Genomic DNA, 144,179 nt, shown 5'->3' with positions numbered 1-144,179 from the left:
ACTATATTATGTGTAAACTAAAAATTCGAATTCCTTTTGAACCACAAGTATTTATTCTCAATGATCTCTCCAAATTAAAAAATCATAAGTATCAAAAGATTCTTTTGAGTAGAGTATTGATGTTGGCTAGAGTTTTGATCAGCCGCACCTGGTTTGCCCGATCTACTCCAAACAAAAACACATGGATAAATTTAATTGATAAGGTAATGAACTACGAAAATTTTTTATACAGACGGAGGGAAAATGAATATCAATGGACCAGGATATGGGGTGGTTGGAGGTCTGGTTAGCTGAGATCAAGTTGTTTTATATATAAGGGTCCTACTTTGACGCACCACAAACTGGGAGGGAGGGAGGGGAGGGTTTTCTAAATATTTTGAAAAGATGAGTGGAATATACGCACATATAATCACTTGGGTTACTAAGAATTGAGAGACTGTAATACATTTTTTATTGTAAATGTTTTGTAGTTTTCCCAATAAAAAAGATAAAAAAAAAAAAAAAAAAAAAAAAAAAAAAACATGCATTATAACACCTGTATTTCTATTGTTCCAAAACAGAAAATCCTTAAACTGTTTTTAGATAGCTTTCAGCCTACTGTTTACAATGTTTTCACTCAGAGATTTAAAACCCTACCCTCTGGATTGTAAAACAGGCATTGCACTATTATATTGCTATTTTCATATTTTTTTTTTTTAACTAACAATTGAGCTGTCTAGATATGCCTTGTAAAATAGTCACAATGGCCTATTGTTTTACTGTGTTTTCTCTCTGAGATTTAAAATGCTGTCCTCTGTGATGCATACTTATATTGCTATTTTTGCAAAAAAAAAACACTGGAAATGTGTTGAGATGTCAGACTACTATTTACAATGTTTTCACATAGATTTTAGAAAACCTACAGTCTAGATTAAAAAACATGCATTGTGCTCTTGTATTGCTATAAAAAAAAAAAAAATTTAATTGTATGGAGATGCTTTGTCCCAGATTTCAGACTATTGATTCATGTGTTAAAAAGCTACCCTCTGTATTGTAAAACGTTGCACACTTTTGCTATTTTCCGAAAACAAACCAAAAACAGCCTTGAACTGTTTGGAGATGCCCTTTTGCAGATTTTGGACTATTATTTCTAGTGTTTCCACTCAGAGATTTAAAGTGCTACCCTGTCGATTGAATAAAACATGTTGTACACATATATTTCTAGTTTTGCAACAACAAAAAAAACCTTGAACTATATGGACTTGCCCTATAAAATACTTTGGCCTACTATTTACGCTGTTTTCACTTAGAAGTTAAAAAATTTTTTTGCAAAAAAACACTGGAAATGTGTGGAGATGCACAGTCACAGATTTCAGACAACTATTTATGGTGTTTTCACTGAGATTTGAAACACTATTGCTCATGTATATTGGTATTTTATGCAAAAGAAAAAAACACTTAAATTCTCTGGAGATACACTATCCCAGAGTTCGGGTTACTATCTCACGGTTTTACAGAGATTTACACGTAAAAAGCTATCTGCTGGATTTTAAAAAAAATGTTATGCACTGGCATTGCTATTCCCACCCTTGCCCCCTGAAAAATAAAAAAATAAAAAAAATTATCTGTTGGGAGATGCTCTGTCCAAAATTGTGGACTAATATTTCAGGTGTTTTTTTTATTTACTGATATTTAAAACACTAGCCTCTGAATTGTGAAATAAGTGTTGTATAGTTGCATTGAGATTATCCCCCACGTACTAACAAAGCTGTATTTCTGTTTAAATGGGAAAAATAAATGTTCTAGCAGGTAGCTGCTTTTGAGGTTCTGCAGCAGCTGCTATGCTGAAAGACACTGCCTATTACACCCAGCCTCAGATCCTCACTCCTAACTCCCTTGCTGAAAGCTTTCCCTGCCTTTTACTATTCTACACAATTATTCTTCTTTCTAGCCTTTCCCTGGCTCTGGAATAGAAGCTTCAGCTCATTCTGCAAGGGCACCACCCTGCCCGCTGCAGTACTGATTGGCTTATCCAGGCCTTTGAACTAGTGTCAGCCTTAGAACTAATCTGGACAAACTTACCCCCCACACACACACTTTAATTAAGAGTCATGTCAGCATCCTTCTTCTTCACCCCTCATGCTTTTTCCCACGGACATGTGCAGTAAAATGGTGCTGTGCGCTGTTTTACTGGTTTCATCCAAAGTGAACCCGAAGAGCTGGCTGATGAATTTGAGGGAAATTCGCAACAAACCCAGTTTCTTATGAACTACACAAGATATACATAGGTTTCAGTTTATTGAACTCTATCATTTATTTTAAAATGCATTGGTTATTCCAGCATGAATGAGAAATATCTAATGAAGAATGTCCTGAATTTTTAGCTTTACTTAACATAAATTACCCAGATAGATTTAATTGACTCAGCTGATGCCTCTTGTGGAATATGACCTTCTGTAGTTGGCTGACACTCAATTAAAACCCATACAAGATGTAAACATTGAATGATATACCATGAATGAAAAGGACTCATGGGATGCCAGCTTTAATAGACTACCAGGAAAATGCCTTTCTGATTTTCCAATTAGACCAGTTCCAATTTACTTGTTTGATCTTACTTGAACAGACAAGCAACATAAACAGCATGTAATTAACCATAATAGCATGCTTATATAATTTTTGTAAGATGGCATATAAAATAACATCAACAGCATCTACCAAACTGGTGAGGTATTCATTTTACTCACCGTTCAGTTGTACCGGGGTTTCAAACGATATGTGTAGTGCCACCTTAAAGTTTGAATCAGGAACTAGATTTGCCCCTAAAGCTACCTCTACCGCTAACCCTGCCTAAAAGCAGAGCATCCTCCCTAAAAGCGGTGAACCCACTTCTCGGTGGACATCCTTGTCATTCTGGTTGGTGTTAATTAGTGATGAGCGAGCATGCTCAGCCGAATACTTGTTCGGCTCGTGCATCGCTATGCTCGGCACATGGCGGTACTCGGCCAAGTACCACATGTGCTCGAGCACAATGCTCGAGTCTCCTCCCCGCACGTTTTGAGGCTGCTAAGCAGCCAATAAACATGCAGGTAAGTACTGCCATCACTGTAATGCCAGTAGCCATGTTGGCTACTGGGATTACAGTGATTGGCTGGGCGGAAAGCGTCATCGGGTGCTATATAGCACCCAATGACACGTGCTCGATCATAGTCAGGGAGAGCAGAGGGTAGGAAGGGAAAGGCAGTGTAGGGAGTGAAATCCACAGTTATTATTCGAAGAAAGCTTTTCAAAAAGTCCTCTTAAGGACTAATGTGTGTGTGTGTGTGTTTTAGAGCAGCAATATATTTTTACCTCCGCTAAATTAATCAGTCTCAGGGACATCCGTGCTGAGGAAGGGACAGATAGTGCAGGGAGAGAAATTTGCTGTTTTTACTACCAAAACCTTTTCAAAGACTCCAAAGTCCTTTTAAGGACTACTGTGTGTGTGTTTGACAGCAGCAAGATATTTTTCTTTGATACCTATTAGTGACATAAACTGTACATCATCTGCAGACTGTCTTTTTGCGTAAATTCAAATAATCAGTGCCACATTTAATGTCTATAGTGTGCATTTAATACACATTCGTGACACATACAGTACTTCTTTAGGGCAAATTCCAATAATCTGGGTGTCTAATCTAGTGTCCATAGTGTGTGGCTTTCTGTGACATATACAGTACGCTATCTGAAAACGGTTTCTTTAGCGTAAATTTAAATAATCAGGGGCCAGTCCTCATCTACTGTCTCTGTAGTGTGTGCGTGTAATACACATTTGTGACATATACAGTACTCTATCCGAAAACTGTTTCTTTAGGGCAAATTTAACTAATCTGAGCCTAATATAGTGTCCATATTATATGGGTTTCTGTGACATATACTGTCCTGCATCCGAAAACTGTGTCTTTTTTTTTTGTTTTCTGTAAAACAATCTGTGCCACATCTAGTGACAAAACCATTAATATGAAGAAGGTGAGGACTAAGGGACGGGGAAGTGGGCGTGATGCCATGGCCCTGGGCGCAATGAATCTGTGCCTGCTGCCAGTGCACCAGAAAAAAACATCCACCGTTCCCAGCTTCATGTCCAACTTAGCTAGTTGGCGCAGGACAACACTGTCCAAGTCAGAGCAGTGCGAACAGTTGGTTGGTTGGATTGCTGAAGATAATGCTTCCAGTCAGTTAAGCACCACCCTCTCTTCCACCAAGTCCAGTCTCTGTAGCCAAAACTGTCCTGTATTTGAAGATTTTAACCACATGAATAAAGTTTTCCTGCTATGATGTGGAGCTGGATTTTTCTTCCATTATTTGTCTTAAAGGCATCCAGGTGCTGTATCCTTGCTCATCTAGCAGAGGAATAGGTGAGAGCTGCCTTTATTATTACTGTGATTCTGAACGGCAATCATTCAATCACATGGTGGATGATGATAAGACACAGTTATAAATCACTGAGGTTGTGGTTAGGTCAAGTTAGGAGGATGAGCAGAGTGAGGAAGTGGAAAAAGATGTGGTTGACGACGAGGTCACTGACCCAACATGGGAAGGTGAAAAGCCGAGCGAGGACAGCAGTACAGAGGGGGAGGGATTTGCTGCACTGCAACAGGCTGGTAGAGGCAGTGGGGTTGCAAAAGGAAGAAGTCAACCCACACCAAACAGGCCCACAAATTACACCGAGCACCCCTATGCGCAAATCTACCTTGCCAAGGGGTAGATGTTTTGCAGTATGGCGCTTTTTTGAGGAAAGTGCAGAGGACAAAAGAATGGTAATTTGCAACCTCTGCCATACCAAAATGGGCGTGAACACTAGCAACCTTACCACCACCAGCATGATTTGCCACATAACATCCAAGCACCCTAAGTGGGCCGAACACCTGGGTCCACAATCTGGGTCTGCGGGTCACACCACTGCCTCCTCTTCTCCTGTGTTACGCACTGCTGGCCATTCCCCTGTTGTACGCACAGGCCCGGATGCCCCTCGCCCTGCACCTGCACCTGGACCTTCGCATGAACCATCAGCAACAACATCCACTTCCCTGTCCCAGTGCAGCATCCAAATGTCCATAACAGTCATTTGAACGCAAGCGCAAATACCCACCCACCCACAGGCCATAGCACTAAATGTGCAACTTTCAAAATTACTGGCCCTTGAAATGTTGCCATTTAGGCTTGTGGACACTGAGGCCTTCCGCAGCCCGATGTCGGCGGTCGTCCCTCGGTACGCAGTCCCCAGCTGCCACTATTTTTCACTGTGTGCCGTGCCTGCCTTCTACCAGCATGTGTCCCAGAACATCACCTGTGCCCTGGCCAACGCACTTACTGGGAAGGTCCACTTAACCATGGACACATGGACAAGTGCTAGTGGCCAGGGATGCTACATTTACCTGACGGCTCACTGGGTGCAGGCCAAACACTGGGTGCATCTCCTTCTTCTAGGCTGCAGCGCTGGCCAATCGCAGCGCACAGCTCACAGCCTGGGGATAATAGTAAGTGCAGTGAGATCCCCGGGCACCGCTCTCCATGTCAGCATACTTAGTTCACATTGTTTTTCCAGGTGAAAGGTCCTCTTTAAACTTAGTGGTTCAGCGGTTTATCAAAACCGACCCCAATTTGCCAGAGCTACTAGTGAAGGTACGCCGCGTGTGTGCCCATTTACACAAGTTGTCCACAGCTTCAGCTGGTCTGTCAACGCTGCAGCAGCACTTGCGCTTCCAGCTCACCGACTGTTGTGCAACATCAGCACGTGCTGGAACTCTACGTTCCAGGGGCGTAGATAAGGGGAGATAGGGGGGTTCAAACCTCCTCCAGAGTGTCTGTCCTCCTAACCTCCCAGAGAACGGCCTGGGCGTCAGGTGGCTGGTATATTTTTTTTCAAACCCTGGTGTGTCTGCTAGATAAAGTCTTATAATTTGAGAAAGCTGAACCCCCCTAGGAAAAAAAATTATCTACGGCACTGCTACGTTCCACATGTTGGCCAGGCTTTGTGAGCAGCAGAGGGCAGTTGTGGAATATCAGCTGCAACATGGTCGTCGCCTTTCGAGTCAACTACACTATTCACAATCGAGGAGTGGACATTGATGTCAGACCTCTGTGAGGTTTTATAAAACTTTAATGAATCCACACAGATGGTTAGTGGCTAGGGATGAGCGAACTCGAACTGTATAGTTCGGGTTCGTACCGAATTTTGGGGTGTCCGTGACATGGACCCGAACCCGGACATTTTCGTAAAAGTCCGGGTTCGGGTTCGGTGTTCGTCGCTTTCTTGGTGCTTTTTGACGCTTTCTTGGTGCTTTTTGAAAGGCTGCAAAGCAGCCAATTAACAAGCGTCATACTACTTGCCCCAAGAGGCCGTCACAGCCATGCCTACTATTGGCATGGCTGTGATTGGCCAGAGCACCATGTGACCCAGCCTCTATTTAAGCTGGAGTCACATAGCGCCGCCCGTTACTCTGCTCTGATCAGCATAGGGAGAGGTTGCGGCTGCGACAGTAGGGCGAGATTAGGCAGATTAACTCCTCCAAAGGACTTGATTAATTGATCGATCTGCAGCTGTGGATCATTGAGCTGCTGAAATTCAATTGCTCACTGTTTTTAGGCTGCCCAGACCGTTTGTCAGTCACTTTTTTCTGGGGTGATCGGCGGCCATTTTGTGTCTTGTGGTGCGCCAGCACAAGTTGCGACCAAGTGCATTTAACCCTCAATGGTGTGGTTGTTTTTTGGCTAAAGCCTACATCAGGGTGAAGCTGTCACACCAAGTGCATTTAACCAGCAATAGTCTGTTTATTTTTTGGCCATATACTACATCAGGGGCAAGCTGCGCCTGTCACCAAGTGCATTTAACCCTCAATGGTGTGGTTGTTTTTTGGCTAAAGCCTACATCAGGGTGAAGCTGTCACACCAAGTGCATTTAACCAGCAATAGTCTGTTTATTTTTTGGCCATATACTACATCAGGGGCAAGCTGCACCCGTCACCAAGTGCATTTAACCCTCAGTAGTGTGGTTGGTCAAGCTGTCACACCAAGTGCATTTAACCAGCAATAGTCTGTTTATTTTTTGGCCATATACTACATCAGGGGCAAGCTGCGCCCGTCACCAAGTGCATTTAACCCTCAGTAGTGTGGTTGGTCAAGCTGTCACACCAAGTGCATTTAACCAGCAATAGTCTGTTCATTTTTTGGCCATATACTACATCAGGGGCAAGCTGCGCCTGTCACCAAGTGCATTTAACCCTCAATGGTGTGGTTGTTTTTTGGCTAAAGCCTACATCAGGGTGAAGCTGTCACACCAAGTGCATTTAACCAGCAATAGTCTGTTTATTATTTGGCCATATACTACATCAGGGGCAAGCTGCGCCCGTCACTAAGTGCATTTAACCCTCAGTAGTGTGGTTGGTCAAGCTGTCACACCAAGTGCATTTAACCAGCAATAGTCTGTTCATTTTTTGGCCATATACTACATCAGGGGCAAGCTGCGCCCGTCACCAAGTGCATTTAACCCTCAGTAGTGTGGTTGGTCAAGCTGTCACACCAAGTGCATTTAACCAGCAATAGTCTGTTCATTTTTTGGCCATATACTACATCAGGGGCAAGCTGCGCCTGTCACCAAGTGCATTTAACCCTCAATGGTGTGGTTGTTTTTTGGCTAAAGCCTACATCAGGGTGAAGCTGTCACACCAAGTGCATTTAACCAGCAATAGTCTGTTTATTATTTGGCCATATACTACATCAGGGGCAAGCTGCGCCCGTCACCAAGTGCATTTAACCCTCAGTAGTGTGGTTGGTCAAGCTGTCACACCAAGTGCATTTAACCAGCAATAGTCTGTTCATTTTTTGGCCATATACTACATCAGGGGCAAGCTGCGCCCGTCACTAAGTGCATTTAACCCTCAGTAGTGTGGTTGGTCAAGCTGTCACACCAAGTGCATTTAACCAGCAATAGTCTGTTCATTTTTTGGCCATATACTACATCAGGGGCAAGCTGCGCCCGTCACCAAGTGCATTTAACCCTCAGTAGTGTGGTTGGTCAAGCTGTCACACCAAGTGCATTTAACCAGCAATAGTCTGTTCATTTTTTGGCCATATACTACATCAGGGGCAAGCTGCGCCTGTCACCAAGTGCATTTAACCCTCAGTAGTGTGGTTGGTCAAGCTGTCACACCAAGTGCATTTAACCAGCAATAGTGTGGTTATTTTTTGGCCATATCCCAGTCTAATTCTGTCAGTAAATCCATACCGGTCACCCAGCGCCTAAATACTAGGCCTCAAATTTATATCCCGCTAAATCTGTCGTTACCGCTGTACTGTTCTGGCTGGGCAAGTTATTTAGTGTCCGTCAAAGCACATTTTTTGTTCTGGGTTGAAATACAATTCCCAATTTAGCAATTTCATAATTTAGTGGTTTCTGCTATATCAGAGCTATTTGAAATCTATCCCTAAAAGGGTATCTAATATTCAAGGTGCACATAGGGTCATTCAGAATAACTTCACACACACGCTACTGTGCATTTCCAAGTCTAATTCTGTCAGTAAATCCATACCAGTCACCCAGCGCCTAAATACTAGGCCTCAAATTTATATTCAGCTGAATTTGAATACAATACATTGGGCCAAATAATATTTTTGTTGTTGTGGTGAACGATAACAATGAGGAAAACATCTAGTAAGGGACGCGGACGTGGACATGGTCGTGGTGGTGTTAGTGGACCCTCTGGTGCTGGGAGAGGACGCGGCCGTTCTGCCACATCCACACGTCCTAGTGTACCAACTACCTCAGGTCCCAGTAGCCGCCAGAATTTACAGCGATATATGGTGGGGCCCAATGCCGTTCTAAGGATGGTAAGGCCTGAGCAGGTACAGGCATTAGTCAATTGGGTGGCCGACAGTGGATCCAGCACGTTCACATTATCTCCCACCCAGTCTTCTGCAGAAAGCGCACAGATGGCGCCTGAAAACCAACCCCATCAGTCTGTCACATCACCCCCATGCATACCAGGGAAACTGTCTGAGCCTCAAGTTATGCAGCAGTCTCTTATGCTGTTTGAAGACTCCACTGGCAGGGTTTCCCAAGGGCATCCACCTAGCCCTTCCCCAGCGGTGAAAGACATAGAATGCACTGACGCACAACCACTTATGTTTCCTGATGATGAGGACATGGGAATACCACCTCAGCATGTCTCTGATGATGATGTTGCGGCAGGCCAAGGGTCAGCCACTTGATGATCGTTGCCTCGTGTTCAGGTGAATGACGTCGACGGAGGAAAATGACAGAAGTCTGAGTATAGTTCAAACCTTGTCAGGACCCTAAAGTGAAAGTGTCCTGCACCCTTTATTTATACACAGTTCACAGGGTGTAACCCCTCAAAGTAAAACATGATTGGTTTACAGACATTTCAATAATGGCTTTTGAATCCATCTATTGATTGGTTAGTTATTTTTCAAGTTTCACTTTTACAAAAATGTGTTAACTAATGGGTTTAGAATTTTAAGCAAAAGAGGCAAAATTACAAGGAGTAGTACAAATGTTATCTTATCTTAACACACACAGTTCACTTCTATAGTTTTCTTTTAGCTTGCATTTGTTCTTTTCAAATGTCAGTAAATTATATCACGTATACAGAATAAAATGAAAAACATTTTATGAATTTTATATACACTTTCAGAAAAGCTGGATAACTTCCTTAACAACGACGAAACACAGGTGCCAACTGCTGCGTCTTTCTGCAGTGTGCAGACTGAACAGGAGGTCAGGGATCAAGACTGGGTGGAAGACGATGCAGGGGACGATGAGGTCCTAGACCCCACATGGAATGAAGGTCGTGCCACTGACTTTCACAGTTCGGAGGAAGATCCAGTGGTGAGACCGAGCCAACAGCGTAGCAAAAGAGGGAGCAGTGGGCAAAAGCAGAACACCCGCCGCCAAGAGACTCCGCCTGCTACTGACCGCCGCCATCTGGGACCGAGCACCCCAAAGGCAGCTTCAAGGAGTTCCCTGGCATGGCACTTCTTCAAACAATGTGCTGACGACAAGACCCGAGTGGTTTGCACGCTGTGCCATCAGAGCCTGAAGCGAGGCATTAACGTTCTGAACCTGAGCACAACCTGCACGACCAGGCACCTGCATGCAAAGCATGAACTGCAGTGGAGTAAACACCTTAAAACCAAGGAAGTCACTCAGGCTCCCCCTGCTACCTCTTCTGCTGCTGCCGCCTCGGCCTATTCTGCTGCTGCCGCCTCGGCCTCTTCCTCCGCCTCTGGAGGAACGTTGGCACCTGCCGCCCCGCAAACAGGGGATGTACCACCAACACCACCACCACCACCTCCGTCACCAAGCGTCTCAACCATGTCACACGCCAGCGTTCAGCTCTCCATCTCACAAACATTTGATAGAAAGCGTAAATTCCCACCTAGCCACCCTCGATCCCTGGCCCTGAATGCCAGCATTTCTAAACTACTGGCCTATGAAATGCTGTCATTTAGGCTGGTGGACACAGACAGCTTCAAACAGCTCATGTCGCTTGCTGTCCCACAGTATGTTTTTCCCAGCCGGCACTACTTCTCCAAGAGAGCCGTGCCTTCCCTGCACAACCAAGTATCCGATAAAATCAAGTGTGCACTGCGCAACGCCATCTGTGGCAAGGTCCACCTAACCACAGATACGTGGACCAGTAAGCACGGCCAGGGACGCTATATCTCCCTAACTGCACACTGGTAAATGTAGTGGCAGCTGGGCCCCAGGTGGAGAGCTGTTTGGCGCACGTCCTTCCGCCGCCAAGGATCGCAGGGCAACATTCTTTGCCTCCTGTTGCCACCTCCTCCTACTTGACTTCCTCCTCCTCTTCTTCCACCTGCTCATCTAGTCAGCCACACACCTTCACCCCCAACTTCAGCACAGCCCGGGGTAAACGTCAGCAGGCCATTCTGAAACTCATATGTTTGGGGGACAGGCCCCACACCGCACAGGAGTTGTGGCAGGGTATAGAACAACAGACCGACGAGTGGTTGCTTCCGGTGAGCCTCAAGCCCGGCCTGGTGGTGTGTGATAATGGGCGAAATCTCGTTGCAGCTCTGGGACTAGCCAGTTTGACGCACATCCCTTGCTTGGCGCATGTGCTGAATTTGGTGGTGCAGAAGTTCATTCACAACTACCCCGACATGTCAGAGCTGCTGCATAAAGTGCGGGCCGTCTGTTCGCGCTTCCGGCGTTCACATCCTGCTGCTGCTCGCCTGTCTGCGCTACAGCGTAACTTCGGCCTTCCCGCTCACCGCCTCATATGCGACGTGCCCACCAGGTGGAACTCCACCTTGCACATGCTGGACAGACTGTGCGAGCAGGAGCAGGCCATAGTGGAGTTTCAGCTGCAGCACGCACGGGTCAGTCGCACTACAGAACAGCACCACTTCACCACCAATGACTGGGCCTCCATTAGAGACCTGTGTGCCCTGTTGCGCTGTTTCGAGTACTCCACCAACATGGCCAGTGGCTATGACGCCCTTATCAGCGTTATAGGAAGATGCCACCTCCTCAGCACTGGAGCGTGATAGGAAGATGCGCAAGTACAAGCGCACGTTGGTAGACGCGCTACTGAGAGAATTCCCAAATGTCACAGGGGAACAAGTGGAAGCCCAAGGCCAAGGCAGAGGAGGAGCAAGAGGTCGCCAAGGCAGCTGTGTCACGACCAGCTCCTCTGAGGGCAGGGTTTGCATGGCAGAGATGTGGAAAAGTTTTGTCAACACGCCACAGCTAACTGCACCACCACCTGATACGCAACGTGTTAGCAGGAGGCAACATTTCACTAACATGGTGGAACAGTACGTGTGCACACCCCTCCACGTACTGACTGATGGTTCGGCCCCATTCAACTACTGGGTCTCTAAATTGTCCACGTGGCCAGAGCTAGCCTTTTATGCCTTGGAGGTGCTGGCCTGCCCGGCGGCCAGCGTTTTGTCTGAACGTGTATTCAGCATGGCAGGGGGTGTCATTACAGACAAACGCAGCCGCCTGTCTACAGCCAATGTGGACAAGCTGACGTTCATAAAAATGAACCAGGCATGGATCCCACAGGACCTGTCCGTCCCTTGTCCAGATTAGACATTAACTACCTCCCCTTAACCATATATTATTGTACTCCAGGGCACTTCCTCATTCAATCCTATTTTTATTTTCATTTTACCATTATATTGCGAGGCTACCCAAATTTGAATGAACCTCTCCTCTGTCTGGGTGCCGGGGCCTAAATATATGCCAATGGACTGTTCCAATGTTGGGTGACGTGAAGCCTGATTCTCTGCTATGACATGCAGACTAATTCTCTGCTGACATGAAGCCAGATTCTCTGTTACGGGACCTCTCTCCTCTGCCTGGGTGCTGGGTCTAAATATATGCCAATGGACTGTTGCACTGGTGGCTGACGTGAAGCCTGATTGTCTGTTACGGGACCTCTCTCCTCTGCCTGGGTACTGGGCCTAAATATCTGACAATGGACTGTTGCATTGGTGGCTGACGTAAAGCCTGATTCTCTGCTGACATGAAGCCAGATTGTCTGTTACGGGACCTCTCTCCTCTGCCTGGGTGCTGGGCCTAAATTTATGACAATGGACTGTTGCAGTGGTGGCTGACGTGAAGCCTGATTCTCTGCTATGACATGAAGACTGATTCTCTGCTGACATGAAGCCAGATTCTCTGTTACGGGACCTCTCTCCTCTGCCTGGGTGCTGGGCCTAAATTTATGACAATGGACTGTTGCAGTGGTGGCTGACGTGAAGCCTGATTCTCTGCTATGACATGCAGACTGATTCTCTGCTGACATGAAGACAGATTCTCTGTTACGGGACCTCTCTCCTCTGCCTGGGTGCCGGGGCCTAAATATCTGAGAATGGACTGTTCCAGTGGTGGGTGACGTGAAGCCTCATTCTCTGCTATGGGACCTCTCTCCAATTGATTTTGGTTAATTTTTATTTATTTAATTTTTATTTTAATTCATTTCCCTATCCACATTTGTTTGCAGGGGATTTACCAACATGTTGCTGCCTTTTGCAGCCCTCTAGCCCTTTCCTGGGCTGTTTTACAGCCTTTTTAGTACCGAAAAGTTTGGGTCCCCATTGACTTCAATGGGGTTCGGGTTCGGGACGAAGTTCGGATCGGGTTCGGATCCCGAACCCGAACATTTCCGGGAAGTTCGGCCGAACTTCTCGAACCCGAACATCCAGGTGTTCGCTCAACTTTATTAGTGGCGATAACGGTATTATCAGCGTAACCATCCCACTGCTGTGTCTACTCAAATGATTGCTGCTCACAATTAAGGATGATGCTCTGAATGTGGCAGAAGAGGAAATGGGGGAGGACATTACACAGGGTGATAACCAGACCACCCACAGTTTGTCTTCTCAGCGCAAATTGGACCATGAATAGGAGGAATAGCTGGAGACAGTTGACTCTGCTACAGAGGGTAGTACCCATGAAACTTTAATTCCATCTATTCAGCGTGGATGGGCAGAAGAGGAGGAGGAGGATGAGGAGAAGGAGAGTCATCCTGATGTCGACATTGATGTCTTGCCTGTTGGTACTCTGGCACACATGGCTGACTTCATGTTAGGCTGCCTTTCCCGCGACCCTCATGTTATATGCATTTTAGATAACACGGATTACTGGGTGTTTACCCTTCTCGACCCCGCTACAAAGAGAACTTCTCATCTCTCATTCCTGTCGTGGAGAGGACGAGTAAAACGGTGCAATACCAGAAGGTACTTGTTGAGAGATTGCTCCAAAATTTTCCATCTGGCAACGAGGTCGTCAGAGTCCGTACTTCCTTAGGCAACCAAGGAATGGAGACAAGGGGAACACATAGCAGTTCCAACAAAGGCAGGGCAACACTCTCCAAGGCATGGGACACTTTCATGACACCCCACCAGCAACCTCACGCTGAAGCGCGGTCTAGTGGTACAAGGAGGGAAAAGTTTTGGAAGATGGTGAAGAAATACATTTCAGACCGTGTCAGCATCCTAATTGATCCCTCAGTGCCTTACAACTAATGGATGTCCAAGCTGGACACGTGGCAAGAACTTGCGCGCTATGCCTTGAAGGTGCTGGCCTGCCCTGCCGCCAGTGTTTTGTCTGAGCGTGTATTTAGTGCTGCTGGTGGCATTATAACAGATAAGCGTATCCGCTTGTCCACTGGCAATGCTGACAGGTTGACTCAGATAAAAATAAACAAAGCCTGTATGCGCCCTGACTTCTCAACTCCACGTATTTTTGTCAGTCTGTAAAAATGCCATACAGCTCGGACAACATGGTTCCCAGCAGCAACCTGGGAGTCAAATATGCATTCAGACATCCCTCCCATGCTGTTTCCGATCCATTTTGGTGTTGTTTCTTTCACTTTATGACCTTTTCCAATGGACCAGGCACCCTCACCTCTTCAGAGCAGGTGCCTGGTTGTCTACCATTGACTTCCATTATACTCGGGTGCTCAGTCGAGCACACGAATATAGCAATGTCTTCGGACTGTACACCCAAACACCCGAATACTTTGGTGCTCGATCATCACTAATAAACATCGAAAATAAACACCTGCCCGTCTTGCTCTAACTAATACACGTGTTGTCTCTATCTCACCTATAGAGCGCTGTTCACACAAGGGATTAGATCCAGCTTCCTCAGCCATATCCGGTCCAGCAGCCTCCAGGCTGTGGCACACCAGCACCCTTGGGGGGAGATGGTCCAGAAGTCCTTCCGACTCTGACCGTGCGACCCTCTTTCCATAGGCGTCGCTGGGCCCCTCAAACTTCAGGCTTTACAAAACCTCATGGCCCCTCAGCCCTCCTGGCTGAGACCACACAGAGCCTTTCTCCCTCTAAGTCATACACAGAGGGTTGTTTTATCCCTCCTTCATTACAGCAGCAGGCCTCACCTGCGATCACCTCCGACAAAAGACTATACATGTAATGAAAGGTTGTGGACTAGCAGATCCCACTACAAAACCTATCCCCCAATCCACATGAAATCCAGCCCAGAACAACATCTAGACAAAACTATCTCAGCAAGCTACACTTTGCTGAAACCACTACAGTTATCTCACCCAGCTGATGTATCTGGGTAGGGTATACATGCCTCCCCGCACTTATACTGTACACATCACCACAATATATATATATATATATATATATATATACATATTATGCAAAAAAGAGTAGCATGTGCTCATTTTTCTGGGGTGATGGTGGATTATACACTGAACTGTACACAAAACCATTGGAAAAAACCCTATACTTTCATACAGTAGCAGTCACCCCAGAAAAATGATTAGACATCTACCATTTTCACAGATGTTAAGGGTTAGACGCATAGAATCAAAACCAGACAGGATTGAGGGTGCATTGGACAGAATGATTAGCAAATTCTCTCAACGAGCATATCCAAAGAGGCTGCTGGCTGCACATAAGGAAACAGTAAGAAAACTAGATAGAAACATGACATTGACTGGGCATAGATCTAAAACTGAGGCGACTAGACTCCCGTTTATTTCCACATACACAGAGGCTAGCAATGACATTTGTAACATTATTATGCAACATTGGCATATCCTGAAAGGATGTATAGGGGATGTACCAGAATTTGCATCTCCTCCGCTTTTCTCCTATCGCAGGTCCAAGAGTCTGCATGACCAGTTGGTCAGGGCAGACATTGGAACAAAAAAGACTGTCAGACAGGGCACATTGACGCAGCCTGGGTTGGGTTATTTTCCTTGCCTAGACTGCGTCAATTGCCACTATATGTGCAAGGGGAGATCCTTTGTGCATCCTGGCACTGGGGAAGTATATCCGATTTGCTTCCATCTCACATGCAGTTCAGAATATGTAATATATGTTCTATCATGTCCATGCAACATGTTATATGTTGGAAAAACCTCTAGAGACTTTAAAACTAGATTGAATAATCACCGTAACACGATTAGGAAAAAAGTGTCTTGACCTACAGGTCTCCCCAAATTTTTTTGAACAGAAACATCAAGAAAGAGACTTAAAATGTTGTGTCATAGATCAAGTATGGTACCTATGCCCAGGAGAGGGGGCAATAGAATAAATATACTAAAAAAGAAAGAGTTACAGTGGATCTTCATATTCAACACATTGAGACCAAATGGTCTCAATGTGGACTATAGAATTGTGAACATTTAGGGTGGATGGCTTGCCCTTTAACTCCCTGTTTTTAGGAATCCTGAGGCCATGTTTTTTTAGGTAGTAAATGATTGTTTGGGACAAATTAACAATTTATCCTATTTTAATTTTTCATTGTATAATCATGTATTCTTTCTTTATAGATACCTATACACAAGTTTCGCTGGGATTGAGTGACATGAAGCTTTATCTGGTATATACTCACCTGGTGTTGGTGCGGACCTGGTTATTATTAATAATATTTTTATTTTATTTTTAATAGCTGTATGTATCTGGATTGCAATATGGAGGCATAGATGTTTCTGTTCATATGATGTGTAGTAGTATTATGTAATGGAAGAGATCCCTCCACGACGGTAATTTTGGATCCGGATGATAATGTGGATGGATATGGCATTCAGTTGTCGAGGTCAGTCCACTTTTTTCTTCCATATGTCGGAGACAGCATGCACTTGACAGTGATCGGAATGAAATTGGCCTATGGGTTTCTGTTGTAAATCATGGTTGCCCAAATATTTGGGCTTTAATAAGTATGGACAAGGACCTCAATCAAAATGGCAGACGAATGTAAAAACTAATCTGCGCAGTCTCTGAAGTTCAGTATTGTCCTCATGGCGTGGATGACATGTATGCAATCCGGAGCATGCACAACAAGAACTCCAACATGCCAAGGACGCCATTGCTGCCTAACAGGATCGCCCTTCCATGTTAGTGAGTCTGTAAACAGTTGGCTGGTTACTTAACTCCAGCAATCAACAGCACCTTGCACTTTTTTGTTTTTTAACTTATTATGTACCAATGCACATAAGCACTTGCACTTTAATGTGAATTTTTATGATAATTGGATTGTCACATAGTATTTGATGAATTGTGCATATATGTATATTATGAATAGGTTGTAACAATTAAATTATGGCACATAGACACTTTCTTTTCTTGTAATCATGATACACTAAATGGTTAAAAGTTTTATGTATTGTAATGATCACGTGACACTTTGTTAATGATGTGGGTGTATATATTCTGTTTACTGAGTCCCTTTCATTGCTTGAGAAAGGCTCAATTGTAGAGCCGAAACGTCGCTACACCATGGGTGAATAAATTTTCTTGGATTTTATTTTTTCCTGCTTTGGAGTGCTGCTCTCTTTTGCATATTATGTCTGGGTAAGCTTCATTCCCTAGAGCGAGCACCTGGCTATTTCAAACCTACATCGGTGCTGCCTTCCATTTTGCCTTTACTATATATATATATATATATATATATATATATATACAGTACAGACCAAAAGTTTGACACACCTTCTCATTCAAAGAGTTTTCTTTATTTTCATGACAATGAAAATTGTAGATTCACACTGAAGGCATCAAAACTATGAATTAACACATGTGGAATTGTATACATAACAAAAAAGTGTGAAACAACTGAAAATATGTCATATTCTAGGTTCTTCAAAGTAGCCACCTTTTGCTTTAATTACTGCTTGGCATTCTCTTGATGAGCTTCAAGAGGTAGTCACCTGAAATGGTTTTCACTTCACAGGTGTGCCCTGCCAGGCTTAATAAGTGGGATTTCTTGCCTTATAAATGGGGTTGGGACAATCAGTTGCGTTGAGGAGAAGTCAGGTGGATACACAGCTGATAGTCCTACTGAATAGACTGTTAGAATATATATTATGGGAAGAAAAAAGCATCTAAGTAAAGAAAAACAAGTGGCCATCATTACTTTAAGAAATGAAGGTCAGTCAGTCCGAAAAATTGGGAAAACTTTGAAAGTAAGTGCTATTTGACCATGAAGGAGAGTGATGGGGTGCTGCGCCAGATGACCTGGCCTCCCGGAACCCAATCGAGATGGTTTGGGGTGAGCTGGACCGCAGAGTGAAGGCAAAAGGGCCAAAAAGTGCTAAGCATCTCTGGGAACTCCTTCGAGACTGTTGGAAGACCATTTCAGGTGACTACCTCTTGAAGCTCATCAAGAGAATGCCAAGAGTGTGCAAAGCAGTAATCAAAGCAAAAGGTGGCTACTTTGAAGAACCTAGAATATGACATATTTTTTGTTGTTTCACACTTTTTTGTTATGTATATAATTCCACATGTTTTAATTCATAGTTTTGATGCCTTCATAGTCATGAAAATAAGGAAAACTCTTTAAATGAGACTGTATATATATTTGATTATATATATATATATATATATATATATATAGTTATATAATCAATCTTAAAGATGAGCAAATTGATTCTGAACTAACTAGATTAATTACGAAAAATTTGTCAAAAAAATCCAATGCTTTTCTGATTAGTTTAGGATGAATTGCATAAAAATGCAGCTCAAATTTACTATCCGTGATAGCGGACATAACTTTGAGGGAGGAAGAAGGATGATCACACGACACTTGAAATGAAGGGATGGGCTCGTCTTGATTGGCTCAGAGGTTAAAATACAACCTATATCAAGCAATCGGGGGGGGGGGGGGGGGAGCAGGCAACTGAGCTGTGGTTCTTCCTTTGCAGACTGATATACTGAACTAAGAACAGTATAAGAAGATTATAGGGAGAAAACAGGAATTATATTTGGGAATTTTGGATATGTTAGCCCCTTCACGCATATAATCATAACTGTACATCTAGATTGCAGGAAATTAACCGCAATTAAATGTGCAGTTACGTTCAAACTGTTAACCAGGGCTGTGACACTATTTAGTTTCATAGCCGCATAGTCTCTGCTCTCACTGAGAGCTGCAGCAAAGTGTGTACATAATGTTTCTTGGTAATTACATAATTGTGTCTTCCTTTTGGAGGGAAGAAAACACTCAAAACATTTAGTTTTGATAATGAGGGTCTAAAAGCATGGCTATCCTCTAATCATCTGACTGCTTGATTTCAATGATACACCTGTCAGTGCGTAAGTAGGCGAGCATACACATCCCCATTCTGCCCAGGATGTCCGGCGAGCCAGTTCTCTTTGGCTCTGCCCTTTCTGACAGTGTTGTGGTCTGTACCATCATAATCCTCCTCCTGTTCCTCCCATTCCTCCTACTCCAGTGGCAGCTCCTCATCCTCTTCCTCAATGGGAGTTTGTCCTTGTGGGTCCCTAACAGTTACAAGGTAGATAGCAAGATATGTTATCTGTTCTTCTTCCGCCATTGCTCCCTACTGCATAAGTGTCATTGTCTATTCTAAGATAAATATGAGGGGGGTGAGATCGTTCATGCCACAGTTGTTCCTACTGACACATTTTGTGGCCTCTTGAAAGATTTTAAGCATGCTACAGGTGTCTCAGATGAGCTGTCACTGCCTGACCTTAAAACAATATATGCTCTCTACTGTATTGTTAAACCGCTGTATGGTCTTGACCACCATGCTGCAGCTCAGTTTAAGGGTGTTGGCAATCTTCTTATAGCCTAGGCCATGTTTATGTAGAGCAACAATTCTTTTTTTCAGATCCTCAGAGTTTTTTGCCATGAGGTGCCATGTCGAACTTCCAGTGACCAGTATGAGAGAATGTGAGAGCGATAACACTAAACTTAACACAGCTGCTCCCCATTTTCACTTGAGACGTTTTAACACTAGCAAGTCACATGGCATCGGGGAGGGAAAATGGCTAATTGGGCACAATTGTACTCACTTTTGTTGCCAGCAGTTTAGACATTAATGGCTGTTTGTTGAGTTATTTTGAGGGAACACCAAATTTACACTGTTATACAAGCTGTATACTAACTACCTTACATTGTATCAAAGTGTAATATATTCAGTATTGTCCCATAAAAAGATATAATAAAATATTTACAAAAATCACTTTTGTGAAATACTGTATATGTCTTAAAAAATGCAGCCTAGCAGATGACAATATCTGTGAGTAATAACCGGACATATTAGGCCAAAATCTGTGTCTCTGCATCTCCAGACAGTTCATTTATTTTTATTTTTTTGAAGTTTGGAAAAACAGCATATATGTGTCTTACAATACACAGGGTAGTGGACGATAATATCTGTGAGTGATCATGCTACATAGTAGTCAGAAATCTGGGTTGGTCCATCTGCACAAGGTTCAAATGTAATTATTTTTGCTTGAATTTTGAGAAAACAGAATATATGTGTCTAACAATACGCATGGTAGCGTTTAAATCTCTAAATGAAGTGTGTAAAACTAGGCCAAATCCATATTGGTGCTTCTCCAGCCACAGTGTTGTTGAGGTGGCAAGTGGAAGTTAATAATTGCTTAATAGGTTGACAACTTGTGTTTTGCACAACGTATGTGTTTTTTATTTTTTCTGAATCTGCATATTTTCACAGCCAAAAGACATTAGGCATTATGCTCAAATCTGTTAGTGGTGCCGACTGTGCATTATTTGAAAAGTTAGCTGTCAGTAGCAATGTCTTCAGTGTGTTTGTGGAAAGGATAACAGGCTGAACTAGCTGGACAGATTTCCTTTTTAGCCTTATAAACTATGTTACTATTGTATTACCACCTGTCTTTAAATTCCAAAAATCAAACTTGCAAACTGTTCCATACTTTGTTTGACTGTGTACATTTAGGCCCAGAAATATCAGGGATACAGAATGGTTCCAAACAAAAGAACCAGGTCCAGAAAGTAGCAGGATCAGCTATCAGGTCAGCTGTAGTAGTAGGCTGCAGTTATCCCTACTGGCTTAGGAGAGGCGCAACATTATCATTGAGGAGAAAGAGGATTAAATTGTGGATTGGATTGCTCACTCCTCTCAGTCACATCAGGATGATTTGGTGTTGACTTCGTAGTCTGACACCATGAAGTGGAGTCAGGGGTCACAGCATTCTTCCTGCTCCTCCTCCTTGCAGTCCCAGACAAGGCTTTCAATAGTCCTCTCAGTCTTCACTGCAACTTCCTAGTGGGGCGCCTTCCTTTTTCATAAGAAGTGGCAAGAATGCCCCACCACACCCTATGGCAGATAGTGAAGGGTGTCTCTCTGTTGACCTCTTGTGCGAGAGCAGTCAACCTTTGTACTGCCCTTAGGAAGACTTTCAGGAGAAGGCTACGGACCCCATGCATAGCTGAGTTGGTGGCAGTAGTAGTGCCACCCATAGCCACAGTATTGGGGTCAGCAACAGTGACAGTCAGAGCAAATGTAGAGTAGGGAAGGGTAGTCAAGGATCCCACCATGATATCTCTCAATCTGATAAAAGTAGCAGGGATGGTAAAGACTTCAATGACGATTGTGAATTGGACAGCATCTGGGAGCCAAATGGGAGTGCTGAGGAGGAGGCAACATCAGAGAAGATTGGTGGTGACGACAGCAATAAAGAGCAGAGGTTACTTACTTCCAAAAGAACAGTCAGGGCCACATCTGTTTTGGGATCTAGTGATACGGCTGATACTGTGGGTACATTAGGCCCAAAATGTGCCAGAGCTAAGCCAATCTTGGTTGCCTCTAGCTCTGCATGAGTATCTCATTTCTGTGAGTTTTTCTCCACACTGCTGGAAGACAAACACATTGTCCTGTGCAAAAAATATAAGACCTGAGCAGGCAAACACAAACATAGGACTAGGTACCACATTTCTACTGAACCACACAAAATGGCATCAACCCATACCGTGAGCAAGCCAAGATGACAGCCGGCTACCATAACAGGAGTTCCATCCTTCTCCTGGTCTTCCTTGTGGCAGCCAGGTCGAATCCACGGGCAGTACGGTGTCTTTCCCATTGTCATCATTCCTTTCTGCTTTGCCCAGTCAGATTCCTCCTCCTCCTTTTCTCCATCATCAGCCATTGATAATGCAATGTGTGTCCAGGAAACAACTGTACACAACCAGCAATCAGCTGGTGCGGAAGCTGAATTCCCATTCGGCCAAGTTGCTGGCGGTGCAGCCGCTGCCTTACCATTTAGTAGAGTCTGCAGCCTTTAGGGATCTGATGGCACACACTCGCTGGAAGATGACTAGTTGCCATTATTTCTCCCAAAAAGCCATCTCTGCCTTGTACTCTAATGTATCAAAGAATGTGGGCAGCTCCCTGCGATTCTCGATGTGTGGCAAGGTTCGTCCCACGGTTCCACGGAGCATGGCCTACTGGGTCAAATTTTCAGAAGCAACAAGGAAGCAACCCGGCAAAAAAGCCAGATCCTTTTAACCCCCCATGATTGTGTAGGCCTGGCTCCCACACTAGGTACTTATCCACCTACTTTACCTCCTACTTCATGGTCATAGTCCCATCCACAAAAGCAGCAGGGCACACCATTGCACCCACCCCACTTCTTCATATCATGTTCTAAGTGTTGCCACTTTGTGTTGTAGCTAATTGGCCTGGGCAAGAGTAGCCACACAGGGGAAGAGTTGCTAAAGTACATCAAGCAGCAAACATCCTACTGTCATTCTGTCGACTCCAACTGGACAAGGTGGTCAGGGACATTGAGAACAATGTTGCTGCCTTGAACCTGGGGGAAATAACACATTTTAGGACTTTTTGGATCTCAGAGTGGCACATTCACATGGTATGAAAATTTTATTTAAATCACGATCACAGTATTACTGTATGTTTCATTATACACAGTAGGGGGAGGCAGGGGTAGTTCAAAATTGGTGGAGTTTCTTGGAAAAAATCCTCTTGTGCTTCCTGTTATAAGTGACAGTGTAATACAATACACATTAAGTAATTTTTGGCAATACACATTAAGTAATTTTTGGCAAACCAAAACAATGTTGGCCAACAATCTAGTTTGCAAAGCTATTACCTGATATCATATTTGATTTAATTCCTAGGTGTTATGTATACGGTACCTAGATATTCACTTCTTTCTGATAATAACAGGAAGCTCAAACAGTGGATTTCTGCTGTGGAGAAAGATGGTACATTGGAGTTCTCAATGTACGGTAGAAAAAGTTTCATCCAGTGGCTTGTTGTCTTGTCTGCAAAACACTATATGGAACTGAGAAGTGGAGACACCTGAGCAGTTGCCCCTTTTGCTCTATAATCTAACCATATTGAAAGGGCTTTGACACCAACACCAAATGTAGACTTAATTTTGAAGCTTTTAAAATGTCCCCCGAGAGAAGACATACAGAAGTGTCACATATTTGCTTGTCCTACAGATATATCCCTGAAAATGTCTAGGAATAGCTACACTTTAAATGACCTACGAAGGGAGCATTGCATGGTACATCCAAAGTTGTTTAGTTCAAAACTTTGGATTAATAATGTACTTAAAACAGTATTACAATGTATGGCCACGATAAGCCGAAGTCTATGTGTGAAGTCGTGTCAGACTTTGTTAAATAACTTTGGTAGTTGATTTTTAACCCCTTAAGGACTCAGCCCTATTTCACCTTAAAGACTTTGCCATTTTTTGCAAATCTGACCAGTGTCACTTTAAGTGCTGATAACTTTAAAACGCTTTGACTTATCAGGCATTCTTTTCGTCACATATTGTACTTCATGACACTGGTAAAATGAAGTAAAAAAAAACATTTTTATTTATAAAAAAATACCAAATTTACCCAAAATTTGTAAAAAAAAATACAAAATTTCTAAGTTTCAATTTCTCTACTTTTATAATACATAGTAATACCTCCAAAAATAGTAATTACTTTACATTCCCCATATGTATACTTCATGTTTGGATCAATTTGGGAATGATATTTTATTTTTGGGGGATGTTACAAGGCTTAGAAGTTTAGAAGAAAATCTTGAAATTTTTCAGAAATTTTCAAAAACCCACTTTTTAGGGACCAGTTCAGGTCTGAAGTCACTTTGTGAGGCTTACATAATAGAAACCACCCAAAAATGACCCCATTCTAGAAACTACACCCCTCAAGGTATTCAAAACTGATTTTAGAAACGTTGTTAACCCTTTAGGTGTTCGACAAGAGTTATTGGCAAATGGAGATGAAATTTGAGAATTTCAATTTTTTGGCAAATTTTTCATTTTAATCCATTTTTTCCAGTAACAAAGCAAGGGTTAACAGCCAAACAAAATGCTATATTTATTGCCGTGATTCTGTAGTTTGCAGAAACACCCCATATGTGGCCGTAAACTACTGTACGGGCACACAGTAGGGCGTAGAGGGAAAGGTGCGCCGTATGGTTTTTGGAAGGATTTTGCTGGACTGTTTTTTTTGACACCATGTCCCATTTGAAGCCCCCCTGATGCACCCCTAGAGTAGAAAATCCATAAAAATGACCCTATCTAAGAAACTACACCCGTCAAGGTATTTAAAACTGATTTTACAAACTTTGTTAACCCTTTAGGTGTTGCACAATATTTAATGGAAAATAGAGATACAATTTCAAAATTGCACTTTTTTTGGCAGATTTTCCATTTTTATATTTTTTTTCCAGTTACAAAGCAAGGGTTAACAGCCAAACAAAACTATTTTTGGACACCATGTCCCATTTGAAGCCCCCCTGATGCACCCCTATAGTAGAAACTCCAAAAAAGTGACCCCATTTTAGAAACTACAGGATAGGGTGGAAGTTTTGTTGGTACTAGTTTAGGGTACATATTATTTTTGGTTGCTCTATATTACACTTTTTGTGAGGCAAGGAAACAAGAAATAGCTTTTTTGGCACCTTTTTTTTATTTTATTTACAACATTCAACTCACAGGTTAGATCATGTGGTATTTTTAAAGAGCAGGTTGTCACGGACGCGGCAATACCTAATATGTATACAATTTTTTATGTCTGTAAGTTTTACACAGTGATTTCATTTTTGAAATAAAATAAATCATGTTTTAGTGTCTCCATATTCTGAGAGCCATAGTTTTTTCAGTTTTTGGGCGATTATCTTAGGTAGGGTCTAATTTTTTGTCGGATGAGATGATGGTTTTATTGGCACTATTTTGGGGTGCACATGACTTTTTTATCGCTTGCTATTACACTTTGTGACGTAAGATGACAAAAAATGGCTTTTTTTACACCGTTTTTATTTTTGTTTTTATTTTTTTACGGTGTTCACCTGAGGGGTTAGGTCATGTGATATTTTTATAGAGCCGGTTGATACAGACACGGAGATACCTAATATGTATACTTACTTTTTATTTATGTAAGTTTTAAACAATGATTTATTTTTTTAAACAAAAAAATCATGTTTTAGTGTTTCCATAGTCTAAGAGCCATAGTTTTTTCAGTTTTTGGGCGATTATCTTGGGTAGGGTATGATTTTTGCAGGGGTGAGATGACGGTTTGATTGGTACTATTTTGGCGTACATGCGACTTTTTTGATCACTTTTATTACCTTTTTTGGGAAGTAAGGTGGGCAAAATTTCAATTTCCTCGTAGTTTAAATTTTTTTATTTTTATGGCGTTCACCGTTCTGGGAAAGTAACATGACCGTTTTGTAAGTCAGATCGTTACATATGTGGCAATACCTAATATGCGTAGTGTATTTTTATATTTATTTTTTCAGTGATAAATGTGTTTTTTTATCTTAACTTTTTTCACTTTTTTTTTACATTTTTTTTACCCAGATCCACTTGGTTCTTGAAGATCCAGTGGGTCTGATGTGTGTATAATACAGTACAGTGCACTATATAGTGTATTGTACTGTATTTTACTTACACTTTGTCTGAACAGATCTATGCCTTTAGCACAGATCTGTTCAGCACCATGGATAGCAGGATGCCTGAGAAGGCGTCCTGTTGCCATGAGAACCTTCCCCATCTGCTCAGTTGTGGCCACAACTGAGCAGACGGGGAAGGGTAAGGAGGGGGGCTGTCTGGGGGCTCCCTCCCTCTGTCACCACATCCTGTCAGGGGGCTGCAAAGGCACAGCAGCCCCCCAATGGGAGAGGGAGGGAGCCCCCTCTTACTGTTAACCTTTTCCATACAGTGGTCCGTACGGACCGCGGTATGCAAAGGGTTAAACGGCTGACATCAGCAGCACAGATGTCAGCCGTTTATACCAGAGTGTTAGCAATGTGCTGACACTTTGGTATACCACTGGACGCCAATGAATATTCAAGAGGAGGCGGGCGGGGGATCGCGATCCCTCCTGCCGCACCGCCCGCCTCCCGCACCGCCTTCAACACCCCCTCTGCACCACCCACCGCCATAAAATCATTCAGGGGTGCAGGGGGGGGGGGTGAAAAAAACTTTATTTGGGGCACTTTAAAGTTTGATCCCCACGGTCAGGGACCGCAGAGATCAGAATCGGCAGAAAGCGCAGCAAACCGCAGGTCTGAATTGACCTGCGGTTTGCTGCAATCGCCGATATGGGGGGTCATATGACCCACCCCTGGCGTTGTGACAGGATGCCCGCTGAATGATTTCAGCGGGCATCCTGTTCCGATTAACCCCCGCAGCTCCGCAATCTCAATTTAAACTCATGACGTACCGGTACGTCATGGGTCCTTAAGGACTCGGGAAACATGCTGTACCGGTACGTCATGCGCCCCATAGGGATTAAAGTGGAAAACCACTTTAAAAGTGGAAACCAAACTCTGCTTCAGTTCTGAGTTACCAGTAGGACACCAATCAAGGTGCAGAAACATCTTAAAGATGATCTAAAGAAATGAAAAGCCCCAGAGCTAAATTTCAAATGTCATAGCTAGAGACGAGATTGATTCAATCGGAATTTATTTGCCACAAATCGCGTTACAAAAACAGCTATTTACTGGCTGCAGAGAGCCTGTATAGTGGTGTAGAACACTGTGCCTTGCAGTAACACGCATATGGAGTCTGCTGTGGTAGTGAGACAGTACTGTGAATCAGTATGACACACACATGACAGGTGTCGTTCTTAGAATCACTGCACACTTCACTTATTTGGGCAGTTACGGGGCCAAAACTAACTCGTGTGAACTCAGCCTTACAGGTCAATGTTAGCGTCAGTTTTAAAGAACCGTGCATAGGCCCAAGATCCAACTGTAGCATGAAAGAGCACACTCCTTTTACACCATCGTCAGCTGATTCCACATAGATGTCTACAGAACCTGTTATATTAAATGCTTATACAAGTAGATAAACGCTTATACAAGCAGAGTGACAGAGTGGAGAGGGTGTTAGCAGTAAGTTTGTGTTGATGTCACTGATTATTTTGCCCTTTCTCTGATCCGTCAAAACAATAAACCCCAAAAAACTGATCCTGTCTGTTGAGTATCCCCCTTCACTTGGACAGCATTTGGTCAGTAATGCATCAGTATTGCTGAAGCCAAAAAAACAGAAGTGGATCCAAAACAGAGAGGACACGTGAATGGAATATTTGCATGTCTTCTGTGTTTTGTACCCACTCCTGCTTTTGGCTACCAAATCATAAGCCAATTCTGATGGGACCATACAGGCCTTACAGCTGCTACACATACAAGATTCATTGTGCGTCTAATTTTTCCTTCCTTCTGACAGATCAGAAGAAGGATTAAAATAATAATGATGTCAACCAGGTCAAAAGGGCAAAATAGTGGAGTGGATAAGGTGGGAGAACAGCTTGAGAAGTCCACAGAGTGGCCCAATGACATATTGTTGAGGTAGCAGCAGCATGAGGAGACCACAGAGTGGCCCAGTGACATAGTTGGGAGTGGCAGCAGCAGCAGCATGAGGAGACCACAGAGTGGCCCATTTACATAGTGTTGAGGTGGCAGCAGCATGAGGAAGCCACACAGTGGCCCAGTGACATAGGGTTGAGTTAGCAGCAACATGAAGAGGCCACAGACTGGCAAGGTGACATAATATGGAGGTGGCAGCAGCAGCATTAGGAGGCCACAGACTGGCAAGGAGACATAGTGTGGAGGTGGCTTCAGCAGCAGCATGAGGAGGCCACAAAGTGGCCCAGTGACATAGTGTTGAGTTAGCAGCAGCATGAGGAGGCCACAAAGTGGCAAGGTGACGTAGTGTGGAGGTGGCAGCAGCAGCAGCACGAGTAAGCCACAGAGTGGCACAATGACAGAGTTTGGAGGTGGTAGCAGCAGCATGAGGAGACCTGAGTGGTGAGGTGGCAGCAGAATGAGGAGACCACAGAGTGACTCGGTGACAGAGTGGGGAGGTGGGTGGCAATAACAGTATCCGCTGTCGATGGTGGGTGTAAGAAGGAGCACTTGACATCAGATGGATGGCCTCAGGCGGGTGGCAGCTTCAGAATAGTAGCTGAGGCAGGAAGCCAGAAGAAACCAGTGTCTTTTGTCAAGGTTTGGGTGAGGCAGCATAGATTATCATTCGGCTGAGGTGGTGGATATTGACTGCATGAAATCGTGTGCGTTCCACTGGGTGATGCATCAGTTGCTGTAGCAGGCTAGACCTCCACATTGGAGCCACGGTTCTCCCAGGCCACTTTATGGTGACGCTGCATAGGTTGACGCAGTCCCGTGGTGCCAACATTGGCATCCTAGCCACTCTTCAGCTTCTGCCCACAGATTCGGCAAATGTTTACCTCCTCCGGCAGCTTAACAAAAAATTGCCACTCCGCCGAGTAGCTGATTTTACCCCCAACGCTCCGCACTGACCAACTGCTATGGCCACAGCCTCTGTGAACCCCTGCAACACTACTTTCCAGGCAGGTAGGCTCCTGCAAAGCGGGTGGTCGACCCCGGGCACGTTTGGCTCCCGACCTCTCACTGCTGCCACCCTGCTGACTCCCGGCCACGCTATCGACTTGCTGGCTCCGCTGCTGCCTCACGTGCAAGCTGCCACCCTCTTTTCCCGATGATGATGAATCCCCTTCATCACCCGGCTCCCAATTGCGATGAGCTACATCATCATCGAGTACTGCCTGCATGTCCCTAATGTCCTCCTCAACAGTCTCTGAGAGAGGAGCCTGAGCGCTCGCAATACCAGCTCGCTCGCCATTCTCCTCATCACTACTTGTTCATCTCCTGGAGGAAGTGGCAGATGTTTCCTCCAGATCTTGGCTGGGCAGTAGCTGCTAATTGTCCTCTAGTAGCTCGTCCTCGCTGTATAGTGGAGCTGAGCCCACAGCATATAATACTTCTCTTGCTGAGGGAACAGAAAATGACAGAGGCAGGTTGAGGACAGGTGACAGCACAGAGCTTGCTTCCGGACCATGCCACCTAAGGTTTGTGTCTGATGAACCCACCGACTCTTGGCTGGGGGTGTCTGATGTCACTTGGGGCGAAGTGGATGATCGAGTCAACCATTTAATAACCTCTGGGTTGCTGGTCAAAACACGACCGCTAGATGACACCGGGTCTCAAAGTGACCCCTGCTGCCTTGCCTTCTTACTCTGCTGTGACCTGTGCCTGCGACAAAAACATTCAGGCCTCTGCCCCTCCACTGTGCAGGGCCTGTCACTTCGCTGTCTGACATACTGCTATTAGATCAAATAAATAAATAAATAGGAAATTAATAAACCCTAAAAAAGGCTGTAATTTTCAAATAAGGCTAATAAGCCCCTTTTTTCCACTAATGCACCCGGCTTTAGAACATAAAACGTTACTGCTAAACGGCTAAAAAGCTCTTTTTTTCCACTAATACATACCAAAAAAGGCTTTAGAACATATAACTGCACTGCTGAACGGCAAATAATACTTTTTGTTTTCCACTAATACATGTAATTTTCTCACTTCACCCCACAACAGGTAATAAGCCCTTTTTTTTGCACTAATATACCCCAAAAATGCTTTAGAACATATAACTGCATGCACAAGGGCTAATAAGACATATAAATATTTCCTAGTAATACACCCTGTTAATGGCTGTATCACACAGCACTTGCACCCCAATAACAAGCAAGGTTTGTTTGAATTACAGAGGTAACATCTATTGCAAACCTGAAGGCAGCAGTATAATGGCAATTTGGATCCCCAGTCAGTGCAGCAAGGTGTAATAGGATTGGTCCTATTAACCTGGCTGTACACTTTGCTATTGGACCCTGTTCTGCTTTTATAGTGTGGAATAATTCCTCCCTATACTTTCCCTACACTTGACCTTTCCCTTGAATTCTATTCAGCAAAATAAAAGTTTTCAAGTCTTTCCTAGCACTTTCCCTAGCGCCTGCTAATGTCTCTCCCTGCACTAAGCACACTGGAAAATGGCTGAATCCAAGATGGCTGTGACATCACAGGGTGCTGATTGACTGCATGAATGTCAGTATGGGTGATGCTGCTTTCCCAGAGTTCTTTGCTCCATGTCCTAACATGTGGAGCAGCCATTTTAGGAAAAAAATTTGATTCGCTACCACAAAGCATCAGAAAATTCGGATTTGGTGCGAATCAAATTTTTCCTGAAATTCGGATCATATTCCACTTCGTCAATTTCAATTCGCTCATCTCTAGTCATAGCAAAGATTCTGAATTCTCTTGCCCATGTGAAATTTTAGAAATATTTTCAAGTTTACAAAAAAAATCTAAAATGGCACTTTTTCAGTAATAGGGACTGAAGTGGAAAACTCATTTTTTTTTAATATTTTATTTTGGCACAAGACTGCAACATAACAGAATGTTAAAAAAGTGAAAGGGTCTGAAGACTTTACAAATTGAGTTGTTTATAGTCCAACTGTAAGACACAAAAGGTGAAGCCCTATGACTAATAGGTTTGTTAAACTAATAATTGAGCAACAGTGAGCTTCACAAATGGAAGCTTGCATTAAAATATTATATCATATTAAAATGTCTGAACCATAACAGGCAAACTGTATGATGATGCTGTTGCACCTCTGTGAGTGTATGCTCCTGATTATTTTCTCGTTCACTTTACAGAACAGCTCTAAGGCAACTGTGCATGCACGCTCCAGCCATCTGCCTCAGAAAAGAAGAGGTTGACACCCCAACAACAAGTAGTAAAAGGTTTAAGAGGCAGCCAAAACAAATGAAGGAGACACATCTGAAAAAAAAAGAATATATTTGATAAGTGCCTTCTTTTATTTTTATTTTTTTTGGGAGGGGAATCAGTTACTGAACTAGGACTACCCCTTTAATATCAGAAGTTGTTGCAAATAGAAAACATGTCAGGTACATCTACAGGTATAATAATAACAAGCAATAATGCTTACAGTACATTTTTATTAAAAAACAAAAACAAACATATTTTACAAAATGGATAGACAACCAATCCTCTTGCACCAATGAGCTAGTAAACAGTACCCTATTTACAATTATAGTTTTGGAAAGTCCTTGTTATTACTGTTTCTTGTGAATGAAGCTTCCAAATTTTTGCATGAATCTGCCAAATTTATTTTCATTTGGTTGGACCGTGTTATAAACATTTGAGTTGTAACTTAATGTTTGTGGTGGTCTTGAATAACTTGGCATAACTCCCTTACTTCTATAGTCTAAATTGTTGATAGGTTGTGTATTAGAAGAGGGTACATTGTTTTCTGCCTTGCAAAATTGCTCAAAACGACTATAAACCCTTCTGTCATTTGGTCGAGAGATGCTGGAGTCCTCCTGAGGTTTTGAAAAGTCTGGCATTGGTTGTACTATATTCATATCCCTACGTGGTAGTTCTTTGTGCTGTATATCTCTGTGTGAGTGTCTTAAATGCATCTCTCTCTGCATGTTATGGGGAATGGTACTATGGTGTATCTCTCTATGAGATGATGCTCGGTGAATGCCGTCCTTTGGATGCCTTAATACTTCTCTCTGCATTGCAGGATTTACAACTCTTCCATAAGGATTATTATGGACTTGGGCCCTTGTATCTACAAATTGGATTTGCTCTGTATTAAATCGAGGAGCAGATGCATCACCTATGTTTTCAAGAAATTTATTTTCAACACTACTAATAGTTGGTGACTGATTAGATTTGCCATCCTCTGAAAGGAGTATATTCGATCTACTAGATCCTAGAGTAACATTTTCTTTACTTTTATTTAGACTTATTTGTGACATTGAGAGTGTTTTCTCCTTCCGAGGAGAAGAATCATTTTTGGAATCCGATTTTTTTGGACATAGTTCAGCATCATCTTCAGAGATCAATGTATCAGAACTGCTGCACATTCTATAGAATGCAGGAGTTTTGTTTTTAGATAGATTTTCTTTTTTTTCTGGAGCTAGGTTGAGCAGTGATTTGAGTTTCTTTGATCCTTTTTTAAGAAAATTTGGAGAACCTTTATTTTCTTTCTTGCCCGGGGAGTCTTTGCTGTCTTCATCCAATGTTTCAGTGGACAAGTATTCCTTAACAGGTTGAACAGTATCACTGCCAACGAGTTGATTTTCATTGCTCGTGATTTTTCCTAGCTTTTCAGTATTGTGGACATCGGTCACAAATGCTGAGTTTTTTTGTTGCCTTTTTACAAGTGATGTATAAATATAGTTTGGTGGAATCACATTGTTACTAGAGTCTAAGTTTACCTTACGACTTTCAAAGAGCGGCAAGCTGCGTCTTTTAAAAATTGTGTCATTTTGTTTCCTAATACTATCTGGCTGTTTGTTGGCGGAAAGTGCTGTGTACAGGTAACCTGGTGTTGGATTAGTATTGTAACTAAAACTGTGGTTCATGAGTTGTGCATTGTGCGGAACCTGCAGACTATGCCTTTTCACTGCATCGTGATGATGAAAAGTCTGTGGTGTATCATAACTTGGAAAATGATTAACTTCTTTCGGCTCTGAAACCCTAACATTTAATGGTGAAGATTTTGGAGTTTGGCTCCCTTGAGAATCAATAATAGTTGAATTTGAATGAGAAGAGTTTGTTGTACTGCTAGTGGTTTCTTTTTGTTCTGGCAAAGTTGACTTGTACAGAATTGATGTCCGTAGTCTTGACTGACTGTACAATGAATTATCTATTGAACTGTCAGCTATCTCATTACCATCGCCTCTGTTTAACTCTATTTCACTTGATTCTGGTGGTATATCAGAGTGATCATTTAAGTATGATTCAATCCTCCAGTTTCGAAGAAATGACTTGGTAGTGTGCTCCAAAGTGGGCATTCTCTGCTGTACTGAACGCACATGATTGTCTGTTCCATGAAAAGATCTTCGTACGCTTGAATTTCTTTCAGAAACATTTGGTGTTAATCTTTGGGACAAACGATTAGCAAAGCTTTGAGTTGTAGATCCATTATAATTACTTGAGTAACCACCCCTGGATAATGACCCTATGCTACCAACATCAAGATGTCTATTCCAGTGAACAGGTTGATGATTAATTCTACTGTTTGAAGCTCTATTTAGCATTAAATAAGGAGATACATCTGTCTTTTCTCCTGCTGCATAACTATGTCGTTTCCAGTTGTCATTCCGCTCAAACTGCTGAAACTGATTCACTTTATTTTGGACATTGAATCCTCTATATGACAAATTTCTCATATTGTATTTTTCTTCTTCATTGTTAACAAATCTACTTCTTGATTTTAAATATGAAGAATCTAATATGCTTATTTGCTCTTTTCTTCCAAAGAGGCTTCTTTGACTTGAAGCGGAGAGTAAAGAAGATATTGAATTCTGGTATGATCCATTTTCCCATGGGACTTTTTGGTGTTTTCCAGTCACAGATACCTCTGGTCCAAATGCTGCAGGGATAGTGGAACGAGCATAGAGTGTTCGAAATTCCTCATCAAAGCACTCCACTAGTTTTCCAGTGATTACTTGAATCATACTTAAGTGAACTTTTTCATATGACCACATGAAGCTTCAATAAAAGAAATAAATAAAAAATGATTAGCAAAATAATAAGATATAACTTACACAATGACATTTACTTATATTTAGTGTCTTCTAAAACTTTTAAACGGCATTTGTCAGCAGATTTGTACATATGAAAATGCGTTGAACAGCCAAGCAAGTGTGAATGCAGTGAGTTGCAGTTTCACAGCAGCTTTAGTGTCGAAGTTTGCTGACCCCTGAACTAGCATATGTCTAGTGCGGGAACCATGCAGGCTGTGCAATAGCTTTCAATTACTCAAAAACATAGAAGTCTTGCACCAACCCATTAAAATGAACCTGTCATCAACTTTATGCTGACATCACTGAGGGCTGCATAAATTAGTGACAGAAATGCCAATTTCAGTGGTGTGTCATTCATGAGCTAAAAGTTAGTGGTTGCCGAGAACCAGCATCATAATCATTGCAGCCCAGGCCTTGAGAAAAGTCAAATCTACTTGAGAAGAGTTAGGCCCCTTTCACACGGGCGAGTTTTCCGTGCGGGTGCGATCCGTGCGGCGAACGTATGGCACCCGCACTAAATCCTGACCCATTCATTTCTATGGGGCTGTGCACATGAGCGTTGTTTTTAACGCATCACTTGTGCGTTCAGTTTAAATCGCAGCATGCTCTATATTGTCCGATTTCGACGTGACGCAGGCCCCATAGAAATGAATGGGGTGTGTGAAAATCGGATGGCATCCGCAAGCAAGTACGGATGCCATGCGATTTGCACGCACGGTTGCTAGGAGACGATCGGGATGGAGACCCGATCATTATTATTTTCCCTTATAACATGGTTATAAGGGAAAATAATAGCATTCTGAATACAGAATGCATAGTAAACCAGCACTAGAGGGGTTAAAAAAAAATAAAAAAAAATTTAACTCACCTTAGTCCACTTGCTCGCGAAGCCCGGCATCTCCTTGTGCCTCCTCTGCTGATGAACAGGACCTGGGGTGAGCTGCTCCATTAAATAGAGCTTAAGGACCTTCGATGACGTCACTCCGGTCATCACATGGTCTTTTACCATGGTGAATCACCATGGTAAAAGATCATGTGACGTACCATGTGATGACCGGAGTGACGTCATCGAAGGTCCTTAACCTGTATTTAATGGAGCAGCTCACCCCAGGTCCTGTTCATCAGCAGAGGAGGCACAAGGAGATGCCGGGCTTCGCGAGCAAGTGGACTAAGGTGAGTTAAATTATTTTTTATTTTTTTTAACCCCTCTAGCGCTGGTTTACTATGCATTCTGTATTCAGAATGCTATTATTTTCCCTTATAACCATGTTATAAGGGAAAATAATACAATCTTCAGAACATCAATCCCAAGCCCGAACTTCTATGAAGAAGTTCGGGTTTGGGTACCAAACATGCGCGATTTTTCTCACGCGAGTGCAACGCATGACAATGTTTTGCACTTGCGCAGAAAAAATCGCGCATTTTCCCTCAACGCACCCGGCTCTTATCCGGGCAAAAAAACTCACGCCCGTGTGAAAGAGGCCTTATGGTTATTCATAATCTCCTGCACTCTCACCCACCTGCTGATGATTGGCATTTCTCTAGGTAGAAGACTGTCCATCAGCAGGTGGGCAGGAGAGCAGGAATTCATGAATAACCATGACTCTTCTCAGGCTCAGTCTGCAAGGATTGTGATGTTGGTTCTCGGCAACCACTTACTTTTAACTTATAAATGACAGACCATGGAAATCAACTCTCCTGTCTCTACTCTATGCCGCTGTTAGTATGAAAAGCATAAAGTTGATGACAGGTTCCCTTTAATATGAATATAGCAATACCAAACATGTATAGGTTTTATTTCGTCTTTCTTTTAAAACTACTTTAAAAAAAGAAAAACCTTTGAAAAAAAGAAAAATGTTCTTTACATCACCGTTTTCTGACAGCCATAACTTTTTATATTTCAGTCTAGAGAGTTGTATGAGGGCTTGTTTTTTTTTACAGAAAGAACTGTACTTTTTATTGGTACCATTTTTGTGGTAAATACAACATTTTGATCACTGTTATTCAATTTTAATCTTGTAGGGGGAAAGGTGACTAAAAATAGCAAATCAGGCTTTATTTTTTCCACATGGAACTTTTTTTTACATTATTTTAATAGTTCAGACACTTTTTGACATTGCAATACCTGGTATGTTTCTTTTTTTATTAATATATTTTGCAAAATATATGTAAAATTGGGAAAAGGGGGTGATTCAAACTATTTAATAATAACTTTTAAACCTCATAGGGGGCTAGAACGTGGGATCTTTTGATACCTTGTCCCATGCACCTAATAGAGATCTATTAGGGTAGATAGGATTTTCAGATTCTCTCTGCTGAGCTATGCAGGGAGCTTACCATGGCAGCATGGTAAGCTTCAGAAGCGTCCCAGGCTTCCTTGGTAACTGATTAGAGCCCCATGAATTCACTACATGGACTCCGATCGGAAGGCAGAGGGAGCCATATCTCTCTGCCTTGGCCCACAGATGCCACGATAGGTGTTGATTGCGGCATCTGAGGGGTTAAATGATGGGATTCGGCGGAATCACCATTTCCCATCAATGCAGCTGGTTGCTTGCTGTATGTTACAGCCGCCACCCGCCGCGAGTCCCTCAACCACCGTTACCTACAGGTATGTCACAGAGTTTGAAGGGGTTACATAAGTTTTCTGGTCCATTTTACTGATGTCCTTACCTCAGAACATCAATATTTGCTGGACATTACGCACCTCTGCTGATCAGCTATTCTGCAGTAGCTCTGGTCACAAAAGTTGTCTTTTTATTCGGGAGGTAATGTGCTAAAAAAAAAAAGGCAAATCATGCCTATGAAGCGCACTTCTGGATTTCCGGCCTCTCACATTTGAAAACAGCATATGAGGGGTTAAATGTCCATGATCGGCATTACTGACTTTAGCCATGGGTGTCTGCAGTATGAAACAGCAGGCAGCTGGTAGCTATGTCACTCTCTCTGCTTCAAAGTGGGAGCTATCGTTAAAGACATCTGCCGTACATGTATGATTGTCATGTAGGTGTTAAATATCGCTGTGTCTGTAACGACCGGATCTATACAATTTCACGTGATCTACCCCCTCAGGGAAACTCTATAAAAAATGTGCCAAAACAGATTTATTTTTGGTCACCTTCCCAAATTGCAATATCAAGTGATCAAGAAGTACTATGTATCCCAAAATGGTACAAATCAAAATATTACCTCATCCCACAAAAAATGAGCCCCCAAACAGAACCATTGGCAGAAAAAAAATGGCTCTCAGAATATGGCATTGCAAAAATATGATTTTGTTTTAAAAATTATGCTTTTATTGTGTAAAACTGAACAAAAATAAATAAATTGCTGCTCTATACAATATCACATAATCTTCGTCCTCAGGTGAATGTTGTAAAAATATAAATTAAAAAAACTGTCAAAACTGACCTTTTTTTTGTTACCTTGCCTCAAAAAAAGTGTAATATCAAGTGATCAAAAAGTACTATATACCAAAAAGCAGTATCAATGAACACATCACCAGATCCTACAAAAAATGAGCCCCCACAAAATATGTCTCTGCCTAGCAGCGTTCCCTGTGATGTCACCAGCACTAATTGGTGGTCTTTATCGCTGCTCTGGCCAGTTTTACAGGCTTGGGCAGCGCTAAAGACCGCCACTATTGCTGGTGATGTCACAGGGCATACTGCTACGAAGAAACCTCTGTCTAGCATACTATGCAGAGCAGGGCAAGTGAGAGCATCAGAGCACTCAGATGGGCTAGAGGGGTAAATAAGGAGTTATGTCCGGGTTCATTTCTAAACCTGGACCCCTATAAGGAGAAAAGTGGCTCGGTACTGAAGGGAATGATGGCCTATCCTCAAGCTACTCCATCAATATAAAAGGACTGGAAATCCACTTTAACATATACAGCATACTTCGATTTTTTTCCAAGCCTGGAAAACCTATTTAATAATTCTAATGCAAAAGAGAAAAAAAGTGTTAATCAAGTTCATCACTGTAAAATTGTTTTATTAAGGGTAATCAAGCAATACTAACTATTTTTTACAATTATATAGTTTAGGACAAAACAATCAGTTCATACATAAACATACATTTTTTATTTCTAAAATGTATTTGGGAATAGGACTAAGTCACTTGTGAATTTTTTGAGTAAAGATCATTTGACTAGAAAGCAAGCTCCTTAGTGCATGGTCTCTGAACAGCGTACAGTAAAGCAACAATATTTCAGTCAATGCTATGCTGGCCAAACATAGTAATGCTTAAAACTCCCAGCCTTCTCATTAGAAAACTGCAGTGTTCTCAACACCCTTGTCTTCAGAATAGAGCTATTAGTCTTTGATCATGTTTTGAATTATAATTAGACATTAAGCAAAAATTAAAGTTCTGGTGAAGTAGAGGTCTAAACATTTTATAAATGTGTCAAACAGAAAAATGTAAAGAATGCCCCATGATTATATATTTAATTTCTCTGATGACACAAAATATGAAAATTTTCCGACTGGAATCCTTTAAAAAAAAAAATGTTCCTGTCCTGGATACTGATATTACCTACTTGCTATTTTTCTGAGCCAATGAGAAGTGGCTACTAACATGCTGATTCTTATTGGCTACCCCAGTCTGTATTTTATAGAATCTCTGCAGTGTAACTGAGTTCATGGGCATTAGGTGGACATTCTGGGATGGATTCAAACAAGCAACAGGAGGTACCATACCAAACAGAAATATCTGGCCACAGGAAAAAATAAAATAAAAATTGTTACTGTTGAGCCAAATATTCCTTTTTGCGTTGTTTTGTTTTATGATCTGAGGAATTAAAATCTAATATACCATAACTCCAATAATAATAATAATAATAAGAAGAAGAATAGTAATAAGAAAAAATCCCCACCATCATCATTGATGTGATCATTAAAAATACATTAACATGCATTTTACCTGTAAGTTCCATACATGACCCTCTCACAGTCAACTAGTAGAAACTTCTGTTCCATTTTTCCACAGAATTTTGCTCCTGACTTAGAAAAATATTCTTGCCCTTTGACTGTTCGTACTCTCATGTTCTGTGACAAAAAAATAATAGTAAGTTTTAAATATAGCACACTGTGTCAAGGAATCACTTTGAAGTACATTTCTAGATCAGGTATCTCAGTGTGCTTACATCTGACGTGTAAAGGTGGGTTCACATTAATGGTTGGACACACTAAAAAGAATGAAGAAAAGAATACATATTCCACATATTAGGGTATATAGTCAATTCCCTGTGCTTTCTAGATGGGGAATATAGAATATACAGTATCTCACAAAAGTGAGTACACTCCTTTTCATGGGACAACATTGAAGATATGACACTTTAATACTAGTGATGGACGAACATCGGCCAGGATCAAATGTTCGTGAACAACGCGTTCGCGGCCGGCCCCATTCACTTTAATGGCAGGCGAACCTGAAAAACATTCAGGCCATATTTGCAGCCACCAAATACTTACTAGAAGTGCACAAATAGTCCACAACATGGACAGTGGTATACCACAGGGGGATCAATGGCAAAAATTCCCACAAAAAATATGTATTTTAATAAGGGGCCTTTTTTATGCACCTTAAAGGGAAACTCTCAAAAATGTGCCCTGCTAGAGCCTAAAAAATTTGGAGTATGGGTCCCAAAAATTAGGCATTCACCTGACAGAAAAGTACAAGTGATTATGTGGCTGGAGGTACAGTATATTAGATGGTCAGTAGATAACAATTTTACTGTAGGCCAGTGGAGTACAGGCCCCAAAGATTATGCATTCACCTGACAAAAAAGAACAAGTGATTATGTGGCTGGAGGTATATTAGGTGGTCAGTGGATAACAATTTTACTGCAGGTCAGTGGAGTACAGGCCCCAAAAATTAGACATTCACCTGACAGAAAATAACAAGTGATTATGTGGCTGGAGGTATATTAGATGGTCAGTGGATAACAATTTTACTGCAGGCCAGTGTATAGGCCCCAAACATTAGACATTCACCGGACAGAAAAGAACAAGTGATTATGTGGCTGAAGGTACATTAGTCAGTTAGTGGATAACAATTTTACTGCCGGCCTGAGGAGTATAGGCCCCAAACATTAGTTATTCACGGGAAACAAAAGAACAATTGATTATGTGGCTGGAGGTACATTAGGCATTCACTGAATAACAATTTTACTGTAGGTCAGTGGAGTACAGGACCCCAAAATTAGGCATTCATCTGACAGAAAAGGCCTTTTATGCCACTGTATATACATAAGACAAAGATGATTCTTTGTTCTGGGTAGTGGCCGATATGTGTGGGCTGGCATGAGGAAATTCAAATATATGTGGTCATCACAGGTGTTGAATACCTCTGAAATCCATTCCTCATAAATTTTTTGAAATGTGATGTAGTCCACACTGTCGTGAGGAAGGCGAGTGCACTTATCGGTCACGAAACCCCCTGCTGCGCTGAACGTCCTTTCGGACAGGACACTAGACGAGGGGCAAGCCAAGAGTTCCATGGCAAATTGTGCCAGCTCTGGCCACAGGTTAAGCCTGCATACCCACTATTCCAGGGGTTCCTTGCTTCTCCAGGCGTCCACATCGGTTGCTAACCTGATGTAGTCGGACACCTGTCGATCTAGGTGTTCCCTGAGGCTGGATCCAGAGGGCGGCTCTCGATGGGTTAGCTGCAATAATGATCTCATATCCGAAGTGACCAACACATCTTCAAACCGCCCTCTTCTTGCAGGTGCGGTCGGATTTGTACCCGCACATGTATCACTGTGGGTGGAAATTCCTCTGCCATCACCCGCAACAGCAGAATGCAGCATTTCTTGCAGCAAGGCCTGGAAATGCTGCATTCTGACAGCCCTCTGTGATGCTGGTAACATGTCCGCCATTTTGTGTTTGTACCGGGGTTTTAAGTATGTTGCCACCCAGTACTGGTCCTTGCCCTTTATGCTTTTTATATGGGGGTCCCTCTTCAAACACTGGAGCATAAAGGCCTCCACTAAATTGGAAAAAGTGGAACACCGCGGCTCCTGCTCATCACCCAGGAGAATGTCGTCCTCAGTCTCCTTCCCCCAGCCACGGACAACACCAGGGATCCCCGAAAAGTTTAATGTCCCCCCAAAGCCTGCTCTTCTTGCTTCTCCTCCTTCCCCCAGCCGCCATCCTCCTCTGACTCCTTTCCAGACTGCTGACTTGTCTCAGATGGAGGAGCCCCCCTGGGAATTCATTCAGCATTGCGACTTCCTCATCTTCCAGCTCCTGCCCCTCGACGGCTTGATCAATGACAAGACTCAATGCACGCTCCAGAAAGAAGGCGTAATGTATGATGTCACTGATGGTGCCCTGGCTGCGACTGACCAGTTTGGTGATCTCATCAAATGGACGCAGGAGTCTGCATGCATCGTCAAGATCAGCAGCAGCTGCAGCACAACATGGCAAAGTCTCACCTGGCACGTCGAATAGGTTCTGGGGAGCTTGGGGGGGGGGGTGCAGCGAAAGAGGCGGTAGCAGTGGAAAAGAAGGAGTCAGCCGAAGAGGAGACTGAGGATGGAGTAGGAGGAGGAGAAGAAGAGGCATGCCTGCATGCGATCTGTGGCAGTAACACAAAATCAACACGGATGCCACGGGTTACATGCTTGATGGCCGTCAGAAGATTCACCCAGTGAGCAGTAAAAGTTATGTACCTTCCCTGCCCATGTTTTCTAGACCACGTGTCTGTGGTTAGATGTATATTGGCACCGACACTGTGAAACATAGAAACATAGAATGTGTTGGCAGATAAGAACCATTTGGCCCATCTAGTATGCCCAATGAACTGAATACTATGACTAGCCCTTGGCCCTATCTTAAAAGACGGATGGCCTTATGCCTATCCCATGCATGCTTAAACTCCTTCACTGTATTTGCAGCTACCACTTCTGCAGGAAGGCTATTCCATGCATCCACTACTCTCTTAGCAAAGTAATACTTCCTGATATTTAAAACTATGTCCTCTTGTAGCAGTTTTTCTTCTTTTAAATATCCTCTCCTCTTTTACCTTGTTGATTCCCTTTATGTATTTAAAAGTTTATATCATATCCCCTCTGTCTCGTCTTTCTTCAAAGCTATACATGTTAAGGTCCTTTAATCTTTCCTGGTAAGTTTTATTTTGCAATCCATGTACTAGTTTAGTAGCTCTTCTCTGAACTCTCTCCAAAGTATCAATATCCTTCTGGAGATATGGTCTCCAGTACTGAGCACAATACTCCAAATGAGGTCTCACTAGTGCTCTGTAGAGCGGCATGAGCACCTCCCTCTTTCTACTGGTAATGCCTCTCCCTATACACCCAAGCATTCTGCTAGCATTTCCTGCTGCTCTATGACATTGTCTGCCTACCTTTAAGTCTTCTGAAATGACCCCCAAATCCCTTAAATGACCCCCAAATCCCTTTCCTCAGATACTGAGGTTAGGATTGTATCACTGATTTTATATTCTTCTCTTGGGTTTTTACGCCCCAGGGGCATTATCTTGCACTTATCAACATTCAATTTTAGTTGCCAGATTTTTTACCATTCCTCTAGTTTTCCTAAATCCTTTTCCATTTAGTGTATCCCTCCAGGAACATCAACCCTGTTACAAATCTTTGTGTCATCAGCAAAAAGGCACACCTTACCATCAGGCCTTCTGCAATTTTGCTGATAAAGATATTAAACAATATGGGTCCCAGAACAGATCCTTGAGGTACCCCACTGGTAACAAGACCATGGTCTGAATATACTCCTTTGACTGCAACCCCCTGTTGTCTGTCCCTCAGCCACTGCCTAATCCATTCAACAATATGGGAGTCCAAGCACAAAGACTGCAATTTATTGATAAGCCTTCTATGTGGGACAGAATCAAAAGCCTTACTAGAGTCTAGATAAGCGATGGCTACTGCACCTCCACCATCTATTATTTTAGTCACCCAATCAAAAAAATCAATAAGATTAGTTTGACATGATTTCCCTGAAGTAACCCCATGCTGTTTTTCATCTTTCAATCCATAGGATTTTAGATGTTCCACAATCCTCTCCTTAAGTATGGTTTTCATTAATTTCCCCACTATTGATGTCAGGCTTACTGGCCTATAGTTGCCTGATTCCTCCCTACTACCTTTCTTGTGAATGAGCACAACATTTGCTAATTTCCAATCTTCTGGGACGACTCCTGTTACCAGTGATTGATTAAATAAATCTGTTAATGGTTTTGCTAGTTCACCGCTAAGCTCTTTTAATAGCTTTGGGTGTATTCCATCAGGCCCCTGTGACTTATTTGTATTAATTTTAGACAGCTGACTTAGAGCCTCTTCCTCTGTAAAGACACTTGCATCAAAATATTAATTAGTCTTCCTTCCTAACTGAGGTCCTCAGGATATTCCCTAAAATGGGTGTTTCATTTAAACTCAGAATATAATTGCAGCATTTTAAGCTTCTATTGGACTTTCACAAATGCACATATGCTGTGCTGATGCACTGAATTTGCATAAAATGGCCGCCGCCACCCACCTAACTAACAGACAGATAAAAGTTATTTTTCTGTGTCACTGGGCTCAGGGCAGGGTAAAAAGATTTTGCACTGCACTCATAAAACCAAATCTATGTAGATCGATGAGTTAACAAGCACTTCTGATTAAAGATTCTGTCCTATTCTCTCCCTCACAGCAGCAGCATCCTATCCCTACACTAATCAGATCAGAGTGACGTGCACCGATATGTGACTCCAGCTTATATAGAAGCTGGGTCACATGCTGCACTGGCCAATTGCAGCCATGCCATTAGCTTCTAATGGCACACAAGTTAAAGGTTTGTTGATTGGCTGCTTCGCAGCCTTTTAAAAAGCGTCATTAACTTGCCGAACACCGAACCCGAACTTCTACTGAAAAGTTCGGTTTCGGGTCCGGGGTCCAAGAATCCTAAAGTTCGGTACGAACCCAAACTTTACAGTTCGGGTTTGCTCAACCCTATCTAAAATGTCTCTAACTTTAGATTATTTGGTGTTATATTGATATATATTTTTAGACATTAGTTACATCAAATGTTTTTATCATCAGAGATATTGATACATGTATACTACAGACTGTTAATTTGTACTAGATACATATCTTCCAACATTTATATACAGATGTAGCTGAGCTAAAATTGATTTTTATATCAAGACCTGGTGTTATCTCGTGCCATATTTTGACAAAAGCCATTGAAATACATTGAAAGAGTTAGTTACCCTTTTGTGCTATTTCTTACTTAACACGTTAACCATCAAGTTTATCTTGGCTGCATCTGTATTTTTTGGGGGGCATGGTGTTTGGTTCATATCAGAGCACTATACCAGGTTCAATCATGCATTTGTGTGCTTTTAATTGTTTTTAAGATTATTTTATGTGTGATTATTAGGTCACTAAGTACTATTTTCATAATGTGCCAGGTTAGGCCCCCTGAAATAATAGTCTGAAATATGGGACACTGCATCTCCAGACAGTTGAAAGTTTTTTTCCCCAATCCCCCCCCCCCCCCCCCAAAAAAAAGGGGGTATACAAGTATACAATGCGCGTTTTACAATCCAGAGGATAGCATTTTAAATCACAGAGAAAATAAAGAAAACAAAAAAGAATAGTCAGGGACAGGGCATCTCTAGACAGTTCAAGTTTTGGTTGTGAAAATAGCAATATAAGTGTACAATGGGTATTTTCCAATCGAGAGGGTAGCGTTTTAAATCTCAGAGGAAACAACTAAAATAGTTGGCCAAAATCTGAGAAAAGGCCTCTCTAGACAATTTTTCTTTTTTTTTTAAGTGTACAATGCATATTTTACAATCCACAGGGTAGTGTTTTAAATAGCATTGAAATCACCTGAAATAATAGTCCAAAATATGGGATAGGACATCTCCAGACTATTAAAGTATATTATTTTGTTTGTTTGTTTTAAAAAAAAGCATGCAAAATGTGCTTTACAATCCAGATGGTAGCATTTTAAATCTAAGTGAAAGCATCTGAAATACAGTAGTACTGCAGAATTTAGGATAAGAAACCTCTGAAAAGTACAAGTGCTTTTTGTGTGGAAAAATAAATAGAAGTGTACAGCATATGTTTTACAATCCAGAGGATCGCATTTTAAATCTTAGTGAAAACACCTAAAAAAGTAGTTCAAAATCTGTGACAGGGCATTTCCATATACTGTAGTTCAATTGTTTATGTGGATTGCAAAAATAGCAATACAAGTGTACAATGAACAACAGAAGGACTTTTAATTCTGCCTCTCTGTCTTTAAGCTCCAGTAAACATAATTGCTAAGTTTTCCATATTTTGTGTGACCATGTACAAATGTCTGGAATACAGAAGGGTTCCAAATGAATAACTCAGGACCTGGCCTTGTCCTCCCAGAGCCAGAATGTGGGTAGCAGCACCAGCTTTCCAGTCAGAAGTAAAAGTAGTAGTAGTAGGCCGCAGTTCTCCTTGGCTTTGGAAAGTTGCAACTATATCATTGAGGAGAAAGAATTTGAGATTGTGGATTGGATGGCTTACTCCTCCTCTCACTCACAGCAGGATAACACAAAGGTGACTTCTGAATCTGACACTGTGCTTTGGAGCCAGGGGTCACAGTATTCCTCCTGCTCTTCCTCCTTGCAGCTCCAGAGAAGCCTTTCAGTGTGAACCTCTGTCTTCACTGCCACTTACTAGTAGGGTGCTTTCCTTTTGCCTAAGAAGTGGCAACAAAACCCCACCATGTGCTATGGTAGATAGTCATGAGAGTCTCCCTGTTGATGACTTATGTAACAGTAGTCAGAATTTGTACTGCCCTGAGGAGGTTAAGGAGGCTGGGGACCTCATATATAGCTGTGTTGGCCATGGTAATAGTGGCATCTGCAGCCACAGCATTGGCAGTGGGGGTAGCAATTGTGGCAGTCAGGGAATATGCAGAGCAGGGGAGGGGTGCCAAGGAGCACACCATGTTATCTCACAATCTGAAAAAAGTGGCAGGGAGAATAAGTACTTCAATGACTATTGTGTGTTGGACAGGACCTGGGAGCCGGATGCAGGTATCAAAGAGGAGGAGAAATTGGAGGAGAAGGGCAATGGCAATAAAGAGAGGAGCTCAGCTTCCACTACCTCTATGTGAGCAACTCCTGTATGGTGTTTTTTCTCTCCACAAGGCAAGCACAGAAAACAACAGCCATGTGCAATGTCTACAGGATTAAAATAAGCCATGGCCATTCAAATACAAAGGTAGCAGAGCTCAATTGCAGCACATGAGGCAGCATCACCTGATCCTTTGGGAAAATACAACTGGCCAGCATTCACAATCAGAGCAAGTCTGTCTTTCTTCACGTGGTCTACTTTGCGACAGCCACCCTGCATCCCCAAGCAATACAATATCCTTGTCATCATCATCTTCTTCTTCTTCTTCTCCTGTGCCTCCTTGTCATCAACCCTATCATGAGACATCCATAATGGAATGTGTGACACTTAGAAATCTATTATCTAACTACAATTAGCTGAGTTGCTCGTACCAGTTAGTAGAGTCTGATGCCTTTAGGGAGCTGAGGGCGTGTGCTCAGCCGTCGCTAGAAGATACCTAGCTGGCATTATTTTTTCCAGAAAGCCATCCATGCCATATAATCTCATGTGGCAGAGAACACGGTTCGCTCCTTCAGATTCTTGGTGTGCGGACACCTGGAGCAGCTGTTTCAAGCAAAGACAGTAAATTCCTTTCACTGCCCACTGGGTCAATATTTTTTGTTGAAGTGGTGAGGCAGCACCCCAACAGCAAGACCAGATCCTTTTGATGCCTCCTAGATTGTGTCAGCCTGGCTCCCACACCAGGCACTTATCTAACTCCTGCACCTCCTCCATTGACGTCCACCCATCCCCAACAGCAGCAGAGCACAGTGTTGCTCCCTCCTTCCTATCACATGTATCAAGTCAAGTTTTGTCATGTGGTGTTAGAGCTGATCAGCCTGGGTGAGATTAGTGACACAGGAAGCAGTTCCTAAAATACATCAAGCAGCAAAGATCCCACTGGCTGTAACCCAGTCAACCCCAACTGGGCAAGGTGGTCAGCGACAATAGCCATAACATAGTGGCCACAATGAATTTGGGGTAAATAACAGATGATCCCTGCATGGTGCACATGAGTAACCTAGTTATGCAATACTTTTCAAAAAAGTACACTAATTTGCGCAAGGTGCTGGAAATGTCCAGGAGTCTGTCCTCGCATTTTAACCATTCTTACATGGCAAAGAATGCTTTCCTGGACTCCAGAGACAGAACATCTATTGGGTGCTGAAGCCCTTTGTAGTGGACATAAAGTTTGTCAGTAGGGAGAAACTGTGACATGAACAATGTAATCTCCCTCATATTTATCAGTCTTACATTTAGAACTGGCACAGGATATGCCGCAGTTATGTAGAGGCTGGCGTCTCTTCATACCTTTGGCGGAACCACTCACAGCTCAGGAGTTTATTACGTTTGCAGTCTAAAATGTCGGTCAAAATGAATGTGCCCCATACTGTATGTTTCTTGATTTTGGAAAACACAGTATGTGAAACACAGATCTGGCATAGACACAATTAATTTAGAGTCTATTTTTTACTTCATTTAAGCTTTGTATATTCTACAGTATGTAAGAACAGTATGTTTTAAATGGTTTACCATTCAATTTGCATTGCTACAGTGTTTTCATTTCTGCATGATGTAAAAGTTATATTAGGCTTCGTTCACATCACCGTTCAGCCTTTCCGTACTCCTGCTCCATTTAGGGGCAGGAGAACTGAAAGGACGGATAAGCACATAAACTGACACCAAATTGAGTCAAACGGAGCCCTTAGTACCCCATAGACTATAATGGGGTCCGTTATGTTTCCGCTCAGAAGATGATTTTTAAGCGGAGACAAAAGTCCTGCATGCACAACTTTTGTCTCCGCTTAAAAATCATCTTCTGAGCGTAAAAATAACGGACCCCATTATAGTTTATGGGGTCCTCAGGCTCAGTTTGACTCAGTTTGGCGTCAATTATGTGCTTATCCGTCCTTTCCGTTCTCCTGCCCCTAAACGGAGCAGGAGAACGGAAAGGCTGAACGGTGATGTGAACGTAGCCTAACATAAGCAATGTTAGTCACACTAGAAATAGCTTTACATTGATTTGTTAAAAATATAAATTAAACATAAATGATGGATTTCATTACTATTTAGTGCATTTAGTTCAATTTAATAGATCTGGACCTGAAAATATATATATTATTTTAACATTATTTTATGCATGAATTTTCCGATATGTTTGGATGAGTTAAATAAAAAAAAACTAGAAAAGCATGCAGAAAAAAAATAATAGACAGTTTGTGTGCAGCTCCAATCTAATAGCTATGATTCAATACTGTGTTTTCAATTGAATTATGTTCACTATTGTATTTGCAAATGAGGACAAATATAAAGAAGTAAAAATAAGATTAAAGCTTGATGATATTGAAATATAAATCGATAGAAACACAAATGTGTGCCCAGTCTAAATCTGAGAGTGAGCATTTAAAGTGTATCATGGGTTGTTTATTTAAAGGGGTTTTCCCAGATTTTGATACTGATGACATTTCATCAGGATAGTTTATCAGTATCTGATCAGTGGAGGTCCGACACCTGAGACCCCCACCAATCAGCTGTTTAAGAAGGCATCGGTGCTCCTATGAGTGCCGTGGCATTCTCCATGCTTATCAAGCACAGCGCGGTACATTGTATAGAGGATCTGCTTGATATCGCAAACAGCCCCATCGAAGTGAATGGGGCTGAGTGCAATATTAAGCACAGCCGCTTTACAATGTACGACTCTGTGCTTGGTATGTATAGATAAGACCACTGCACTCACAGAAGCCCTGATACCATCTCAAACAGCTGATTGGCGGAAGTCCCGGGTGTCAAACCCCCACCATAATGATGACCTATCCTGAGGAAAGGTCATCATTATAAAAATCTTGGAAAACCCTTTTAATGTCCTATTCTGAGGATATTGTAAGAACAGGCCATTAACACATGGTGGTTTGACCTTGGGAACCAATCATTAGAACAATGAAGTTGTAACAGTGATTGCTACATAAAAATATGCAATGTACCTGAAATTTTATATATTTTTTGCCTTTAAAACAATGATAGATAGACAAATGATTTTAAATATTATAGTATGTTGCTTACCCTTAGTCTTTGAACTTGTAACCCCTGTTTCTCTGCCATCTTCAAAAAATGTGGAAAATTTGCATCATCAAGAAGTAGATAGACAGGAACTCCTCTAGTTGAGGCTTCCACAAGTTCTTTGAAGATATCAATATCAGTAAACATGTCCATGACAATGGCTATCACCTGTAAAATAACATAAGATCATGTAAATCTCCTATAGGTTAATCAGGTTAATTGATTGCTATATACACAAAAATAGAGTACAACAAACTTAGTGCATGCAATTATTTTGCTAAAATGTATTGACACAGAGAGCCACTACCTATTTCAGAATAGGTAACTCTATGTTCACAATAGGAAATGTTTATGCCCCCAATAAGGACCAAATCCCTTGGCTTATCAGAGTCTTGAAGAAATTCTCTCGCTTTTCAGAAGGGACCCTGGTCTTGGGCGGTGACCTTAATGTGGCCTTAAACCCACTTATTGACACGTCTACTGGGAAATCAGCCAATCGCTTCAAAACTTTAGCGAAATTGGCCAAGCCCGTACATTTCCTGGTTTGGCCGAAAAAATATTGCTAAATGCCATATTTCCAAAGGTTACGTACTTACTTCAAGCTTTACCCATACACCTCCCCAACACCTTTTGGGAGAATTAAATATTCCACGCTTCAACTTCCTAGAAAATTTGAGGGAATTGTATATGTATGAGCTGTCCACCTGAACAGGATAGTGGATTGGGATAGGAGGCCCTTACATAAGCTTTGGCTCCCTATCAAGGAAGATATTCTATGATACCCACTGATGCACATTGTATTTTCTGAACAAATTGCCCCGGGAACCATGTGCAACACAGAATCCTTTTATATCTGAAACCAGAAGAATATGGGCTATGAAAGATGTTTGAGCATTGTGCTCCCCTTTCCCTTCCCCCCATACTGCAAGTAAGATATATAATATGTAGCTCAGATACTGATTACAACAACACTATACCTAAAGAGATTAAACTATATCGCTCCACCATTGATGATTTATTCACTGCAGGCACAATCTCCACCCTGGCATCACTCTCTGAACAATTGTGCTGCCCATCTTTGTCACCGCTACTTTACAACAAATTCGCCTCATCTTTCAAACAACTAATCCAGGCAGGTAACCTACGGAGATCAGTGACAAAATTTTAAACTCTTCTCACCCAACCTAAAACTCCTAAAAAAGTAGTATAGACCTTTATCGGGCTGCTATCTTCTACTCCTACAAGCATAGCACATTCTTTCATTAAAGACTGGGAAAAGGATCTCAATAAATCATTCTCAGAAGATGATTTACTTAAGCTTTTTATTGCACCCAAACAGTCCTCAAAATGTATTAGAATGCAAGAGAGCAATTATAAAGCACTGACTAGATGGCATCTAACCCCAGCACTACTAAACAAGTATGACTCTAGTTATAACCCCTGCTGCTAGAGGTGTAGAAAACAGTCAGGCACATACTCCCACTTATAGTCAACATGCTCACTCATAGTTCCATATTGGACGTCGGTTATATCCAAGATCAAACTTCTCCTTATTGCCAGAGATCTGCTTACTACACCTATTCCCAGATAAAATCTCAAACCATACACTGAGGTTAGCAAGGCACATTTTAGCTGTCACTAGAATACTGATCCCAACACACTGGAGATCAGATTCTCTGCCAACACTCAGCCAATGGATAGAGAAAGTAGACTTGTACCATTTAGAAGAACTAGCTATCTGAGAGACTAGATCACATGTTATGTTCCAGACTACCTGGTCCCCCTGGATGAAATACAGGCACTTCTCCACCTGACAGCTGCTATGGGAAACACCATGACTTTTGGGGTGCTTGCTTGCATATATCTCTCCTCTTCTCCTCTACACATCCTTAGCCTCTCACACATATAACATATAGCTCACATACAGTCAGGTAAATATTGGGACATCGACACATTTCTAACATTTTTGGCTCTATACACCACCACAATGGATTTAAAATAAAACAAGCAAGATGTGCTTTAACTGCAGACTGTTAGATTTAATTTGAGGGTATTTACATCCAAATGAGGTGAACAGTGTAGGAATTACAACAGTTTGTATATGTGCCTCCCACTTGTTAAGGGACAAAAAGTAATGGGCTAATTGGCTTCTCAGCTGTTCCATGGCCAGGTGTGTGTTATTCCCTTATTATTCCAATTAAAATGAGCAGCTAAAAGGTCTAGAGTTCATTTCAAGTGTGCTATTTGCATTTGGAATCTGTTGCTGTCAACTCTCAAGATGAGATCCAAAGATCTGTCCCTTTCAGTCAAGCAAGCCATCATTAGGCTGAAAAACAAAAACAAACCCATCAGAGAGATAGCAAAAAACATTTGGCGTGGCCAAAACAACTGTTTGGAACATTTTTAAAAAGAAGGAACGCACCAGTGAGCTCAGCAACACCAAAAGACCCGGAAGATCACATAAAACAACTGTGGTGGATTTCCCTGGTGAAGAAAACAGCCTTCACAACAGATGGCCAGATCAAGAACACTCTCCAGGAGGTAGGTGTATGTGTGTGAAAGTCAACAGTCAAGAGAAGACTTCACCAGAGTGAATACAGAGGGTTTACCACAAGATGTAAACCTTTGGTTAGCCTCAAAAACAGGAAGGCCAGGTTAGAGTTTTCCAAACGACATCTAAAAAAAAACTTCCTATGGACAGATGAGACAAAGATCATCTTGTACCAGAGTGATGGGAAGAGAAGAGTATGGAGAAGGAGAAGAACTGCCCATGATCCTAAACATACCACCTCATCAGTGAAGCATGATTATGGTAGTGTCATGGTGTGGGCCTGCATAGCTGCCAATGGAACTGGTGATCTTGTATTTATTGATGATGTGACTGCTGACAAAAGCAGCAGGATGAATTCTAAAGTGTTTCGGGCAATAGTATCTGTTCATATTCAGCCAAATGCTTCAGAACACATTGAACGGCACTTCACAGTGCAGATGGACATGGACCCAAAGCATACAGCAAAAGCAACCAGAGTTTTTTAAGAGAAAGGAGTGAAATGTTATGCAATAGCCAAGTCAATCACCTGACCTGAATCCGATTGATCATTCATTTCACTTTCTGAAGACAAAACTGAAGGGAAAATGTCCCAAGAACAAGCAGGAACTGAAGACAGTTGCAGTAGAGGCCTGGCTGAGTATGGAATCTACGCGATGGAACCCAACATCTGGTGATGTCTATGCGTTCCAGACTTCAGGCTGTAATTAACTGCAAAGGATTTGCAACCAAGTATTAAAAAGTAAAAGTTTGATTTAGGATTATTATTCTGTCCCATTACTTTTGGCCCCTTAACAAGTGGGAGGCACATATTCAAACTTTTGTAATTTCTACACCGTTTACCTGATTTGGATGTAAATACCCTCAAATTAAAAATGACAGTCTTCAGTTAAAGCACATCTTGTTTCTTTCATTTCAAATCCATTGTGGTGGTGTGTAGAACCAAAAATGTTAAAATTGTATAGATGTCCTAATATTTATGGACCTTACTGTATTTCTCTCCTCTGCACCACACAGAGGGACAATAGAATAATAGACCATTGCAAAGAAAAGATAATAGCTAAAAGGCTCTTCTTTACTTCCCCTCCCTCTTTCCCCTGGCATCCCCCCCCCCCCCCCCCATTTCTTGCTAATTATTTTTTGCATTGACATTTTAAGGATGATTTTACTGTCCTATTTTGTGAGACAATTTTACTGTTCATCTCTGAACTGCTGCAGAGGGACATGCTATTTTTCCAGAGTATGTGATCTGATGACTTCTAAGACTTTGCGATAAGGCATTCTCTTAATACCTCTCTACCTATTGATCTTCAGTCATATGCTTTGTAAGAATGTCTGTATTGTTTATGTTCTTTTAATACAATAATAATACAAAGAATATTCAAAAGATTAGAAAAAAGAATTGACTCCCATGCTGAATACAAATGCATCAATTAAAACTTTTAAAAACCATGTATCATTTTCTTTTCACTTCACACATACAGTACTTGCTACTTTGTGTTGGTGTATCACATAAAATCCCAATAAAATACATTTAGGTTTGTGGGTGTAAAGTGAAAAAATGTGGAGAAGTTCAAAGGGTATGAATACTTTTTCAAGGCACTGTATATGACCTTCCAGAACAGTGCAGATTTTCTTTCTTACAATCTGATGTTATATATCCATATAGCCAATTATACTTTATTATTTGTCGGTCTTATTTATCTATTAATAAGTCACATTTCTTCATACTTTCTGTGCTTTTAAAATGAAAAGATAACAAATCTATGCTTAAACAGCAACACAATATTGTCTCTAGGAGCATTTTCAAAATGGAACAATATTAATTAAAATGCTAATAAACTTCACAGCTGCAGATTCAACTTGATTTAGGAAATGACATAGTATTTTCATGTTTTGTAAAGGTTTGTTTTGTGAAAATTAATACCATCACAGCTATTCTAGCAATGAATGCATTTTGCTACATCATAAATATTTGTAATTGGATTTGAAAATTAAATTTAATAGCCTGTTGGAAGACATCATATCCGGCAAAGCTGGAAAAGGCTGGATTACCAGCTATAATGGGACTATATGGGACTCGACAGGGATCTGGTAAGTTTCCAGCATAAGTGTCAAGATTTAACCAAACACCTCTGCAAGCAGAGGCATCCCACCATCTAGTTGTCTTCCTACAGCAATACTTTACTCTTTATGTAATGTAAGCCCCAAAGTGAATCAGGGAATTACAGTATAAAGAATGTGAAAGCGAACCACTACTGACATGGAAGTAGATTTCAACATATACATTATAAACACTATAATAGTCATTGATCATAGCTTTAGCCTAAAGGGATTGTCCCATGAAAACTATTTGACAGTTTTCAAACCAGCACCTGGATCTGAATACGCTTGTAATTGCATGTAATTAAAAATTAGGACAGCGACTAAGTTATTCAGTAAGATGTATATGAATAGTTCCACCTGCTTTTTATTTTTTATTTTTTTTATTTCTTTGTCCAGGTCACTCAGATGGCCACACAGGCTGAGTTCAGTGAAACTCGCACTATTTTGCAAGCAAGTTCAGTCAGTTTTGTCTGCGATTGCGTTCAGTTGTTCAGTTTTTTCCGCGCGGGTGCAAAGCGTTTTGATGCGTTTTTAACACGCGTGATAAAAAACTGAAGGTTTACAAACAACATCTCTTAGTAACCATCAGTGAAAAACGCATCGCACTTCACTTGCTTCCAGATGCAATGCGTTTTTCACGCAGCCCCATTCCCTTCTATGGAGTCAGGGCTGCGTGAAAAACGCAGAATATAGAACATGCTGCGTTTTTCATGCAACACAGAACTGATGCGTTAAAAAAAAACGCTCATGTACTACACAGACCCATTGAAATGAATGGGTCAGGATTCAGTGCGGGTGCTATGCGTTCACGTCACGCATTGCACTCGCGCGGAAAACTCACTGGTGTGAAAGGGGCCTGATAGGGGGAGCATTGACACGCCCCCTGACCTGCAACAGAAAAGACACTCCCCTTCAGCTTTCAGCTTGATATAAATGATACGATCTCTGGATCCATGTGAGGTACACGGCTCATTCTCCGTAAGAAAGAGATTGACATGCACTGTATAATCCCTGATTTAGTCATGAGATAACAGCAGAGCTAAAAAGCGGCCATATTGTCGTTTTGATTTATGCTTTAGAATTCCCTTGAATTATAGTGTAAAAGGAAAATGCATACAGCACTTGGCTAAAATTGACCTCTATTAAATGAACTGTCTATATCCACATGAACAAAGAAAAATAGACAATGTAACAGCACTCTGCAAACACAAATAAAGTACAATAATGCCATAATTATAAAAAAAACATACTGGTGCTAATGCTACGCTTATTTAGCAACTTTGAGATTCTTGGCAAATACATTTTGTACAAAAGTATTTGGGCCTGTCTCCCAAACTTCAAGGTGATATACATATATATATATATATATATATATATATATCCACATGGCCACCACAGTCAATCCCTGGGCTCATTGCCGTTATGCACATCATTGTTGCAGTGCTGAGGTGGTCAGGGAATTTTTTTCTAATTATTATTATTTTGTGAGTCTTTTGCAATTTCCCATCAGATAAATTCACGGACAATCCTTTTACATTTTCTAATTGTATGCTATGTCTCAATAATGCATTACATAATAATAATAATGATAATAATAACAAATATTCCACCATTGCACATTTGAAAACAATACTTTATCCTCTTAACTTAACATTGGAGATATTTCTTTTAAATCAGCATATTATTAGTAATTTCGATCAGGCTTATTTTATATGTTTTAATCTTCTGATTCAGTGGCCGATTCAGATAGATTAGTGCAGTTTTGCATCTGGGGAAATAACCTGTTTTCTAAACAGCAGAGATGAAATGTGAGCTTGTTTGTAGTGTAGAGTGTGATTTATCAGCCTGACATTTATGTATTAACATGCAGAACTTTCATATTTTCATGCCTATAATTATACTACGAGGCATTATATAAAAAAGTCTCCACCGTTCCATTACATGTTGTTTGCCACATATTATTATGACATTGAATAATGCTGTGTAGTGGTGTAGGGCTCATAACAACATTGTCTCTCCCTCTAGCTTTCTCCTTTTATTTCTTAACTATTGATATTTAAGGCTTCCTACATTTTCTTAGAATATGAAACAAACTGAAAGTAGTCTAGTATGAAACTAGTCTGAATGCTAGGATAGGTGCAAATTTTACTCTGACCTCCAAGAAAGAACATTAACTTTAAAAGCTGCAATTCACATCACAGCCACTGGGTGGCCGCTCAAAGACCCGTGTAGCAAAGACATCTTAATGCAGGGTTTTCTCCCTCTAGCTTTCTCCTTTTATCTCTTAACTATTTATATTCATTTTATTGTTTCCTACTTTTTCCTAGAATATGAAACCAGCTGAAAGTTGGAAGATTCTGAATGTTAGGATAGGTGCAAATGTTACTCTCACCTCCAAGAAATAATGTAACACATTTATAGCAAAACCTTTGACAGGTTGCACTTCACATCACAGCCACTGGGTGGCCACATATAGCAAAGACATCTTGTGATAAGGTATTGCAAAATTATGTTCTTTCTCAAAGCTGGTAATCTTGTACCACGCACCTAGGGTCACGTTGAGCTAAAAACAAAGTTACGAAAATACACATCTGTACGTCACATCCTAAAAGGGCCCTTAGCCTTACCAATGTCATATAGCCCTCTGTGAAGTACTGTATCTTGCTTCATTCCAAGGAAACCCTAATGCTATTGTTGAGCGAATTGAGCTTTGGATAATAGATCCAAAGTTGTTTTGTTCAGAACTTCATTTGAATGCTATAATTAGATTACAATAAAAATTTCATCCTGCAAAAAATGAGCCACTACATAGCTCTGTAGCCATAAATGATGCAATGATGACATGAATTAAAACACAAGAAAAATGATAAAAATGTGGGCTAGTTGTAATGGTACTGACCTGAAAAATGAAGGGCACAGGTCAGTTTTACTGTATAGGGAATGCCGTAGAGACAAAACCTGTAAAACTGTGGCAGAATTGTGTTTTTTGGGGAATTTTTTCCCCACTTCCCACTACATTGTTATGCCATTTTAAGTTGTGGCTTTAGAAAGTACAACTTGGTCTGCAAAACACTAGGCCTCATACGGCTATGTGAACGGAAAAACATTGTTCACTCCTGTGGGCCTTTCAGACACACTGCAAGAGTGGCCGAATATACAGAGGGAATCATGCTTACCTGATCCCAGCTTCATTCACCTGGCACTGCAGCAGCTCTAAGGTCTCCCATCCATCAACATCCAGTTTGACACCTTTGCGGTTCCCACATGACCTACAGTGGAGGAAATAATTATTTGACCCCTCACTGATTTTGTAAGTTTGTCCAATGACAAAGAAATGAAAAGTCTCAGAACAGTATCATTTCAATGGTAGGTTTATTGTAACAGTGGCAGATAGCACATCAAAAGGAAAATCGAAAAAATAACTTTAAATAAAAGATAGCAACTGATTTGCATTTCATTGAGTGAAATAAGTATTTGAACCCCTACCAACCATTAAGAGTTCTGGCTCCCACAGAGTGGTTAGACACTTCTACTCAATTAGTCACCCTCATTAAGGACACCAGTCTTAACTAGTCACCTGTATAAAAGACACCTGTCCACAGAATCAATCAATCAAGCAGACTCCAAACTCTCCAACATGGGAAAGACCAAAGAGCTGTCCAAGGATGTCAGAGACAAAATTGTAGACCTGCACAAGGCTGGAATGGGCTACAAAACCATTAGCAAGAAGCTGGGAGAGAAGGTGACAACTGTTGGTGCGATTGTTCGAAAATGGAAGGAGCACAAAATGACCATCAATCGACCTCGCTCTGGGGCTCCACGCAAGATCTCACCTCGTGGGGTGTCAATGGTTCTGAGAAAGATGAAAAAGCATCCTAGAACTACACGGGAGGAGTTAGTTAATGACCTCAAATTAGCAGGGACCACAGTCACCAAGAAAACCATTGGAAACACATTACACCGCAATGGATTAAAATCCTGCAGGGCTCGCAAGGTCCCCCTGCTCAGGAAGGCACATGTGCAGGCCCGTCTGAAGTTTGCCAATGAACACCTGAATGATTCAGAGAGTGACTGGGAGAAGGTGCTGTGGTCTGATGAGACCAAAATAGAGCTCTTTGGCATTAACTCAACTCGCTGTGTTTGGAGGAAGAAAAATGCTGCCTATGACCCCCAAAACACCGTCCCCACCGTCAAGCATGGGGGTGGAAACATTTTGCTTTGGGGGTGTTTTTCTGCTAAGGGCACAGGACAACTTATTCGCATAAACGGGAAAATGGACGGAGCCATGTATCGTGAAATCCTGAGCGACAACCTCCTTCCCTCTGCCAGGAAACTAAAAATGGGTCGTGGATGGGTGTTCCAGCACGACAATGACCCAAAACATACAGCAAAGGCAACAAAGGAGTGGCTCAAGAAGAAGCACATTAAGGTCATGGAGTGGCCTAGTCAGTCTCCGGACCTTAATCCAATCGAAAACCTATGGAGGGAGCTCAAGCTCAGAGTTGCACAGAGACAGCCTCGAAACCTTAGGGATTTAGAGATGATCTGCAAAGAGGAGTGGACCAACATTCCTCCTAAAATGTGCGCAAACTTGGTCATCAATTACAAGAAACGTTTGACCTCTGTGCTTGCAAACAAGGGTTTTTCCACCAAGTATTAAGTCTTTTTTTGTTAGAGGGTTCAAATACTTATTTCACTCAATGAAATGCAAATCAGTTGCTATCTTTTATTTAAAGTTATTTTTTCGATTTTCCTTTTGATGTGCTATCTGCCACTGTTACAATAAACCTACCATTGAAATGATACTGTTCTGAGACTTTTCATTTCTTTGTCATTGGACAAACTTACAAAATCAGTGAGGGGTCAAATAATTATTTCCTCCACTGTATGTCAAACAAGATGTAGATGCAGGTCTGGTCACATTTGGGTTGGGAAATCTGCCCGAAAGGCTCCCAGGTGTGAATAACCCCCTTAAAGGAATAAAAAATTGAAATCTGATTGCTGTAAGCAACATCTACCATTATTTTCTGCATTAGGTTTCATATACAAAGTCTAATAAGAGTAGATCTAGATGTTCTGCTAGTCACCAATACTGTTACATTTTAGTTTATAGTGTACCTATATTTAAAAGCACAAACTTTTAAAATGTCATAGTAACACCGATCATTAGAATGAGGAGAAAGAAGTCTTCACACAGTGCTGTTTCTCCATGCTGCTAAAGTTTCTGAAATACAGTCACATTCATTCATCCATGATCATTCATGGAGGTGGTAAAAAGTAATTACGGTGAAAAACTGCACCTGTCCCTGTGCTCCAGAAAACTCAGTGACAGAAACAATCAGCAAGAATTATTTTCATATTATTGATAATAATGATATGCCAGATGTCATTGAATAGATAAAAGGCTACTGACGTCATAGGACCTTTTATTTATTTAGGGTAAAGACATTGACATTATAGTACTTTTTGTACTTGGATACTTTATGAAATGCAAAACAGACATTGTGGAGGTCATTTACCAATCTGAAATACCCCTATTAGGCATATTTCAGACGCAGGTGGCGGCACTATGGTTAGTTGTGCCGCTTTTTGCAACTTTTTCCCGCTCACGCCAGGTCTAAATTGTGGGCGTGGTTTAGGAGTAGAAAATGGTCTAAATGTAAGACAGCTCGGAAGCTGTCTTACATTTAGAAGTGGCGCTGGATGGGCCGAAGTTATGGAGAGGCCTGCCCCTCTCCGTACCTCCGGCGGATCCTCCGCCAGCTATGGGGCTTTATTAAGATCGGCGTCTAAAACGCTGGTCTTTATAAATGTGCCCCATTATGTGCTAAATATCAATCTGAAACCTATTTTCAGTTGCAGGAATTTCTGCAACAAAATTTGCCATCTGTGAAGGCACCTTTAAAAGGTTTTTCAAGATAAGATATTTATAAGGTGGTATGTGAGTGAAGCTGCATTACCAGACATTGGTCATGGATACACCCATTCGCTGTTCTTAAAACTAAAAAGAAAACATTTATTTTACTTAAATTTGTTATACATTAATGGAAAATGAAAAAAGAACACCGGGAAAATGCAATGCAATTGGTGCTTGGTCAAGGATCGTACTGGCTCGGGCATGGGTATGATCATCCACTCCACTGCAGTCAACCACATGCTTCAGCTTTCATGTGTATCTTGTTAAAACATCACCGCTGAAGCTAGTCATAGGCTGCAGTGGAGGAAGTAAGCAAGCTGGGGAAGATGGAGTCAGCATGCAGGACCAGAGCAGCAGGAAACAGGTAAGCATGAATATTTCAATAGCGGTGGCACACTGTGGGCATTAGGTATTTTTAGAAAACCCCTTATAAGACAGTATTACACTGGCTGATTGCCGGCCAGATCATCTCTACCAAGAGGTTATAGGAACGCTTGTTAACAGTGATCTGGCAGTGTAATAATGCCGCCTGGCAAACGCTCATTCTTTGGGAAAACCATATTTTTAAGCATGCTTAAAAATCATTGTTTACCAGTGGCAGATTGCGCTGTATAGTCAGGATCTGCTGCAAACAACTAGTCAGTATGGGGATGAGTGAATGCATTAACGGGCGCTTCTCCCCATACTATGGAGGAGATCGCTGCATGTAATAGCAGCAGTCTCCTCCACTGACGAGCAGGCGATTGCCGGGAAGGAACCCTTCCCTCCCGACAATCACCTGGATGATCGCTTGATGTAATACTGACCTTAGTGTTTATTAATTAAAATAATAAACCACTTTGGTACAAGACAGTTTTAGCCTTGAGAACTTCCCTTTTTTTTGCCTTCCCCTATTCTGTCACCTTTATGATTTTTACTCCACCATAGATGTATTTTTTTTTTTTGCCAAATATGTCTATTTTATTTGATATCTTTTAATTAATATTAAATGTATCATATTTTATTTACTTTATATTTATTGGGGAAAAAATCATATCTTAGCAACATTTTTTCCTCTAGAGTATTTTAAATTGTTTTATGCTAGTACATCAACATGAATACTAAAAGGCTGTCTTGAGGACCTCCCAAACAGTCATACTCCAATTTGTTTTAGTTCCTCATTGTCATGGATAACATTAACAGTTGAATAGAACAAATTAAATGCTGGAGGTCACATTTTTCTCCTTTTTCCAACATTGTAGCATGATTCTGAGTGGCGGTTGCACTCCAGTTCCTGATCATCTATCTTCTGTGCCCATGCAATGACAGCACTGGGAAATATGGCACAGTCCATGAGCTGACTCCCACCAGCTGTCACATTACAATATTTCATGCCAATATATTAATCCATTAATATTGTGTTTCCAACATTTATGTTTAATCACAAAAGAGGAAGTCTGAAAACCTCCAAAGACAATTTTATTGACTTCAGATTTCTCGATATGTTCATCTTCATTTTGACATAATCCCTAATTGAACTTTTCTGGTGACTGCTCATTACAAGAAGACAACATGTACTGTATACATACATCAAATAGACATATTCTTTATGAGCTTGCTTTTCTCCTCACCCACTTAATAGACCGCAAAGATGAGTAACTAAAAAGAACTGCTGTAAAATAGTGCTACTTGAACTATAATGTGTGCCTAAAACGTAATGAAAGCGAAATGTAGGCTAAAAATGATAGGCAGGTTGCAGGAATGGAATGCCAGAAGTACGGTATATGGTGGATCTCCACATCCGTTTTATCAGGTAAGTGTACCTTTAAGGGTAAGGTCTTCACCGCCTTATTTTTTGCCTGGAATTTTGATTTTACTACATAATAATGACTAGTATTACAGTATATTGTCTAACTTTCTGACCTTCACTGTAACAATCATGGTCAAATCACAAAAGTCATTGCTATAATAAAGCCATACAGCAGATAAAACTCATCTTCAATAACTACAGGCCATCCATAGTGACCAAAGGTGTCTCTACCGAGTTGTATCTTTAAATTGGTTTTCCAGGCTTTTACTATTGATGACCTATCCTCAGGATAGGTCATCAATATCAGATTGGGGGGGGGGGGTATGATACCCCAGTCGATCAGATGTATGAGGAGACGGCAAGTGCATGCCGCACCTGCCATCTCCCTTCTCTCTTCCTGTTCACTGCTGCTGCTGTCTATGGCAAAGACCATAGACCACAGTAGCGGACAGGAAGGGAGAAGGGACACAGCAGGTGCGCCATGCACACGCCGTCTCCTCATACAGCTGATCGACGGGGGTATCGAGTGTCAGACCCGCGCCAATCTGATATTGATGACCTATCCTAAGGATAGGTCATCAATAGTAAAAGCCTGGACAACCCCTTTAACTTCAGATGTATAATTTATGTTGTAGGATTACAGACAATAGTCCTCATTTACTAAACAGTTTATTCCATAGAAACATAGAAACATAGAATGTGTTGGCAGATAAGAACCATTTGGCCCATCTAGTCTGCCCAATATATCTGAATCCTATGAATAGTCCCTGGCCCTATCTTATATGAAGGATAGCCTTATGCCTATCCCATGCATGCTTAAACTCCTTCACTGTATTTGCAGCTGCCACTTCTGCAGGAAGGCTATTCCATGCATCCACTACTCTCTCAGTAAAGTAATACTTCCTGATATTACTTTTAAACCTTTGCCCCTCTAATTTAAAACTGTGTCCTCTTGTGGTAGTTTTTCTTCTTTTAAATATGCTCTCCTCCTTTACAGAGTTGATTCCCTTTATGTATTTAAAAGTTTCTATCATATCCCCTCTGTCTCTTCTTTCTTCCAAGCTATACATGTTAAGGTCCTTTAACCTTTCCTGGTAAGTTTTATCCTGCAATCCATGTACCAGTTTAGTAGCTCTTCTCTGAACTCTCTCTAGAGTATCTATATCCTTCTGGAGATATGGCCTCCAGTACTGCGCACAATACTCCAAGTGAGGTCTCACCAGTGATCTGTACAGCGGCATAAGCACTTCACTCTTTCTACTGCTTATACCTCTCCCTATACATCCAAGCATTCTGCTGGCATTTCGTGCTGCTCTATTACATTGTCTTCCCACCTTTAAGTCTTCTGAAATAATTACTCCTAAATCCCTTTCCTCAGATACTGAGGTCAGGACTGTGTCAAATATTCTATATTCTGCCCTTGGGTTTTTACGCCCCAGGTGCATTATCTTGCACTTATCCAAGGTAATCTCCAAAGAGAAATTATATTCTCTTTGGAGATTACCTGTGGATCGTCAATGCACTGGCACTGGCCGTGTACCCGCCCTTTGCGGATGCAGACCCATTCACCTGAATGGTCCCGCGATCTGCAAGTTTCAGTCCGCACTGCAAAAAATAGAACATGTTCTATTTTTTCCTGTGCAGAGGCATGGACTGAAATCCCACGGAAGTGCTCCGTAGCGTTTCCGTGGGCTTTTTCTTGTTTAAATTTTAGGTTTCATGACTGAAAATGCCCACCATAACTGCATTCATTATACTAGAATAAAAGTTATAGTATATAAGGGTATGGCCAAATCCATAGCACTTTATAGAACCAGTCATGTAGATTTTCCGTGTAAATTTACCAGTGGTGAGCATTTTAAATCTGCAGCTTCTCAATTTATTCAGTGGGCTTACACTGTGAATTTCACTTTTTGCTATGCAGAGGGTAAAATCCAATGCCAATAAGCAGCAAAATCTGCAAAAAAAATTGCAACAGAATTTCCTCTGTAGCATTGAAAATCTTTACTGAAACCGTACGCATGTATTAGAGCTGTCTATTTGCACAATATAGTACAGTCATTAAGTACACATTAAAAGATTGGCCTAAACCACAATTTTTTGTGCAATCCGCATGCTGGATTGTAGGTCCTTGGCAGATAGGGTCCTCTCCCCCGCTGTACCAGTCTGTCGATAAGTTCATGCTCACTCTACAGGTGGGCCATTTATATGGATACATCTTAATTTCCAGATGGGTGGTGACCATGGCGGCCATTTTGAAGTCGGCCATTTTGAATCCAACTTTAGTTTTTTCAATAGGAAGACGGTCATGTGACACATCAAACTTATTGGGAATTTCACAAGAAAAACAATTGTGTGCTTGGTTTTAACGTAACTTTATTCTTTCATGGGTTATTTACAAGTTTCTGACCACTTATAAAATGTGTTCAATGTGCTGCCCATTGTGTTGGATTGTCAATGCAACCCTCTTCTCCCACTCTTCACACACTGATAGCAACACCGCAGGAGAAATGAAAAATGGCCAACTTCAAAATGGCTGCCATGGTCACAACCCATCTTGAAAAGTTTCCCCCCTCACATATACTAATGTGACACAAACAGGAAGTTAATATCACCAACCATTCCCATTTTATTAAGGTGTATCCCTATAAATGGCCCACCCTGTACTTTGTTTTATAATATGTGGGTATATCCTCTGTATAGATGTACAGCACCTTGGAATATCTCATATAAATAATAAATGGAGATGTCCCAACTTTTCCCTAACATTTTATAGGGGAAAGTTGGGGCACCCGATGTACAGGATCCTTTAATTCTACAGGAGATGTCGCTATGAATTGTCTTTGGCATTGGCTTATCTCCCTTCCCCATTAAAATGATATGCCCTTTCAAGAGAGCAAATGTATGGAAAGGTTCACGGGAATAGCTGTGGGATTGCAGCTTTGGAAGGTGTATGAGCAGCAGTCCAATTAAAAAAAAAAACTCCTACTAGAGTGTTAGAACAGCACACAGATCCAAACAACAAGCCCATTTACACTGGATTTATTGCATTTAGCTCGACTTCATCTGTTCATATAATTTTGCACTTTTCAGCCATAGGCAAAATGCTTGCAATTCTCTTATATATGAAAGAGGGCAGGGTCCTCAATAATGTTTGACTCAGCATGTATTAAACAGGGTGGATGGCTTTTTCATTTTCGTCTTGCCTTGTAGATTTTACTTTCTACAGAGTGCATACGTGTAAATAAACGCTTAACCCCTACATGCCTGCACATTTTATTGACGCCAATTGAACTAAAAAAAAAAAGTTTTCTTTTCAAGGTCTTATTTTTCCAAGCTTTGTGTTCTGAATACAAGTACAGATGGAAATGTACAGTAGATTATTAAAGGGGGTTGTCAAGTAGAAAAGAGGATCCATGTACAATACTCACTCACATTGGTCCTCCTCTAATGCCATTCCTTTTGTTATTTGGATCTTATTGGTCTCCACCTAATGACCCTAGTTGACACACAAGAAATGACAGGAGATGTTAGCTCAGTCTGATGACACTGGCTGAGTTGGATCCCACTGCGATCACCCGCACATGAACAAACTACACGTCCATGTTATGGAGCTTTTGAATGTAGATCAAAATTCACTAGCAAATTTAAGAACAACTGGCTGATCGCTTATTGTTGAATCTATCCTGTATAACTGATGGCGTAATTAAATACAAAAACTCCACAGGTTACTCCATGGGATGCTATGAAATTTCTATCTACTATGAAAGTCCTCCTTTAAAAGCTTAGTTAAGGACTAATGCCATTGGTTTTGCATTGATACCCTATTATACAATATTCTAGATGATTCTATCAGGGTTGTAAAAACCACAATAGAAAATTCCTGCAATGTAGCTCCCTCTCTTCTCGACTCTGTACAACCATTAATTTTCAATAGGCTCCATGTAATACTACATTATTGAGGGCCACAAATAGAGATGAGCGAATCAAGTGGAATTCAATCCGAATTTCAGGAAAAATTTGATTCGCACTAAATCCAAATTTCTTCACGCTTCGTGGTAACGAATCAAGTTTTTTCCCTAAAATGGCTGCTGCAAGTGTGAGGACATGGAGCAACACTGGGAAGGCGGGATCACCCATAATGCCATGCATGCAGCCATTCAGCAGCCAGCCAGCCCTGTGATGTCACAGCCCTATAAATAGCCTCAGCCATCTTGGATGCTGCCATTTTGCAGTGTACTTAGTGCAGGGAGAGACGTCAGCAGGCGCTAGGGACAGTGCTAGGAAAGACTTCATTGTGCTAAAAAAATGATTTAAAAGTGCAGGGAAAGGTTATTCAAGGTGTAGGGAAAGGATAGGGAGGAAACATTCTGCAGCATTTATGTTGGACAAGGTTCAGTAGGGGAGGTTACAGCCTGGGTTATAGGAACAATCCTATTACACCTTGCTGCATTGACTGGGGATCTAAATTGACATTATACAGCTCTGTAATTCCAACAAACCGTTCTTGTTATTGGGGTGCAAGTGCTGTTTGATACATCCATTAACAGGGTTTATTACAAGGAAATATTTCTAGGTTTTATTTGCCCATTTGCGGTGCAGTTATATGTTCTAAAGCATTTTTGGGTTTGTTTTAGTGGGGGGAAAAAAGGGCTTATTGCCATTGTGTGGTGAAGCGCAAAAATTACAGCCCTTTTTGTGGTGTGTATTAGTGGCAAAAGTAAAATATATTTGCCGTTCAGTGGTGCAGTTATATGTTCTAAAGCCCTTTTTATAGTGTATTAGTGGCAAAAGTAAAATATATTTACTGTTCAGCAGTGCAGTTATATGTTCTAAAGCCTTTTGTGACGTGTATTAGTGCAAAAATTTAATATATTTACTGTTCAGCTGTGCAGTTATATGTTCTAAAGCCTTCTGTGGCGAGTATAAGTAGGAAAAAAAGAAGGGCCACTTTGCCGTTCAGCGGTACAGTTATACGTTTTAAAGCATTTTTGACGTGCATTAGTGGCAAAAGAAAATTAAAAAAATTAAAGAAAGAAAATTTGCTCATCTCTAGCCACAAAGTTAGGGCCCATGCACACAAACATATTTCTTTTGCCGTTTCTGTTCCTGTTTTTTTACAGGTCCAAATGCAGAACCATATACTTCAAAGGGGCTTGAAAAGTATGGAAAGTGCGCATTCTGTGTCCACATGACCATTCCGCAAAAAAAAATAGTCCTATTCTTGTCCATTTTGCGGATGAGAACAGGCATTGTTACAATGGATCTGCTGGAGATGCAACACGGACCTCACACAGATGTCATCCTTTTTTTGTGGATCTTTATTTTGCGGACCACAAAATACATAGATTCATGTGCATGAGCCCTTATAGTGATATTGGATATTTGTCACTCCCACAATGTGAAGCTAATCCCCTGATGCAGCCCTTCTTATGCTGCAAATTTTTCTTTCTTTCATTTTTTTATTTTATTCTAGGCTTGAAGAGGTAAGTTTCAGTATGCTCTCTAATGCAAGATTTGGGTGTGACTCTAAGGCTAGGTTTCATCATGTTTTTACATTTTAGAAGTCAGTGGAAACAGGATGCAACATGAGCCTGTACTTCCTGTTACGGTACATCATGTTTTAAAGGTACCTTTCTAATCTTAAAAAGAATAAAGGAGTGAGGACAATTGTGAAGTGAGAGATAGAGGGGATCCAGTGTTTGGGGGTCCCCTCAACCAGTTAGAACTGATAGATTTTTTAAAAGAGACACCCTGAAAAACCAGACCTATCCATGCATTATATGGTTGGTCATTCGTAGTACCGCATTTGACCTGCAGCTGACACTGCAGGAGAAATGTATAGCCAAATGTGGATTGTGAGAGGTTAAAGAAGTCAGACTAGTCTACACTGGATTTTATTTATCTTCAATAAATGTTCACATCTGCATCTAATGCTCCGTTAGGGACATCCATTGCAGATTCCATTAAAAACCAGACAAAATAACTCTAAATGCTGCGATATTTCATCTTGTAAAATGGCAGACTCCCTGACAGAGACCTGACAGGTCCTATTATAATCAATGGGGTCCATCAGATGCTTTTCATTTTTGTCTATTAAGGAAAAACTAGGCTTCATTATTTTTCATTGTTCTTTCCTCCTATAACAGAGCAGAACAATGGAAATAAAAATTGATGATTTGATCATAGCCTTCTCGAGACAACCCCTTTAACATGCTGACACTTCAGAACAAATTATACCACTGAGTGGCATAATTCCTCATTTCAATTCTAACATTGGTAACGGTCCAGGTTCTGAGACCCTGAAATCATTAAAACAAAGTTTGGTACCATTGTCTTCTGGGCCTCTCTTGGCTCCACTCAGAACCTCACCCATAGTGGAAATCATGATTAAATGTACCTATTTAATGAAATTCAATTAATTTACTGTAAAAAACACTGGTCTATTTGCACATCATCTATAATTTTTCCTGTCTATAGTTAGACTGTCGTATTTGTGTAAATTGTTCTATGTGCATGTATGATAAATATGTACTTTCTCCATTCCTGTTCCTTCCTGATGTAGAATGTGAATCAACTTGATCATAACTATGAAAAATGCAAGCAATTTCCATATTTCTGTATTTAGATATTTATGTAGCAGGAAAGAAAATAGATTGTAAAAAATCTGGTTTTAAAGTATACATTTATTATATGTTTATTTATATGTTTCCATTAGGCCCCTTTCACACGGGCGAGTTTTCCGTGCGGGTGCGATGCGTGCGGTGAACGCATTGCACCCGCACTGAATCCTGACCCATTCATTTCTATGGGGCTGTGCACACGAGCGGTGATTTTCACGCATCACTTATGCGTTGCGTGAAAATCGCAGCATGCTCCTCTTTGTGCGTTTTTCACGTAACGCAGGCCCTATAGAAATGAATGGGGTTGCGTGAAAATCGCAAGCATCCGCAAGCAAGTGCGGATGCGGTGCGATTTTCACGCATGGGTTCTAGGTGACAGTCTATTCACTGTATTATTTTCCCTTATAACATGGTTATAAGGGAAAATAATAGCATTCTGAATACAGAATGCAGAGTATAATAGTGCTGGAAGGGTTAAAAATAATAAAAAAGTTAACTCACCTTCTCCTCTTGTTAGCGTAGATCCCGGTCTGTTCTTTAGCTGTGGCTGAAGGACCTTTGATGACGTCAGATCACATGCTCCATCACCATGGTGATGGACCATGTGATTGGAGCATGTGATCTGACATCACCTCAGGTCATTCAGTCCACAGCTAAAGAACAGACCGGGATCTACGCTAACAAGAGGAGAAGGTGAGTTAACTTTTTTTATTATTTTTAACCCTTCCAGCCCTATTATACTAAGCATTCTGTATTCAGAATGCTATTATTTTCCCTTATAACCATGTTATAAGGGAAAATAATACAATCTTCAGAACATCAATCCCAAGCCCGAACTTCTGTGAAGAAGTTCGGGTTTGGGTACCAAACATGCGTGATTTTTCTCACGCGAGTGCAAAACGCATGACAATGTTTTGCACTCGTGCGGAAAAATCGCGCATTTTCCCGCAACGCACCCGCCTCTTATCCGGGCAAAAAACATGACGCCCGTGTGAAAGAGGCCTTACTCTGTGATCATTTAACCCCTTAAAGGCCAGGCCTATTTTCATTTTTGCATTTTTATTTTTCCTCCCCACAGTCAATAGCCATAACTTTTTGATTTTTCTGTTCGCTAGCCATATGAAGGCTTATTTACTGTGGGACAAGATGCATTTTTTTTATGCCACTATTTAATGTACCATGTCTTGTATTGGGAAATGGGAAAAACTGTTTGTTGGAAAAAAAGAAAATTCTACCAAAGTTTTTTTTTTTTTTTTTTTTGCAGCTCAGTATTTCTTCTCATACCTACCCTAGTCGATCACTGACGTTTTTTTTACTCTGCATATTCAATCTAATCTGGCATCTTTTTCCCTATACCATTCTCTTTTCTTGAATCAGTCTATTGTAGCCTCTGGTTTCCATTTGGCATCCATTATTCCCCTTGTTTCTTATTATATATGACTTTTACTTCATATGACCTCCATACAATGCTTTTACATTATTTTTAGTCTCTTTTTTATATTTACTTATTATATTCTTTATACAAATGCAACTCGACAAAGGTTGCTCTGACCAAAACATTATCACTATGTAATCCGGATGTAACCATGTCTTATTAGCTGAAGTGACAGAACAGGAGAAATTGGTGTGATTGATTGTTCAATGAGCTCGCAAAAATAAAGACTTATTTACTTTAATGTATAAGAGTGTGTCGGACTGCCCTTTGAAAAGTCATCAGTGGTCAGCGCTGCGGCCTTCTCATTGTATAGCGGCTGTGCTTGGTACTGCCCTCACTTAAATGGAGCTAAGCTGTGACCGATGAATGTGTCATCACTGGCCTAGGTAATCAGTGGAGGTCCCAGGTGTCAGACCCCCACCCAGGTGTCAGACCCCCACCAATCAGATACTTACAAGTGGGTACACTGTGTTCTTATAGCATGTCTATATGCAAGAAACTGCTGAGCTGTACAAGAGAATATACTAATTACAGTGGTGGTGGTGTGTAGGGGTAGCCACAAACTAATGAGAGGCCTACCTCAGGGCCTACAGCCTTAGGCTACATGCACACGACCGTATGTGTTTTGGGGTATGCAAATTGTGGATCCGCAAAAAAAAGGATGACGTTCCGTATGGCATCCGTTTTTTTGCGGATCCATTTTTTTGTGGATCCATTGTAATAATGCCTATCCTTGTCTGCAAACTAGAAAAAAATAGGACATGCACTACTTTTTTTGCGGAGCAACGAACGGACATACTGATGCGGACAGCACATTGTGCATGAGGCCTTAGTAAATTAAAGTTTGTCTCTGGACTATAGTAAAGGCATTATATAGATATATATATAGATATATATACACACACACTTTAGCCAATTGTTATATAAATTGTAAAGACTACAATAGATTTATCATGTATTTACCTATGTAAGTTGTATAGTGAGTGAGATGATGAGCTTGGAGATATATACGGTATTTTTATTTTTTTATTTTATTAAGGACAATAAGACCTGCATCTCATGCAAAGACAAAGAAAGCTTTCAATCACTCTGTAGGGGACAAGGTAAATCTTATTAATGACTTCTGGCAGTATTAAAAAACAACTATTTACAGATTCACAAGTATCGATTAAAAAAAATACGAAATATTCCCTAAAACAAAAAACAAAAAGCAACAGCAGCACAGTGAAAAAAGGCCAGTTAGGGTGCAAATCCTCTGAAAAGGTAGGCCACCTTTCCTCCAATATAGTATATCCAAAGAATAGGCAGCACTCCAAATGTGATAGAAGGTGATCACATTTGAAGTGATGCCTATTCTTTAAATATTCCCTAAGCATAGAGGCAGCCCTTAATATTATACTGCCCTTATATAGGAAAGGGTAGGAGACCTGACAATGTACCACTCAACTGTTTGGCTGCTAAAACTTTCCGGCGATATATAGCTTAGCAAAGCAGCAATAGTAGTTCAAAATGAAAAGCTTTTAGGCTGGGTCTGCAGCGTTTGTGTTTCTAATCTGCAATAAAAACGGCTGCAGATTACTCATTCACTTTGCAGGTTCTGTAAAATACTGCAGGTCTGTCCCATGAAAATCCAAGAGAGCAAATCTGTAGCTAAGCGGTCACTTACAAAAGGCCTGCCTGCAATCCTGAAATGCCGGTGTCAGCGAGTAAATACACTATTTGTAAAAGACAAATTCTGGAGCATCTCTTCTCATAACTCTAAATTGTGCAGTCTGTTCTACCTCTTAGAAAAGTCATTCTATCTTCATTTAGCAGGACCTGCAGTGACATCACCGCGCTCACCACGTGACATCACCGCAGTCCTTTTGCAGGTCCTGAAGAAAAGAAGATACAGCTGTGCGATCAAGTAGATGAGGTGAGGTTTTTTTGTTTGTTTTTTAACCCCTCAATAGACATTTTATTTAGCAGTCTGTCTTCAGAAGACTATTATTTTCTGTTCAGTGACTTCAGTGAAAAAGTCCGGGTAACTCGCAAAGTTCGGTACAAACCAGAACTTTGCAGTTTGGGTTTGCTCAACTCTACTTGAAATTACTTTTCTCTTGTAAATAAGGGATGTCCCTGCACATCAATACTGATGGGAAAGTGTCAGAGTTTGTACGGTATTGACAAGGGAATGGTAAGACCTAGCTATTTGTTCATACATTTCCAGAAGGAACAGAGCAATGCAAGAAAATGTACAGATGATTGTCTATATATACCACTGCAAAAGCTAGTAGCTACATTGCTACTAGAATGCAGTAATAGAAATAGGGGAGATTTTTCAAATTGGTGTAAAGTAAAACTGGCTTAGTTGCCTATAGCAACCAATCAGAATTCACTTTTCATTTTCCAAAGTAGCTGTGAAAAAAATGAAAGCTGGAATCAGATTGGTTGCTATGGGCAACTAAGCCAGTTCTACTTTACACCAGTTTGATAAAATTTCCCCCTGTGTTGTATTAACCCCTTAGTGACCACCCATACACCTTTTTTGGGCAGTCCAATCTTAGCACTGCATGTAGCGGGAAGCAGGGCTCCAACAGCCCGGAGCAGCAGGAGTGCCGATCCAGGCTGTTTAACACTTTACATGCCGTTAGCTGCGGACTCCCTCTGTCTCCCATCTGCACCCCGCAAATGCGATCGCGGGGTGCCGATGTGTATGAAGGATGACAGGGGTCTTGTGTAGGCCCCAGATCAGCCTTTAGTAATGTCCAACAGGCTGCACCTCTCTGGCGCAGCCTGCTGGTCAATGTAAGAATAGCACTGATATTAAAATGCAATGCACTGTAGGGATAATGCATTGCATTTTAAAATCAATCAGAATGGTTTCTGTTATAGTCCCCTTGTGGAAATACTAAGGGGTAAAAAAAAAGTAAAAAAAAAAACATTTATTCAATAATAAAATTATGCATTTTTTTTTCATTAAAAATATGCTTTTCAATGAATAAAATTGCTAAAAAAATCTCCCCCATATGTTTGGTATTGCCGTGTCCGTAACGTCCTAGACTACATAAATATCATATAAATTATCCCCTATGGTGAAAGCCGTAAAAAATAAAATAATAAAATGTAATAACAAGCAATCAAAGAGCGCCATTTACTCCAAAATGATACTAATAAAAAATATAAGTTGTCCTGCAAAAATCAAGCCCTCATAGAACTCCATAGAAAGAAAATAAAAAAATGTATGGGTCTTGGGAAGCGGCAATGCAAAAAAAAATGTTTCTTTAAAAAAAAGGGGTTTTATAGCAAAAAAAAAGTTGTAATATATGTATTTGGTTGTTTTGCTGGCATTGAACTAGTTCCCATTCCAATCCCCCTGCAGGAGGAGATAGGCATAGATTATTACTACAGAGAGAAGCCAGGTGCATTCTGCGTGCAAATGGCCTAGGTGAACTCTGATTGAATGACTGTAATGATCTCAGTGCATTTCTGTGATGTTTCTATTATTGTATTGTTTTGCTATTAATGATAGACGATTTTTCTTTTTATTGTATTGTCTACCAGAGGGGGGGAAAGGGAATCATGCGTTGTCATGACAACCTTCCCCTGGGTTGCTAAAAGGCAGCATGTTCGCATGCGCTTACGTCAGCGGCCTGTGCATGTAAGAATTGCTGTCCGCCCCTGTGTACTCTGCTAGAAATGTGTTACTCGCATCCCAGATAAAATAAAGGATTTTCATATAAACCACTGCTGGATGAGTGACGCCTTATTATCTTCTCCTATTTCTGGACTATATGTATTTGGTATCACTGTAATCGTAGTGCCCAGAGAATAAAGATATTATTTTATTTATACCGAAAAATGAACGCCATAAAATTTATAACTTAAAAACGCAGTGGCAGTATTGCTGTTTTTTCCATTTCCCTCCCAGAAAGAGTTAATAAAAGTTAATCAGAAAGTTATGCGTACCCCAAAATGGTGCCATTAAAAACTACAACTTGTCCTGCAAAATACAGCCCTGGAAAGCTATATGGACAGAAAAATAAAAAAAGTTATAGCTCTTGGAACGCGACGATGAAAAAAGGAAGAAAAACACTTGGTCAGTAAGGCCCCAAAACAGGCTGGTCACTAAGGGGTTAAGAGATAAAGCAAATCACTAGCAGTTTCTACCATCTTTATTTATCTAAAAGGCCTTAAAGAGGACCTTTCATGTTTTTTTTTAGTTTAGATAAAATACCTTTACTTGCGGGGTACCCCCTGCTGATGCTGCCACCCTGCCTGTTTTTTCAAATATCGCTCCTACGCCCTGCTCTGCCCCCCTGCCGTTTTTTTGGCTCAGTTTATTAATACTAAGCATAGGCACAGGGAGGAGGAGACGCCAGGGTTTGTCAATGGGCGTCTCCTTCTCCCTGGCTGTGCCGTGATCCAATCACAGTGGAGAGTGTCACAGCCAAGGAAAAGGAGAGCTTTTTTTTCTCCCTGGCTATGATGCTCTCCGCTGTGATTGGACCGCAGCACAGCCAGGGAGAAGAAGGCGCCCATTGAGAAACCCTGGCGTCTCCTCCTCCCTGTACCGATGCTCAGTATTAATATACTGAGTGGGAAAACTGCAGGGGGGCACAGTGGGGTGTAAAAGCAATATTTAAAAAAAAAAAAAAAGGGTGGCAGCATCAGCGGGAAGTACCCCGCAAGTAAAGGTATTTTATCTAAACTAAAAAATAAAATAAAATGAAAAGTCCTCTTTAAATCACTAGAAAGTCCAGAAAAAATATAAGGATCAGCAGAAAAGAAAAAGCCATGTACTGTTTGAATACTAGTGCAAAGAGTCCGTCAGTGGTTGTAGATATGATTTGGTGAATCTCTTCTCTTCTATTTCTGGCAGATATTAGATACATGCATGAAATATATTACATTTGCATTCATCATCTGGGTTCAGAAACATTATTGCAATGCAACATGAAAAAAAATGTAATAATTTAACTACCCTGTGAATGAAGAGACCTAGGAAATAGTGATGAGCGGGAGGTGCCATATTAGATTTTGCTATATTTTGTGAATATTCGATTGAATATTCGTCTTAGGCCGAATGCACACGGCCATGGAACATGGGCGTGCTGCCGCTGCACTACAGTAATACACTCATATAGATCATACCAGTGTATTACTGTAGTGCAGCGGCGGCATGAAGCGCACAGCGTCATAGCAACCACTGCCGCCATGTGCTCCTGCTGTCAGCAGGATGCCAGGCCTAGATACCACGGACCGCTCACGTCTGTGTTCCACGGCCGTGTGCATTCAGCCTTATATTCGTCTAAATCGAATATTCGTCATTATTCTATTTATCGCAAACAATATGCTATTTAATTATTCATGTATTGCGATTCTTTTAACTGTATAAGGCAGGGAAATTGCGATATTCGCGATTAATATTCACTATTCGAATATTGGCGCTCAACAATAATAGGAAACTGCCACGTGCATCTTCCAGAATTATTTTTCATGTTGTCTAAAATGATGTCAGTTCTATACCAGGCTTCCAAGAAAATAATGACACAACATTCCTGAGACTCGTCTAATCGTTAATTGAAATGTTGGAATATATAATTATTGGTTTATCTTTTAATTTGCTTTTGTAGTTAATGATTCATCCATGAGTTTGCGGCGTGCAAGGATATAACACTCATACCCTCACTGTTTAGTCACAGACCGGTTCAGCACAGCCTGGGAACAGAATAATATATAGATTGCCATATGCATATACTCATATCCTTCATGAATAAATTATATATTCTAGCAAAAAAAGAAATATGAAATCACATTACGTGCTTAAGCACAAGTGTCCATGAAATATAAATTACAATAGAAAAGTTCTGTATGACATTAAGTGCTTCTCTTGTTTATGGGCTGTGACTGGTATTACAACTTCGTTCCATTAAAGGGGTTCTCTGGGAATTAAGAAAATGAAAATACTTAAATATTACTTTATTATAAATATATTCCAAAATACCTCACATTAGGTATAATGGCAAATTTTTTATAAAGAGAAATCATTAGGAGAAATAAAATGGCCGCCGTCCTATTAGCACACACAAAACCTGTCCTAATCACACAGGAGGATAAGTTACTTTACAACACTGAGCTATAGAGCTGCCTCATCCTCCTCTGCTTGTCAGGGTTTGTGATCCTGAATATAGCTGATAAGATCTTCAGCTGAATCTCTGTATGAATGGAGTTCAAGAGGCGACATGAAGGTTTAATTTAAATATCTTCCATAAGAAAAATAGGACATCTATAGTTTTACTATATACAGTGGTGCTTGAAAGTTTGTGAATCCTTCAGAATGTTTTATATATTTTTTTGCATCAATTTAACCTAATACTACATCAGATGTTCACACACGTTCTAAAAGTAGATAAAGATAACCAAATCAAGCAAATTAGTCAATAGTATTAGGCCCCTTTCACACGGGCAAGTTTTCCGTGCGGGTGTAATGCGTGCGGTGAACGTATTGCACCCGCACTGAATCCTGACCCATTCATTTCTATGGGGCTGTGCACATGAGCAGTGATTTTCACGCATCACTTGTGCGTTGAGTGAAAAACGCAGCATGCTCTATATTGTGCGATTTTCACGTGACGCAGGCCCCATAGAAGTGAATGGGGTGCGTGAAAATCGCATAGCATCCGCAAGCAAGTGCGGATGCAGTGCGATTTTCACGCATGGTTGCTAGGTGACAGTCTATTCACTGCATTATTTTCCCTTATAACATGGTTATAAGGGAAAATAATAGCATTCTGAATACAGAATACATAGTATAATAGTGCTGGAGGGGTTAAAAAAAATAAAAGAAGTTAACTCACCTTCTCCTCTTGATCGCGTAGTTCCCGGTCTCTTTACTTCTTGAATGATGAGCTGTGGGCTAAAGGACCTGTGGTGACGTCAGATCACATGCTCCATCACCACGGTGATGGACCATGTGATTGGAGCATGTGATCTGACGTCACCACAGGTCATTTAGCCCACAGCTCATCATTCAAGAAGTAAAGAGACCGGGAACTACGTGATCATAAATATGAAAATATATGGTCAACTATGTAATGGAAAAAAAATTGGCAGATTTTTTTTTTAATCTATAACATGAGGTATCGCTGTAATCACATTGACCAAGAGAATGAAGTTAACATGTCAGAGTTACTGCATAGGGAATGCTGTAAAAACGGAAACCATAAAGTTGGAATTTTTTATCCAGCTTCCCACTACATCATTGCCATTAGAAATTGCAACTTATTGCACACAAAAACAAGCACTCATACAGCTACATGAATGAAAAAATACAAAAGTTATAGATTTGGGAAGGCAGAGTAAAAAACTGAAAAACAGAAAAATGTTTGGAGAGGAAGGGGTTAGAGAAAATGTGTTACCAAAAATTGTATCTGCCAGTTAAAACCAGACAGGAACACATTCTTTTTTTCCAATCTGTTTTTATTTTCTGATGACAGATTTTTTTTTTATTCTGCTTCCTGAACATAATTATGGGGGCTTCCATCTTGCCTCAGCTGTTTTTTTAGCAGAATTTAGAGAACATTAAGAAAATTGCCACCAGCAGCCATCATTGGCCATAGGCACAATAGACAGGAGAGGACCTCATTGACTTCTATGGGAGAGTTTTCTAGACATGCTCTGTGCCCTTTTCTGAGTTCATTGTACAAGGAGAGAATAGATAAGCTCTTATATCACCTATTGTGAATTGTAGATCCTTGCTTATCTGTCATTCTAATTCTGCCTGTAATTATATCACCTATGTGTATAGATAAGCAGATAACTGCAGTAAGGTGATCTGAACTGAACAAAAAGTGGTGCCTATTAGGCTTAGTGGCCAGTGCCAAAACTGCAGCATTTTACAGTTTTTGTTTATATATATATATATTGCCATGAAAAATTAAAAATAACGTCATCAAAAATTATTTCTCAATATGTTAATCATAAAAATATGATTTAAATAAGAGGTCATTTTCTGATGACACATTTCTTTTAAATCTGTTTATGGTGTCAATGAGCTTCATAAATCTACTTATTGTTTCCTATTCTATATCATTCGTTGTATGCACACATATGCACATGCTTATGCTAATTAATTGACGGTCATTGATTGGTGGGTTGAGCGTTTAAATGGAACACATTTCCAAGGAGTGCCGTACCCCCAGATAAAGGTGTTGCCAAAGCACTCGTCGGGATGTGCCGTTCTCCTGAGCTGATCTCCCCATTTTATGAGTATGTGATAGATGTTACATTCTGTATGAGGGGTGGTTTTTTTGTATAGTTCTGCATGCATTGTGAGGCACTAGCATTTACTTGATATATTTGACCATTTATTTTACCTTTGGTGAAACTTCTTTGGGGATGTAAAATTATTGCATCCCTTCCCCTCATATGAGATTTGTATTTGTATAAACTTCCCTAAGGTGTATGCCGCACTTTTATTTTGATGTATTTTGTCTCTACTTTTATTATGTCATATATATATATATATATATATATATATATATATATATATATATATATCTATCATTACTGGCTTTGGGCCTTTACTTCATTTAATTCTGTGTAACCTGTGTTTACTAATCATTGGTTGTATGTACAATTCTGGTCACAATATATATGTATACATACAGGATATATCTACTATATCTGGAACTAAGTTATGCAGCTGGGGCATAGTATTCCAAACTTGCCCACATAAAATTGCCTATTTGCAGCATTATCCAAGGCATGCACAGTGCATAGATGAAGCCAGGGTCAGTACCCCAGAGCACAGGAGCATGTACAGTGAAGTGAGCAGTTCTCACTTTCATTTGTGCATTGCACATTTGCCAGATACTTCTGGACTCGTTATCACTAGTGATAAGTGTCAGAGGCTATATTAAAATTTGCGATATTTCACGAATATTTGGGCGAATATTCGTCATATATTCGCAAATTCGAGATTATTTTCTTAATCGTGAAAAATCGGCAATGTAATATCTGCCTAATGCGTGCGAAATACATGCGTGGGTCACTTTTGCTACATCTTCCAAACTGCTAGAAGTTTCCTGAGACTGGAGAAAATGGTTGGCACGGCAGAACATTAAAAACGGCTTTATATGCAGTTAGAGTGTTCCAATATATTCGCGAATGCGCAAATCGGCACTAACGAGGCAAGTATTTTGGTGCAATATGTGAAACTTCACATTTTAGCAGGTCTGCATGTATGGACAGCAGAACCTATCACACTATCTAACACACTGCACTGCAACAGCTACACTATATCAGGATATAACCTACACTATCTGTATTATATCTATATCTAAGCTATCTAACTATGTATCTACTGTAATGTGGAAAGCACAGAGCACAGCAATGACACTGCTCTCTCTCTCTCAGAACTTTTAAAAACTGTAGAAAATGGCTACTGGGGAGGTTCTTATATAGTAAGGGGTAAGCAACTTTCCTATTGGTTGCTAGGGATGTTGCTAAGCTAAGACAAAGCCATTGCAGTCTTCTCATTGGCCCACAAGCAAGAAGGAGGTTACTGATGAAAAAAAAAAAAATTATATTCAAAATTACGAATATATATCACTATATTCTAAATATTAGCGAATTCTCGAAGTGACGATATTCGTAATTATTATTCACGTTTCGAATATTCGTGATCTGATCAAGACTAGTAATCACTAGGTTATTATTTCTTGGAACAATACAGAAATGGCTGGTTTTGGAACTGATTTGGAACACTGAACAACATCATAACATGCTGGTGGCTTGGTGGCTCCAAATCTAGTGATAGGCTGTCTTTAACGCTGGGTTCAGACCTGAGCGTTCCGAAAGGAGCGCTCTGTATGCGTGCTTGTACGGGCGTTTACAAGCGCGCATACAGAGACAGGCGTGCACACATTGTCGCGCGCTCCCGAAAGTCTATTGTACGGGAACGCGCGACAAACGCTCAAAAAAAGGGTCAGGTACTTGTTTGAGCGTCGGGCGTTTTACAGCGCGATTGTACGCGATTGAAAACCATGCTGATAGGGAAGCATTGGTTTCTCCTTGTTGTGCGTTTTACAGCACGTAGGAACGCGCTGTAAAACGCTCAAGTGTGAACCCAGGGTAAGTGATCCCCAAATTAGCTCATTTTAACTGATCACTGAGTAATGTTTTTAATTCAGTAAGTCTATTTCAGATGGCATTTTTGGAGGTCTATATAAAGTCTGCTATACCCAGAACCTATGGAAACTTCAGTAATGCAGCACAGGAACAGTGTGTCAGGTACAATCCACACCCTGAATATAATGGTCATCTGAACTAGGCTTTTTTTTTAAAATAGTCCATTAGCCTAATAAAAGGGGTGGTCTCAAAAAAACAACCCCTGTTCACGTGGCCTCTTAGGGCTTTCAGTCATCATAGAGAGAAATCCATTTTTAGAATGTGAGGGGAAAACAGAATGGCTAGAGGTTACTCTTGCAAGCACTGAGAAAAAAAAAAAAAAATATAGAAACACCATCCAAATGTTCACTATCTTCCACAATCAAGACTTTGAAATTGAAAACGTATTGCTTCTATGGTAACATCATCAAGGGAGCATTCAGGCATATTCAAGAAGATTATTATTATTTTTATTTTTTTTCCAAAAAGGTATATGACTTTCTGGATATATATTTTTTTATTCTGTGCATGCCACTTCCTATCTTTACACTTTTTTTTATTTTTTTATAGTTATTTATTACAATTTTTCAATTCATACAAAATTAGCATAAATCATATTTTTAATACAAAGTTACATAAGTTAATTGCATATAAATATTTCCCCGCCTCCCCTCCCATAGTTTGTCGGTTGCCATAAAAAAAAAAAAGTCAATAATAACATCCTCCCTCCATTGCCCTTCCCACCCAGTTCCCCTCAGTTTTTATTTAGCCACCTCCGCCTGGCAAATCTATGTTTTTTCTTCAAGCCTGTTGGGGCCTCATGCACCCACCCCCACCCCCCCCCCCCCCCCAGTGCCCACCTATACATTTCCTGGCTTGGAACAGTTATTTAGTTGCAATTTCCTTATGTTGAAACCCTTCCACACAATCCAGCATGCCTAAAATGCATTCCTCGAAATGTCTAGGCACTGTAAGCTGATGGTATTCAGCTTTTTTTTCAATTATCTTTGCCCCGTAGTTTTAGATTTCTATACATGTCCATAATATACAGACGTGGACAAAATTGTTGGTACCCTTTGGTCAATGAAAGAAAAAGTCACAATGGTCACAGAAATAACTTTAATCTGACAAAAGTAATAATAAATTAAAATTCTATAAATGTTAACCAATGAAAGTCAGACATTGTTTTTCAACCATGCTTCAACAGAATTATGTAAAAAAATAAACTCATGAAACAGGCATGGACAAAAATGATGGTACCCCTAGAAAACACAGAACATAATGTGACCAAAGGGACATGTTAATTCAAGGTGTGTCCACTAATTAGCATCACAGGTGTCTACAACCTTGTAATCAGCCATTGGGCCTATATATATGGCTCCAGGTAATCACTGTGTTGTTTGGTGATATGGTGTGTACCACACTCGACATGGACCAGAGGAAGCAAAGGAAAGAGCTGTCTCAAGAGATCAGAAAGAAAATTATAGACAAGCATGTTAAAGGTAAAGGCTATAAGACCATCTCCAAGCAACTAGATGTTCCTGTGAGTACAGTTGCACATATTATTCATAAGTTTAAGATCCATGGGACTGTAGCCAACCTCCCTGGACGTGGCCGCAGGAGGAAAATTGATGACAAATCTAAGAGACGGATAATCCGAATGGTAACAAAAGAGCCTAGAAAGACTTCTAAAGAGATTCAAGGTGAACTTCATGCTCAAGGAACATCAGTGTCAGATCGCACCATCCGTCGTTGTTTGAGCCAAAGTGGACTACATGGGAGACGACCAAGGAGGACACCATTGTTGAAAACGAATCATAAAAAAGCAAGACTGGAATATGCCAAACTACATGTTGACAAGCCACAAAGCTTCTGGGAGAATGTCCTGTGGACAGATGAGACAAAAATCGAAGTTTTTGCCAAGGCACATCAGCTGTATGTTCACAGACGAAAAAATGAAGCATATCAAGAAAAGAACACTGTCCCTACTGTGAAACATGGAGGAGGCTCTGTTATGTTCTGGGGCTGCTTTGCTGCGTCTGGCACAGGGTGTCTTGAATCTGTGCAGGGTACAATGAAATCTCAAGACTATCAAGGAATTCTAGAGAGAAATGTACTAGCCAGTGTCAGAAAGCTTGGTCTCAGTCGCAGGTCATGGGTCTTGCAACAGGACAATGACCCAAAACACACCGCTAAAAACACCCAAGAATGGCTAAGAGGAAAAAATTGGACTATTCTAAAGTGGCCTTCTATGAGCCCTGACCTCAATCCTATTGAGCATCTTTGGAAGGAGCTGAAACATGCAGTCTGGAAAAGGCACCCTTCAAACCGGACACAACTGGAGCAGTTTGCTCATGAGGAGTGGGCCAAAATACCTGCTGAGAGGTGCAGATGTCTCATTGACAGTTACAGGAAGCGTTTGATTGCAGTGATTGCCTCAAAAGGTTGCGCAACAAAATATTAAGTTAGGGGTACCATCATTTTTGTCCATGCCTGTTTCATGAGTTTATTTTTTTACATAATTCTGTTGAAGCATGGTTGAAAAACAATGTCTGACTTTCATTGGTTAACATTTATAGAATTTTAATTTATTATTACTTTTGTCAGATTAAAGTTATTTCTGTGACCATTGTGACTTTTTCTTTCATTGACCAAAGGGTACCAACAATTTTGTCCACGTCTGTATGTATATCGTCCACCCCCATCTCTCCGCACTTCTGGCAAGCAAAGACTTTAGTACTGAAGAACTTCATTAACTTTTTCGGAGAGTAGTAGAGATGATACAATATATTAAATTGGATTATTCTATCTGAGAAACTCCTTGAAACCCTTGTCTTTGCCTGTATAGTTCCAAAATTCTTCCCGCACGGGTTCCAGAATACCCTGCCATTTATGGGTCAGGTTATCGACTGCCCCTCTGTTGATCTTTTGGTGCGACAGCCATTGATATATTGTTGAAATCAATTTCTTACCAGGTATTAACTCAGCAATATTCTCCAAAGGCTGTGTCAGAGTCACTATTTGTGTGCCTTTCCCTATCGTCTTATACAGTGCATGTTTTAGTTGTAATAGTAAAACCTCGACCCTATATTTTTCAATTGGAATTTCCTTTTTAGCTCTTCATAAGGTATTATATCCCCTGCCTCCCATACATGTCCCAGTTTGTATATTCCGTGTTTCCACCAGATCTTCTGCTTAACTGACTCTAATTCTGTGAGACCAATATTGTCCCATAATATGGTGTCTACATATAGCCCTGTTTGGGACCATAGGTCTTTTACCATCTCCCAGCTCTTGGCCATCAACAGAATCAAAGGTCTAGGTTTACCTCCCTGTTTGGCCAGAATGCCCGCTTCTATTTCTGTTACGGTCACGTCCACACACACACAGGGGGAAGGATAGTGACCATTGCGCTCCACCCTCACCTCTGGCCCTGCCTACTCGCCTCACGAGTCCTGATGACAGGGGACAACTGGACGACAGTCCCTTACTTTGGATATGTGCAGGGAAGACAGACAAGACAAAATACGGAACGTGAACGGACCGGGTCAGAACCAAGAGAGCTACGCAGTACAAATGGTTAAGCAAAGAATGGTTAGGAGAAGCCGGGGTCAAATACCAGGAGAGTAGAGAAGTACCAGAGGAGTCTGCAGAGAGTAGTCAGGTGGGAGCCGAGGTCACAATACCAGGACAGATGCGCAGTACAGGAGGAGCAGGCAAAGGATCATCAGGGAACAGGATCAGGTAAGTATTCAGTAGTCCAACAAATAGCCAGGAACCTAGAATTAACAGGCAACCTGTGGCCAGCAGGATGCCTGTATTTATAGTGGGGTCTGAGGGTCATGTGACGTGGCCAGCGTCACATGACCGACAGACAGACAAGTCGAGCACCGAGTGATCAGCTCGGCACTCAAGGCAGACCTAGGAGCAGGGAGCCTCCCAGCTAGCAAAGCCGCCCTGGCAACGAGGCCAAACACAGATCCTCGCTCCCGAAGCTAAGCAGGTCTGCAGCTGATGGGAGACCGAGTGCGTCTTTGGCGCTTTGTGACAATTACTTGAAAGATGTTACATTTCTCCAGTCTTTTATTTATCCCTGCCATTAGATTTTTATAGTTTTGCTTATTACTCCATGTTATCATATTTTTTATAATCCCTGCCCGGAAGAAGAGTTCCAGATCTGGTACTGACAGTCCACCCTCCCTCTTCTGAATACTCAGTATCTGTGCCTTTATCCTCATTTTTTTTCCTCGCCATATTAAATCGGTCAATAAGCTAGCTATTATTTTAAAGTATCTTTTGGAGATTATCACTGATGTATTCCACAGGACGTGGTTCAAGGCGGGTAGTACACACATCTTAACCAGTGAAATACGTCCTGCCATCGAGATATACAGTTTTTTCCATAGGGATCACGTTTAATCTAACATAGTCATTGGGATCCGGAGTAATCTGAATTCCCAAATATTTAACGGGTTCATTCATCGTCTTAATTTCCAACTGTCCCGGTCTAAACTCGTTCAGAGGATCAATCGGGATACATGCCGATTTTGACCAGTTTATACTAAATATTTGCCAAATTGCTCAAATACCTGAAATATCCAATTTAGTGATCCGTGTGAGCCCACAAATAGCATGATATCGTCTGCGTATAAGGCAATTTTTTTCTCATGGGTACGGTATCTGAACCCCTCAATTCCCGGATCCTGTCTGATCATATCTGCAAGCGGTTCAATAGCTATAGCAAAGAGCAGAGGGGAGAGGGGACATCCCTGTCTGACCCCTCTGCCAATTGGTATGCTACCTGAATGTTCTTAATTTACTATCACCCTCGCTGAGATTTCTGTATAAAATAGTTTTACCCATGTGACAAAGCAGTCCCCAAATCCCACTTTCTTCATTGTGTTAATCAGGAAGGGCCAGTCTATCGTGTCAAAAGCCTTTGAGGCGTCTATAGTTACAATACACCATTCTCTCCTATTTGTGGGTTCAAACTGGGTATTCACAAAATATCTCATGATATTCTCTGTAGAAGTTCTGCCCAACATGAATCCCGACTGATCCTCACCAACCAGTACAGAGATCACACTCCTAAGTCAATTTGCCAAAATCTTAGCTAATATTTTATTGTCTGCAGTAATAAGTGAAATAGGACGATATGAGTCCATCAGGGCCGGGTCCTTGCCTGGCTTCAGGATAAGTGTGATCAAGGCTTCCCGCATGGAGTCCGGCAGTTTTCCCACCTGCTTCGCTGACTCCCAGACTTTAAGCAGTTTCAGGATTAATATTTCTTTGTATTGAACATACACCTCAAATGGGATGCCATCTATGCCTGGAGCCTTGTTCTTTGTTGTCCCATTTAACATCTTATACACTTCTGAAGGGGTTAAGGGAGCATCAAGGGACTTGCATTGATCTTTTGTTAGCTTCGAAATAGTAATTCCATCCAAAAACTGTGGTATTTGCTCTGAATTTTTATTTATCTTACTTCTATATATATCAGCTAAATATTTTTGGAGTAGCTCTATCTTGCCTTTTTTTATATCCCATTTCATCCATTATACAATGGATATACTTATTCTTTTTTGTTTGGGTCGCTACCAAGGCCGATAATTTTTTCCAGGGATATGTGCATGGATATAATTGTCCGTTACATGGTTTTCTTTTTGTTGTTCTGCCAATAAGAGCAGTTTGTCCTTTAATTCCGAGGCCTTTTCTATCCAGAAAATGTAATTTTGATCTGTAGGGTTTGCAATATAGTTGTTTTAATTTTTTTGGGGCTCGCCCTCTAACTTTGTTATTTTCTCCCTTATTCCTTTCTTATATAGCCCTGTATGCTTTGTGATCATCTCTCTAATAAAGGCCTTGGCAGCCTCCCATATTATAATAACTGTAGTTGATCCATCGTTCATCTAAAAGAACTCCCTTATCTCTCGCAAAATCTTATCGTGTGCATCCATCATATTTATCCATCCTATACTTATGTTCATCCCTCTTTTTTTTTATTTTTTGTGTTTTAATATTTGTATTGATTGGATTATGATCCGAAACACCCTGTTGCCCATATTTCACCCCTATAATTTCCAGTGAGCCTTTCTCGTTTGTGAAAACTAAATCTATCCGTGATAGACTCCTATAAGTCTTTGAGAAATACGAGTATTTACGTGAATTAGGGTGCATAATCCTCCAAATGTCAATCCAACCCAACTCTTTAGAGATATTTTTTTAAATTGGAGCCCATACAGGGGCCCTGATTATTCCCCAGTTTACATCTATCTATTCTTGCATCCATAACGTTATTAAAGTCCCCAACCACCATCAGTGGTTTATCTCCTGTCTTAAGCGCGATATCATACATTTTTGATAGGACGTCGATTTTAAAGGGTGGCGGTATATACACACTTGCTAAAAACCACGCTCTACCTTCCAGTATGCATTCCAACAGGACATAACAGCCCTCCCTATCTGTAGTTACTTTCACAATTTTTATGTCTATGTCCCGATGTATTAATATGCTTACTCCTCTCGCGTATGCTGAATACACTGAGTGAAAAGCATATTACATCCATGGTCTACTTATCCCGTCCTTAGTTTACTTCGTCAAGTGTGTTTCCTGCAGGCAAACTATTGCGGGAAGAGATCTCTGTATTGCATCAAAGACCACAACTCTCTTGGAGCCCCTACTCAGCCCCCTAATATAAAATGAGAATATTCTCATGTTTTTTGTTCATAGTCCTATCCATTGCCAGAGTGTAAAAGGCCCCCATTATTATAGAAAGAAGAAAGAGGACGATGGCACTGCGGGGATAGAGGAGGGGGACAATGGGGAGGAGGAAGAAAAAAAAAGAAAAGCAACTGGCAAATCTCACCCATCCCTCACAAATGATCCAGGCAACCTAGGTCCTGGTTCTCTAAGCTAGCATTCCCCCTTACAGTGCCCCGTACATCCCTGCCCACCTCTCAGCCCTTTATCTTTTCCTTAACCCATTCTCCTGCCGCCTCTGCTGTCTCAAAGAACCACAATTTGTTTTCCCATTCAATTCTTTAACCGCAATATTTTTTTCACATCATTAAACCAGCTTCTTTCGTTTACTGTTTCTTTTGCATAATTCGGAAATATCATAACTGTTGTACCCGCGTAGTCCAGCCTCCCTTTCCTTCTTGCGCTACGCAATATCTCCTCCCTGTCCCTGACCGAGAGCAGATTCAAAATCATTACCCTCGGTCTTGTACCTGGAGGAGGTATCTTTGCCGGCACTCTATAAGCACTCTCCACAAAGCTTTTATATTCAGAAATATCCTGACCCAGTTGTTCCCTCAACCAATCTTGTATGAAAAAACGAGGGTATTGCCCCTCTGCTCCCTCTGGGAACCCCAGACATCTCAAAGTTGACCTTCTGGCCCTATTTTCCAACTGTATTAGTTTATATTGTATTTCCTTATTTTCTACCATTAACACGTTTTTCTCTTTCACCACTGTCTGCGCTATATCCTCCACCTCTGATGTTCTTTTCTCTACTTCTGTCAGTCTATCTTTGCAATTTTGCAAATCCGCCCTGAGAAGACCGACCGATTCCTTAATATTTCCAGTCTGGAGAGAGAGGTCCCGTATTGGCGTGTTACATTTTCTTATTTCCTGAAATATATCTTGCAGGCTAGGAGCCTGTTCCAAAGCGGCTCTTTTCCTTTCGGCCTCATCATGCTGAGCACCACCTCTCTCCCCAGACTGGGAGCCTTCCCCTACCAGCACTGATTCAGAGTTTCCCTCCAATAGCAATTCCCCCTCTTGGTCTATGAACGCGCATACTGGTCAGGAGTAACTGTTTAGTTTTTTCATTTCTTTTAGGCACTGGCAAAACCGTGGTATTGAGCTCCAGTTGCCCCTTTGCCTTTTTCCCTGTACCCGTTCTCACCATTGCCCTACTTTAACCCTGACCACCTTTTCCTCCTCCCCAGGCTAACCCAAACCGTCTAACAGTATAGAGCAACAAAGGGAGACAGAGCAACAGAGGGAGACAGTTCAGAAACAGTCACTTGGTTATTTATATTATTTGAATTAGTTTCTGTTTGCTCGCAGTTACCAGACCCCGTACTTTCTTATGTAGTTGAAATACACTGGTGGTACTAGCATGCTATCTGTTTTCAAGCTCAATACCGTGCTAGCCATAGGTAATTAGACCCCGGAGACCCTCTTTTATATCAGCTGGTCAGATTGAGGTTCAGGCCGCTTCAGCATTTTTTTAATGCGTTTTTTAATGCCTGCAAATAGGGATTTCTCTATAAAGGTGCTATTGGTGATATAAACACTCCCTGCTCCAATCCACCAGGTGTATTCTTCCCGGTCAAGGGCCTTTGGAACTGTTGCCCACCCTCTAACTAGTCTTTATAGCCCAATTCTACACCTCCGTTGTGGTCAAGCACCTGAGTGTTGGCATGGATTTGTGGTGGGGGGGCCACACAGATTCCACCTGTATTTTTAGAACCTGTTTTCACCCCCACTATCCCTCCAACCCGCGCTACCACTCCCTTGCTATTGAAGCCGATTAGGGCAGCACAGTTCCAATACGAATATGGCGGGGGGATCCAGATCACACCATCCCATTGAGAGTTCCAGGGGGGGAAGGGAATGCTCCCACACCTCCGACCGACCCCCCACTTTCGATACTCCGTCCTATGAAGTTATCTAGGGGGTCTCTCAGGTGTTTACCACCCACACCAGTGGGATGTCGATCTTCCGGCAGCGGGACCTCAACGTGGGGTGATTAGTAGACGGCTAGCAGAGAAGTAAGCCGAAGAGCCGGCAGGCAGTATCCGGGCGTCAGGCCCCCTCAGCTGTCTTCATGGCCGGTGCCATTGCGGGAGCAGTAGTAGAGCGATTTCCCCGGCAGCCTCAGAGCAGAGATCACGGTGGCATCAGGGCTTCACTTAGAGCGGGATAGCATCGGGCTGGGAGCACAGACGCCAAAGGGGGGTGCTCACGTCATCAACGTGCGTCCGCACGCATACGCCACCTCCACAAGACTCTGGTACAAGTTGCCTATCTTTACACTTTAACCTCCTCCTTTGTTAGAATATTTATCATGGCAAACAATCTCACTTGACTTTCTCTGTAAGACCATTCTTTGTGGCCAGAAAGGGAAGGGAGATAAGTGACAGAGCACTACACGTTACAATGATAAGTGCAAAGCTCTTCGAACAATAGAACTGTGATACTGTCATCCAAATTCTACAATGAACTATTATACTAGCAGATGCCATTTTCCATTCATAGCCAATTTAAACAAAATTATGGATTATCTATCTGTATAAGAGTTTTATATCTTTGGACTGATGGCTACAGAAGGCCAATATTGTGTATTTCATTTTCAGTGGTATAGTATTGAAATGACAGGAAAAAAAATTCAATGACTATTATGTTTAAAAAATACAGTATTCCCCTTTCTCATGGAAGTGTAATGCTCATATAATGAATATAAAAGAAAACATTTATGATAATTGAAGGAAATATATGTAACTGGAAATAACTAGCACATTTATGGCTACATCAGATTTGGTTTTAAGGGACATACTATTGACATTCACATGAAATAGCAAAATTGATCTACAACTGCTGTAGAACTACATAAAGTAAAGCTACCTTTATGTTTTATAATATTTACTTACTGTATGTAGATCTTTATTAGTTGTGCATTTATTTCTCATTACTTGTTTTTTATACTAAAGGTCAAGCCTATTAATGACACAATATGAACAAATATATACCATACACTGAACAAGCTAGATCATTATAAGGGTCTTTCGGAACAGAAGAGAATATTGCTCAGAGGAGATAAAATTATTGCAAAAGGAAAAAATAAAAATGTAGAAAATGCAGCAAAACAAATCTATTCAGAACAATATCAAAAGGTCAAGGATTTGTTCATATAACCATCTTAATGCATATGTAAGGCATTTAATAAGATACCGTAAGTATCTTCAAGTTTGAATCAACACAATATTATTTGTGTAGACCCATTAGACAAGTGTATTCATTAGGAAGTGTATTCATGGCAATGGAAAACAAGTCAAATTCCAGAAAGAATGTGTAAACCATACTTTTATTTACAGGTTCGAGGAATATACACCCTACTTCTAACTTCTCAAAACGCCACAAAAATATTTAAATTTGCATAATAACATTTTAGCATTCAATAGTGTTGAGCAAATCGAAGTATTTGCCGCAAAGGTGAATTTCCTTGTACTTAATGGAAACAAATCAATTTTCCATGAATGCAATTGCCATTAACCATCATTGTGCCCGAAACCTTTCTGCAATGTAAACCAGATTCATGGGAGTAACGGCGAAGATAGCAATTAGAGATGCGCGGATCGAAGTCCACAAAGGAACAATTTGATTTGCTGTGAAGCCAAATTTTCTCGTCCTTTACGGTAGCAAAATTGATTTAACCTGATATAGTGTAAAAAACAATTCATTTGCTGGTGACTAGCCAGCTGCCGCCATCTTGTTTGAATATCTCATCCGAAATTCCATGCACGGCGTCACCACACTTACTGGCGTGATGACGTCATCTTGGGCCGCGCAAAGCAAGATGGCAGTGGCCGGCCTGTCTAGAGCTGACATGGGTGTGCTTTTCGCTTCAGATTTGTTGTGAATTTCACACTACCATATGTAGTGCCAAGGGTGATATCCGTGGAAATCCACAGCATAACATGACATACCATAAGGCTTTAAAATCCATACTGCAATTTGCACTGCAGATTTCACAGAATGTGGATCTTAAAATCTCATCCACACAAATCTGTAGCGCTTCAGTCCAATGTGGCCATACAGTCATTGTCCAATAGTCATAGATAATAAGTCTATAGAACTAGCCTGTACAATATGCTATATCATTGACAATCAGATTTTTTGTATTGTTTAATATTCTCTGTGCTATGTTTACTTCCACTTCCCAATCCCTAACCTATAGTTCTTAGACACCTGGACTGTAACGTTGGGGGAAGAAATTAACTCTTGTCAAATCTTCGTTTTCAGTTCTCAGATTTCATTCATTCATTAAATGTAGTATTTTCATATAGTCCAGAAAAAAAAATAACATTCACCGTTTACCTATAGGAATTCATTTTTCTCTCAGACTTCTTTTTTGGGCTGCCAGCATCAGCATACTTTTGAATACAGGAAATAGATTCATGGCAGCTGTCCACAAACCTATTCCAGGAATAACTAGCCTAAAGGACCTGGGTAGGCAATCATTCACAACACCAATACCCAAAGCAGTGAGGAATAAGGTACAGGTCATACAAGATATGTTGTATGCATTTAGAGAATCATTTATTAAAATACTAACCCCTATTTGTGGTGTGGATCCGCCGAAGTTACAAACAGGCACAAGCCTCTACATATTTTTGGCACATTCAGTTCCAGTCTAAATGTAAGCCAGCTTCCTTGCTGGCTTACGTTTAGAACATGTTATACTACTAAAACAGGCATAGAAAATGATGAATGAAACGGGCCTGCCGGCCGATCCCCTTCCCCGCCCACATTGTGCCTTTTTTTTAGACCTGGCGTGAGCGGGGAGAAGACGCAGGTGGCGGCGTAACTAACCTTTGCACTGCCATCTGCACCTGAAATAAGCCTAATATAGGCATATTTTAATATAATAAATGACCCCCTTAATTACAATGTAAAGAATCAATAGGAACATGATCTAGAAAAGGTTGCTTTCAGGAGTCAATATGCAAAAGATGTATATAGAGTATATGGTATATTTTAGAGGACCACCTGCATTATTTGAGAAATACCTGGTATAAGTGATCAAATTTTGTAAATATTAAAACGTAACTTTTATTACTCTTAGATAATAGCCCCTTAGATAAGTGTATATAAATAGAACCTTAAACAAATAAATGTATAGCTTCAATCGTATCATATCTCATATGACTGACCACATCGGGCCCAGTGCGGGGTAAATACTATCTATTTCCCCCACCCTCTGTTACAGGTTATCAAGCTCGTTCTGAGCAGTATCAGGCCTAGCTTGTAACCTGTTATTAAAGGATGCACATGGCATATCATGTGTGTATCCTGTCATACTTAATTGCCCAGCTCCCCGCTGTTTCCCCTGACGAGTCTTACAGATGAGAGTAAGTGAAACATGCATGTAAGGATGTTCTAGGAAAGGGCTATTTAGGGTCTCCAATTCCAGGGTTAGGTTTCGGACGGGACACTCTTGTTCTAGTGGGTGTACCGTGGTTAAGCCTCAGGGTTAGTGTAGGAATCCGCTAGGGTAACATTAGGGAACCGTAGGTCGGACTCCTATCCGTGTGCAGCACGATTAATACCAAGGACTCAACTCATCACTGATCCGAGAGGTAACTGCGGCACAATTAGAATCACCCAACTACGCGGTAGGACAAACGGATTACCATCTTACGGGTGCCGCCGTGCACAGCTCCTTTTTGTTTTGTTCTACCTAGTTTATGACGTGAATGCTTCAACTCTGTTCAGCAGTCAATATGGCACAAAACCTTAGCAAGGATCAGATACTAACGGCCATACCAGTACAGTATATGAGCACAGCCAGCTAAGTTTTTTCATTTACTGGTTGTCCCTTTTAAAACATACATATAAAGCCTCATGCAGACGTCCATGGAACATGGTCCGTGAGATACCGGACTGGCATCCTCCTAAGTGCAGGAGTGCATGGCTTCATTGGTCGCTATGACGCCGTGCTCTTCGTGCCACCGCTGCTGTACAGTAATACACTCATATGATCTATACAAGTGTATTACTGTACAGCAGCAGCGCCACGAAGCGCACGGGGTCATAGCATGCAATGACGCTGTGCGCTCCTACACTCAGCAGGATGCCAGTATGGTATTTAAAGGACCGTGTTCCATGGACGTCTGCATGAGGCTTAATTCTTAGTTAGAATACAGCCACTAGGTCAGGTCTTCTGATGCAGTTTTGGAGGCCAAAATCAGGGGTGGATCATAAAAAGAATAGTCAGATGTGACTTCTCATTTTTTAGATACACTCCTGGTATACATACACCTTCAGCTCAATTCCTTGAACTTTCAGCAGAAAGGAAATCCAATAACCTGTCAAGATTATTACTTTTAAGCTGATTTAGACTACTTTCACACTAGCGTTTTGGCATTCTTTTTGTGAGATCCGTCATGGGCTCTCAAAAGCGGTCAAAAATGAATCAGCCTTGCCCTAATGCATTCTGAATGGAAAAGGATGAGAATGCATCAGTTTGACTCCGTTCCGTCACCATTCCGCTCTGGAGGTGGACACCAAAATGCTGCCTGCAGGGGATTACTAGGGCCATTTTTATATAGGGTAAGGATCCGGATGGGGTCGCTCTTATCAGGACGGGTGCTCTGTGGTTAGGCTATCAGACTATGGAACGCTCTGCCTGAGGAGGTGGTGATGGTGAGTACAATAAAGGAATTCAAGAGGGGCCTAGATGTATTTCTGGAGTGTAATAATATTACAGGCTATAGCTACTAGAGAGGGGTCGTTGATCCAGGGAGTTATTCTGATTGCCTGATTGGAGTCGGGAAGGAATTTTTTTAGTGAGGAAAATTGGCTTCTACATCACAGTTTTTTTTTGCCTTCCTCTGGATCAACTTGCAGGATGGCAGGCCGAACTGGATGGACAAATTTCTTTTTTCAGCTTATGTACTATGTTACAATGTAGAATAGCACCACCCAGTAGGGCGATATCAGGGTCAGTTCTTTGCCCACCCTGTCCTTCAATACCACATCATCATCTAGACCAGAGATAGAAGTTTTTTGCTTTCCCTCGGGGATTCATGGATGTGCACTGGAACCCCCCGGGTTGCGTTAGGACATATGGTTTTTGATTTGGTGCCGCCGAGCACCTGATTTAGTGCCGCCGAGCACTTGTTATTGCCTACCACATCTATGCTTTTTGCTTAACTTTAATAATTTGATTTATTTTCATTTTGAGGAATATCTTTTAATAGTAATATTATTAAAGGTTATGTTTTATCTTTATGCATATTCTAATGGATTGCCTTCCTTGCACAATGTTATAATTTACTTTTTTTAGTATGTCACTATCCATGTTGTGGAACTATTTGAGTACTTCTGCTAAGTATTTGCTGGCTGCAAATATAAGCTTAATGTTTTCCAGGTTCGTCTGCCATTAAAGTGAATGGGGCCCGCCGCGAACTTGCGGTTTGCGAACATTTGAACGTGTTCACGCGATCGTGTTCGTGAACCATCCCGGCTGATGTTTGTCCATCACTATAAAAGACATAATACAACGGATCGTTCATGACAGATGCATGTGGTTGTATTATTGTAACGGAAGCGCTTTTGCAGATCCATGACGTATCCGCAAAAAACACTAGTGTGAAAGTAACGCTCTTTAATACCCATCTAATATTTGGGTTGTATAGATATATAGAGTTTCTTATGAACCTAGAGCCCTCAGTAAATAAGAATAAGGTGGGATTGTTGTAGAAGTATATCTGAATGCTTTCCATTTTGTAGTCAGATACAAAATGGAGGTATAACATAATGCTCCATGCCATTAATTTTGGTAAATGATTTTGTTATATGAGATACATGATTATCTTACCTTTCTAGCTTCTTTAATACTCTTTCTGATCATTTCTTTAATTGTGAGAGGATGTCCTCTTGGTGGATTAAAATAAAGGCCTATGTCTGTAGCTCCTATTTGTCCTGGTGCCACATATGGCCAGCCGAGGTCAAGATTTGGTGCTTCTACATCAGACTCCATAGGCCAATAAGTTCCAGAAGATGAATTATCATCTGTTGAATATCCTTGTGAACTGTCCCCATTCTCCACTGGTTTCTGTATGTGATTTGTGATGTAATTGAGTTCATCCTCTGCAAGGAATTCTGTAGCTCTTTCCTTATTAAGAAAATCTTCATATGAAGCAATGCCTCCATCAATTAAAGCATCAATGGCCACCCGGTACCATTCCTTGTAGTGAGGCTCTATAAAGCTTTCATTTCTGCCGTCATCATGTAAGGATGAAAGCAATGATAATGTGTCCACCATTGCCGACATTTTGAAAAATTAGACCAGACACCTGAGAAACACATAAAAATAAAATTAGATTGTACAGATTTCAGTATTCTGTTGATGTACGTAACAGTGAATATAATGTCTAATTTTTCCTGCCAGTGGGAAATTCATTGCAGCTGCTTCAATAAAACAAATGAGTTCAACCAACATGATTGCTTCCAATTAGAAAAGGCATGCAGGGCTAAATGCAAAAGATGGTCTATTTATAAATCAACATCATAATTGTGCTAATATTAATGGTAATTATACAGTACATTGGTAGAATGCATTTCAAATATGGGGTAGCATTCTGTCAGCACATTGGTTTTATCCTAAAATTTGTTTAATTGGTGGAGATATACAACATATAATACTTGTTTTCATGTTCACTAATGTATAGACATCCCTTCTGTTGATTACACCCAGGGTTTTATGATATTTTATCATTATAATCAATTCTAACAGCTGCAGTATGCTCTGTCCACATCAAAGTCTCAAGAATTATGGCTCCAGATGGTATATGTAGTAACAGTTGCTATGGTTTTATAACAGTTGTATATCAACAATAACTGTAGTCCCATTAGTCATAAAGCAAAACGGCCGACTGCACCAGTTTTATTATGTTCCACAAGGAAGTAGGGTCCAACATAGTACTCTTACACAATAGGTATTAAGTGAGGCCAACTTTCCAATGTTGGCTGAGAACCTCTGAGACTTGCCCATATAGGTTAGAGACAGAATTAAAGGGGTATGATAAGTATAGTCAGAGCCAGACTTAAAGGGGCTATCCAGGCTTTTAAAATTGATGGCCTATCCAAACGATCTGTTATTTGAAGGGGCTATTATGCACATAGATCCATACATTGGTTCATACTGCAAATCATACTTTAACAAATGGCAATATATTTAAATAGTTGATTGACAGGTTTGCCAATAGTCAGACTTCCTCTTTCTAAAATTGAGGACCTGTCCTAGAGATAGCCTATCAAGTTTAAAAGCCTTGTTAAACCCTTTAAGGATCTAATAATTATCTACACACCAGATATGTTGATCACTTTAATTCAGTAAATTTTGCTTTCCTTCTACTGAGTTCTGTCTTCTGTTGCAAACCTTTGACATGGAATACTCAACAGATGACCTCAGCAGTCAATCAATAATGGTGATGGTGGTGATGTCACTATGGACACTATCATTATTGTCAGTGATTGCCTGCTGTGTCATGTGTCTAGCACAACATCTTATTTCCGCAGACAAGGATGACAAGACTGTTCAAAATTGAAACTGTGGTAGTTTGATAAGTGTATCTATTATAGTTCTTAAAGGGAATCTTTAAGGTGTCCCAACTAAGGACAACATAAGCTAGTGACAGATCTCCTAAGCTAAATACTGGGTCACTTTCTTTAATTTACCCAGCTATTTTGCCAAAATCTTGTATTAAAAAACTCCAGTACTTGCCAAAGAGTCCCCATATTCATGAGCTCACCGCTCTCCCCATCCACTTGTCTCTAAGTGACAGTTTGTTCCCATATAAATCAGCAGCGGCTAGGCATGGAGAGCCATGAGCTTTATTGAGAGGTTAAAAAAAAACTCACCTCATCCTCTTGATCGTGCAGCCGGTATCTTCTTTTCTTCAGGACCTGCAAAAGGACCTGCGGTGACGTCACCACGCTCACCACGTGGTGAGAGCGGTGACGTCACCACAGGTCCTGCTGACTGAATATAGAAGGTCCTTGTATCTTCATTCAGCAGGACCTGCAGTGACGTCACCGTGTTCACCACATCGTGAGCGTAGTGACGTCACCGCAGGTCCGTTTGCAGGTCCTGAAGAAAGGAAGATACTGGCTGCGCAATCAAATAAGGTGAGGTTTGTTTGTTATTTAACCCCTCAATAGACATTTTATTTAGCATTCTATTTTAAGAATGCTATTATTTTCCATTATACCCATATTATAACGGAAAATAATTAAATCACCAGAATGCCCAACAAGAACCCGAACTTCAGTGAAAAAGTCTGGGTTTGGGTCCGGCTCGCTCAACTCTATTAATTTATATTTAATATTTAGCTCATATATCTTTGCATCTATATATAGGTATGCTCATATAAGATATAGTTTTTTTTTATTCTAGCAAGATGCAACAATACAATACCGAAAACATTATCAAAGATTCTAGGTCATAACACATGTTGATGACCTCACCCTTATTGCACGCTTCCATAATACAACATAAGAAGCCTTCAAAAACTGCATGATCATCAAAGTATAATTTTAATAAACCATTACACTTTATTTAGACTTAATGATCAAAGCAGCTTTGAAATGCATATGTAAATATTTCATGAACAACCTGCAGTGTTCCAAGGATGTAAAAGATAATGTGGCAGCAAAATAGTGTTTTGGAATGCTAGTTAATGTTATGTGACATCATGGGTAAGCCTATATCGCTCTTTAGCAAAAGGTTTGACATTCAGGTTATTTCAACCTGAAAGTCTGATGAAAACAAAAGAGATGTCAAAGCGCACACCTCTTTACCATCTGCAATTATGTCTTCTCAGAAGATGTGAAAGGCAATAGTTAAGGATGAACTCGAGCAACTCCAATAAATATGCATACTTGTCATGATTATTTTAATGGGGAGAGGGGAATAAGTTGCTGTCTGTCACATGCTTTTGTCAGTGGCTTAGATCCTGTTAGAACTAGAGATTGAAATCCAACACACCTAATCCTTCTTTGTCCAGAAATATACAGTTGCAAAAAAAAAGTATGTAAACCCTTTGGAATGATATGGATTCCTGCACAAATTGGTCATAAAATGTGATCTGATCTTCATCTAAGTCACAACAATAGACAATAACAGTCTGCTTAAACTAATAACACACAAAGAATTAAATGTTACCATGTTTTTATTGAACACACCATGTAAACATCCACAGTGCAGGTGGAAAAAGTATGTGAACCCTTGGATTTAATAACTGGTTGAACCTCCTTTGGCAGCAATAACTTCAACCAAACATTTCCTTTAGTTGCAGACCAGACGTGCACAACGGTCAGGAGTAATTCTTGACCATTCCTCTTTACAGAACTGTTTCAGTTCAGCAATATTCTTGGGATGTCTGGTGTGAATCGCTTTCTTGAGGTCATGCCACAACATCTCAATCAGGTTGAGGTCAGGACTCTGACTGGGCCACTCCAGAAGGCGTATTTTCTTGTGTTTAAGCCATTCTGTTGTTGATTTACTTCTATGCTTTGGGTCGTTGTCCTGTCGCAACACCCATCTTCTGTTGAGCTTCAGCTGGTGGACAGATGGCCTTAAGTTCTTCTGCAAAATGTCTTGATAAACTTGGGAATTCATTTTTCCTTGGATGATAGCAATCCGTCAAGGGCTTGACGCAGAAAAGCAGCCCCAAACCATGATGCCCCCACCACCATACTTCACAGTTGGGATGAGGTTTTGATGTTGGGGTGCTGTGCCTCTTTTTCTCCACACATAGTTTTGTGTGTTTCTTCCAAACAACTTAACTTTGGTTTCATCTGTCCACAGAATATTTTGCCAGTACTGCTGTGGAACATCCAGGTGCTCTTGTGCAAACTGTAAACGTGCAGCAATGTTTTTTTGGACAGCAGTGGCTTCTTTTGTGGTATACTCCCATGAAATCCATTCTTGTTTAGTGTTTTACGTATCGTAGATTCGCTAACAGGGATGTTAGCACATGCCAGAGACTTTTGTAAGTCTTTAGCTGACACTCTAGGATTCTTCTTCACCTCATTGAGCAGTCTGCGCTGTGCTCTTGCAGTCATCTTTACAGGACAGCCAATCCTAGGAAGAGTAGCAGCAGTGCTGAACTTTCTCCATTTATAGACAATTTGTCTTACCGTGGAGTGATGAACAGCAAGGCTTTTGGAGATACTTTTATAACCCTTTCCAGGTTTATGCAAGTCAACAATTCTTAATTGTAGGTCTTCTGAGAGCTCTTTTGTGTGAGGCATCATTCACATCAGGCAATGCTTCTTGTGAAAAGCAAACCCAGAACTGGTGTGTGTTTTTTATAGGGCAGGGCAGCTGTAACCAACACATCCAATCTCATCTCATTGATTGGACTCCAGTTGGCTATCACCTCACTCCAATTAGCTCTTGGAGATGACATTAGTCTAGGGGTTCACATACTTTTTCCACCTACACTGTGAATGTTTACATGGTGTGTTCAATAAAAACATGGTAAGTTTAAGCAGACTGTGATTGTCTATTGTTGTGACTTAGATAAAGATCAGATCACATTTTATGACAAATTTGTGCAGAAATCCATATCATTTTAAAGGGTTTACATACTTTTTCTTGCAACTGTATGTTGTCTTGGGAAAGATTTGAGAGACAACTATACACATTAGACTGTTGGCCAGTACCGCCAAGTTTGTTAAGTTTGACTAAGTTATGTCTAATATGTTTGGGTAGAGGTACTTTTACCTCACACACATTTTCACAAAGAATACCACCTACTTTTTAAGCACTCAGACTGAAGGTTAAGTATTTTGATTGGAACAATCTATCCCTTATCCACTAAATGGGGATAACCATCTGGATCCCCAACAATCACAAGCACAGGGGAGTTCTGGTGAAGCATGCACTCCTCTGCTCTATTCATCTCTATGGGACTGCCTAGGGGACTGTCACTTTGTTTTTTGATTGACTATTTTTGAGAAAATAATTTTTTAAGAACCGTATTTCAAAATAACAAAAAATATGACTTAATTTCCAGAAACTCTTAAACTTAGTCAGTCTGATTTCTGTACAATAGTTAATGTTGTGTGGATATCCTCCTGAAAAAGGAAAATCTAGTCAAAATTATCTTCAGTATTTGATATGTACATATCAGAGGATTACAATGGTGGTCTGTAATGTCCACCAATACTGATTACCAAAATGAAAAGCTACTATTCAGTGCTTAACTTTTTGTCAATGCAGAGAGATTTCTCTTTAATAGAAATCTGATAAAAGTGTCGACAAAGGGTCATTCAAATCCATAGAACCATACAAGAAAAAGGCCTCACTTATAATGCCATAATTAAGGGCAAACAAGAAAAACTATAAAAACCTAAAGTGTTGTCCAACAAACAACAATTGAATGCCCAATGTCAAATATATATTATTTTATTTAATCAAAATAGACAATACGTGATTCTTAGAATAATAGGAATAACAAGAAAAAGGTTTAGAGAGGTCAGCAGAAAAACCCCTGGATGCCACAGTCCCCTGGCCGATATTTCTATAACCCACCAAAAGATGGAACACATGTCAAATGTATATAAAATATATAATATGGTGATTCACAGAAAAAGAGGGGGTTATTACGTATACAAACCCCAGAAAAATGATTCTGACTGTGATCATCACCTATATATATCCACAGGATGAGACTCAAATGCTGGATCTAGATATACAAATAAGAGCATAGGCAAAATATAATGCCCCTATGGGATGTAAAACAGATAGGTAAATAAGACCCCATGCACCAGACCCTCATGAGAGCTGTAAGCAAAAAACTCATCCGTGGCTAACTTAATAAAAAGTCATAGCATACCATGAGACATGATGGAGGGCAGAGAAGGTAGGCACGAGACAGGCAAAAAGACCCCGACGCGCGTTCAAATCCATGTCAGGTTGCTATGTGTTTTTGTCAGATTAAGGCCTCATGAATATGACTGTATTTTACATCCGTGTCCGATTAGCTTTTTTTGCAGATTGCACATGGACCCTTTCATTTCTATGGTTACACATTCGTCAGTCAGTTCAGTAAATTATAGAACATTTTTTATTCCTGTCCATATTTTGGACAAGAGTAGTCATTTCTAGGAATGGAAGTGAGAAAAATGCAGATTGCACACCAAAATTGTCTATATTTTGCGGATTTGTGGTTTGTGGACCGCAATACAGACATGGTTGTGTGCAGTGGCGTATATAGAGAAGAGCCCCGTAGCAAGCATCAAATCAGGCCCCCCACACAGGAAAGAAGTGTTTCTGCCTAAACCCTTTTCAATGACGCTTGGGTCATTTTTTTACACTGCCTCATTTGCTAAAAGTTGTTAATTTAGAGGATAGAGTTCTGACCAAATTTTCACCTCCAGTAGAAGAGGAGATAATTGCAACTAAGACTGGGCCCCCTCTTACCATGGGCCCCATAGCAGTCGCATAGTCTGCCACTATGGTAGTTACTCCCCTGGTTGTGTGTATGAGGCCTTACAGTAACATTAGAAACATAGAAACATAGAATGTGTCGGCAGATAAGAACCATTTGGCCCATCTAGTCTGCCCAATATATCTGAATCCTATGAATAGCCCCGGCCCTATCTTATATGAAGGATGGCCTTATGCCTATCCCATGCATGCTTAAACTCCTTCACTGTATTTGCAGCTACCACTTCTGCAGGAAGGCTATTCCATGCATCCACTACCCTCTCAGTAAAGTAATACTTCCTTATATTACTTTTAAACCTTTGCCCCTCTAATTTAAAACTGTGTCCTCTTGTGGTAGTTTTTCTTCTTTTAAATATGCTCTCCTCCTTTACCGAGTTGATTCCCTTTATGTATTTAAAAGTTTCTATCATATCCCCTCGGTCTCTTCTTTCTTCCAAGCTATACATATTAAGGTCTTTTAACCTTTCCTGGTAAGTTTTATCCTGCAATCCATGTACTAGTTTAGTTGCTCTTCTCTGAACTCTCTCTAGAGTATCTATATCCTTCTGGAGATATGGCCTCCAGTACTGCGCACAATACTCCAAGTGAGGTCTCACCAGTGTTCTGTACAGCGGCATAAGCACTTCACTCTTTCTACTGCTTATACCTCTCCCTATACATCCAAGCATTCTGCTTGCATTTCGTGCTGCTTTATTACATTGTCTTCCCACCTTTAAGTCTTCTGAAATAATTACTCCTAAATCCCTTTCCTCAGATACTGAGGTCAGGACTGTGTCGAATATTCTATATTCTGCCCTTGGGTTTTTACGCCCCAGGTGCATTATCTTGCACTTATCCACATTAAATTTCAGTTGCCAGAGTTCTGACCATTCTTCTAGTTTTCCTAAGTCCTTTTCCATTTGGCGTTTCCCTCCAGGAACATCAACCCTGTTACATATCTTTGTGTCATCAGCAAAAAGACAAACCTTACCATCGAGGCCTTTTGCAATATCACTTATGAAGATATTAAACAAAATTGGTCCCAGTACAGATCCCTGTGGAATCCCACTGGTAACATGACCTTGATTTGAATGTTCTCCATTGACTACAACCCTCTGTTGTCTGTCCCTCAGCCACTGCCTAATCCACTCAACAATATTGGAGTTCATGCTCAATGACTGCAGTTTATTGATAAGTCTTCTATGTGGGACAGTGTCAAAAGCCTTACTAAAATCCAGATAAGCGATGTCTACTGCACCTCCACCGTCTATTATTTTAGTCACCCAGTCAAAAAAATCTATAAGATTTGTTTGACATGATCTCCCTGAAGTAAACCCATGCTGTTTTTCATCTTGCAATCCATGGGATTTTAGATGTTCCACAATCCTATCCTTTAATAGGGTTTCCATTAATTTGCCTACTATTGATGTCAGACTCACTGGTCTATAGTTGCTCGATTCCTCCCTACTACCTTTCTTGTGAATGGGCACGACATTTGCCAATTTCCAATCTTCCGGGACGACTCCTGTTACTAATGATTGGTTAAATAAATCTGTTAACGGTTTTGCCAGCTCACCACTAAGCTCTTTTAATAATTTTGGGTGTATCTCATCAGGCCCCTGTGACTTATTTGTCTTCACTTTAGACAGCAAACTTAGAACATCTTCCTCTGTAAAGACACATGCATCAAACGATTTATTAGTCATCCTTTCTAGTGGAGGTCCTTCTCCTTCTTTTTCTTTTGTAAAAACTGAACAGAAGTATTCGTTAAGGCAGTCGGCTAGCCCTTTATTCTCTTCTACATACCTTCCGTCCTTTGTTTTTAATTTAGTTATTCCTTGTTTTAATTTCCTTTTTTCATTTATATATCTGAAGAATGTCTTATCCCCTTTTTTCATAGACTGAGCTAGTTTTTCTTCTGCCTGCGCTTTAGAAGTTCTTATAACTTGCTTGGCCTCTTTCTGCCTAATCTTGTAGATTTCCTTATCTTCATTGCTCTGGGTTTTTTTATAATTACAAAATGCTAGCTTTTTATTTTTAATGATTTGGGCCACTTCTGCCGAGTACCACAGTGGTCTCTTCCTTTTTTTGCTTTTACTGACAAGTCTAATTGAATTTTCTGTTGCCTTCAATAATGCACCTTTTAAGTAGTCCCATTTCTCCTGGACTCCATGTAATCCGTTCCAGTCTGATAAGGACTCATTTATGACTAATTTCATTTTTGAAAAGTCTGTTTTTCTAAAATCTAAAACTTTTGTTTTTGTGTGGTGGGACTCTTTCACAGTTCTTATATTAAACCACACTGACTGGTGATCACTAGATCCCAAGGTTTCGCCTACAATGACATCATATACCGAATCCCCATTTGTGAATATCAAATCCAAAATGGCCTCCCTCCGGGTTGGCTCCTCAACCATTTGTTGTAGGGATAACCCCAGTAGGGAATTTAGAATATCTGTACTCCTGGTAGAACTTGCTATTTTGGTTTTCCAGTTTATATCTGGAAGATTGAAATCTCCCATAATGATAACTTCTCCTTTCATTGTCATTTTAGCTATTTCTTCAACTAGTAGATCATCTAGTTCTTTAACTTGATCAGGTGGTCTATATATCACACCTACACGAGTTACTGCATGATTAGCAAACTGCAACGTAACCCAAACTGACTCTATGTTGGCCTCACCAACTTGTATTAGGTTAGATTTAATGCTATCTATCACATACAGGGCCACTCCTCCTCCTTTCTTGCCTTCTCTGTCTCTTCTGTATAAAGAGTACCCTGGTATGGTTATGTCCCAGTCATTTCTTTCGTTAAACCATGTCTCCGTAACAGCCACTAAATCTACATTCTCAGATGCCATTATTGACCCAAGTTCATTGATTTTTTTACCTAAACTGCGAGCATTTGTAGAGAGGACTCTGAGCTTATCATTTCTTAACCTCTGTGCTTCTGACCTGTTCTGGCATTGTTTCGGGGGGCAATTGGACTCTTTTATTTTCACTCTTTTGCCCCCCCTTCCTAGTTTAAATACTCTTTCGCAAATTCTTGGAGTTGTTCACTAAGTACATTTGTTCCTTTGAGAGAAAGATGCAAACCATCTTTTTTGTACAGTTCCTTTCTATTCCAAGTAGAGCTATTATGAGAAACAAAGCCAAATCCTTGCTCTTGACACCATTTACCAAGCCATATGTTAAACTCCTTTATGCGCCTCTGCCTATCATTCTGAACATTATGTACAGGCAGAACTTCAGAAAATGAAATGGTGGATGCAAAATCCTGTACGTCATTACCAAGTGTGATAAAAGATTTTTTCACCTCTGACACTTCATTGCAAACCAGGTCATTTGTCCCTAGATGGACAAGAACATCCACGTCCCCTTCCTGCTTTGCTTGCTTAACAATATTAATAATACGTCTTCTATCTCTTCTAGCAGTAGCCCCAGGGAGACATCTCACAAAACCATTTTCTTTAAGCTCCACACTTCTTATGATTGAATCACCCAGCAACAGCTGCTTCCTTTGAGACTTCACTTTATCTTTTTTGTCCTTGGCTGCAGTCTTGCCTACATTAGTCATAGGAGTCGATGGTTTCTCACCCTCTACGCTTGAGTCCATAACCATGTTGTCCTTACATTCTGAGAGTGCTGCAAATGAATTTTGGAGAATCACCGACTGTGGGACATGTCTTCTATCCACCACTCCAAGTCTTCCAGAACCTACAGTAACCCATCTGCCATTAATGCTTGAACAATACTAAAGGGATATACGTAGTGTACACAGGTCAAGCCTTTTGGGTATTAAATCCTGTGCAGCTGCAGAAGGTGTACAGTATGACCCTTTCATTCATAAGGGGGCCTTCATGTGATGTTCTTTTGGCCCTCAGTCACAGGCTGCTGGACTGGTTGCACTAGATTGACTGACTGATGATTTATACATCAGCTTTCTACGGTATATAGAAAATCTGATGGGATTTCTAATGCAACATCCTATTCTATGAGCTACTGTCTCCTTGCTACCACCTTTTTTTGTAGCTGCTGAGTAATGCAGTTGCACCTATCCCCACATCTTGCTCTTCCCAAGCAGGTGCCCAGAATCTGATATCCATGCATGAGGTACATAAGGTGAATGGTGGTAGAATATAAAAAAAAAGCATGTAAAGCATATAACACCTGGAGGCAGCCAGCTGGTACACAGCTTGGCATGAGCAAGGAGCATGCAGCAGCTTGCTAATTCACATGATAAAACTGTAAGTCTTGAGTCACCGCAGCCAAAAAGAGTAGAGATGATTTTTATTTCTTCCCCTACGTCATATGCCCCCATGCACTGTTACCGACATGCATGCTCCACAGTATCCTTCCTTATTATACATTTTTATCTCCTTTTTAATAGCCTGTAAAATGTAAATGGTTCATGACTTTTTAAGAACAACATATATCTTCCATTTATCAAACATGAAACTGGCAACCCTGATCATCCCAGTAAATGCTTCGTAAAATTGTAAATAGGCCAAACATATCTATCTTACCCGACAAAAGAGAGTAATAGTGATAGGGTATTGTGCTAGTTTCCAGGGATTTTTCTATTAACAACAGACCTTATTAAAGGAATTAAACTGCTTCATATATCAAAGCTGATCCTGTTGTTCAGAAGATCATTGCAGTTGGGCTTCATATCCCCATGTGTGTTCTTGGGGATACTCTGGCTACCAGTGCAAGGGAGTTGCAGTATTACAATATAATACAAATAGATACAGTTGGGCATGGAAGCATACAGCATGGAAGTATACAGGATCTGTATGGTATTCTATGCCAAATTTGCCCAGAGATGTTCCAGTTGGGCCTGTAGATCCTGAACACCTATAGGTTTCCAATGCTGGCGTTCCAGCTGGTCTCATAAATGCTTGATTAGCAACAAATCTGGTGACCATTTAGGATAAGGAAGTGTTGAAATCTGATTGAGATATTCCTGGGAAACCCTGGGCAAGCATTATCCTGATGAAAAAGGCCAGTTGGATATCTTGCCATGATTGCCATACTGTTGTAAGGGATGACCAGATCATCACGCCAGTGTATCATTCCACAGCAAAGGAAGGTTTGAAGGACTCTCCATGAGGGCTAAATCCTCAAAGCTGACCATTGTGGGATCTCAAACAGAACCTGATGTTGCTAAAGATGATACAGTTGCAGTCCATACCAATCCAGGTTTCTTGTTCACGACACCACTGCAGACAAAGGCAATAGTGACTGGCTGTCAATGGCAGGAAACATAATGGGAGCTGTGACACCAAATTTCCTTCTTCTAAGTGCCTAAAAATGGTCCAGACAGGGGTGTGTAATGAAGTTGCCACCTGTGTCTGCATAGTGAACAAGAAAAGTAAGGGAGCTGCTTTTGCTTATTGACAGATCAAATGATGCTCTCTGCTTGTGGTCTGTCTGGGATGTCCAGAGCCTGTTTGCTATGTGTGCATGCCATTACATAACTACTGCTCCCAATAATTCATAACAACTAGATCAGAATAGCCAAGATAGCAGGCTCCTCGTCAAAACAACCATCCTGCTTCTCTCAAAGATGCGCCTCCTCTCAAAATCTATCAACTGCATAGAATATCGTTCAGTTTGTTGTAGATGCATGTCTAGCAGCCAATGATCTGTCACCAAGAGGTATACTACTCAAAAGTAGCCTCTGAGAGCTTTTTTTACAGGACAGCAGCAGAATAACTTTTAGGGCTTTTGTTTTTTGGTGCTGATTTTGGTGTGTTATCCACATGGAAAACAGCTCCAAACAGCCTATCATTTATTTGAATGGGAAGCAACACTGGCATTTTTTTATTTATTTTTTTGTGTGGAAAAAAAGAAGCATGTCCTATTTTGGCATGAATCTCCCTTTAAAATAAATGTGGGAACGTCAAAAATCATTTAGAATACTCCGTATATGTCCATGTGTTTTATACGTCTATTTACCCGATTAGCATAAAAAACAGCAAGCAAGAATGTATATTTTATCGAAGTATACACCCCCAAAAAGTGTGTCAAAACCGTTAAAGAAAAATGCAACAAAAAAACCCTGCTTTTAAAATCCATTGCATCTTCTTGTGACATGACCCAGTGTTTATTCTGGCCACACCTGTAATCACTTACATATCTACATAACTATCCGACATCGGAGTGTGTGTTTTTTTTCTTTGTCAAGGAGTGTATGTGGATGGGTAAAGTTCACTAGATTGAGAACCTCTGCTCATACTGGCTCTGGGTCAGGGGTCAGCAACCTCTGGCTGTTAGGAAACTACAGATCCCAGCATGATCCATTTATTTATATTAGAGTTCTGAGTAGAGCAGCGCAAGTATGGATGATGGGAGTTTTTTTTTTTTTTTTGTTTTTTTTTACAACAGCTGGAGTGCCAGAGGTTGGCCACCCCTGTGGTAGGCCTTGGCTAGTTTGGGGAGGGCAATATCTATAACATGCAAATGCTCTAATAAAAAACTGTATATGGATTGTAACAGAGCATCTTACAGATGGCAAAAGTGAAATATGAATATCCCTTGATCAATCATTCAGTGATCTTATTACATTTCTATACAGTCAGTAAGGTGCCTCACAACCTACTTTCAATTTGTCAGTAAATTACTTGCTTATATTTCTAATATACATATTATTTTGAGGCACAAACAAGGAAAAAAGGAAAAATACAGAGGTCTGCAGTAAAGTCCCCATAGATTTCTACAGGGAAAATTGTCACCATAATCCTGTACATTTGTCCTATCTTTGAGGTACAGAAAAGTAAAGCTTGTCAACACAGTAAACTATGCCTACATTACGGTGCATGTTTTTGTGGATAGTTACATAGGTTAAAAAAGACATACCTAGACATATCCAACTACTGTGCATGACATATAGATACCATAAATACATTTTTTTAATGCTGGTTGTATATGCCTGGTTAGAAGAAAATATATGTTCACACTTCCACTACAATTTCAATTTGTATAGAGCATAATATCAGAAAAGGAGCACCAAAGAAAATTCTCCACAGGTTGCCATCTAACCTACGGCTACCCCCAACAGTACAGAGTGGAAAAATTTGTAGAAATCAGTGGTAGTCTGATCACAGAGTTCACGATTGTATAGCATAAAATATATCCATCACATTAAAAATACATAATACCAGAGGCTTAACTAAGAGATCATGGACTCTAGTTCAAACTCTGTAGTAGAGTCCTTCAACTATCATGCATCATTTACATTACTGGTCCCAACAATTCTCAGAGTTACATTGGTCTCCTCATACTCCGAGGTCGTTGCGTCCCTTCATAATACATAAATTTTTTTAGATATTCTGACAGGACAGTCTAACTTCTATAATAGAAAATAGTTTGTACATTAATTTTATTTACACCGCTATATTTTGCTAAATGAATGTCTTTACATTGCAAGTGTCTTAAAGGGAACCTGTCACCAGTTTTATGGTGTCCTAACTAAGGGCAACATAAATAAGTGACTTATTCTCTTAACAAAATGCTGGGTCACTTTCTTTAATTGACCCAGTCAATCTGCCAACATCTTGTATAAAAAGCTCCAGCTGATAATGATGAGTCATGAATATTCATGAGCTCCTGACTCTCCCCGCCCACCTGCTGCTGAATGACAGTTTGTTTCCATATGAATCAGCAGCAGGTGGGCAGGGAAGTGGCTATAGCTATAGCTCTGAATTAAATATACGCTGGACTCGATGACCTCACGCTGGACTCGAATCAGCTCATTAGCATGCAGCATGTGGCATCTTTGTGTGTATATTATGAGGTAACCATCTGTCACACCAGTAAGTGAATACATCTAAGGCACTTTTTAGTAGTTAATGATTGTATATAATTAGTTAGATTATAATCAAATATCGACATGACAGGTTCCCTTTAAATAATGACCTAACAGAGGCAGCAATATTAAGACACAAAAAGAAAATCACTTCTATGAGAGTTATGAAAACCTCATAATAGCTCAGCTCAGTTTATGTAACTCCGTCCACCATGGATGATGCATAATAAAAAGTATTCTCAACTCACTCAGGAATAGTGTTGGGCATGAATATTTGAATCGCGAATATCGCCACTTCGAGAATTTGCCAAGATTTAGAATATAGTGCTATATATTCGTATTTGCGAATATTCTATATTTTCTTTTCATCAGTAACCACCCATCTTGCTTGTTCATGTCCCACAATGTCATTACAGTTTGAAAGGTTATTATAGGCAGCACTAATAGTTTTCTCTTTGATGCACAGATTTAAAGGGCTTCTGTCACCCAACTAAACCGATTTAGGTAACGGGATCGTCCTCTGGCTAGCCCTGTCTGCTATCAGGATCTCGCACCTGTGCCGTAACGGTATTCAGTCGGCACAGGCGCACTGAGTGGGGCCGCTTGCTCGGCCGCTCCATCCTCAATACGCCTGCGCCGATGACGTCATCGAGTACACCCGTCTCTTCCGGGTGTACACCCCAATTCTGCGCCCGCCACACCCAGTGGTGAGGACAATGTAAAAACATACTGGTGTCTTAATTTAGGAGCACAGTCATTTAAAAAGTCTCCTGTGACTTTTTTGACCCTCCCCCGTATGTTTATGCTTTATTATACCTTTGCTGTCCTCTTAAAGACTTCCTGAATTTAAATTGCATTTACTCAAGAATGCTGACCTTTGAAACAATAGGACCACCATTCTTCCAGTAAGAAATATCTGCAGGGCGCAGGTTTTAAAGAGGGAAGGAGATAAACGAAAATAAACATCAAAGAAAGAAAGAATATGTGTCATGTCCAGATGGAAATGTAGTATTTAAAAATATATTTAAATAAAAAAATAAAAAAAATAAGAGAATTATTTCAAAGTAAATAAATAGGAAAAAGTATTTTTATTAACTATTAAATATATATTGACTAAGAGCTCATTCACACGACTGTATGGTCGCTGTGCCCGTATTGTGGACTGCAAATAGAAGTCCGGAAAACACGGGCACCTGGTTACTCGATCCACAAGATGTCCTATCTTTTGCATCTTGCAGATCTCTGACCCATTCAAGTCAAGGGGTCCGCATCCGCAGCATGGAGTTCACACGACGGGTGCCCATGTATTGTGCACCTGCTGTTTGCGGTCCACAACACAGAAACAACTACCATACAGTCATGTGAATAAGCCCTAAAATGTTTTTCTAGCCATTGATGACCTGTTCTTGTGTCAATAGTGAAGGACCCAGATGTGTGTTGTGGGGATTTGCTCTGGTAGGCAGGTTAGCGGACGCAGTATAGAGGCAATGGACCAGGTTTTTAAATCAATCTTCAGTGTTTATTCACACTCATAATATAACACAGTCCCTTTTCAGGCTCGGTGCTTGTTCACACATAGAAAAATCTAAATAACGTTCACCTGGTATCCTGGGTGTCAGTTCACACCCGGCTGAATGATCAGCCTCAGAAAGTCCACTTGCAGGCTGTAAGGCGGCCTGCTCGTCTGACACACGGTCTTCAGACCTCAACGCAAAGATCTCCACTGTCAGAGGGAGGTAATCCACACCACCTGACAGCGCTAACTGCTTTTAAACCTGCCAATACCCGGCCTGGAACATGGGGAGGAGCCACCCACACAGCACTTTGGCTACTTCCAGTAAAAGCCGTCCAGGATCAGCTTTTACAGCCATACTGAACAGCTGAAGTGTCAGACTGCAATCTGCAATACTGACACTTCAGGGGAAAAAAAACGGCTCTTGCCTCACCGAAGCCACGAACCTCGGTGACACATACTGACCATAAATGATGGCCCCTTGTTCCTTCTTACAGTGTTTAAAAAAAAAAAAAACATTATTGTTAAGCATCAATCTAATAAGAATTTAATGTGGTTATTGTAATTTTGTATGTAATTGTACAGTTTATTATACGCTAGTTTAAAATGCAGCCTAGCAATCATGGATCAATTCAGAAAATACTTGCAAATTATTGTGCATACATGGTGTGCGCCATAGTTTGCCACATATTTACACCACAACAGTGGCATAAACAGGTTGATAAATGTTATTCAATATTTTTTTTTGAATCTTTGACAGTCTTCCTTTTTTCAATTTTGGTAGTACTATATCATTGAAAATAAAATACAAGATATTGAGGAAGATTTATCAAACTGGTGTAAAGTAGAGCTGGCTTAGTTGTCGATAGCAGCCAATCAGATTCTGCCTTATTTTTTCACAGCTCCTTTGGAAAATTAAAGGTAGAATCTGATTGGTTGCTATGGTCAACTAAGCCAGTTCTACTTTTCACCAGTTTGATAAATTTGCACCATTGTCTGTCTGTGATAGCCAAATAAAATAATGAAACCTCCTTTATATAATAACAGCTGTATTACACAGTCCAATATTCAGGCAGTGGCAATGGCTGAAAACACATCTATCTGACTATACAGGCTGACGCTAATTGAATGTAGGAGGAATGATTGCACATTCAGTTATGTTGATTACACAGGGAGATGTGCTCCTGATAATAGGACATCTTTCATCCTAATGAAAAATTGCCATCAGCCAACAAACAAGTGTCTGCTTGTTCATCAGGCTGATCAGCTGCTCAGTTATATGGACCGATTATCAGGCACGTGTTACTATGCACACTTGTTCCAGATAGTTGGACCAAAAATCATACAAGCTAATAAGGCCCTAAATAGGTAATTAATTGTCAGTTTACTGCTGCTGGGAGAGGAAGATGTTATCTCAATGGTAATCCCCATTAAAATAGCATAGAACTAGAATAACAGTATGACTGCGCTATTGTTCACATTCTAGATATTGTTCACATTCTAGATAAAGATTCCTACAGAAGAGCATTGTACTTATCAGTATAATCTATGATGCTGTAATTGAGTAACTCATCTCCCTCTTTAGACAAAGTGAATTCTAATGTGAGTCTGTCAGGCTAAAAGTCCAAACAAAAAAGGAAGTTAAAAGCCAGGAAGTAGAATACACGGAGTTACTTCAAAAAATTATATCCAGAAAACTATCCTCCCAATTTTTTATAAAATAAATTGAAGATTCATATAATTCATGCATAAGTTGTTAATATGTCTACCCTAAAATACTCATCATACATACTAGGTACTCTACATAATGAGAGAGTACCTAGCAGCCTTCCGTTATAAGTATGCAAACCTATTTCCAACCCTATAACTTATTGTACACGTTATGGCAGGCTTCTTGTCAGGACATCTTGATCCTGAAAAGTGGCTGGGCAATCCAAAGGAAGTTTTCTCAGATAAAGATCTACCAGCACAGACCAAAACACCCAGCATTTCATCAGCATTTAGGAATCTCACCAGGGTCTACAAAAATCTGGTATGATCTTGGTGGGAGGTGCAAACCCTAGAGACGTATTTGAAAAATAAAATAGTCCCACGTGGTTTGAGGAACCCTATTCTACCCAACATACACCTGAGATCAGAATCATTCATTCAAAAGTGGGAAAAAGAGTCAGTTGAGTGTACCCTGTGTCTAATGAAATTGCTCTTGGAAGAGGAAAAATAACTTTTAGCGAAGAACACATCTGAATTACAGGAGTGTATTGAAATAGCAAAAAAAAAATTGATAGAGAACAATCATCCTCAGAATACGACACTGAGTCAGAAAGTCAGACCACTTCTACAGTACCCAATAGAGGCAGGGGAAGGGGAAGTTACCGCAGCCGCGGCCGAGGCATCAGTGACAGAAGTGATAGGGGGATGTTTTTAGGGACAGTACCCCCCACCTCAGACTACCAACTACCAAGAAGGAGAGACAATTAGGGATAGATAATACAACTGATGAACTACAAATCATCAATATCTCTAAATGTCCCCTCAGCAAAGTGGAAATGGAAGTACTACACAAAGGCCTCTCTTTTGTCCCAGACTGCAGCTTTAACCCCTTCTACTGGGTCAAGGATATTAACCTGTTCATTAGAAAGCTCAAATTGAAGAAATTCTTCCTACAAAATGACAGTGAACAGTGTCACAGACTAGGTATTGAACCTGAAGAGCTACAGGATGTCAGAGTATTAGCCGGTCTGTTGGAAGAAGGGGAAAAACATCTATGCCAGGGCCCATTTTCTAATTTGAGGCTACCATCATGAAAAAGCCCCCCCACAAGTGACTATTCCCCACTAGATGCGTTTCTTACAGTCATCACGGAGAAATTGAAATCTCTCCGCTTGCATACATCCCACACATCCAATCTCATAGCGGAAGAACTTGTGGCTCTTGAGACTCTACAACAAGATTCCACTATAGTGATCATACCCTCGGATAAGGGGTGTAACGTGGTGATTTTGGATGTGGATAAATATGAAGACATGTGCATCCTCATTCTGAACGACAATTCACATTACAGGCGTCTCGACCATAATCCTATGGATGCGTTTAAACTTAAACTTAAGCACATCCTAAAAAAGGCAGAGCCTCTTTGATAAGACAGAATTCCTGCTACCTGAATGTCCGGTGATAGCTGTTTTCTACAGTGTGCCAAAAATTCATAAAGGGCTTAGTCCCCTAAAAGGCAGGCCCATAGTGTCAGGCGTAGGGAGTCTCACTGAGAAAATCAGTATTTACGTAGATGAGATTTTAAGACCTTTTGTACTGAATCTCCCATTATACGTAAGACTCCATGGACGTCCTCAGACGCTTGAATGACGTCTATTGTGACACAGAAACTTACCTAGCCAGCCTTGACATAGAGGCACTCTACAGCTCTATACCACACAACAAGGGGTGTGAAGCAGTCAGAACATTTCTTCAGGAGAGAGGATCACATTTGGTGGCCCACAGCAAACTCGTGATGGAATTACTAGAGTTCGTCCTGGACCGCAATGTGTTCCTCTTCAACCGAAAATTTTACCACCAGCTCAGGGGACTGGCCATGGGTAGCCCTTGTGCCCTGACCTTTGCCAATCGCTACCTGGGCTGGTGGGAAAGGGAATATGTCTTCAGTGACAAAATGGAACAGTGGACATCGTCTGTAGCTCTATGGCTGAGATTCATATATGATGGAATGGCATGCTAGCTAACTAATAATGATCTTGGTCTGTTTTTCACCAGTTATATTCATGACACCTATTTGACATTCCTGGATTTGTCAATCACTATTGACAAATCGAGAAAGATTGTTACCAAAATGTACTGCAAACCTATGGCCACTAATAACCTACTCAGATGGGAAGTGCACATCCAAACAGGCTCAAATTTGGCATACCTAAGGGACAATATTTTAGAGCTAGGCGTAACTGCTCTGAGTGGGTAGATTTTAAAAGGGCAAATTATTAGCAAAAAACATTCTCTCAAAGAGGATATCCAAGGTCATGTCTCACTGAGGAGTATACACACGCCTCAGTGAGTAACAGAGATGACCTTCTGCTTCCCAAAAACCGGGATTCTAACAACTGTACAATCCAGATCATAGGGACCTATGATGTGGCACACAGGGAAATTCATGATCTACTGAATGAACATTGGGGACTGTTGAAATCAAACCCAATAGTAGGTCACCTGGTGGGAGACCATCCCCTGGTAACATATAGAAAAGGAAGCAATCTGAAAGATAAGCTGGTACATAGCCTATATAATCCAATCCTCCTATTGAAGCGACATGGCTGAGCACCAAACCTGTGGGCATCTTTAAGTGCAGCAATTGTATAGCTTGTAAAGCGATTAAGAAAGGCAATGCTGTCAGATGCACTGTTACAGGACGCACGTATAACATCAGGTCCTTCATAAATTGCAGGACAGTTGGTGTCATATATGTAGCCACATGTATCTGCCTCAAGCAATATGTGGACAAAACTAAAAGAGCATCTTTCCAACATCAGCAAACAGGACGACACAGCAATTGCGCAACATATCATGGAATGTCATCCGGGAGTAAACAATTGTATCACATTTCAAGGCATTAAACATGTGAGGGGTTCCCTCAGGGGTGGTGATGTGGATAATCTATTGTTGCGCAAAGAAGTGCAATGGACCTTTACATTACAGACACTCAAACCAAGCGGCTTTAAACAATTTATTTCATATACCAGCTTCATCTAACATAGACATAATGCTGCGGCACACCAGTGGCAGCTAGGTATAACATACAAGTCATGCCGCCCCTATGTCAGTAGAACATCATGATGCAATATATGCTCTATACCCCCAGTCTGATGTCATCAATAATATTCATGTGCTGTTCATACAAGTATATTACATATACAGTCATGGCCAAAAGTTTTGAGAATTACACAAATATTAGTTTTCACAAAGTTTGCTGCTAAACTGCTTTTAGATCTTTTTTTCAGTTGTTTCTGTGATGTAGTGAAATATAATTACACGCACTTCATACATTTCAAAGGCTTTTATCGACAATTACATGACATTTATGCAAAGAGTCAGTATTTGCAGTGTTGGCCCTTCTTTTTCAGGACCTCTGCAATTCGACTGGGCATGCTCTCAATCAACTTCTGGGCCAATTCCTGACTGATAGCAACCCATTCTTTCATAATCACTTCCTGGAGTTTGTCAGAATTAGTTGGTTTTAGTTTGTCCACCTCCCTCTTGAGGATTGACCACAAGTTCTCAATGGGATTAAGATCTGGGGAGTTTCCAGGCCATAGACCCAAAATGTCAACGTTTTGGTCCCCAAGCCACTTAGTTATCACGTTTGCCTTATGGCACAGTGCTCCATCATGCTGAAAAATGCATTGTTCTTCACCAAACTGTTGTTGGATTGTTGGAAGAAGTTGCTGTTGGAGGGTGTTTTGGTACCATGCTTTATTCATGGCTGTGTTTTGGGGCAAAATTGTGAGTGAGCCCAGTCCCTTGGATGAGAAGCAACTCCACACATGAATGGTCTCAGGATGCTTTACTGTTGGCATGACACCGGACTGATGGTAGCGCTCACCTTTTCTTCTCCGGACAAGCCAATTGGTAAGAGGCTTCATCAGAGAATATGACTTTGCCCCAGTCCTCAGCAGTCCATTCCCCATATTTTCTGCAGAAGATCAATCTGTCCCTGATGCTTTTTTTGGAGAGAAGTGGCTTCTTTGCTGCCCTTCTTGACACCAGGCCATCTTCCAAAAGTCTTCGCCTCACTCTGCGTGCAGATGCACCCACACCTGCCTGCTGCCATTCCTGAGCAAGCTCTGCAATGGTGGCACTCCGATCCCGCAGCTGAATCCTCTTTAGGAGACGATCCTATAATTAGTTGGTTGAGGTGCAATCTTAGTAGCCACAATATCCTTGCCTGTGAAGCCATTTTTATGCAACGCAATGATAGCTGCACGCGTTTCTTTGCAGGTCACCATGGTTAACAATGGAAGAACAATGATTTCAAAGCATCACCCTCCTTTTAACAGGTCAAGTCTGCCATTTTAACCCAATCAGCCTGACATAATGATCTCCAGCCTTGTGCTCGTCAACATTCTCACCTGAGTTAACAGACAATTACTGAAATGATCTCAGCAGGTCCTTTAATGACAGCAATGAAATGCAGTGGAAAGGTTTTTTTTGGGATTAAGTTAATTTTCATGGCAAAGAAGGACTACGCAATTCATCTGATCACTCTTCCTAACATTCTGGAGTATATGCAAATTGCTATTATAAAAACTTAAGCAGCAACTTATACCACGACTGTAGTATAATTACTAAACATTCCCCTTTGGGGAGACTGGATACACTCTTATTCAGTACTACTATCACTGAGATCTCTTTCCTTTACCTAGCCCGCAATCCACAGACAGGACCTATACTTCTGGGTCTCAAGTAGCTATTGTATCCAATTAACTGTCACCCACGTCAGTGCTATGCGCAATACTAAAGGCGGCATGAGGGGAGGCCTTACTCTGCCTTGTCCAATCCCCACCGCCTGTAGCTCCGCCCAGTGGGAGTGGCCCCATCTATGTAAAGAGCAATCTCGGCGGCCGCGACTACGGCCGTCATAGAGCTGGAGGCTGTGCGATTATCAGGCTGCACGTGTGGCTCCTCCAGCATGCAGCACTATTCCCTGTTTCTCCCATATGCAGTAGCGCCAAAGCACACAGGCGAGATGCAAATGGGATTGCAATCACTCTGCTCCTGATGACAGGCTGCCCTTACTGGTCAGCACAGAAACGCGTCGAGTGGACGCTACATTAGGCAGGGATAAAGCATAATAGAGCACAATATTATGTCTGAGAGACTCAGATGTATGATTGGTGGCCACAAATGCATATCTCAGCAATCACCCTCTCGCTCAGAGAGTGCTGCCAGTAGCTCTAATTGACCTAACAGTTAATAGATACACACTAAATACATACAATATCTAAACTGTGAGCGGTTAACATTGTGGAGGCTACAATATATTTCCAATACTGCACAGAGATTCATTCTATTATTGGTACGAGTGGTGTTAGTGGCTGGATAATGATGCCAACAGTCCACTACCCCACTGCACCTAGCCTGATTTGTATTGTTGGCGGGTAGCCACTACATTTTAATAATATCAAAATAAATTATACTATTTTAAGCATTCTTGTTAGGCAGTAAAACCATTTTTCTGTTATAATTATGCAAACCTATATCCAACTAAGTTACCCGATAACTGGTTGCTATGGTCAACTAAGCCAGCTCTACTTTACACCAGTTTGATAAATCTGCACCAATGTCTGTCTGTGATAGCCAAATAAAATAATGAAACCTCCTTTATATAATAACAGCTGTATTACACAGTCCAAAATTCAGGCAGTGGCAATGGCTGAAAACACATCAATCTGACTATACAGGCTGATGCTAATTGAATGTAGGAGGAATGATTGCACATTCAGTTATGTTGATTACACAGGGAGATGTGCTCCTGATAATCGGACATTTTTCATCCTAATGAAAAATTGCCATCAGCCAACAAACAACTGTCTGCTTCTTCATCAGGCTGATCAGCTGCTCAGTTATATGGACCAATTATCAGACACGTGTTCCTATGAAGACTTGTTCCAGATAGTTGGACCAAAAATCATACAAGCTAATAAGGCCATAAGTAGGTAATTAATTGTCGGTTTACTGCTGCTGGGAGAGGAAGATGTTATCTCAATGGTAATCCCCATTAAAATAGCATAGAACTAGAATAACAGTATGACTGCGCTATTGTTCACATTATAGATATTGTTCACATTCTAGATAAAGATTCCTACAGAAGAGCATTGTACTTATCAGTATAATCTATGATGCTGTAATTGAGTAACTCATCTCCCATTTTAGACAAAGTAAGTTCTAATGTGAGTCTGTCAGGCTAAAAGTCCAAACAAAAAAGGAAGTTAAAAGCCAGGACAAGAAGTAGAATACATGGAGTGACTTCAAAAAATTATATCCAGAAAAATATCCTACCAATTTTTTATAAAATAAATTGAAGATTCATATAATTCATGATATGTATTAACTAGAGATGATCAAATAGATTACAGCAGTCTGGAATTTGCCCTGAAATTTTCCAAAACATTTTGATTCTAATGAACTTATATACAAAATTACCTTTCCAGCAAGTAAGATATGCTGATTTGCATATATTTTTTCAAGAAGCCAAGAGCAGCGTTGTCTACCCTACAATACTACAATACATTTGCTCATCTCTAGTGCCAAGATTGTTGTTGTTTTTTTAATAGAAATGTATGTATTATAATAATAGAAGTAACCAATCCCCCAACACTCTTGTCCTGATGCTTCTTTGGTCCTCTGCTGGTTTGTGTGCATTGGCCTCCAGTGCTGACATGTCACCACTGCACCCATCACTGGTCTGTGTCAATATGTCTTTGCTAGAAGCCAATTTAAAGAAACTGGCAGGGGACCTGTAATGTGTCGGAATTGGAGTTTAGGGGATTGGAAAGGTATGCATTACTTCTACTTGAGACTGTTTCCATGAGTCAGTTTTGAAACATGAGGATCATGAGATGTTACCCTTTCACTTATGGTTTATGCACCCAAGCTCTGGTGTATAAGTAATGAGTTCTGTCTACAAGGGAATCTTTACAATATGAAATGAACGTGCTATGCCCTTCTCATTAGCAAATGTAATTAATGATGATTATTTGATGCACAAGCAAAGTGTTGGGTAGAAAGTGACATCAATTTCCATGTTGCACACAGACATTTCAAGTCTGTCAGGTCGGATAGTATTGCTAAATCAGACAGGGAGTTGTCCACAGAAGACTACTAATCTTGAAAATTATCGGCAAGTAGCAGCAAAGAACAGAACTACTTCCCTCACTCATCATCCTAGAAATTACTCTATTGTCTCCTCTCAGCACAGTTTTTTATTCCTAAGAACAAACAGAAAAGTACAAAGGTCCGCTTAATAGAGCCTAAGTCAACTTCCAACCACATCTCTAGCAATTAATGTTTGACATGCCTGGGTAGAGCTGTTGTCAGCAAACACAGTACTTCCAGAAAAATCATTTTATCATTAGCCTTTTTTTATTTTGTGCACATTCAGGAGAACTCAGACGTTTCTGCCTCAAGGTAGTCTTGTAATGTCTATGTAATTAAAAAGAATTCCCTACACCTTGACTATTAGCAGGGATTCGTTAAAGTTTGCAACCGCCTATGTGATGACAATCATAAGTACTTTCCTCCTTTCAGCCTAAGACACAGATGTAGCTTTCTTCACATCTTTCTATGACTCATGTGGCACACAATGGAATTTTTAAAGGGGATCTGTCTGTCACACTTCACAGTCCCATAAAATAAACACTGGGGAGGAGAACGCTCTAAAGGAGTATGGGCGTAACTGCCAAAGCAGTAATCAGAGATAAGTAATGTAGTAGAATGTATAATAGCACCAAAAGTCCAAGGATGGGATGAAAAGATTCACAGTGGAGGAGTGACCATGATAATCATAGTTTTCTGAAGGGTATTTCTGGGAGTTTGGATAGGTCATCATTATCTGATTGGTAGGACAACTCAAAGTAACCCTGCTGATGAGCTCTGGGTGCTGTCACCTCTTCCTAGGCCAGAGACTTCATATTCATAGATCACATGGCCTATTTGCATTTCAGCCCAAAGTGAATGGGCCTGGGCTGCATTACTAAGCCCGCTCCTATATAATGTACAGCACTTTAAAAGCTTTGAGGAGTCAGACCCTCACCGATCAGGTACTGATGACCTATCCTCATGATACTTTATCAATAATAAACTCCTTGAAAACTTCTTTAATATTCTGAACTCAAGCACTGCTGTTGATTGTCACTACAGAGTGGAGAACAAGTTTTGCTACGAAACCAATTTTTTCAACTCGCTTTAAGAAGATCTACCTTGTTTTATTTAATACCTTTTCTGTGAGACATCAGTTTTTCTGCCAAGTCCTCGCTCTGTTTGTTATTTGCTGGATTTGAGCCAATATTATAACAAGCAGAGCATTCTGTTATAGTAGCAACAATAAAATGACCTAAGGGTATATATACTGCCGTCTCTACCCCCACTCATTCTTAGAAAATAAAGGAGAGGTCTAGGGATAAGCAGACCCGTGGATGTTAGGGTGTGCCCTTCGGGTCAATGTTCGGGTTTGGGACCTGAACTCGAACCACATTGAAGTCAATGGGGACCTGAACTTTGGTGCACTAAAATGCCTGTAAACTAGTCATAGTAATGTCTAGAGGGCTGCAAAAGGAAGCAAAATGGGGGCAAGAGCAGGACAATTGCCCTGCAAACAAATGTGGATAGGAAAATGACTTAAATTAAACATAGAATAGAAAACAAATTTTAAAAAATAAACTTGAACTTGGAGGCGGAGGTTAAAGTGGGGTAGGAGGCTGAGGAGGCAGTAGATGTGGTGGTGTAGGTGGAAGCGGTAGTGGAGGAGGTAGCCAAGATATATATATTTTTTTTCTAATCTATTTTTTATAAATTTGGTACAATTACTGTTCCACCATGTTGCTGAAATGCAGAAATGACATTCTGTATCAGCTGGTGGTGCAAAGGTTTTTAACATTTCTGCTGAATTAGTGGCAGATTTTGCCCATTCGAACATAGCCTTAGAGGGCAGTCAGCAAAACCCTCTGACAACTATCTCCCACACATCTCCCATTCCCCGACACATACGCACACTCAGCTCAGCCAAGTGTGGATATGATCTGAACATGGAGAGGGGAATAATTAGATAGGCAGATCAGCAAGCGATTGTTGGGAGGGAAGCTATTACATACAGCGATTTCCTCCGAAGCACCAGGAGGAGCAATGGTTATGCCATCGCTCGTCTCCATACTGTCTAGTGGTTTGCCAGTGGCAGATTGCTATTAGACAGCATGATATGCTGACGGCAAATTCTGATTTTTAAGCATGCTTAAAAATCTGAATTGCCGATGAACGAGCGTCTGCTCATTCGCAGTATTACACTGCAAGATGATTGCTAACAAGCGTTCATGCGAGCGCTCCTTAGCGATTATTGCCCGATAAGCCACTGTCTGATACCAGGCAACAGCTTAAAGGGGTATTCCCATCTTAATGATCACTGTTAAATCTGTTAATGATTTAACAGTGATCATTTTTCTGAATATATATTTAATTAACTAATTACCTCTTAGAAGAAAATAAACATATACTTACCTGACTGTTGTCTTCCGTCTCCCCTGGTTACGGCCACCACTCTTCTCAGGAATCGCGATGGCCGCGCTTGTGCAGATGACTTCTTCTCTTCCCCCGGCTGTCCCCGTGCAGTCCCGAAGGCGCATGCGCTATGGTGATTTCTTCCTGGCCAGTATAGTATACTTGCCAGGAAGAAGTCACCAGGGTGCATGTGCGGCGGTGTGCGCCTTCAGTCCAGCAGGCGGCGCGGCCGGGAGAAGACTTCAATCAAGATGGAGCCCGCCCCCTGCCGAAACCAGTGGACAGCGCGCCGGGAGCAGGTAAGTATGAAACGGCGTGATGAGAATACCCCTTTAACTCCCCAGGAACTAAAAGATCAGGAACATTAAAATCTGCTGGCCTTCATACACATTAGATGATCAGCTGACCCCAGATAAATGTGTGGGTTCAGATAACATTATTCTAATGCTCATGGCCCCCTCTACCACATCAAGAATGGCTTTGTAGGTGTCAGCATAGAAGGGAACATCTTTAAAAATATAAACTCTCTACAAGGTCATAACAATAATTCATAAGGCCCCATAACAAAAAATAAATAAAAGATGCAACTCCCCCTCCTTGTTTAGGAAAATTAAAACAGCAGCTAAAGTAGCAATAATTAAAAGTATGGATACTACCAAAACATGTCAGAAAACCCACACTATAGCAAAAGCCGCCATATTGTTAATCTGCGCAAAAAAAGTACAATATTCATGCGCCTGATTTGGGATCCTCTAAACCCCTGGGCCCCATAGCAAGTGCTGTGAATGCAATAGCTATACTGTTATCTGATGCTCTGACTCTGCAGACAGATAGCCCACACACTGAGGGTCCTCCAGCTTTGAGAGTACATTTTTTGCATTCTTGTACGTGAAGACATCTTATTGTGCACCAACTACCCTTTGGAAGGAATAACCATACCATATGAAGTAAAAATAAAGACGCTTTCGAGCTGAATCTTTGTGCTGTGCATGACCTACATTAAGCAAAGCCTGTATATGCTGCACATATGCTTTGTAGCCATACAATGCCTGCCAGCATTGGGAGTGTCACTGTTGTGCTCAGCAGAATGAGACCTGTAATCTGCACATACAGTGACTTGAAAAAGTATTCATACCTTTTGACATTTTCCACATTTTTCCCCCCACAAACTAAAATTATTTTATTGGGATTTTATGTGATAGACAAACACAAAGTAGTAAATACGTGTGAAGTGAAAAGAAAATGATACATTTTTTTAACATGGTGGTGTGCATTTATATTCAGCCTCCCTCGGTCAATACTTTAAAGCAGGGAGGCTCAACCTGCAGCCCTCCAGCTGTTGCAAAACTACAAGTTTAGCATGCCATTATAGCTATAGGCTGTCCAGGCGTGCTGGGAATTGAAGTTTTGCAACAGCTGGAGGGCCACAAGTTGGGCGTCCCTGCTTTAAAGCATCACCTTTCGCTGCAAGTCTTTGAATAAATTACACACAGGTGCACTCCATTAACTAATTAGGTGACTTCTTAAGGCAATTGGTCACAAGGAATTTTATTTAGGGTAATCAAAGTACAGGGAGCTGAATACGAAAGCTCACAGCACTGTTCACATTTTTATTTATTCAAAATTTTGAAAAAAAAAGTATAGTTTTCTTTTTACTTCACACATATTTGCTACTTTGTGTACTTTGTCTATCACATAAAATCCTAATAAAATGCATTTATGTTTGTGGGTGTAACATGAAAAAATGTGGCAAAGTTCAAGAGGTATGAATACTTTTTCAAGGCCACTGTAGGAGGCATTTTGCAATGATCTGTAAAAGAATTCATGCTATATACAGCATGAGTATACATTTTACTTTAGAAGGACATTGTTTATGAAACGTGCATAAGTGTAGACGTATGCTCACAGTAGAATGTACTTGGTGTGCATATATAGCCTAGTGATAGCAATGGGAGATCTGCTGTAACTGGAAGTTGTACTCGTGCATAATGGCATAAATGGAGCAAACACTGGGTGATCACTGATGGTTTAAGTAATAACAGAAGGAGGAAGCCCCCCCTCCAGCGAAGTCCACAGGGCTGTTCTATTACCTTTTAGGACATATTGTAGGTGCCTATTTCTGGGCATATTAGTATATATCCGCATATACAATATGCCAGTGTATAATAGTATTTTTTTAAAGAAATTATTTGTATTAAATAAAATGCAACATAATAACCTAATGCTAAAAACTCATGTCTCAAATGCTATCTCATATGTACATCAAAAGGGAGCCTAAAAAGTTTTCAACTTGTCCCATAAAAAAACAAGGCGTCATCCTTAGAGCGGTTGTACGAGATAATTACAAATATCGGACAACTCCTACAATTGCTTAAAATAGAATAATTTTTAAAAGGCACGCTCACCGGTTTCTCCAGAGACGGTTTCTGCGGTGCTGGTCAAGTAGTCCTGTCGCAGGTTTTTGCCATTGGAAGTAGTGCCTTGCCTGGACACTGCCCAGTGACTACAGCAGCCAATCACTGTCAGCGGTCTACAGATCAGGACAGTGATTGGCTGTGCATGTCATCATGTGCATGTCATCACTGTGCATGTCATCAACAGTGCGTCGTGCACATTCAGCTGTAAACTGCTGAGGACAGTGATTAGCTGCAGCTGTCACGTGTCAAATCCAGGCTCTTCACCTCTACTGTTTTAACAAAAAAAACTGCAGCAGGAGAACTAGACCAGTGCTGCAGAGAACGTTGCTGGAGCTTAAAAGGGTTTTTCAAGATGTTATACCTAATTAACTATCCTCAGGATAGGTCATCAGCATCTAATCGGTGGAGGTCTGACATCTGGCCACGCTGCCGATCAGCTGTTTTAGAAGGTACTAGCGCTCCTGTGAGTACCGCGTCTTTCTCCGTGCTTACCAAGCACAGCGACGTTCATTGTATAGCGGCTGTGCTTGGTATCGCAGCTCAACCACATTCACTTCTATGCGGCTGAGCTGCTCCAAGGCCACGTGACTGATTAACGTGTCATCACTGGCCTAGGAAAACCGATACCGATCAGAAAAACAGGACAGATCAGATACTGATGACAAATCCTGAGGACAACTCATCTTGGACAAGTCATTTAAGTAATTGTATGGGGCTTCAAGATTTTTTATTATTTCAGACACCCCTTTAACCATTTAGTGACCAGCCTGTTTTGGGCATTACTTTTCTTCCTTTTTTCATCATTGCCTTCCAAGAGTTATAACTTTTTTAATTTTCTGGTTGCCTTTGGGTGTAATTTTCTGTCTATGTAGCTGTACGAGGGTGCTTTTGTGGGACAAGTTGTAGTTTTTCATGGTGCCATTTCTGATTAACTCTTTCTGGGAGAGAGATGTGAAAAAAACAGCAATACTGCCACTGAGATTTTACATTATAAATTATGTGGCATCATTTTTGGGCATAAATAACATAATATCTTTATTTTATGGGTCAGTATGATTACAATGACCCCAAATAAAACCCCCTTTTTAAAAAAAAAAAAAAAAGAAGAAAATATTTTTGCATCACCACATCTCAAGACCCACAACCTTTTTATTTTTCTTTCTATGGAGTGGTGTGAGGTAGTTTTCATTGGTATCATTCTGGGGTAAATAACACTTTTTGATTGCTTGATATTAAGTTTATTTGATGGCAAATAAGAATAAATTAGCAATTCTGGCATTTCTTTTTCAATTTTTAACCACTTAATAATCCCGCAAGGGGACTATAGAGAATAGTAAGCCTCTGCCAGACATCTGGCCCTGGATTATTTCACTTGATAACATTGTGCCAGACTCTGGGGAATTTAACATGCCCAACACATCAGGACACTACATTCGATGGCATCTTTATTCAATTTATAAAAGGTCAACCAGCAATTTACTTTACGTGGCTGAAGACCTCTAAGGTTTCGTTCACCCTTCGGATTTTGCCTGTGTAGAATCCATCTTGTTCTGAATGCCAAAAACAGCAGCAGTTTCTCCTGTGCTTTTACAATCTGAATGCTGCAGAGTCCCATTCACAGTTTAGCCCCACTGAATAAAGCCAAACCAAGAACACCTGCTGTGACTTCCAGCTGCGTTTGTCCATACACAGAAACATGTCCCTTCTCTTTGCGATTGCAGCTTTAGGCCTAGTTCACACGAACATATGGCTTTTATTGTTTTTTGTGGTCCGTTTTTCACGGATCCGTTGTTCCATTTTTGAGTTCCGTTGTGTTTCCATTTCCTTTCTGTTTTTCCGTTCCGTTTTTCCGTATGCCATGTACAGTATACAGTAATTGCATAGAAAAAATTGGGTTGGCCATAACATTTTCAAAAGATGGTTCAGAAAAATCTGAACGGAAACGGAAGACATACGGTTGCATTTCCGCATGTGTTCCTTTTTTTTACGGACCCATTGACTTGAATGGAGCCACGGAACGTGATTTGCGGGCAATAATAGGACATGTTCTATCTTTCAACGGAACGGAAAAAAGGAAACGGAATGCATACGGCGTACTTTCAGTTTTTTTTTTTTGCGGAACCATTGAAATGAATGGTTCCGTATACGGACCATATACGGAACACAAAAAAACGGCCCGTACACTCGCAAAAAAAACGTTCGTGTGAACTAGGCCTTAAACTAAGGTTCATGCCAAAATTCCAGTGGCATAACCCATTGTGTGAATGAGCCCCAGATTCAAATGTTTTAATTTAAATTAATATTTCACTCTCAATACCACAAAGCACCACATCCTGTCTGTATTCTGGTGATCATGTGACTGACAACGTGATGTGCAGACCAGGAGCTGGCCTAACAAGATGATATGATGACATGTCATGGTCATAATATCACTGCTCTGAACATCCTAATAGGTCACTAATCTAATATTAGCTGCCGAAGATTGCTTCTGATCTTTTGTGTCACATACATTAAGGCCTCATGCACTTGGCCGTTGCCCAGCCGTACAGTGCGCTGGAGACTGTAATTTGCAGTCCCCAATCCACGGGTACCATCCGTGCGGCTGCCACAGATGGATGCAGACCCATTCAGCTTGAATGGGTCCATGATCTATCCAAACCTAAAAAAAAATAGAACATGTAGAACATGTGCAGAGGCATGGAAGCAATATGGACAATCACAATACATTAGTAAGTGCCTTATATTAACTTTCTCTACATGATAAATGCCATTTGCTGAAGTGAGACCATTCCTTTAAGGCCTCATGGACACGACTGTTGTGTGCATTCGCGTCCGTTCTGTCATTTTTTACAGTTTAGTGGAGGTCCCATTCATTTCTATAGAGCTATGAAAAAAAATGATAGTCCTCCGTTTTTTCTCTGCGTCCGTGATTCCAGTCCGTCCTATTCTTGTCAGTGGAAAACGGAGGACGGACCCATTCAAGTCAATGGGTCCGTCAAAAAAAACTGATGCACAACTGGTATGTCATCCGCGTTTTTTTCTACAAGACCTTGGTGCAATAAAATTACACTTTTCATTAACCTTCCTTTTTTTCCCCCTGTCAGACAAAACAAAAGGAAGACACAAGGAAACACAACTGAAGCAAAATCGGACACGGACCACTGAAGCCAAATCACTGACAGTGAAAAAACACTGTTGTGTGCATGAGGCCTAAGGATGAGGATCCTTCTGATTCCCTGTCAGCATCCCCACAACATGATTGCTAGGTATATACATTTAAAGAGACATGTAGGTTTGTAGGTTTGGCTCTTGATATTTGACCCTATGTTGGTCTGTTTGCACCTTTAATTCTAGTGGTCTTACCTTACCTTACATTTGCTATATGTGATTTATCGTATTGTTTTATATGCTGCTTGATAACGCATACATTTATATGTGATAATTCAGTGGACCTGTGTGTGTCGGTTACATATATTTATTGCATACCGCACTTTGTTCTATATTGTATACAATTTTTTAATGCGTGTGTGTTGTTGTGTCCAATAAACTTTGTATATATTTTTACCCTTTAATGGTTGGATGTGCATTCATGGGGTGGCTCTTTTGACTCTCTCTTGGGTCAGATTATTTGTCATGATTGCTAGGTATCAATAGTTACCATGGCATCCAAGGGCCGATTAAAGGCCCCCCGAACCTGCCATGGTTATATGCCTACTGTTGATTTAAACCGAAAAGCAATAATGAGTATACCAAAGCATTATTGATGCAATAAAAAAATATAAAAAAATAACATTGCAAGTCCCCTATTTGGCTTTAAAAATAACAGAGTACATTGTAATAATTTGAATAAAGTTTTCTTTAAAAAAGAACAGAGTCCCCAAAGTGAAGGGACAACAGCTTCACATGAGTGGCCACCCTCCTGTCACTGCTATGGAAGTTCCAAAAATAGCTGAGTGCCCCACAATATAGGTGAAAGGAGAGGTGGCACAACTTGCATGGCTTGCTTTCCATTCACTGCTATGGGTCTTCCAAAAAGAGCTGAGCGCACTTACTCGACTATTTCTGGAAGTCCTATAGCAGTGAATGGAGAGCATGTACAGTGTGCTCTACTTCATTTCAGGGGCCCTGTTCTAGAGATATGAGTGGGTCCCAGAAGTGAGACCTGCATCTATGTGACATTGATGTTATGTCCTAGCCATAAGCCACTTATATTCAGTACCTCATAGTGCTATTAAAGTCGTAACACATTAGTTCTGTTGCACCGTGTGTGGTATACAGTGAAATGTAAAATCTGCCAAAAAATAAAGAACAATGGCAGAGAATAGCACTTCTCGCAGTTTTTTTCCATTTTGCCAGGAAACCTCTAATAAAACGTAATCAATAAAAAAAATCTGCAAAAAAAGTATACAGTGGATTTAAAAAACCCTGTTAAAATGTCAGGTTTCTATGATGTAAAAAAAAAAATTGACAAAGGTAAATCATTTCAGAACTTGTTCCACCTTTAATGTGACCTATAAACTTTACCACTCAGTTGAAAAACAAACTGAAATCTTTTAGGTGGAGGGAAGAAAACATTTTTTTTTAAATAATGTGGTTGTATAAGTGTGTTCAGAATTAAGCAATCACATTCAAAATCATGGCAGGAGTCAGCATACACCTGTCATCATTTAAAGTACCTCTGATGAACCCCAAATAAAGTTCAGCTGCTCTAGTTGGTCTTTCCTGAAATTTTCTTAGTCGCATCCCACAGAAAAAGCCATGGTCCACAGAGAGCTTCTAAAGCATCAGAGGGATCTCATTGTTAAATGATATCAGTCAGGAGAAGGGTATAAAAGAATTTCCAAGGCATTAGATATACAATGGAACACAGTGAAGACAGTCATCATCAAGTGGAGAAAATATGGCACAACAGTGACATTACCAAGAACTGGGCGTCCCTCATAAATTGATGAAAAGACGAGAAGAAAAGTGGTCTGGTAGGCTACCAAGAGGCCTACAGCAACATTAAAGGAGCTGCAGGAATATCTGGCAAGTACTGGCTCTGTGGTACATGTGACAACAATCTCCCGTATTCTTCATATGTCTGGGCTATGAGGTAGAGTGGCAAGACGAAAGCCTTTTCTTATGAAGAAAAACATCCAAGCCAGGCTACATTTTGCAAAAACACATTTGAAGTCTCCCAAAAGTGGGAAAATGTGTTATGGTCTGATGAAACCAAGGTAGAACTTTTTGGCCATAATTCCAAAAGATATGTTTGGCGCAAAAACAACACTGCACATCACTAAAAGAACACCATATCCACAGTGAAGCACTGATGGTGGCAGCATCATGCCAAGGGGCTGTTTTTCTTCAGCTGGAACTGGGGCCTTAGTTAATCTAGAGGGAATTATGAACAGTTCCAAATACCAGTCAATATTGGCACAAAACCTTCAGTCTTCTGCTAGAAAGCTGAACATGAAGAGGAACTCAGCATAACAACGACCCAAAGCATGCATCCAAATCAACAAAGGAATGGCTTCACCAGAAGAAGATTCAAGTTTTGGAATGGTCCAGCCAGGGCCCAGACCTGAATCCAATTGAAAATCTGTGGGGTGATCTGAAGAGGGCTGTGCACAGGAGATAGGGCATCTCCTGTGCACAGCCCTCTTCAGATCACCCCACAGATTTTCAATTGGATTCAGGTCTGACAGATCTGACAGATTTTGAGTGTTTTTGCAAAGAAGAGTGGGAAAATCTTGCCAAGTCAAAATGTGCCATGCTGATAGACTCATACCCAAAAAGACTGAGTGCTGTAATAAAATCAAAAGGTGCTTCAACAAAAGTATTAGTTTAAGGGTGTGCACACTTATGCAACCATATTATTTTATTTTCATATTTTTTCTTCCCTCCACCTAAAAGATTTTAGTTTGTTTTTCAATTGCGTTGTACAGTTTATAGGTCACATTAAAAGGTGGAAAAAGTTCTGAAAAGATTTATCTTTGTCTCATTGTTTTACATCGCAGAAATCTGACATTTTTTATATCCACTGTATATTGATATAATCTCACTTTTAAAAAGTTGCAAATTATGGTACACACTGACTTTTTGAGTTTCTTGCCACAGTGATAAGAAAAAGGGGTGGGGACGGACAAGTGGGGCCTCTGCTGCCCAAGAAATTGACTGTAATGTTTACTCCTCTCCTTTATGTTTCATCTGTTTTATCAGCATGTACTAAAAGTCCCTAAATAATACATTAAAGGGGTTTTCCGAGAGAGCACAGCTGCTCACACTAAAGACTGATTGAAAATAGTATACAATGAAAACACATAGCACAAAAAGAAACATATGATCTGTCATTTTAGCAATATTTTATTGATATAATTTAATATAAATGAGATACATTTCAAATTGATGATAAGCTATTTCCACTACAAGGTCAATCAGACATTACTAATGCTGTATATTGCACCTTCTTTTGCTACTTATCTATTTATATACAGTAGAAACATGTATATTCACTGTTATGAATGTTTGTGTTGTCTATGAACTGTATATAAATATAGTCCTTTCGTGACTGGGCTATTTGGGCCTTCAAATTGGTTTTCAAACACCTTTAAATGATAAGCTATCCCCTCAGGTGGGGGTCTCCGACCTGGGACCCTGCTGATCAGCTGAGAAGGCACAGGCGCTCCTGCTCTTCCTTACCAAGCCCAGCGCAGTACAGCTGTGTTTGGTATCGCATCTCATTCCCATTTACTTGAATAGGAGTGCGCTGCCCCTTGGCCATATGACCGATATGATATCACTGACCCGCAGTAAGCTGTGAGAAGGCTGTGGCATTCACAGGAATGCCAGTGACGTCTTTAAAAGCAGATTTGTGGGGGTCTCAGGTGTCATACCTCCACTGATCAGATACTGCTGACCTGTGCAGAGGATAGGTCATCAGTTAAAAGCAGCAGAAACCCCCCTTAAGGCCCAAATAGCTCAGTCATGAATGGGCTACCTTTTTATGCATAGACAACACAAATACATGTATGTACAAACATATAAGTAGCAAAAGAAGGTGCAATGTAAGTAATATTATCTAACTGCTCTTATAGTGGGTACGGCTTCATTATCAGCAGTTTGAAATGTATATTGCATTATCTCAATGAAAATATAGCTAAAATGACTGATCATATACGGTATTTCTTTTTGTGCCGTATGATCTTATTGTGTACCACTGTTAAAGCACTCTTTCTCCTGGATTTAAACCACAATGAAACTTCACCAAGAGACCACCTCTTTAGGAAGACCACCCTTTGTAGATTAGATTCTGTAGCTTATAGCTCTCAAAGGCAGAGTCTTCACCCCTCTGTAGCAGTCTGTTAATAAGCTTATGCTTATTGTACTTGTGTTGTTTTATATTATGTATGTATACCCTCTTTTATATGTAATGCTCCTTGAAATGAATGGCACTTTAAAATAAAACATTTTTCCTATGACAGATTTTTTAATTCCTTATTTGCGGTGGGTATTTGGTCTCTTCTTTGAGAACACTGCTCTCCTAAAAGATAATTTTTCACTGCAAACTTGGGTGGTCATTATAAAAGCTTTCACATATGTAATTTCTGCAGTGACAGCAAAGAGCCTGCCGGGAGTGAAATGTAGAGAAGACCTATATTCATACAGTATCTTTCTGACAGTTCATAGACAGAAGTCATTTCGTTGCCTCGGGTTTATTATGTCTGAGCCTCTCAGATTGGAGCAACTGATCAATACACAATGTACACCCTAGTTGTCTTCCACACGAATGTGCCTCTTGCACTGTAAACTTATCGGATGTGAAAACTAACATAACAAATGAAGTTTTCTTACTTACCATGAAACAGAAGCAGTGAAAGGGCTGGAAGGTAGAAGTCTGTGCAATTCCGAGCAGTCAAATGTGTCACTGCTGTGGTGGAGATTTGAAAATAATGTGTTTGGGTTTGTCTAGTCCTCATGAATAGAACCCTTGCCTTGGGAGACAGGTGTGTTACCTGTTGTAACATGCAAACGACTTGTCATATGAAACCGCCTTGAATCCAAGAGCATTGCAAAACCAGTTTAAACTCAAGGCCCATCCCTTCCCCAGCATAATGCTTGAGAATTTCACCAAGCACAGCAAGCTGACTGATGTGATAATGGGGGAGGAGGTTGTTGCGAAGTAATGACAGTACAAGTCTGGACTTCTTAGTGACTTTATCACACTTTATGACTAGCATGATGGTCATGTGCTAGCTTCTTATATACTTTCTTATGTTTTATTGGTTTCACAACCAAAATTGTGTCATGAGCAAAAAGTCTACCTTCATGCTGATATCTTCCTTCCTGTGTAACTGATAATGGTGTGCAAATTCTTCCTTCACATGAAGTTGGGATATTTAACACATGACATGGAAAAGGACCTAGGAATTTTAATAAACAGCAAACTAAGCTGCAAAAACCAGTGTCAGGCAGCTGCTGCCAAGGCCAATAAGATAATGGTTTGCATCAAAAGGGACATAGATGCCAGTGATGAGAACATAGTCCTACCACTTTACAAATCATTAGTCAGACCACACCTGGAGTACTGAGTACAGTTCTGGGCTCCTGTAAACAAGGCAGACATAGCAGAGCTGGAGAGGGTCCAGAGGAGGGCAACTAAAGTAATAACTGGAATGGGGCAACTACAGTACCCTGAAAGATTATCAAAATTAGGGTTATTCACTTTAGAAAAAAGACGATTGAGAGGAGATCTAATTAATATGTATAAATATATCAGGGGTCAGTACAGAGATCTATCCCATCATCTATTTATCCCCAGGACTGTGACTGTGACGAGGGGACATCCTATGCGTCTGGAGGAAAGAAGGTTTGTACACAAACATAGAAGAGGATTCTTTACGGTAAGAGCAGTGAGACTATGGAACTCTCTGCCTGAGGAGGTGGTGATGGTGAGTACAATAAAGGAGTTCAAGAGGGGCCTGGATGTATTTCTGGAGTGTAATAATATTACAGGCTATAGCTACTGGAGAGGGGTCGTTGATCCAGGGAGTTATTCTGATTGCCTGATTGGAGTCGGGAAGGAATTTTTTATTCCCCTAAAGTGAGGAAAATTGGCTTCTACCTCACAGTTTTTTTTTGCCTTCCTCTGGATCAACTTGCAGGATAACAGGCTGAACTGGATGGACAAATGTCTTTTTTCGGCCTTATGTACTATGTTACTATGTTACAGCTCAGTACTTAGTCCTTTAAATAATCTGAGCAAAGTCAGAAAGGTTTATTTAAGAAAACTATAAGGATTGAATGGTAAACTGCAGTAAATATAAAACTAAAGAGACAGAGATATTTTCACTGTAAATAATTTTTAATGAAGAATTGAATACATAGCTCTGTAAAAAATTAAGAGACTGCTGCAAAACTATCCGTTTCTCTAGTTTTACAATTTATGGGTATGTGTTTCTAGTGTTGGGTGAATAATAGGATCCAAAATGGAATTTGATCCAAAGTTTAGAAAAAATTCAATTCGCAAAAAAAGCTCAACATCCTTGTGCTTCTGGGTAACGTATCGCCCCCCCCCCCCTTCCCCCCCCAAAATGGCAGCTACACGTGTTACAAAGTGAAAGTAAGAAGCCCAGGAACGCAATACGACCCATAATGCAATGCAGTCTCCTAAACAGCATATGGCCATCCCCTGTGACTGTAGAGTCTCCTCCATTCCACTGTGATCTGAGCAAAGGGAGAGACATGACTAGTGCTAGGAACAGTGTTCAAGAAGACTTTAATTGTAGAATATTGGCTAGGGAGACTGCAGGGGCAGTGCATACGTTTCATAGATAATCAATTCCATTAGGCCTTGATTCTCAAATTGGGGTCAATAAACTGTCTATTTTTACTGTTATTTGGGTGTCCACCTTGTTTAATAGATAAGAAATTCTATTATGTCTTGATTCTCAATTTGGGGTTTAAAATATATATTTACTGTTATTGGGGTGTCCACCTTGTTAATTAGATGAGCAATTTCATTAGGCCTTGCTTATCAATTTAGGGTGAATAAACTGTGTAATTTAACTGTTATTGGGGTGCCCATCTTCTGTCATAGATAAGCAATTCTATTACTCCTTGATTCTCAAATTGGGGTTAATACGCTATGTAAGTTAACTGTTATTGAGGTGCCCAACTTTTTTAATAGATAAGCAATTCTATTGCACATTGATTTTCAAATTGGGGTGAATAAGCTGTCTAATTTTAGTGCTATTGGGGTTCCCACCTTGTTTAATAGATAAGCAATTCCATTAGGCCTTGATTCTAAAATTGAAGTGAATAAGCTATTTTTACTACTATTGGGGTGCCCACCTCGTTTCATAGATGAGCAATTCCATTAGGCCTTGATTCTTTGGGCCAAAATGGGGGCTTTTTTTTTTACACCTGCTGAGGGGGATGATAAACTATGTGCTCTATTGCCAATCCTCACAAGGGTCTGAAGGACGGGACCCACTGAGTTCATGCTCCACTGCCATGACTGCTTAAGGGGTGTGGGGGGGGAAGGAGCAGCAATAGCTCCGTCAGCAGTTACTTGAGTTTAAAATCTCTGATGAGCATGTTTCTTAATTTGCCAACTGAAGAAACCAGCCTGCAGCAGCAGGACATGGAGCAGAACCTGAACCAGCAGGTGGTGGTATACTTGGAGTGCACCCGGTTACCCTAGATCTTAGATCCCCTGGACTACTGGGCAGCTAAACTTGAATTAGTGCCGCAATGGGCCAAGTTAGCCCTGGACAAGCTTTCTTGACTGGCCAGTAGTGTGGCCTTTCAACACAAAATGTAGAGAGCTAAACCTTTATAAAGATGAATCAGGCATGGATCAGCCAGGATTTCCACACACCGGTGCCTGATGCATCAGACTAGATCATTCTGATATAAATGTTCTGACTGCAGTGTGATGCCACACCAGAACATTGTGAAAAATGGCCAGTTAGTTCTGACTATGTGCTTCCGCTACACTTCTGATGTTGACAACTGCCTGATGCCACTCACCTGCTACCTCTGTTGCCATCTTCTACTACTGCCACCATCCTGTGCTGTTACTGCCACTGCTGTTAGCACCTACCTCCCCACTCTGTGACTGGACCACTGTGTTGACTCTTCTCCCTTTTTCCACCCTCCCCACTCTGACTTGATGGACCACTAGTGTACCTGTTTGGCCTTGTTGACATCACCATTTATTTTACCTTTCTTCTGATCTGTCAGAAGAACTGAAAAATGAAAAACACTACAGATCCGGTCTTTATAGCATCCATAAGGCCTCTATCACACGGTTAGTATTTTGCATTGGGATTTGATCATGATTTGGAAGCCAAAAGCGGGATTGGTCCAAACTACAGAAGACATGCTAAAATTTTCATTGTGTGTCATCTATATTTTGAACCAACTCTTGTTTTTGCTTTATCAATACTGGTAACCAAACCAACCCGAGGGGTCAAATATTCATGACAGCAAAGAGCTCTGGTATAAAATATAATATAAATAGAGTTGCATGTTCCAAACATCACAACTACAATCATTAACATGTAAAAACACAGACCCGGTTGGTAGCACCTCCAAGCAGACCCTGAGACATCTTTCGCATCAACTTCCTCAGGAGGAGTGAAATCGCAGAGCATAGAGCCCCTATAAATACCCAGGGTAAGTCAATTAGTCCCATCTGATAAATATAAAAAATTGATTAATATAATATGCCTCTCACCTCAGCACATCACAATTAGTTAAACCACTGGGCGTACACTCAAATCTCTGTGTCACATACTGCGCGGTCAGCAGATGTATCATGTGACCTGGAACGTCACATGATCGGACCTCAGACATATGTAACCACAAAAAATATATTCGCCGTTCAGCGTTGCACTTATCTGTTGAAAAGCTTTTTGTGTAGTGTAAAAGTAGAAAAAAATTAGGGCCTAATTGGCGTTCAGCAGTGCAGTGATATATTCTACAGCCCTGTTTGCCGTGTGTTAGTGGCAAAGTAAAAATATATTCGCCATTCTGCGTTGCACTTACTTGTTGAAAAGCCTTTTGTGTTGTGTAAAAGTAGAAAAAAATTATGGCCTAATTGTCGTGCAGTGATATATTCTACAGCCAGGAGCGGACTGACAACTCATGGGGCCCCCGGGCAATAGGAGATTATGGGGCCCCTGTGTCCCCGCCAACCCTCAAACCACACCCACACACAGCCCCACCCACATATCGCGCCGCGCCAGCTCCAGGCTCCTGTGGGCCCTTGGGCGATAAAGTCTCAGTGGGCCCCCCTATACAGTGATAACTCTCTGAGTACAGATAATATAGTAGATGTCCCCTGCAGTCCTATGTAACAAAACAGATAACACAGTGATGGCTATCTAAGTACAGAAAATGTAGTACTGTTACCTGCAATCCTATGTAAATCCACAGATAACACTAGTGATGATAATGTGGTAGTGTTACCTGCAGTCCTATGTAAAACCACAGATAACACTAGTGCTGATAATGTGGTAATGTTACCTGCAGTCCTATGTAAAAACACAGGTAACACTAGTCCTGATAATGTGGTAGCATTACCTGCAGTCTTATGTAAAACCACAGATAACACTAGTGTAGATCATGTGGTAGTGTTACCTACGCCCTTAGTGTGACTCTCTGTGTCTCTCCCACGGACTCCATGCTGCTGGTGATGCCTCCTCATTCATCTTCTCCTTCTTGCCCCACACAGAACATCCTGATGCAGCTGCATCAAGACATAGGAACGCTGTGAGCATGGTGATGGTGACACACACACAGGGAGAGACACACACAGGGACAGACACACACAGGGACAGACAGACACACACACACACAGGGACAGACAGGCACACACACAGGGACAGACAGACAGACACACACACACAGGGACAGACACACACACAGGGACAGACACACACAAAGGGACACACACAAAGGGGCACACACACACAGGGACAGACTAATGGGGTGACAGAAGGAGGGGGAGCAGGGGGGAGCAGGGTCACTAGTGGGGGGGGGGGGCCCAGGATTACTAGTGGTCACCCTATATGAGACTTGTGATTTCATAATCTGTGCATTGAAGAAGCAGTTATGTAATGTTATGTTAATACTAGGGTTAATACATATCCAATCCATTATCCACCTGTGCCATCTCCTGTCCGGGGGCATGGTCAGCGCTCCTGTATTGTCACACACATCCCCTGGTGAAGCAGGTTTTTGACCCGTTTTGAATTATTTAATAATGAATTTGACATTGACATTAAATATACCGTATTTTTCGCCCTATAAGACGCACCGGCACATAAGACGCACCTAGGTTTTTGAGGAGGAAAATAAGAAAAACTTTTCTTTTAACCAATAGGTGTGCTTTTGGTGGGTTTTGAACTAATTGTGGTCTGTGGATGGTGCACTGTTATGGGGGATCTGTGGATGGCGAACTGTTATGGGGGATCTGTGGGTGACGCACTGTTATGGGGGATCTGTGGGTGACGCACTGTTATGGGGGATCTGTGGGTGACGCACTGTTATGGGGGATCTGTGGGTGACACTTATGGGGGATCTGTGGGTGACACTTATGGGGGATCTGTGGGTGACACTTATGGGGGATCTGTGGGTGACACTTATGGGGGATCTGTGGGTGACACTTATGGGGGATCTGTGGGTGGCTCTTATTGGGGGCTCTGGATGGCACTGTTATGGGGATCTGTGTATGACACTGTTATGGGGGGGATCTGTGGATGACACATATATAGCATCTTATGCTATGTGTTATCCACAGATCCCCTCCATAACAATGTCCCTGTAGTGAATGGCCCTCAATACAAGGTGTGGGGATCGCATCTGCTTTTATAATGATAGCGGGGCCCGTGGAGTGACTGTATTCTACTACATGGGCCCCGCTCACTGTATAATCGTATCTGTATTCTGTAATAATTAATTATGTATATACCGGTAATCGCATAATCAGCGCTACTTACAACTACAAGCGCTCGGTAGGTAGCAGAGAGGAGGGAGGAGGCAGGCCGGGAGGACGGGCGCTGGCAGTGTCAGTCACTACGTCATGTGCCTACGCCGCCTGCTTCATTCATAAAGTGGGCGGCGCAGGCGCGTGACGTAGTGAGTGATGCGCCGCCCGCCCGTCTTCCCGGCCTGCCTCCTCCCTCCTCTCTGCTACCTACCGAGCGCTTGTAGTTGTAAGTAGCGCTGATTATGCGATTACCGGTATATACACAATTAACTATTACAGAATACAGATACGATTATACAGTGAGCAGGGCCCATGTAGTAGAATACAGTCACTGCACGGGCCCCACTATCATTATAAAAGCAGGTGCCGGCCCCCAGCCCCTCCTCCCTCACAGCTGATACACCCGCCGCGATGCCGATCATTGGAAATACAGCAAAATCAGCAGCATTCGCCCCATAAGACGCACTGCTATTTTCCCCCCACTTTTGGGGGGGAAAGTGTGTCTTATAGGGCGAAAAATACGGTACTCTACTCACTGTCAGTACTACGTTGTGCATAGCGTCACTCACTGCGTCACGTGCCTGCTCCTCCTACTTTATTATCGAAGCAGACGGAGAAAGCGCGTGTGACGAAGTGAGTGACGTTATCGCTTACGCTGCAGTCCGGCCAGGCCTGCCTGCTAGTGTTGCGCTACTTTGATAGTATTAGTGAAGTAACTCCTGACTCGTGAGTAGTACAGTACAGTTAGTAGACCCTGCAGGAGGAACCTCTGAGTCTCACGGGGCCCCCTAGTGGCCGCGGGCCCTCGGTCCATGCCCGAGTGTTCAGTCCACCCCTGTCTACAGCCCTGTTTGATGCATATTAGTGGCGAAATAAAAATATATTTGCCGTTCTGCGATGCACTTGTTGAAAAGCCTTTTGTGTTGTGTAAAAGTAGAAAAAACATTAGGGCCTAATTGCTGGTCAGCGGTGCAGTGATATATTCTACAGCCCTGTTTGCTATGTATTAGTGGCGAAATAAAAATATAGCCGTTGTTCAGTGTTGCACTTATCTTTTTAAAAGACTTTTGTGTAGTGCAAAAGTGTAAAAAAATTAGAGCCTAATTGCCGTTCAGCGGTGCAGATATATATTCGATAGCCCTGATTACTGTGTGTTAGTGGCAAAATAAAAATATATTCGCCGTTCTGCATAGCACTCATCTGTTGAAAAGCCTTTTGTGTAGTGTAAATATGGAAAAAAATTAGGGCTTATTTGACATTCAGCGGTGCAGTGATGTATTTTACAGCCCTGTTTGACGTGTATTAGTGACAAATAGTGTTGAGCGGACACCTGGATGTTCGGGTTCGACGGGTTCAGACGAACTTCTCAAAAATGTTCGACTTAGGGACCCGAACTTGACCTCAAACCCCATTAAAGTTAATAGGGACCCGAACTTTTGAGCACTAAAATGGCTCTAAAAAAGTCAACACTGGTAGCCAACACTGTTTTTTTTTATTTTTATTTTGTTTAAATTAGGGTACACCCCAAAAAAGTGGGAAATATCAAAAATGCAACAATGAGCAATTGCGCTGTAGTATAACAATGGCTGGGTAAGGCTGGCATACATGTCTATTCTGCACTAGGTACGGACAAGTCCTGTGGGAGCCATGCCTGGTTCATTTTAATGAACGTAAGCTTGTCCACATTGGTTGTGAACAGGCGGCTATGCTTGTCTGTAAAAACGCCCCCCTGCCGTGCTAGACACATGTTTCAGACAATACACTGACTGCAGGGCAGGCCAACACCTCCAAGGCATAAAGGGCAAGCTCAGGCCATGTGCCCAATTTGGAGACCCAAAAGTTGAAGGGGGCAGACCCATCATTCAGTACGTGTAGGCGTGTATACACATACTGCTCCACCATGTTGCTGAAATGCTGCCTCCTGCTAAGACGCTTCATATCATCTGGTGGTGCTGGTTGTTGTGGCATGCTGACAAAACTTTTCCACATTTCGGCCATGCTAACACTACCTTCTGAGGTGCTGGTGGTCCCCCAGCTGCGTTGGCGACCTCTTAATCCTACTCTGCTTTTGCCTTGTGCTTCCACTGTGCCCCCACTGTCAGGTGGGAATGCCACCAGCAGCGCATCTACCAGCCTGCGCTTGTACTTGCGCATCTTCCGATCACGCTCCAGGAAGGAAGCTGTCCTCTGTGGGAGGTGTACGATCTTACGATCACTCTCCAGTGATGGAATTAAGGATGGTATATTGACCTTGTGACGGGGATCCAGCAGCGTGGCCACCCAGTTATCAGCACAAGTTAGAATGTGGGCAACTCGGCGGTCGTTGCAAAGACACTGCAGCATGTAATCACTCATGTGTGCCAGGCTGCCCAGAGGCAATGAAAAGCTGTCCTCTGTGGGAAGTGTATCATCTGTGTCCTCTGTATCCCCCCATCTACGCACCAGTGATGGCCATGCGCTGGTTTGGGTGTCACCCTGCTGTGAACACGGTTCCTCCTCCTCCTCATCCTCCACCTTGTCATCCTCCAGAACTGTGCCCTAACTGGACAATTGTGTACCTGGCATTTATGGGTGCAGGAACCCACCCTCGGAGCTACTTGTGATTGACTGTCCTGAAACCCTATGAAATTATCCCTCTTTCTCCTCCTGTGCCACATCCTCTTCCATCATCGCCAAAGTTTTTTTCCAAGGTGGCATAGAAGTGGGATAGTAACGCTGAGAAAGGCGTCATCGGCACTGGCCCTGATGGTGGAGTACTTGAAACAGCGCAACAAGGCACACAGGTCTCGCATGGAGGCCCAGTCATTGGTGGTGAAGTGGTGCTGTTCCGCAGAGCGACTCACGAGTGCATGCTGCAGCTGAAACTCCACTATCGCCTGCTGCTGCTCGGACAGTCTCTCCAGCATGTGCAAGGTGGAGTTCCACCTTGTGGGTACGTCGCATATGAGGCTGTAAGCGGGAAGGCTGAAGTTACGCTCCAGCGCAGACAGGCAAGCAGCAGGGTGAGAACGCCGAAAGCGCACACACACGGCCCGCAATTTCTGCAGCAACTCTGACATATTGGGGTAATTTTTAAGGAACCTCTCCACCACCAAATTCAGCACATGCGCCAGGCAAGAGATGTGCATCAGACCGGCTAGTCACAGAGCTGCTACAAGATTTCGCCCATTATCGCACACCACCAGGCCGGGCTTGAGGCTCACTGGCACCAACCACTCATCGATCTGTTGTTCTATGCCTGTCCAAAGCTCCTGCGCGGTGTAGGGTTTGTCCCCTAAACAGATAAGTTTGAAAACTGCCTGTGTCATTTACCCCTGGCTGTGCTGAAGTTGGTGGTGAAGATGTTACGCTGACCGGATGAGGAGGCTTTAGAGGATGAGGAAGCGGAGTAGGAGGAGGAAGCAACAGGAGGCAAACTGAAGCACCCTGCAATCCTCGGTGGTGGAAGGACATGTGCCAAACTGCTATCTGCCTCGGGCCCAGCCGCCACTGCATTTACCCATTGTGCTGTTAGGGAGATATAACGTTCTTTGACCGTGCTTACTGGTCAACGTATCCGTAGTTAGATGGACCTTGCCACAGATGGCGTTGCGCAGTGCACACTGATTGCACAGCTTGCAAACCACTCGTGTCTTGTCATCAGCACATTGTCTAAAGAACTGCCACACCAGGGAACTCTTTGGAGCAGGCTTTGGTGTGCTTGGTCCCTTGCTGCGATGGGCAGTAGCAGGCGTACTGTATAGGGGATGGCCGCTTTGCTTTTGCACCCTGCTCCCTCTTCTGCTGTGCTGGTGGCTCTGTGCGACCACCGCCTCTTCCTCCGAAATACACAGGTCACTCGCATGACTTTGATTTCATGTGGGGTCGAGGACCTCATCGTCCTCCACATCATCTTCCACCCAGTCTTCACCCCTGCCCTCCTTGTCGGTCTGCACACTTTCGAAAGCCACAGCAGTTGGCACCTGTGTTTCGTCATCATCCGAGACGTGCTGCGGTGGTTCTCCCATGTACTCATCCTGAAACATAAGTGGTTGGACATCGGACATCTCTTCTACTTCTGGTTCAGGGATATGGGGATGGCCCTGGGAAACCCTGCTAGCAGAGTCATCAAAAAGCAGAAAAGACTCCTCCATGACTTGGGGCTCAGACTGCTTGGCTGATTTGCAAGGGGGTGAGGTGAAGGACTGATGGACATGGGCTGCAGGTGCCAACTCTGATCTTTCAGCAGGAGACTGGGTCAGAGACAATGTAAAGGAACTGGAGCACCGTCAGCCACCCAATCTACTATAGCCTGTACTTGTTCTGGCCTCACCATTCGTGGAGCCACATTCGGCCCTACCAAATAACTATGAAGGTTCTGTCGCCTACTCGCACCTGAGGAAGGTGTTTTACTTGTGCGTGTAGCTGGCACAGATTGACAATTAAGTTCACTGAGAGTAAGGCAGTCATATAGATTTATTTATTGAGGTCACACAACAGTGTGACAGGCAAATTTTATACAATACCTTCACAATCCCCAAAAATGTTAATTTGTCAACCAACAATGTAACTGCAGTATTGACTGGTTTTATTTGACTGTGACAAATGCAGCAAAGATGTAGGGTCTTGCAAATAATTGGTGTTTTTTTTTAAACCCAGAATATAACAGCAGTATTCAAAGTTTGTATTTGACTGTCACAAATGCAACAAAGGCTGCAAATGTATTATCTTTCCCACAATGGGTGTTTTTTTAATACCAGAATATAACAGCATTATCTAAAGCTCCCGGTGTCATCTAGCAATCGTGTGTTGACCAGCAGCGCAGTGATTCTTGAATGGTTGGTTTGGTCGTCCACTTCGTCCCAAGTGACATCAGACAACCCCATGTCTGATGTCTCTGACATGACACTTAGTTTGAATGGCCCAGGAGAAGGCCCTGTGCCCTCACCTGTCCTAAACATTCCTCTGTCATTTTCAGTTCCCTCACCGCGAGAAGTATTACATGCCGTTGGCTCGGCTCCACTTTTCAACGAGGAAGAGCTACTAGAGGACAGTCAGCAGCTACTGCCCAGCTAAGATCTGTAGGAGACATCCGCTGCTTCCTCCACTAGGCGGGCAAGTATTGATGAGGAGAGTGGCATTGTAGCCGGTGTTGCGAGCGGTCAGGCTCCTGACCCAGAGACAGTTGAGGAGGACATCAGTGATGTGCAGACAGTGTTCGATGATGATGATGTAGCTGAGCACACTTGGGAGTCAGCTGACGAAGGGGCTTCATAATCATCAGGAGAAGAGGGTGGCAGCTTGCGCGTGAGGCAGCGGCGGAGCCAGCAAGTCGGTAGGTAGCATGGCCGGGAGTCAGCAGGGTGGCAGCAGTGCAAACATGCCTGGGGTAGACCATCTGCTTTGCAGGAGCCTACCTGCCCGGAAAGTAGTTGTGCAGGTGTTCACTGAGTCAGCGCTTAGTGTTGGGGTAAAATCATGTACTCTGCAGTGTGGCAGTTTTTTGTTAAGCCGCCAGAGGAGGTGAACATGGCCATTTGTCGAATCTGTGGGCAGAAGGTGAAGTGTGGCCAGGGTGCCAATGTTGGCACCACGGCCCTCCGTCAACATATGCAGCATTGCCATACATTGGCCTGGGAGAACCGTGGCAGCCGCTGCATCACCCAGTGGCACCCACCCGATTTCAGGCAGTCAAGGCTCCACCACCTTAGCCGAAGGGAGCTTTCTGTCCTTCCCATCATCTACTGGTCCTGATGTTCCAGCTCCTTGCTTTCCTACTCCTCGTCAGTCATTCCATCAGCAATCGATCACCAAAGAGATTGCCAAGAGACAACAGTATGCTCCTGGCCAAGTTGCTGGTGCTGCAGTCTCTCACTTTCCAAGTGGTGGACTCTGCACCTTTCAGAGAACTGATGGCTTTTGCCAATCCAAGGTGGAGATTTCCAAGCTGTCTTTTCTTTGCTAAAAAGGCAGTACCAGTGCAACATACTGGGCCACAGGGGATGGAGTGAGTGCACGGTGAGAGTGGTGATAATGTGCTGAGTGGGTGCAGTAGTTATACTCACTTTTCTGTAGCTCCCTGGGCTCGCGCGCAGTGGATGGGAAGACAGCACTAAATCCTTTGGGGTACTCTCTATTGCAGGGAACACCAGCCAGATGTTGGTTGAGGTACCTTTGATGGTAATTGGGTAACGCTTAGGGTGCTTTGGCGGCTGGGCCGCTGTGTTTGTGACGCCAGCACTGCAAGGTGCAGTAAGGAGATAAAATGGAATGATGAAAGAGGCAGTAGTTGAACCAAACAGGAACTTTACTTGTCAGTTATAATCTTGTGGTAAATAGCATTTGATAGCAGTACTTTGCGTTATGTGAAGTTGACAAAGATGATAAAGCTGCAAATCCCAATTGGCAGACTCTGTGAGATATACTGTAGTATGTAGGTTCCAGCTAATCTTATGCAGGAGTGGTAATGATACTCTACTTGGTTCCTGATCTTGCTCAGGCTTTTTAGTCTTGCAATAGTATGAAT

The 144,179-nt window shown here is 41.3% G+C and overlaps 1 protein-coding gene across 1 annotated transcript; it reads right to left on the bottom strand.

Annotated features, from left to right (window-relative positions):
- Positions 1 to 30,936: 30,936 nt before the first annotated feature.
- FAM83B (family with sequence similarity 83 member B) lies at positions 30,937 to 131,720 on the bottom strand. Its single transcript, XM_044292298.1, has 5 exons — positions 131,534 to 131,720; positions 94,065 to 94,542; positions 48,886 to 49,050; positions 38,625 to 38,749; positions 30,937 to 33,669 (listed from the first exon to the last, which is right to left on the bottom strand). The coding sequence occupies exons 2-5, from the start codon at positions 94,518 to 94,520 to the stop codon at positions 31,218 to 31,220; spliced, it is 3,198 nt and encodes a 1,065-aa protein (XP_044148233.1). The 5' UTR covers positions 94,521 to 94,542; positions 131,534 to 131,720; the 3' UTR covers positions 30,937 to 31,217.
- Between the last annotated feature and the right edge of the window lie 12,459 nt (positions 131,721 to 144,179).

The sequence above is a fragment of the Bufo gargarizans genome, chromosome 4 (genome assembly GCF_014858855.1).
Source record: "Bufo gargarizans isolate SCDJY-AF-19 chromosome 4, ASM1485885v1, whole genome shotgun sequence".
In the NCBI taxonomy this organism is placed as follows: domain Eukaryota; kingdom Metazoa; phylum Chordata; class Amphibia; order Anura; family Bufonidae; genus Bufo; species Bufo gargarizans.
This window is presented reverse-complemented; position numbering and strand designations above follow the sequence as displayed.

Coding starts and splice junctions, on each gene's coding strand:
- FAM83B (XM_044292298.1), bottom strand. CDS start 94,520: ATGTCGGCAATGGTGGACACATTATCATTGCTTTCATCCTTACATGAT. Junction 49,051..94,064: donor GTATTAAAGAAGCTAGAAAG/GTAAGATAATCA, acceptor GTTATTTTACAG/GTGATAGCCATTGTCATGGA. Junction 38,750..48,885: donor TACAAGTTCAAAGACTAAGG/GTAAGCAACATA, acceptor TTTTTGTCACAG/AACATGAGAGTACGAACAGT.